Here is a 139,339-nt window from a genome sequence, read left to right on the forward strand (position 1 = left end):
GGTAAACTACAAGGGATGAAGCTGTTACATTCCTAGAGCTGGGGGGTGGGGGGTGGGAGGGGATGATGAGATAGAGCAGTTACTTGAATCAAGAAAGGTTCCAGAAGAGAAAGTTGCCTTGACAGAAGCAATGACCTTCATCAGGCTGGGGTGACTACTTGGGGGGGGGGGGCGGGGGGTTAGGGAAGTAAATACCCCAATTTCTCCCCTTCCTCCCTCTGACCTCCTGCTGGGCTCCCCATTTGCTAAGCTCAATGGGAAGCCAGGGGAAGTTTTTATGCTGTTCATACTGGACAATCCCCTGGAGAAGAGCTCAATGGGAAGGGTGGAAATGAATCTCGACAATGTTTTGCACAAAGACAAATAAAAGATGTTTCAGACAAACAAATGTCACCTCTAAGCAGTCTTTTCAAACAAGCTGTCTAAAATAATGTGCCTCCAACCTCTGTCCTTTATCACTATTCTAACCACGTACTCAGTTATCTGCCCTCAATTGAAGCACTTATATTTACATGAAATTATATTTAAAAATTCCACAAAATGAGGAAAAAGCAAACCCAAGAACAGAAAGGGCAAAGTACAAAAATAAACAATTCACCAAAGTATAAATGTTTAAGTACATTAATAATCAAATAAATGAGATGTATTTTAAAATAATTTTTTTACCTAACAAATTGACAAATATTTAATATAGCAATTTCCAATTACAGGGTTTGGGAGAAACACACTAAGGTGGGACTTTAAAACTGGTGTAATATTTCTGAAGGCTAATTTGAGAATTCCTATCAAAATTTTCTAACATGCTATTTTACCCAGCCATTCCTCTCTTAGGGACGTACCGTGGGAGATAATTCAAGATGTTCCCAAAGATAAGAGTTATTTACAATGGCAAAAAACTACCAACAATCTATAAACCCAGTAACAGGAAACAGTTTATCAATGTTTCCCAAAGTGTGTTCCTTAGAGCACTAGTCTTACGAGATTTTGATAGAGAAAGCGTTCCACAGTCAGTTAAATGTGGAAATTCCCTTGAAATGAAGGGGAAAATTTACAAGCCAAACTAACACGACGTGATACCTAAGCGACTACGTGGGTTCATAAGTGGGTCCAAAATTCCAAATTTAGCCTCATTAGCCCTGTGTTCCAACCATGAGAACTCATAGAAGCAGGTCCACTGTGAATGCATTTAGCACCCGGTTCCCCACAAAGGTACCTTGTGGTCAGGCAGGGGTGGCCCCTTCTGCTGCCAGAGCGACCTCCAACTTCCGGGGAGGACCTCGCCTCACTGGAGCAGGCGCAGGCGCAGCAGCCCGCCAGCGGCCAGGCCCAGCCACGCCCCCTCCGTCGCCGCGTATTTCCTCCTGGGTGGGTGGGGCGATATGTCAGAGACTTTCAGTCGTAGACCCTGGTTGGTAAATTCGCCGCTTTGGCTCCTCAGCTAAGCACACGTCCCGCAAGTCTGATTGGTGAGTATTGATGTTTGCAATACAGGGCTAATTTAACTAATTGGTTAACTAATTTAGCTAACTGATTATCCTTTTAACTGAAATTCATTTTTGTGTTATAAATGAGATGATTCACTGTTTATTACTCATTGTGTAATCTGTTCCCCACTTAGAGGTTTAAAACAATGAACGTTTATTATCCCACAGTTTCTGTGGGTCAGGAACCTGGGAACAGCTTAGCTGGCTCAGAGTCGCTCATGAAATTGCTGGCAGGCAGTCAATCAAGTCTGGGTTCACTTGACCCAGGGAGGATCAGCTTCCAAGCTTACTCATGTCATTGGCGGGATGCAGTTCTTCGGGGCTGTTGGCTGAAGGCCTCCTTCTGTTCCTGTCCATAGGACAGATCCCATATGGCAGGCAGCTTCTCTCAGAGTAAGCCAGAGAGAGTGCAAGATCCTAAGAAAGAAGCCACAGTCTTTTTGTGACCTAATCTCAGAAGTGACATCTCATCATTTTTGCCACATTCTGTTAGAAGTGAGGCACTAGGTCCAGCCCACACTCAAAGAGAGGGGCACACAGGCAGGAACACCAGGAGGTGGGGATCACTGGGGCCATTTAGCTGCTGCCTATCAGTCATTAATATGAAAGTCCTTGAAAGTCTTAAGTGACTAAGACTTGCTAAGTAACCCCTTATCTAATCACAATGGAGGTCCGACAAGAAAGGGTGGAGGAAGGGGCCCAAAAGAAGCACCAAATTTGCAAAATAGATGGGTAAATATCCAACACTGGGGTTTTTTCTGATTTAGTTTGGTGAAGATTTTCACTGACTAGGGGAGGTTCTTGGGCCCCAGGGGAAGGAAAAGGGGAGTGGATGGGTACTGACAGGAAAGGCAAAGGGTGGAAGAAAGGATAGAAAACGTCTCAGAAACCAAGAGAAGGGTAGACCAGGACTGGTTCACAATTTTGCCAAGGGCTAATTCAGCTTTATCACTGCAGTGTCGCTTCAACCCTTGACATCTGAGGGCTCATTTCTGGTGTGAATTATCTAGGCCTCGTGACTCATCTGCTTCTTCCAGCTTTATGCACATTTTTGCCATTTCTTGCTCCTTTGTACCACGGGAAAATTCAGAAAGGAAAGAGGAGGTAGTAAAATTCACAGCAATCCAGTGTTTTATTGCACTTTATCTCCAGAGTGAAAGAATAACATTCTCCACTCTCTTTCCAATGCATATGTACACAGATAATTGGTTAAGTTAACGGGGAAACTGAATAATTGCACAATTCAGCACAGTCAATTTGAGGAATTAAAAAAAAATTGTTTTGACCTAAAATCTCTTAAATGTGGGACCTCAGTCAATTTATTTGTCAATAAATTGGTACCCCTCTTTCTCAACATCTGTGGAAATACTGTTTTTCCTCCTGAATTGACACAAACGATCTCATCCTTCCACCTACAATTTACTCAGTGAGACATGTGAAAAGTGGGATCTATTTTTGGCTCCCTATCAAAGCTGCTAAAGGGTATAATCTTTTTCTCTGCCCTGCCTGGGATGGGCTAGGTGACATAGGAGGTCTTTTCTATTTCTAATTTTTACAACGCCTTTCAGCAAACAGCAGGTAAACAATTTTAATACAAGGCCATTTTCATTATGTGTCTACTAGAGAATATGTCCCTGCATTAAAATAAACAGTAATAATACAAAAAAAGTTTGCTCATACAATAATAGCAACCTTCCTAAATTACAGTGATTGTGCCGCCCAGCAGTATAATACAAAATGTGGTTTTTATCTCAAAAGACACGGTATTTATTATTTTCCACCTACCTGGCATTTTAGAGCAATTGGAACCAGGTTTCTGAAAGAACAATTCAGTACATTAGCTCTCAAATACAAAAAATATATTTTCAGCATAGAAATGACTCATTCACACTTCAACAAAATGCTGTCCACCCTGCCCTGGTAATTATGTCACGTCTGGTGTATACTAATTTACACAGTGTATTGTTTTTCTGCATAATTAAGGCTATTAAGCTGAATTCTGAGGCGGTGGTAAATTAATTAAACAAGCACGCAGAGAAGTTACTGACATAGTCAGAGCCTTGTTTTCACTCTCCTGGTGGGCAAGATGCTAAAGAAATGGGTGAGAAGGGCTGTCACCTGGAACTCTCCTTCAGTCACAATTTTCTATTCACAGGGAAAAGTACAAAAGTCATTTCCCAGAAAGCAGACACTTTAATTCATTGCCCCACAGTCTCTCACCACGGAATCACCAAACATGACAGAGTATTTAAAAATAAAAGCATATAATGAGACCGACTACTACTACTCCAGAGTTTCATCAAAGTAAAGGATTTTCCAATATACTGACTTTGACTTGCATACTACCTTTTCATGGATCATCAGCTAGATTAAGTCAGGGAAAGGTGCTCTCTCCAGACTTTTCATTCTTTTCAGGGCCACCCCAAACTCCAAATACATCCAGAGTAGTAGACCTGTCATTCGCTGACACATATGAGAAAATCCCAATTGGCCTGGGTTTCACAGTCCTTAAACAGTTACAACATTTCTACTTTTTCCCACACAACACCAATGCTATGCTTTGCACCCAGTACACTGGAAAGTGGGATGCCCAGAAGCAATGATCCGAAGTATCTTTTCTTCACAGTTATGTAGCCTTTTCAAACATATCCTCAAACACTAAAAAAATCTTTAGACATGTCTTTTATATGTTCTCTATGGGTTTTTGTTTTGTTTTGTTTTTAAGTAGGCTACACTCCCAATGTGGAGCCCAAAGCAGGGCTTGAACTCACCACCCTGAGATCAAGACCTGAGTTGAGATCAAGAGTCGGATGCTCAATCGACTGAGCTACCCAGGTGCCCCTTTAAAAAAGCTTTTTATAAATGTAAATTTGTATTACAACATAAAGATTTATTGGGTATTTCACAATGACTTAATTTTTGGAAAATGTTACTTCTCTCTTTCACTACTCCTAGTGATATTTGATTATTACTCCTATACTAATCATTATATAAGTAGTAATCGAATCTTACTAGTGTTACTATGTCCAAGAACCCAGATCTGTGTCAGGAGAAGAGGGGAACCCACTGTAGGAGGAGATGCTATAAATCAGACAAATGCCAGTATATGGTAGTATTCTGTGTACATTCTTGCAACATAATTAGGAGATCAAGTATAAGAAAATTCAGAATTCTTTAATGCACTTAAAATCACTGTCATGAAGCAATGAATGGCAAATTTGCATGTGAAAGGAGTGTGAACAGCATGTAGGAAGAATTGTGAAATTACTATAGTATTTATTATTATAACTTGGTGTCATGCTAGTCTCATTTTAGAATGAACTATAAGAATAGATTAAATTAGTGCCATTTTCTTTCCTTGTTAACATCTTTGTCACAAGAGCAAGCTGTCAGAATTTTATCTAAAATAGTCCATGGATTATTCCTCATGATAGTTGGCCATTTCTAAACTCTGGGCTTTGATTGGTTGTTCTTACCCCTGTCCTTGCAGACATGTGAGTTGAACACAGGGAAATAATAATCTTTTAAGAAACTAATCAGGTTGCAGACAGTCTGATAAAGGTAGGAAAGACAGTATAATGTTACAATTTCAAAACAGCCTTTGATCATAAAACATTATCTCCTAAGAAAATGCTTTCAACAATTGCTAAAAAAAAATACTTTTTGACACATGACTTTAGAATAGGGACTACTCAGAGATGTGTAATCTTATTAGCATTTCTCTGAGTTTTTTAACTATCACTAGATAATGTACAATGGACATTTCTCTGAGGAGTCAGAAGCACCATGGTCTAGTCAACCTTAAGACAAATGGTGATCAGAATTCAATGATTTGTTACTTTCTTCCTGTGTCTTTATGTCACTCATCGGTCCCCTGGGTTCAGTCTCTACATCTAACATACATGCTCTATTAGTAGGAGTTTTTCAGAGAAACCAAACCAGTAGAATATAAAAGTAGGTTTATTATGAAGAATTGACTCACCCAATTATGGAAGCTGAGAAGTGCCACGATCTGCCTTCTGCAAGCTGGAGACTCAGGAAAACCAGTGGTGTAATTCAGTTCAAGTACAAAGGCCTGAGAAACAGTGCAGGTGATGTAAATCTCAGTGGAAGGGCAAGAAAAGAGGTGATGAGGGCACCCACTTTAGGGAGGGTGATCTACTTTACTGAGTCCACTGATTCAAATGCTAATCTCATTCAGCAACATCCTCACAGACATACCTAGAAGTAATGCTTAACCAGATAAATGGGCATCCCCTGGTCCAGTCAAGTTGACACATAAAACTATCTCAGATGTCCCTTTCCACTGTGATTTTCCTCTCTCACAATTCCCCATAAGAGGGTGACCATAAGTCTTGGTTTGCCTCGGACTGTCCCATTTTATGCCTGTTGTCTCAGTTTAATTATTAGCAGTGTCTTCTTTCACTCTCAAAAGTTTATATTTTATTGTACTACATAGATATGTCTTAGCTTCCCTACTAGACTATGATTTGAGGACAGAATCTGGCTTCACTCATCTTCTTGGTTATCACAGGGTCTTGAACAGAGTATATACCTAATACTTTTTCAATTAATAAAAACAGACTGCTAAATCACTTCAGTGCCTAAAACTACAGTCATTAACATTTTTGAAAAACTAGTATTTAGAAGGAAAAGATAGCCTTACTTCATTTATACTGAGATCAAACCCCACTTGAAACATCTGTATAAAAAAAAGAAACATCTGTATAGCAGGTGATGGGGCTGCTGTGTAGAATTTTCAGTGTGTACCTTACATGAGGGCACCCAGCTAAGGAAGCGGGTTCAGCTAGAATTCAGCCTTACTCCATTTGTCATTATATGTGCTATTTGGGCTACTAGAGACCCACTACCCAGTTTCCAGAGGTCTACACAGGTTTTATGAAGCTTATACTATTTTGGGGATGGTGGGGAACACTTTCAGAATAAATGAAAAAAATATGAATACAAAATTAGGTATGCAAGTGAGTATTTATTTAGAATAAGAAATCAAATTTGGAAAAATTATCAAAGTATCACAAAATCTGTAAGAATAATGTAATACTTGTATTACTTAACTGCTTGACATACTTCTATAATATACTTTCTCTCCTGCTTTTTGGCTACAGAATACTTTTTTTTTTAATTTTTTTTTTTTTTTTTTTTTTTTAAGTAATCTCTACCTCCAATGTGGGGCTTGAACTTACAACCCCAAGATCAAGAGTCGCATGCTCTACCTACTGAGCCAGCCAGGTGCCCCTGGCTACAGAATACTTAAGTGATTTTTTGATATGTGATATCCAGTTTTCCAAGCATCATTTGTTGAAGAGACTGTTCTTTTCTCATTGAATGGCCTTGGTGCCCTTGTTGAAAATGAACTGACCACATATGTAAGGGTTTATTTCTGGGCTCTCAATTCTGTTCCATCAGTACATATGTCTATCCTTATGCCAGTGACACTGTATCCTTATATTAAGTTTTGAAATCAAGAAATATGAGTCTTCCCATTTCGTTCTTCTTTTTCACAGTTGTTTTGACTATTCAGGGTCCCCTGAAATTCCATGTTTTTCATTTCAATTTTCAAGTTAGGACTATAGCAGCTAGAATAATTTAACTGTATACAGAAGTGATTGCAAGCTACATAAATGGATTCCCACTGAATCCAAATAATATGCATTCCAAATCAGTTTCCACTTAGTTGTATCCAAGAACTGCTCAAGGCCACTAATGCACTACCTACCTGAGGGGAAGTGTAATGGATGGGAAGTTGAAGTAGAAAGGCACAGACAGCAATGCTTAAAATATCTTCTTTTGGCCAGTTTTCTAAGACATATGCCCATATGAACTCATTTCTAGGGCCCCATGTGGGTGAAGTACCCTGAAATTTAGCTTTACCGTAAATTTGCCTCTTAGACTTTATGGGCACATAAGAAACCCTCAAATACCTAAATGGCATCAGATAGAAGTTAGATTAGAATTTAACTGAGTGAGACTATTCCAAAGATACTGAATGTACTTATTTCAATCTCTGAGCATGATTGATTGAATAAACTGTATTTTGGGGTCTACACCACACCAAAGCAGCTTTGTGGAAGGTAAGTAATAAATCCAATATATCAACTACACAATCTCAGGTAACCAGATGTATAAACAAAGCTTTTGGCTTCTCAGTTTAGAACATTATCAGTGAGAAAGCTACCTTTTTGCATCTGTTTCTGTGTCTGCCCCCCTCACTGTTCTTAAATTTAAGAACAGAAATTTTTCATCTTTATGTCCCCAACATCTAGCTCAGCATCTAGCCTATTCTGGCTGCATACAGTAGGTACAAATATGTTTTTTTTAATCAGTCAAGGAATTAATAAAGGTTTAGAGTATTAAATCACAATTTTTATTTAGTGCTTATTGTACACAAAGCATTATATGGGAAAACTTTCCTCTTGTCCTTCAGGAATCACACTACATTTTAAGAAAATAAGAATTCTAGGGAGACTATCACAATTAATTCAAAGGAATTGAATGGCTCCAAGTGAAATAATAGACAATTAGAAGTTGCTTATTCACCAGTTTATGGTCAATGTCACATTTGCTCAAGTTCGTCTAAAGCTTTCAGAGTGCAGATGCTCCAGGGCTCTTTTTGTTAAAGAAGAATCATTCCTTCAGTGACAACTTTGTACTGCATGGCAACACCATACCATTCCCTTAGGAATACACAAAGACTGACACATTCTGTCCATGTGGAGCAAATAGTCCAGCAGAACTAGATACACACAATCACAATCACCAGATGACGCTGGGATTCAGCCACAGCAGCTAACGTTCTTTCATTATTAAGGGTGTTCTGGCCCCAGTTTCTAACCTGCAGGGGTGGAGGGGGTACGTGTTTCCCCAACAACAACTGCTACCTACCCAAGACAGCATCAATTCCACAGGTAAAGGGGTCAGTCCTACCACATTGCCCTTACCCACTCCCACCCCCTCCCACACACACTTCAGATGCCAATGGCAAGTCCAGGTTGTCATCTGGGCTTCAGACGAAATTGCTATAGATCAGAGATTCCAACGACCTTCTCCTTGGGTCCTATTAATTTGGTAGAACAGCTCACAGAACTCAGAGGAACATTTCACTAACTAGATTACTGGTTTCTTATGAAAGGCTATAACTCAGGAACAACCAGATGGACAAGATACCTAGAGCAAGGTACATGGGAAAGGGCCCAGGGCTTCCATGCCCTCTCCAGGGTGCCAGTCCTCCAATATCTCCACGTGTCCATCAATCCAGAAGCTCTCTGAACTCTCTCCTTTTGGGTGTTTATGGAGGCTTCATTACAAAGCCATGACTGATGAAATCATTGACCATTGGTGATTGAACTCAACATCCAGTTCCTCTCCTCTCCCTAGAGGTCAAAGGTTGGCTCCACTAGCAACCAGCCCCCATTCTTAGGTTCAGTCCAAAAGTCACCTCAGTAACATAAAAAGATACCTTTATAGTTCTCATCACTTAGGAAATCCCAGGGGATTTAGGAGCTCTGTGCCAGAAATGGGGATGAACACCAAATACATATTTCTTACTATAAATCACAGTATCACAGTTGTTAAGTTGCTTGGGTCTCTGTCTCATATAGTTGGCAGGTGGTAGCAGCTGCCCAAGTGAGGTAATCCAAGACCCCATCCAGGAATGAGCTACAGATAGCAGTCCGTACTGCTGGTCTGGTCTGCAGCACTTAGATGCTGACCTGGGACATTAAAGCAGAGAGAAACTGAGAATTGTAACAAAAGGTGTTTTAGTTGAATTGTTGTTATGGACTGAATGTTTGTGTCTTCCCCAAATTCATATGTGGAAACTCTAATGTCTATGTAATAGTATTTGGAGGTGAGGCCTTTGGTAGATAATTAGGTCAAAAGGGTGGAGCCCTTTCAAATGAGATTAGTGTCCTTACAAGAAAAAACCAAGAGCTGATTAGCTCTCTTTCCCCTGGTAAGGACACAGTGAAAAGGCAGCCATTGGCAACCATAAAGAAGGCCCTTACCAGAAACCAATGATGCTGGCACCCCAATTTCAGACTTCCAGCCTCTAGAATGATGAGAAATAAATTTATGTTGCAGATAAGTCATCCAATTTATAGTATTTTTGTTCTACACCCAAATTGCCTAAGAAAGCTGTTCTTAAATTTCTTTAATTTTACCTTTTTTGTGTGTGGAGAATTTTGACCTTCAGATATTAACCATGCTTCATCAGTAGACATGCTGTTTATGAATGAGGACAAATGAAATCTTAAAAACCAAAACTCAACTGCCTGAAGCAACCCCAATCTAAATCTCAGATACACTAAGAGTGGGACTAAGAAAGGTAAATGAGAGGAGAATAAGGCAACATAAAAATGGACCTTGATCAGCTGGGTTAGGCAGAAAAGAGACAGTAATGTTTTATTCCCTAAAATAAATTTGATACATTCGGCAAAACAGAAGTTTAACTGCTTTGGTATTACAAATTTCCATATTTTAAAGAGAAATGTTTAACCCGTACCATCAAAAAAAAAAAAAATCGATGTTTGTTAAGTTGAATAGAAACAAGAAGAGGCACTTGTTCCGGGAGTTTAAAACAAAGGGTGCCCTCAGTGAGCGGCAATGTGTCGAGAGGATGTGTACACGCCTCTTGTAACACGTGGCTTGGGCTGGAATCCCAGCTCTGCCTCTTTCTCACTCTTCAAGTTTGGGCACGTAATTCTACCTCCCTGTGCCTCAGGTTCCTCATCCACATCATGGGGAGGAAGGAAAATACTAATATTTGTACTTGCTATTACTACGCATAATCTCCTATTCCTACTTGAATTATACTACTTGGTGTTGTGAGGAGTAACTTAGTTAAGTCATTTAATCTGCCTGGCACAGTACCTGGCACTTCATGAACACTCACTAAACCCTCCAAAGAAAATCTATCAAATTTTACTGACATTTTCACCTGGTTCTATAAACTCAATATTTGACTTTTTCTAAAATGAGTTTTAAAAGACCACTATTATTGCCATAAGTATTGAGTGCCTATTACTACATCATAAAACAGGTAAGAGCATCCAAGTACAGTACATGACAACTTTCAGCATTTAATCCAAAAGGGCAATCCTGGACCCGCATGCAATTTTTTCCATATAGTAATTTGTTATTAGGTTCATCTGGATGTGCCATTTGTGAGACCCCACACAAACCAAACCATTAATCAAAATTAATCACAGAAGTAAGATAAAAGCCTATGGCCAGCCCCAGGCCAGGGCAACCTATTACACAGTCAGAATGCATTAAAACCACAGACACCGCAATTTCTTGCACAGGCTGTGGGAGGGGAGAGGAAATAAGCAAACATGTTTTAGACATTATAGACAATATGATCTTCAAATGAACCTAACTTAATGCCACTTACAGGGTCAGATCAGGGGTGAAGAAATGAGAATTGGCCCAACACTAGAGCAATTTCCAGCTATAGAAAAAGCCACATATTCTTTTCTTCACTGACAATAGAAAATACACTGAGAGACAAGAAGGGTTGATCATGGATGCCAAAAATGTACTTTCTTTGAGGCTTCTAAAGTCTCCTCCTTTATCCATTTTCTATTTTTCCTCCTATTGCCATTCTCTGTTTTTGTCAATGACCTTTCTTCAATCCAACTCAGCCTCTGTCTAATGGCCTGAAGAGGACTTCTTCACATGATGGAAAGCTTTAGATTTAAGATCCAGCCCCCCCCCCCGCCACACACACACTTCATTAGAGGGAAAAGTGAACAGCCTCTATGTGCTGGGTGTTAATGAATGTGAAGAAAGATTTTTTTTTTTTGTATGTGTTTTACACATTATGTTCTTGACTCCTAGAGGTGCTACAATAAATTGCCGCGCTTCATTTACAAGGAGCCATAACAGAAGCAAAATGAGAATCTGGCGACAAATTGCTTCTCAGTCACCCTGGGTCAGGCTGTTGGGGCTAATGAGAAGAGGGGCTCTAATTTTAAACTCCTCCTCAACCAAGCTATTCCTGCATTAATGTTCACTGTTGTAAATTGTAAAGTCAAATGAAGGAGCGCTGTTGAAAATTAACCAGTATTTTTATCCTTTGAGTACCCAATAGAGCATATTTTGGCTTCTGTAGCTGGTGGTTATCGAAGGCGGCTCAGCTTACACCAGGGGTGCCGGCCTCCTCCATGGACTCCCCCCTCCTTGATACAACACCACTCTCCTAATTCCTTCTCTTTTTCCACCCAAGCCTTCCTTCCACCTTCACAAAGAAAAATCTACTGGCAGAAGTAAGTAGTATAGGTTTTCAACAATTATAATGCGGCCTGCAGGAGCTGTGTTTGAAACCAACCTTTTTGTGGGTCCATTTAGCAAGATACCATACACAAGCATCAGAAGTCAGAGAACTGTACTATCCATTTAGTCCTGCTCCATGTTTGATGATCTGTAATTGTATATATGGAGGAAGAGCCAGTAAATCACGGACCCCGTGAGGGCTGGAAGCACTTTGTCATTGGAAGTCTAAAGCAGGATTTGAACAAATAATGAGAAACCAGTGCAGCACCTGCCTCTCACAAAATATTTTCCTAATCCCACATTTTGCCAGTTTATAAAAGTAAACAGCAGGCAAAAAGAGATGCAGGAGAGAGGAAGATGTTTTATCAAGCTATGTAGGATTTTGATCCCATGTGGATGAATAGGCAATGACTCAAAATTCAAGGTTTGTATTTTGGGTGTTTTTGGTCATGTGTTTTAAGTGAGTATTAATGAAATGAAGTTCCTCTTGTGTGTAACGTGTCTGTCCGGGTGCATTCTTCCATGGAATCACTACATAAAATACAAATTAACCACACTACCCTAGTCTAATCATTGTAATCAGTTATGTTTTCATGTGTACATTACTGATATATAAGGCTGTTGTAGTTCTTGTGTGTGGTTTAATTGCTTGTTTTTGCATATCTTGTGTGATTGATGATGTTCTAGAAATCTTTTCCCCTAAAGGAGACTTTGTAAATTACTTTGTTTAGATGCTAATGATTGTATTTCATTAGTGGCCCTCTCATCCAGAATCATCTTTAAATGAATGAATATGCCATAATTAAAAATCTGAATTATGAATTACTTTGAAAGGAGACAACATTGTCCCGATTTCCCACTGCGACACAGTGTTATTTCAATTATGTAAATATGTTTAATCATTCCCCTTTTGTTTTTCTAATTATTTAATATTAATGTTGCTTTACCCCTTTATTGCTACAAGAAGGGATATGGCATCTTAAATGAGAGTACTTAGACAAGTGATACACAGATGACTAGATTAAAGCAGACATTTATCAGAATGCATAACCCATTTCAAAAACAAACATGCTATTAACATTCATACTAATATAGCAACACTGGCTATAATTGCACTTCATGAATGTTTTGTCTGTACAAATCTAATGTATTCACAATGAACAATTTCCAATTATTGTTTTTTTCTTATAGAAAGTCCAAAACCCCTGGTGAAAGTTTCAATTATCTTAAGGTGTACATCTGAACCAACCATAAGATCACCATTTTTTTCTACAGTAGGAAATGTGCAGCTGCTCAAGTACTAATAGACTTGATATTCAACTTTCACCCATCCACCTTTGAACCTTCAAAAAATGTTTGCATAAAAGAATGTGTTTTTAAGCCCCCCCTTCTTTTCTCACTCACTCCCTGAAGTAGGAGAAATATTAGGAAATTTACTTTTCCACTCAACAGCTCTCACACTAGCCTTCAGGAAGCTACACTTATGATAGAAGCATGAACCCAGCAGAGGAGAGCTCCAGAGGGGTCACGGCATATGACAGTCAACTTTACACGTTCACACTTCAGGTGTCTTATTCAAACCAACTGCAGAAGCCTGATTTGTTCTTGCAGAAACACTACGCTGACTTCAATTTAGACATTTCTATTTTGGTTCAGCTAGACTACACGGGAGTATGTTCCTCTACCATTTAGTAATTTAGATACTTTCAATATTATTGCTAACTGACTCTTGAGGTATAAGAGCCTTAATTATGTTGGTTTAATATTTTGTGCTTAAATATCGTTATTTGTAAACTAACAGTGGGAAATGCTACAACTTCCCCATGTTTCTTTCTTATTTTAGTGTTACAATAAAATATGCTATTGTTGATTGACTGTTACGTTTTATTAATAATATTTATAATATTAAGATTATGATTAAAATATTTGGACTTTCCCTACATATTAAACGAATGAGCAATCTTTAAAGACCTCCTTTCTCAACCACCTTTTTTCCTAACTTGAACCTTTTAGTAACCACAGAGACAAGAATTAGGGTTTAATATTGTATCTGGGTATAACTTGCACACAAATGTACAAATTACTTTGCTTCATTATTGGCTATGCCTACAAAATACTCGATGACATCATGGTGTCTATACATAGACAAAGATAAAATATTTATTTGTACATTATAAAGAAAATTGTGTAAACTATTTTCCACCTAATTTAATACATTTTATTTCTTATATTTTTTTCTTCAATGAGAGAAAGAAATTGCTCAATGAGAAAAAAATTATCATACTCAGGGAACTACTGATTTTCCCCTAATTAAGGGACACCTTTCCACTAAAATGTTTCATGATTAACATGATAAAGCCACAAGCTGTCAAGACCAAAGAAAGAAAATCCCAAAGTTTCATGCAGATGAGAAAGGAAAAGTCTTTTTATCGTCAACACATTGATTTTAATAACCCAAATAATAATCCCTGTTGAATTTTTCAGGTAGAAATAATTTTCTAATTATTGTTAATTAGAAACTAATTTTTAATTACTTGTTTATACACATCTAACTAGAAATCCTGAAAACTCATAACACCACTATAAAGAACATCCCAGTAATCCCTTGAAACTAATGTTTGACATCTAAAGATATTTTGCTTTTGATCAGCTCAATATTCTTTCAATGACCTTAGAATCCACAGGAGGGAAATTCATGAGAAGAGAGTGGGAGAAGGAAATTCACAGAAATCTGCAGTTCAGTTTTTAAATCATGATTCTACTGGATTTTCTAAAAGTTAATGATCAGAATTCGATCTAGAATTAGAAATATGCATTATCTGGAAGGAAGATGAGAGAAGTATGGGGAAATCCATACCTACATGACCATCTAAATTACCTGGATATTCCATTTCAGACACCAGTGAAGATGAAAGAAGGACCTGGAAAACCTGTCCTTTGGGAAGCCCCAGCTGCTGCTGCCCAAGACGGAAGATGGGATTGAACAGGCCATAGAATTATTTGAGGGTAACATGTTGGGGAAATAAGTCAAGGCAGGCATATGATGTCCCACCTAAAAACATTCCTGTGTTTCCAACATAGGAGAGAAACCATACTGCTTTCCAATGTTTGAGGAAGTCTTAGATATGCAAATGTTTTTTCCACTCAAATCCTCCTCGGACCAAAGTACCCTAGCAGCTTGATTTCAGTAGCTGGATGGAGATCGACACTTAAAAACAGAAGTACACTTGCACTTATCCAAGCCTGGCATTTTAGGAAGATGAGACTCACTCATGTGCTCTTACCAAACATGCACTGAATATAAAACAGAGCCAAAGCAAGGGTCCTACCTCAGATCCCTAGGAAATTCCTTTGTTGGGAGTGCTAAAGCCAGGGGAAATGATTTAGGAAGGTCCAAGTTCAAGCATCCAGTCTATCCATCCCACTTCTACTCAAAAAGGTCAACATGGGACACTTCCACCTTAATTAATCACCACCATTATGGGAAAGCAAGGTAGAGGGAAGTGATTTTTCTTCCCTGAGTTTTCCTTCATTCATTCAACAAATACTTAGTACCTACAATGAGTAAAACCCTTGTCCAGGGACTTCGGAAGCTACATTAATTAAAAACAAAAGCAACAAAACAAAACAAAACCCCTCTTACTCCATTTCCTCAACTTGGTTAGGACCTGATTCTGAACTCTCACAGAGAAACTCCCTTGTCCATGTTTCTCTATCTCTTGCCTAACTTCCACCTTGGCTAAGTACATTCTGCAACATCAACAGATGGGTTTGAACCCACCAGCATATCAATGCTAGAAAGTAAATAGTAGTATATACATTCTTAGTTGTATCAACTAATCTGAAATATGACTTTGGAAAAGGAAAGAAACCTTTATTCTCTGATAAAGCATTTAACTCAACAATTCAGAGCAAGAGGCATAGTGGAGTTGGAAAAAGGGATCCTGCATAGAAGGAAACCCTAAAATGAGCCCAGATCCTTTTAGTGTGTGTGTTTGTGTGTGTGTGTGTGTGTGTGTGTGTGTGTATCTTCAAAAGAAGAAATGCATTTGGTTTTAAAAACTTTCAAAAACAGTTTTGAGCCTATAGTTTTACATCACCATTAAAAGCACTTAATTTGTGGAAACAAACATTTAAGTCTTCATCTTGAAATCCAGCACATAAATATATCTGCTTGAAAATGATTTTTAGTAAAAAAAATTCTCCAGTGCTTTGGTTCAGCTTCATGGAGAGTATTCATATCTTTTGCTTTTTTTCTTTTCTAAATATATGAAAGTATTCCAAGTATGAGCATAAAATAAAATGCATGACTTATCCACTTATTTTCATTTATTTCAATGAGTATTTGGAATAAATGCTTTGTATTCTGTGAATCCTTTTTCTTGTATTTCACATCTTTGGCACTGTTTATTATGTGCGACATCATATTAGGGCTAAATGCTAGTGAATGACTGACGTGGTTTCACAAAATCTATCCCAAATGCAAAAGCAAAGTAATGTGTAGCAGTTATGGAAATGGTGCATCTCATATTTTCTTCTTTTACTGTCTTTATGCAAAAACTAGAGACTTATGTTCTTCATTTCTTCCCATATGAGTACAGTTTTGACTTTATATGCTACAATCAGGCAAAGCCACATATTCTGAAAAACAAAAATAAGCAGATTCTGTGAACTTTGAACTCTCCTGTACACTGACCAATTGCTTTGCTGTATAGGAAGGAATGTTGATTTGTCTTATTAATCTCTTATATCAAGAACGTGGGAACAGTGAGGAAGGGCATCGATAAAGAGAGTAAAGGAAAAATCCAATGACATTTTTGCAACTGGCTAACGTTTTCCTGGGTATATTTTAAAACTCATGAACAAGTTGCTTATTAATATCCATCAGCTGACTAAGCTTCCAACAATTTTTTGAAACAATTTATTAACCCACCCAACAATCAAAATGTAGCTTTTGTGCTAATGAAAAATAAAACTAATAAAACAGTTGTGTAGGTAAAAATGGGAAAAAACTATTATGGCCTAATAAAAGTATTCTTATAATCAAGGTTTAGTCCCATGTTGGAAATAGTAAGATTTTCTTCTCTATTGATATTTTTAAAAAAATAGTCCCATCTTGAATAGATGATAATAGTATCTTTTATTTGCACAGTATTTAGGACATTTTCTAGTATTTTCACATATCCTCAAAATGATCTTGTGAGATCAGAAAAAAGACTGTGGGGCGCCTGGGTGGCTCAGTTGGTTAAGCGGCTGCCTTCGGCTCAGGTCATGATCCTGGAGTCCCAGGATCGAGTCCCACATCGGGCTCCCTGCTCGGCAGGGCGTCTGCTTCTCCCTCTGACCCTCCCCCCTCTCATGCTCTCTCTCTCTATCTCATTCTCTCAAATAAATAAATAAAATCTTTAAAAAAAAAGACTCTGGCACATTTTCTAGAATATGAAATCTAAGGCTCAGAGAGGCTAAGTGGCATGCCCAGTAACAAACTTCCCAAAGAGGTTCCTGAGTCCTATTTGGTGTTATTTCCCCACACCCTTCTATAGGCAACATTATTCTACTATAAATGCCAAGCTTTATTTCTAAATAAATTCTAGAACGAAAGTATGGAAATAAGTTAATTTCTACTTCATTAACTCTATAGTACTATTCACATTCTCTTTTTTAGATAGATTTAAGTTTTTTAAAGTATGTTCAAAATTATCATTTATGGCTCATTTATTTTTTTATGAAAAATCAACGTGCTTAGACTATTTTCAGAAATTGAAAATCTCTCTCATTTTCCAGCCCATACACTTGATCTGTATGGTGTTGGACCAGCCATCTAGCTGCTGTAAACCTCAGTTTTCTCACCTGCAAAATCAAGGTCATACTAATAATGCCCCTCACAGGGCTGCCTTGGAGTTTAAATATGACATGGATTGGTTGTTAGGCACTCAGCCCAGTGCTTGGAAGCAAGTGGTACAACCAGGATTTGACCTGAGTTTTTCTTGCTTTCAACCACATCTTTAACCTCCCCACTGCAGCTTTGTTGGAACATACTGATAAAAAAAGAACAGAAAAATAAATTGGGGAGAATATAGGATACTAAGATAAAATACTTGGGCTTTAAATTGTAGGCAATTGGAGCCATTGCAAATTTTTGAGCAGAAACCAAAATGTTAAAATAAGGAATCTGGAAAATTACTTTGGAGATATGCATAGATAGAATGGATTGAGGAGGTAGTGTAAGAAATTTGATTTATCAGAAAGACACTATTTCACTTTTCTTTATTGCTACTAATAGAGTCAAATTGGTAATTACATAAACAAATACAAATTTTTCATAGCATGACAATATTTTCCTGATTTTGTAAGAAGTCAAATTAATTTATACTCTCCCTTAATTACCAATTCTTGCCTTTAGTAGTTGGTCTGTGAGTACTCTCTGTACCACAAAGAAGCTAAGGAGAGAATGAACAACCAACGGGGCAAAAAGATATCTCACAAAAAGAAAAATCAAACACAATTTGGAGATGGCCTTGATTTAAGAAACCAATTTTCATAAGGAATGTAAAAATACAATGTAAAACTACAATGTTGGTACTTAACAGATCATTTCTGTTTCAATAACATCTTAAAAGAGGTTTAAGGGTTAAATAGGGTTAGAAGATTTCGCTGTCTTTAGAAGTTTTCACTATTTAGGGATGAGGGCCATTTTTTTAATATTAAGAAGTGAAAATAATTTTGTTATCTGCTAATTGAGGAAAATACATAATTATAAAAAGTTACTGTGGATTTGTTAATGCTTGTAAATACATTGCATTAGTTTTAGTAGCATCTACATTTATCTTTTAAATGGTGTACGTATGTGAAGGCATGTCATTTAATCAATCTCCATATAATACCCAATATTTTTATAAACTCAAGAATCCTTTGTAATAAATTCAGGGTCACTCAGGAGATTGAAAACCCCAAGTTTTCTTATAGAATAATACTATCTTAAAAAAATAATAAGAGTACCACTCATTGCAGAACTGTGAAAAGAATAAAAAAAGAAAACAAAATTCTCTTTTCAACACAATGAAATTGTTAAGAATACAAGTAAGTGATGAGGTTCTCATAGTTCTTTTCAAACAGCAATATTCTTTACCTACTCTCCTGCTCTCATCCCATCTTCCATCAATATTTATTCTAGAGACCAATTTAAAACCTAAGGGTCATTCATTTTATTCATTCTCTTAACAAATATTTACTGTGAGCTTTATATGTACCAGGCAGAGATAATGAGCTAACCATCCTTAGTCCTTACCTCACAGTGATTACATTCTAGAAAAGACAGACAGTACTCCAAGTATAATACAAATAAATGTTTCTGACAGTGCCATGATAGAAACGTACAAGGTGCTAGGAGTGTGGAGAGCAGGAGAACTTGGCAGAATTTCAGACTGGAGTTGATCAGGGAAGAATTCCCCAAGTAAGTGACTTTTTTGAGCAGAGATTTGAAGAATGAGTAAATGATACCAGTTTAAAAACAAACAAAAGGAAAAAGTTTATAGACAAAAACCAGCTCATATAGGATTTTGTAAAGTACATCAAGGTATTTGGTCTTTATCTTAAAAACAATGGGAAACTGCTCTGGTGTCTTTCATTTACTAGCTGTGGGATCAGAACAATTTATTTACCCTCTCTGTGCCTCAGTTTTTATTAAATAAAAAAAATAGTAACTTCTCACATGGATGGATTAAATGAGATGAGATGGGTCTAGCCTTTGGCACACTGCCAGACACATATTAAACACCATTTAATGTTAGTAATTTTTATAACGACATTGTTTTTCTCACTCTCCTTGCTTTGAGGTAGTTTGTATAGCTTTAACACCATTTCACCATCCCCCATTAGATATTTAGGGACCCTCTTCATGCGATGTGGTTCACAAAACTCCAGGAACTTTATGTATATGGGGAAGAAGAGAGGAAGAGAAAGAGAAGAGTCAACCTATTTAAGCTCTGTAGTAACCAGTCTTGAAATACAGATGAGTTTCAAGCCCAGTCGATAGGGGATTTACTAGCTACTGAGGAAAGAAAGCCCTTTCCATATGCTAATAGGACCAACAGTAAACATAGCTCTCAGTGATGATTCTGGACACTGCCTCTCCTGCTCTTCACATGGTGTCTTCATGCCCAGTCCTCTTCTATCAAGCCCATCAACCCTTCTCTCTCATTTTATCCCCTCTCCCATCCCTCATCCCTCCCCAGGTCTAGAAAATCTCTTACAGGTTTCAGGAGGTATATTAATCAGAATGATTAATGCTGGCTACAGCAACAACTATAAAAATCTCAGTGGCTTAACACAATCAAGGTTTATTTCTCATTCTCAGCGCAGTCTAATACGGGTCATGTGGCTCTCTCTTGGGCAACTATCCTCCAAGCTCAGGGACCCAGGTGCTGTTATCTTTCAGCTGCACAATCTGGTGTTTGTGATTTCTAAGGCCACTAAAGACTAGCAGGAGAAGACTAGCAGTTGATGCAGAAGGTTTTTAAGGATGAAGTCTAGAAAGAGTGTACTTCATTTTGACTGATATTCCATTTTCCAAAATTCAGCCTCATGGTCCCAGATATCTACAAGAGAGGCTAGAAAATTTAACCTTTTTTGTGTGGTGGGGGAAAAAGAAAAAAGACAGTGTAAAGAACACAGCATTGTCTCAGCCAGTGAGTAAGGGAGTCTTGCTCTTTCTCAGGATGTTTTGTATACTCCCTGAGTCCCTTTATTTCCAGCAAAACAGACTGTTAGAATCACTAAACATTCAAACTTACAGCTTACTCTTACCATTTTTGGCTAATGAAAAATGTTTTATCTCCATTTTAAAAGTGGGGAAAATGAAGATTGAGAGAGCAACATGGGATCACTGGCTTGTCTGAAGTACCTCAAGTCCAAAGAAGAGAAAGAACCCTTTCTATGAACTATGATTTCCCAAGAACAGTCATTATCATTTTTAGAGACCTTATTATATTAGAATCTGCATGTCCACTGGATATTTGAATTTAATTCATCCACTATTTATGATGTGCCAACTCTCTCTAAAATCTCTATTGGCAACTCCACTTACACACAGATGAAACATATATTGGCCCTCAAACATGGCCCTCAAAGACTAATGGGAGGGCCAACATTTAAACAACTAAATGTAAGAAATTTTGATCATTTTATCCTTATTTAATTTAGACATTTATCTATTTGTGTGTTATAATCAGCTGAAAGTATGGAGAGGGACTCTCATGTTCCAGTGAAATGATTGAATATTCTTCAGGGAATTTGGTAAAAACTCACTGATGAGGAAATATTTTGAAAAGGAGTCCATTTTTTTAAAACACCTATCTTTAATTGATATCCAGAATGGAAAGTTTAATTCCACATGACTAAGAGACACAAGAGAAGCTCTAGAGCCCCATTAGACAACCACAGAAGGGATCTGAGGGTCCCAGGAATGAACACCAACTGAGATCTCCGCGTTTATTCCTTTGAAAAGAGCAAGCTCGTCTTAACTAGGAAACAAACTGAGGGTTGCTGGAGGAGAGGTGGGTGGGAGGATGGGCTAACTGGGTGATGGGCATTAAGGAGGGTACGTGATGTAGTGAGCACTGGGTATTATACACAACTGATGAATTACTGAAGTCCACATCTGAAACTAATGATGTACTATATGTTAGCTAATTGAATAAAAAAAATTAAAAATATAAAAAAAATTTTTTTAAAGGGAGCTTGATAATTGCCAACTCATTGCCAAAGCTGCAAATTTTATTATAACTTAAATCATGCTAAGTAAAGTCAACTTTGAGTTCGACCAACCAATGAATCATACGACTGGAACCAAAGAAACTAAAATGCAGATGTGTATAGATGCTTGCTCTGCCACTGTGGAATGTGTTCCAGAATATCAGCAGCACCTGAGAGATTGTCAGAAATGCATAATCCTGAGTCCTGCCCAAGACTTATTGAATTAGAATTGCATTTCAACAAGATCCCCAGGTGATCCACATGCACATTAAATTTGGAGAAGCACTGGTATAAAAAAAAAAGTCTGTAAATTTGGCATAATACTTCCAAGAACCTACAGATTTATAGTCCTCAGACACGTATATTTTACATCAATATAGCATTTTGCTTTGGTGTTTCCTCTCTATGATGAAACCCATGAGAATTTCCTACACCAATAGGCAATCTGATTCAATTAAAGTTGTCTAAATTTTATCATTTCTACAAACAGATGGTGAAATATTTTAATTCATGCAAATGGGATCAAACAAAAGTAAGAATATAAACATTGGTGAAAAGGGGGGATAGGGCTTTTAGGTAGACACACAGGTTTATGATCTCAAATTTTGTGTGTATTTCAACAAATGTTTTTTTTTCCTTTTGGTAGTCCTCTTTCATTATTAAGGGCACAGAATTTCTTACAAATGCACAAATTAATAAATCTTCAAGTCTTCAAAATTTTATAGAAATTTGTGGGTGATGGCTAAAACAGACCTAAATTGAAAGAAAATATTGTCTTAAACCATCTGTCCCTATTGCAGCCAAATATTCAGATAGGAAGATGGAAAGGAAAATGGAGGAGAAATTTTTCCAAGGTCTCTATTCTTGGGAGAGGAGAGTGAAAGGAGTAGGGAATGGCCAGAAGTGTTAGAGACCGCTAGCTATCAATTTCCAATCCCTTTCATCACAACCAAAACAGCAAATTACAAATGAGTAGACCAGATATTTCTCTGGAGGCTTTTTACAACTTGTTCCCACTGTCACATTACCAATTGAGCTACTCTTGCTAACATGACACTTTTTTTTTTAATTAGAGCAATTTGTTTCATAGAATGAGTGATACCTTTCTTAAGATCCCATTCCTGCTGTCTCTGAGCCTCTTTGCCTTGAGGACTCTTCTGTACCCAGTGAGCCTAAAGCAAGTCTTGCTTCGAAAAGAAGCAGAGTGCTGCATTTCAATATTACAGACTACTTCAGAATTATGTTTTCATTTCCCAGAAAGAGTTTTTAAAATGTACTACACTTCAGCGGCTGTATCCTGCCTGAGCCCAGCACCAAGGAGCATCTCAACAAGCTCGGAAGGAACTCACTTTCTTCCTTTTGTTGAAAGATAAAGGTGGGTCAAGAGGTGGGTCCAAGTGCTGTCTTGGAGAACCCACCAAGTGAGCCACATCCTGTAGCTTGTGTCTGATTCTTTCCCAGGTCCACGCCCTGGCTCAGGGGTAACTGCAGGAAAGACTAGCCACCACCCTGATTTTCACAGCCAATGAGAGCAGAGACAGTTGCTCTGAGAACCCCCTATGTACAACTTCTAAAAGAAACCCCCAGTTTGAGCCCTTTTCCCCACTGCCTTCACCTCTGCCCCAAGAAGAAAGCATTAAATTTTTTACCTCAGAGGGGCGCCTGCATGGCTCAGTCAGTTAAGCATCTGACTCTTGATTTCAGCTCAGGTCATGATCTCAGGGTTGTGAGATGGAGCCCCACACGGGGCTCCACGCTGGCTGTGGAGCCTACTTAAGATTCTCTTTCTTCCTCTCCCTCTGCCCCCCCCCTCTAATAATAATAATAATTTTTAAAAATAAAATAAAATTTTTACCTCAGAGAATAGGCTCCACAAGGAATTAAGCGTTACACCTTCAAATAATAATAGAAGAGTGAAATATAACACTTCCATTCTGAAGAGTCTACAGTGCTTTCATATCTGCTTTTTCAATTGCCCATAGAGATGTTTTAATTTAACATTTGGTGGCAGGCATCCCCTGAAAGAACAAAGTGCTAACGTTTTAAATTGAAGAAGGGATGACTTCAGTTCCCCAGGCTGTTATGCTCGTTCCATAGCACTGTATCTTAGATTCACGCTTCTTTGTTACTTTAGGAAGAGAGAAACTTACAAAGCATACAGTAGGCAAGGATTCATCAGTTTTCACAAAAAGATTTCTCGTGGGTTACTTTAAATAAAAAGTTTCCTTAGTAAATATAAATTGGTTTCAGTTTACAAAATTATTTAGTACAAAGTAGACAACATAAAATCTCTCAGCACTAGCAACATCTAAATAAAATTAAATCTTAACACAAAATCATAAAGAGGTATTTGTTACTTTGAGGTATTTGATTAATAAACCGCTCTGAAGCACACTAACTGTATGCCAGGGTTGGATGCAGGAGAAACAAAATCTAGGGAGAAATGCTTCCTGCCTTTGAAGCGTTCACAGGACCACATGGATTTCCAGCACTGCGGGCCACTGTGTGGGGGCTTCTAAGAGTGATCATTTGGAGTTTGTCTCAACACCCGTTTTGAGGGAGTAGCCACACACAGCTGCTCCCTCTCCTACACCCTCCCTGTCAAAACTACAAGTAACCAGTTGGGACACCAGGAAAATACCCAATGTCCTTTGGGAAAGGAAATTAATCATTACAGTGCCAGTTTTCTTCACCCATGATCCCAGTTGTCTACCATCTGTTTACTTCATTAGGAGGTTAAATAGGAGAAAAAAAAATAAAACACCCAGATTTATTTTTATTTTTTTTACCCAGATTTATTCATTGGAATCTATTGTAACAAATCTGGGGGCACCTGGGTGGCTCAGTCAGTCAAGTGTCCAACCCTTGATTTCAGCTCAGGTCATGACCTCAGGGTTGTGGGATTGAGGCCCATGTCGGGCTCTGTGCTCAAGATTCTCTCTCTCTCTCTCTCCCTCTGCTCCTCTCCCTGCTCACTCTCTCAAATAAATAAATCTTTAAAAATATATTGTAACAAATCTGAAGGTGGGTGTTATTACTAAGCACTTAACAGAAAGTCAGAAAGTTGGATTATTAGTTTGGGGTTTTTTTCTTTCATTTATTCATGATAATGCATCCTATACCACCATGTATAATTGAGAACCCACTTTGAAGGCCCCAAAGCACTGGAAGAACTGCTCTTAAAATGGGGAAATCAACAGTGTTCAAAGTGGTTAATCTAGATACCCAAAACCTATTCATTTTACTAAAAACAAACAAAACTAACCACTTTAAGCTTTGAAATTAATAATATGTAATATTTGTTGAGCATTTATCCTGTGCCAAACATTGGGCTAAGTACTTTATATACCTTTTAGTCTTCCCAAGAACCCTGTAAGGTCGGTGCTATTCATAGCTCCATTTTACAAATGAGAAAATCCAGGCACAAAAAGGTTAACCAACTCACCCCCAAGGGTACACAGCTAGAGATTGGTGGGGCTAGGAATTTTTAGCTCAACCACTAAGTTATACTGCCATATCATCAAAGAATATTTCTATGACACCCCAGTGAATGTGAGGTTTAAAATCACCAGCAGAAAAGATTGCGAATGCTGCCCCTCACAGAATATCTCAGCAAATAGGAAAAGTAAAAACCACCCTAACATTGAGTATTTCCCATATTTTAGGTACTAAGGCAAGCACTTTGCATGCATTATCTCATTTAATTCTCACAACGCTATTAAGCAGGTACTATTATTGTTCTAATATCTATTTAACCAGTGAAGAAACTGAAGTATGGAGAAAAAAGAATCTATGGTGGCCCAAGATGACCAAATAGATCTCAACTCAACTCTGACTGAGTCCAGAGCCCGAGATTTCACCATTTTGCTAAATAATACTTTATTTTTTGTTTCATTTTGTTTTTTGTGCCCCATGTGAGAAGATAAGTAATACTTTAGAATTAATATGTTTTAAAAGATTTTATTTTTAAGTAATCTCTACACCCAATATGGGGCTCAAACTCACAACCCAGCCAGGGGCTCCTAGAATTAATATTTTAAATCAAAGCATGCATGGGTACTGATAGTGTTGAGCTTGAGGACATCTCAAACATTTAGAGGTTTACAATTAAAAGTATCTATCTTTTCTTATTTTAAAACTGCTGATATAAAATCCATTTTTTCTTTCCCTTAGCATTCAAATCACCACATTTTTGCCTTTGGTGAGGCCTCCTGTATTTAATAAATATTTAAAGAATTGTCTTTGTTGGTTTTTGTTGCTTTTTTGCTCTTGCTGACATATTTAAAGATAGGTCTTTAAAACAAGAAAGTTCCCTAACCCAAAGCTCTGACTCTAACAAGAGTTCACTACTGATCTGTAGTCCTAACTCTTGTGTGTCTGGTCAACACACAGATTCTGGGGCATTGGATCATATCAGAGGCAGAGACTCCAGGATCTGAAGGTACAAAGCAAGGCAGTCTGAGAAAAATGTCACATTTTTGTTAGGCCATGTCCTTCCTTTATATGAATGTAATAAAGACAACACAATCCTTACTTTTAAAATAATATTTAAAGATGATAAAATTCTCACGGAAGCATCAAAACATTGAGTGGGTAGAACAGACTCTTGTTTCCCTTGAGTGGCTAGAACAGTCTCTCATGTGAGTGTCTAAACACCTATTTAGATCATTCAAATGCCATACACGTCAAAACACTCCAACTTAACACTTCCTTTGAAGTCACGACAATCAGTTTTTTATTAGTGTCATTATTTAGCATTTCTATAGCACTTCACTTTTGACAGGTGCTTTATAATTATTTCTACTCTTATTTAACTCCTACTCATTAGCATGCAGTTACTTTCCCAATAAAATATATATAGATTCCTTGACAAAACTGAATCTACCCAAAACCAAGAGGTTCAAACTTACATCAGAATCTGAGGCAAACAGGGTAAATAAAACAGATAGATAGATAGATAGATAGATAGATAGATAGATAGATAGATAGATAGATAGATAATAGGTAGAGTGACATATAAGAAACCAATTCCAAGGATCAGCAACATTCTTATATTCTTGTCCTGGTTCAGCTGCAGCTTGCAGGGACAACCAGCCACATCCCTATATTGCCATGAATAAGAGAGAGACCAATGGTCACATATGAATTAAAATTGATGGAGGAATAAGTGAATATGGCAAAGACTGCTAGTTATTGGCCAGTGTGCATTCTCTCTTTCTTACTTTAAATAATAGAATCTCAGGGGTGGCTGGCTGGTTCAGTCAGAAGAGCATGCGACTCTTGATCTTGGGATCATGAGATCTAGCCCCACATGGGGTATAGAGATTACTAAAAAAAAAAAAATGTTAATAAACAAACAAATAAATAATAGAATCTCCTGCCAGCCATCTAGACAGTACATTTCCCAGCCTCACTTACAACTAGAAGTAGCAACATGAGTCAGTTCAGGTCAATGAGAGGTGAGAAGTGATGTAGGCAGCTTCTGATTCACCTCCTTAATAATAAAGCTACTTGCCATGGACCTCTTCTGTTTCTGTTCCCCTGACTGAAAAATGACACTACTTGAGGCAGTGACCTTGGATGCTTAACATGGAAGCCACATGTTCTGTCTTGACAGAGCTGACTCACTAGCCTAGATCTTTGAATGACCTCACGGGACAGAGCTAGTGCATTTCTGAGTCTCTTTTTATAGAAACAGCCTGCATCATCACCAATAAAGTAACCAAACAAGCAGAACACACACACATATATATATAGACTATGAGATTAACTTGAGTAGCTCTTGATAAGAAGAGTACAGGTAGGGGCGCCTGGGTGGCTCAGTCGTTTGGGCATCTGCCTTCAGCTCAGGTTGTGGTCCCGAGGTCCTGGGATAGAGCCCCGCATTGGGCTCCTTGCTCAGTGGAGAGCCTGCTTCTCCCTCTCCCTCTGCCTGCTGCTCCCCCTGCTTGTGCTCTCTCCCTCTCTCTCTGACAAATAAATAAAATATTTTTTAAACAGTACAGGTAATGATTAAGGGGAATTTCAATGGGAAGTAGCTGGAAAAATGACAGAAATGACTCCAGATTAAGCTACTAACTTTCAATCCAAGTAGAAAGTTCTATAATACTCTATTTTTTAACTATTACAGATTTCAAACAAATTTCAAACAATTTCAAATAAATTAACAATTTTCTATTGAAATTGAGAAGCTCATGTAGTAGAGAATTAATGCATCCATATCAAAGATTTCTTATGTTGATGATAGATGGACCAAGCCCTCAGAATATGCCTCACCTATTTTTGTATCTTCATTTCAAACGTCAGGCAAAAACAAAACAAAACAAAGACCCTAGCAGTATAGTAATGAAGGCCAGGTTTTGATGGATAGGAATATGAAAGGGTAATCTTTGCCAGAATATAAGGATTAGGAAGTACCATGGGTAAACATCCTAGAACCCTTCTTCTCTGCATAAAAACTGGAAGACTTGCCAAGATGAATGTGAGCAATTGGACACCACCATTAACATAAACATTTTTACTCACTTTTGAAAGCTATCACCTAATTCAACCTAATTCTTCACCATAGGCCTGATTAGAATCTATTTGGATTCGAAAGTACTGATGAGAATGGGTACATCAATGTCAGGAATTATCCAGCCAAATAGAACTCTAGGCAGTCGAATTAATAGTACATCTTCTTCCCATAAAACTTGACACCTACCTAAGGTTTTTGATGCCTTGATCAGAAGAGGTTCATGAGTAGGAGAAAGCAGTACATTTTGAATCTCTAGTCTGATGTCATTTGGTTTGTTATCATTTGTTATTTGAATGGGCTCTAGTTAAAGCTAAAGAAGAAATGGGACTGAAACAATTGATGACTCAAGTTACCTCTGCAGTTCTTGGCCCTGATAATGGGAACACGATAGTATCTAAGAATCTCAGGTGCCAAGTAAATATCAACTTGATCTCACATCTCTGAGTTTAAATTTCCCATTTTCCATACAGGGAAATTTGGTGTGAGACCATAGGCAAGCTTTCTGAGGGGAAATTAGAGTTGGAGATGTTAAAATTCATGATTTTAAGAAGTGTCATAGTATAGCTTATGGCAATGACTCTCACCTTTTCCCAGTGAAAAGCATGACTCTCATCAAGAATTAGGCTTTCAGAGTTTTCAATAAACACATGAGTCCCAAGAAGTGACTTAAGAAATGCTAGATTACCCACCTCCCTCCCACTGAGCACTAAATATGGGTGGGGCTAGAAGATCAATATAGAGAACCAGCTGGATTGCATGGAAAGACCTATGTAGGAGGAGTTATGTTTGATGGACCCAGTGAGCACAGTCCCCTCCCATTTGGGGTGTCTAGAGTATACCCTTGATTCTTCTCGGTGCTTTTGATGAAGTTTCCGCTTTTATGGGACAGCGGCTTTCTATCAAAGAGTGTCATAACATCCTATCAAAGAGTGTCACAACACAGAACCCTTCTAATTGGTGTGGAGAGCTCTGCAAGAGCATATTAGTTGTAAGCCATAGCATCACCTCTCTTTAGGGAGAAGGAACGAAATTTAAATACACAGGGAGACAGAGAGATAATTAATTGCCTTCTTGGCAACCCACCACTCTACTGCCAATGGGATCACTGTGACAAGTTATGAAATTCAAGTCAAAATATTTAACTCAGCCACTTACTCAAGTGGTAGACCCAATTTTAGGCACCCCACAGTTAGGGTGCTGATAGAGAAAAAGTCTTCTCTTCATTTTCTGCAGTGGCACATTTAACTGTTGGCATCTATGAGTGTTCTGTTTCCTCTATGAAGGATATATGTGTCTGTAAAGCATATACAAGTATTTCTATCAATGTAAGGAATAAATGATGAATACAGGGAATTATAATAATCTGGATAGTTCCAGAAAAACATAGCAACTAGATTAAGAATGAGAATAGATTAATACCGGAAGTCTTTCAAAATAACCTGATAGAAAGTGGGCCTATCCATAGGGTGTAAGAGGGTGAATTAGCCAATATTTCCAAAAGAAATGCTGATGATACCAACTTGATCCATAGCTCCTGGAAGATGGGATCTCTGGGTCACCCTAATGGAGCCCAGTGATGTAAATTGTACAACCAAGGCAGGAAATTCTGTGACCAAAGATTCAAGGGTCAGGGTGGAGGACGGAGTAAAAGGGTTATGTTCTTAATGAAGCACTAAATAATTACATTACATACTGCATGCTGTATTAGGGTTCTCCAGAGAAATGGAACCAATAGAGTGTGTATACATAGACTTTCATTTTGAGGAATTGGCTCATGTGATTGTGAAGGCTGGCAAGTCCAAATCCTACAGGATGGGCCTGGTAATGGGAGACCCAGGAAAGAGTTGTAGTTCGAGTCCAAAAGCCATCTGCTGGCAGAATTCCTTTTTCCCTGGTGGGGAAACTTGGAGTTGGGGTTACTTGGAGTTAGAAGTGGGAAACGGAAGGAAAGAAGGAAGAAGATAGGTGTGTCTCTGTATTGACTCCCCAAGGCTTAACAGAGCCTGGGATTACAAGCTTTTCTGAAAGGCAGGGGCTCCCTCGTGGGAATATCCTGCAAGTATTTCCTGCTGGTTTTTATAGTCACATAAATAAAATGCACCCATTTTAAATATATGGTTTGATGAGTTTACACAAGTGTAATCATCACCACAGTCAAGATACAGGATATTTTCATCATCCCCCGAAATTTCCTCAAGGCTTTTATTGTCTCACCCCAAGTCCCGGGGACAACCACTGATCTCCTCTCAGTCGATGTGGATTATTGTCTGTTCTTGTATTTCATATAAGTGGAATCCCACATTAAACACTGTCTTTTCATCTCACTTCTTTTGCTAAACAATGTTTTGTTTATTAAACAAATATTTTTCATATTTATTCCTGCTTGTTTGTAGCAGAAGTTCATTCCTCTCTACTGCTGAGTAGAGTTTCACTGTACGAATACACCACAGTTTGTTTATCCATTCACCTGTTGATGGATATTTGGATTGTTTTCAGGTTTTGGATGTTATGAATAAAGCTGCTATGGACATGTGTGTACAAGTCTTTGTGTGGACATATGCTTTCATTTCTCTTGGGTAAATATTTAGGGGGGGATTTCTGAATCTTACAGTAAAGTGAAAATATAAGAAATTGCCAAACTATTTTCCAAAGTGGCTGTACCATTATGCAGCCCCATCAGCACTGTATGTGAGTTCCAGTTACTTCACATCCTTACCAGCACTCAATATTGTCTGTCTTTAATGTTAGCCATTCTAGTGTGTGTATAGTGACATATCACTGTGATTTTAATTTGCATTTTCCTGACTAATGATGTTCATTCATCTATTTATGTGCTTAATGGCCATTCATATATGTTCTTTTACGAAACGTCATTCAAATCCTTTGCTCATTTTTAAATTGGGTTGATTCCTATGTTGACTTCAACTCTCAACTAAGGGTGACAGCACTTCTGACCAATTTGATTTAGAGCTGGTAATTTGAGGCTTTCTAATGGCACTGCCAGACTCAAAATTACTAGCCAGGGTTCAAGTGAAAAGGTCAAAAATATATGGAATGCATAAATCAGATCGCCATCACTCTCCTGCTTAAAACCTGCCAATGGCTTCCCTCGATTATTAGAATAAAATCCAAACTCTTTACCTTGGCCTCCAAAGTCCATGTGATATGACCTCTGCCTCCCTCTCCAATCTCATCTCTTGCCATTTTCCCCTCGCCCACCATGCTCCTGATACTTTGATCTTTTCATCCCTCAAACACACCACATTCTTGACTCTGTCCCCTCTGTCCAGGATCATATTCCCATAGAGTTCTGTATGTTGCCTCCTTCCATTCAGGTTTCAACCTCAATGTGAGAACTTCCCTGCCTAATCCTGATAAACAGCACCTCTCAGTCCCTCTCTATCTAGCTCTTGCCACTGTCTGTTCTTATCTGTATTTTATATGTGTTTCTCCCCTACTAGAACTCATGCTTCACGAGTACAGGTACTTTGTCTTGGTCATTGATGCATCTCTGGCACATATAAACAGTGTCAGGAACATAGTACCAGCTAATTAACTGTTTTTTGGAAGGAAGGGAAGGAAGACAGAGAGGGATAGAGGGAATGAGAAGAGAGGAAAAGAAAGCTGGTTTTCACAAAAATACAAGATAAGACCACTCCCATTCAGACTCTCTATATGGAAAGTGCTCCATTCAGGGCTTCGCACAAAGCCTGCTTCTCTTTTCCCTCAGCCGTTTGTCCCTACAAAAGTCCCAGCCTCTAGGATCTGAACGGCCTTTGTCAGAGCCAGAGAGGGCCCTCCTTGAAGAATGCACCGAACGTATTCAATTCGAAAGCATCATCATCTCCCCAGGCGCCCCAGTCATAAGCAGGATTCATAAGATGAGGTAGGCAAGAGAAAAGGGGTAGCTTTGGGGCACAGTGTTTGGCCAGGAGTGGGGAAAAAGGACATTTCAGGGCGCCTGGGTGGCTCAGTTGGTTGAGCGACTGCCTTCGGCTCAGGTCATGATCCTGGAGTCTCTGGATCGAGTCCCGCATCGGGCTCCCTGCTCAGCAGGGAGTCTGCTTCTCCCTCTGACCCTCCCCCCATCTCATGTGCTTTCTCTCTCATTCTCTGTCTCTCAAATAAATAAATAAAATCTTTAAAAAAAAAAAAAGAAGAAAAAGGACATTTCAGAGATTCTTTCATTCTTTCACCTGAGCCGAATGCAGATGCTTAACCTTAACGACTGAGCCACCCAGGCGCCCCTCTGTGTATTTTAAAGATGAGATTAACATTTAAAATCAGTAGCCTGGGGTGCCTGGGTGGCTCAGTGGTTAAGCGTCTGCCTTCAGCTCAGGTCATGATCCCAGGGCTCAGGTCATGATCCCAGGGTCCTAGGATCGAGCCCCCCATCCCGCTCCCTACCCGGCGGGAAGCCTGCTTCTCCCTCTCCCACTCCCCCTGCTTGTGTTCCCTCTCACGCTGTGTCTCTCTCTGTCAAATAAATAAATAAAATCTTTTTAAAAAATTTAAAAAAATTAAAAAAAAATTAAATATCTTCACAGAAACATCTAGAATAATGTTTGACCAAATATCTGGGTACTGTGGCCTAGCCAAATATGATAAACCGAAGGGTCAATTCATGAGTGATAAGAAAGGGTGTTAACATTTCCCGAGCACTGACTATTATGTGCCAAATCCTTTGCAGACATTCGTTCACATATTAAACCATTGGTAGATTATATATATTATCTGCTTTTACAGATCAAGAAGATAGAGCCTAGAGAAGTTGAATAACTTGTCTGAGATCATGCAATAAGATTCTAACCCATGTCAGTGTGGCAGTAAAGCCCTTGGCAACTTGGGCAAGAGAGTATTCCAGGTGTGCAAGAAAGGTAGCGGGTGGAGGGGAAGATTGGCTGGGTGACTTAAAAGTTCTTCCTCTGAAGTCAGGGAACTTGTTTTTTTTTTTCTAACTCATGATGTCATAATCTATCATTTTTCACTGAGTGATTTTTTTCTGTGTGAATATCTTTCTTAAGAATGGAAGTCTAGAGTCTAGATGTTCATGATTAAGCATGTAAACCTACATGCATGATAAATAAAAATAATATTTAAATGCTCTTCCAAAATGTTTATCCCTGTGTTCTTTCTAGTTTAGTATTTATGTCTGAAGTTATTGTTTTCTTTTAGTTTCTAGTTCTTTCTCTCTTTTAAAAACCACTTTATTGAGGTATGATTGACATAGAAAAATTTGTATGTATTTAATTGACACAACTTGAATATGGAGGTAAATATACATTTGTGAAACCATTGCCACAATCTATGCCATAAATATATCCACTGCCTCCCAAAGTTTCCTCCTGCCCTATTTATTTACTTATTTTTTTTATTTTTACTGCTTTGTGATAAGAACGCTTAACATCAGATCTCTTAACAAATTTTTAAGTATAAAATACAGTATTATTATGTATAGACAGTCTGTTTTACAGTAAATCTCTCTGACTTATTCATCTTGAAAAAATGAAACTTCATAGCTTTTGACTAATACCTCCCTGTTTCTCCCCGCCCCCAGCTGTGGCAACCACCATTTTACTCTCTAAACTAAACCATTTTACTCTCTAAACCATTTTACTCTCTAAACTCCTATGAGTTTAACTATTTTAGATTCCTCATTTCAGTGGTACCATGTAGCAATTTTCCTTCCATGTCTGGCTTATTTCACTTACCTTATATCCTCCAGGTTCATTCATGTTGTCACCAATGGCAGGATTTCCTTCTTTTTTAAGGCTGAAGAATATTCCATTGCATTTATATATTACATCTTCTTTATTCATTCATCTTGTGATGAACAGTTAGGTTGCTTCCATGTCCTGGCTATTGTAAATAATGCTGCAATAAATTTGAGAGTGAAGATAGCAATTCAAGACCCTGATTTCAATTCCTTTGGATAGATAAAGCAGGATTGCTGGGTCATATGGTATTTCTTCTTCTAATTCTTTCTGAGTCCTATCACTTCATTTCTCTGTTTTTCTAATTCTGATTTTTTCCGGGGGGGAGTGGGTCATGTCTTGTATTTTCTTCATGTCTTCTAGCTCACATTAAAATAGGAGTTTACAGTTTTCATCTGTCCTATTGGCTTGTCTTTCTGGAATGGTTTAATTATCTCTAACAGTGATTTTTTTTCTTACAGTTTTATGTAGGATCTTACCTCAATAATTTCTGTGGCTTATTTATCACATGAAATTTGTTTTCCTAAACTTTTATATGGAGGGGCGCCTTGGTGGCTCAGTCGGTTAGGTGTCTGGCTTCAGCTCAGGTCATGATCCCTGAATCGGGGTCCTGGAATCGAGCCCCGCATCACGCTCCCTGCCCAGCAGGGAGCCTGCTTCTCCCTCTCCCTCTGCCTCTTGCCCCCTGAGCATGCTCTGTCTCTCTCTCTCTCAAATAAGTAAATAAAATCTTTTTTTTTTTTTCAAAGATTCTATCTATTTGAGAGAGAGAGACACAGCGAGAGAGGCAACACAAGCAGGGGGAGTGGGAGAGGGAGAAGCAGGCCCCCTGCTGAACAGGGAGCCCGATGCGGGGCTCGATCCCAGGACACCGGGACCATGACCCGAGCCGAAGGGAGATGCACAATGACTAAGCCACCCAGGCGCCCTAAATAAATAAAATCTTAAAAAAAAAACCAAAAAACTTTTATATGGAGGCCTAATTCGGGGCAGCTTTCTTTATAGAGCTCCCTCTTCTGTTGCTTTCTTGGTGTTCAAAAATATAGCAGCTTAACTTCTTATATTCCCCAGGTCTGTCCCCATCTCCCACCTTTACCTACACCTGCTCTTCCCCTCACCTGTTATCCCTGTCATACTCATCTGGGACACTAAGAAGGGAATCCTGGATGGTCAGTTTTGAAAATTCACAAGGGCTAGATTTCTTCATCTTCTTCAGGCCTTACCACTGTCCCCTTGCACTAACCCATTATCAGACTTGGCAAAACCTCTCCCAGAGGGGATATATCATTTTCAGGGATTGCAACCTAGCCCATCAGGCTTTTTAGGAAATACTTAGAGGCGACTTTAGAGATCTGCTCTTCTCAGGTCAAACATTGCATTGTTTCCCTCTGCTTTCCCCCAGTGAAGATGCAGGTCCCATGCAGGTATCATGATAGTTACTGGTTTTTCCTGCTTGCTAGTATTTTACAGTTCACAGGAATGCCTTATGTCTCAGGTTGGGGATTGCCAGAAGCATCCATTATGATGGAGTTTAGAGGGCAAAGTGCTTCTTAGGAAACAACACAGATGAAAGGAATGATGGGGCAGAAGGACTTGCAGAACTTCAGTGCATGCTGGCAATGCCTCCAGCAACCCAGCAGAGGTCTGGAGAAAGTATTGCCTGTCACAACTGTCCCACCGTGGATGCAAATGGCGCCAAGTTTATACTTCCTCTTGTTCAGCTCTTGGAAGTGGCCTGCCCCGGGAAAGGTATGATTGCAGGCAAGGTGGCTCTCTGCAGCTGAGGCAGATCCTGAAATCGCTGAGAGCTCCTCGGAGCTGGGCAGCCAGTCTTTCCTTCAGGGGCACATGTCCTTGTCTCCCACCCATGGTCACCTCGTTTTGTTGTAAATATTGTCGGCTGCAATTTTACTTGGGATTGCATTGAATCTATAGATGAATTTAGGAGGACTATGTCTTTACAATATTGAGCTTTACAATCCATGAGAATGATACATCTCTCGTTTAGTTATATAGTTTTGTGGTTTTTATAAAGTTTTATAGTTTCCTGTATAAAAGTCTTGCATATCTTTTATTAGATCTTCCTCCTAGTTATTTAATGTTTTCAGTGATATTGTAATATTATTTTAAAAATTTTATTTTCTAATTGTTTGTTGCATCTTGAATTTTATATACTGATCTTATATCTAGTGACCTTCCGAAATTCACTCATTAATTCTAATAGTGTTTCTGCAGATTTGTTTGATTGTCTAGACATGTAATCATGACATTTACAATTCATGAAAGATGTATTTGTTTGTTCATTTGTTTCAAATTTTTATATATTTTATTTCTTTTGTTTGCCTTTTTCTGTGCCTAGGATTTCCAGGAAATGTTGAACAGAAGTGATGATGGCAGGCATCTGTCTCATTCCTGGGATCGGAGGGAAAGTTTTCAGTATCTCACCATTAACTATGATTTTACTGTAGGTTTTTTTGAAAACACGTATTTACAGATTAAAGAAGCTTTCTCTATTCCTAAGTTTTTAAATAACAAATGTAAGTACTGAATTTTACCAACTGTGTGTTCATCTTCTGAGAAAATCATATTATTTTTCCCCTTTATTCTGTTAATGTGTTGAGTTACATTGATTGACATTTTTAATATTAAAGAACCTTGCATGCCTACCTAGAATAGAAGTAACTTGATTATGATATATTACCTTTTCTAATAAATTGATATTCTATTTGCAAATATTTTGTTCAGAACTTTTGTATCTATATTCAATTCTTCTGTCACTCCCCAGACAATATTAGGTCCTTAGAATATTTCAACTCCATTTACATCACCATCGCCTTTTTAAACTCTTATTTTCATGCCTTTTAATTGTGCATATATTTAAAACCCAATAACATCATTATTATGGTTTTTTTATACAATTTTTCCATTATCCATTATATTTTTCTACCTATTTACCTCTTCTGTGGTTCTTCATTTATTCCTGTATTTCTCTATTTCCTTCTGGGATCATTTTGCTTTTGCCTAAAGACCTTCCTTTAGTAGCTTTTTTTTTTTTTTTTTTAGTGCAAATCTGTTTGTGAATAATCCTCTCAGTTTTTACCTGAAAATACCTTCATTTCACCTTCTTTCTGAAGGATATTTTTGCTAGGTATAGAAGTTATTCTCTTTCAACTCTGAAAATTCTGAAAGCTACCTAATAATGTTAGCTAATGTAGCATAAGAGAGCTTATTAAAGTGTTTTTTTTTTCTTTATGTCTGCAACTAGGAGCGTTCATGACTGCAAGGTTGCAATGACTAGTCAGGTGTCCTATTGAATAATAATGATGAATCTTAATTATACTTTTATCATATACTAATTTCTTACTCATATTTAACACTGCCTCTGGATTATATATTACATTTTACCAATTACTCTGTCTATTCTTGGTACATAAGAAAACTGCTTATTTTATTTGTAATACATTAAATATTTAATAATGAAATTCTCTCTTCACTATTTTTCTTTTTTAAAATTTTACTGATATATTCCCATCCATTTATTCTTCTGGGTAATCTTAAGAACTGTTTTATAAAGCTCCTACATAAGTGTCATTAGGATTTTCATTTGAGAGCAACATATTTATAAATTAATTTACAGTACATTTACAATATTCTCTTTAGCAACAGGACAGCTTCATTATGGAAGTCTCATGTTTCTGAGATTTGTGTGTGTGGGTATCCTGTACATTGCACCATAGTTTTGTTAATAAGTATAGAAGCATTTGTTGATATTATGGATGAAATATTTTTCTACAGTATTTGCTGACTGGCTGTTATACAGGAAAGTCACTGTACAGAGCTTTTTAATTAGTTATAATCATTTTTCCTTAATCCTTTTGGTTTTCAAGGTAGACAATCATATAATCGGAAAATAAAGATAATTTTCTCTTTTATTTTCCAATAGTCATGCTTACTTTCATAACTTAAAGGAAAATATTAAATAAGAGCTACAACTTAAAGGAAACTTAAAGAAAAATATTAGCCAACCAAATTACAGTTTTAAGGAAAATATTAAATAAGAGTTGTGAAATATGGGCATATTCATACAATGCAATATTATTCGGCCATAAAGGGTGATGAAGTACTGATACATACTAGACATGGGTGAACACTGAAAATACTCTAAGCAAAAGAAGCCAGTTACAAAAGACCAAGTATTATACGACTACATTTATATGAAAATCCAGAATAGGTAAATCTGAAGAGACAGAAAATAGATTAATTGTTGTTTAGGGCTGGATGGAGGAAACATGTGGAGACAGGGGAGGGGGCAAAGGGGGTGATAAGCCAAAGAGCACAGGATTTCTCTCTGAGGTGATAAAAATTGCCAAAAATTGACTGTGCTGTTGGTTGCATGTATCTATGAATATACTAAAAAATCACTGAATTGTACACCTAAAATGGATGATGATATATATGTATATCATCATATATATATATGCATATATACATATATATATATTTTAAAGGAGTTGTGATACCTTGCCTATTTGTCTTGTCCCTGACAATAAAGGAAAATATTCCAGGCTACTATTTCCATTTTGTATGATTTTGGTTACCAAGTTTGTACTTTGATATATATAGTAGGAGGGCTGGAATACCAAAGACCGCATTTCGCAGGTATTATCACCAGCTGACTTTTGATCTTTCTGCTGGTGGGAGACCAGAAGACGAGGATGGAACCCTCTTCCTACTTCCAGTCTCTGATGGCATATCTGGTAGCAGCACAGCAAGGACAGTGGCAACACCACCACCAACAGTGACCGTGGCAATGGCCAACAGTGGTTGGGGGGTGCAGGCTCCTGAGTCCTGCGTAGCAGCTGACCAAAAAGCAAGAGCCTCTGTGGCATCATTCCCTTAACTGCTGGAAAACATCGTCCCTCAAGCCCGAGGATACTGGTCATTCACTGCGGTTACTGTTTTTAGTGACCTTACCTTCCTCCCGTCCTTCCATTATGCTTGTAATCAATTCCCATATCAAATTACTTTTGTTTTACAAGTCTAGAGTGGTTTCTATTTTTTTTAAATGGACCCTAACTGATAGAGATAGTAAGGAAATGTTTTCCATTCAAATTTTAACAGTAGTTCTCATCAGAATGGATGTTGAATTATAGTGAATTTTTTTTTTATCTGTTAAGAGGATTATATTGCTTTTCTCTGTGGATATACTCATGAAATTAATTACATGAAGAGATTTCCTAATATTGAATCATTTCCACATCTTAGTGTGTTTCCCCAAGAGCAGAACCAGAGGCAGGTATGTTGGTACAGGTAGTCTACTTGAGAGGTGACCAGGAAACTGGAGTGAGGGAGTGGGGAGAATAAGACAGGGAAGGAGGTGAAGAAAATAAAGGATGCATTGATAAGCTCATGACTACTGAGGGCAACTAGTGTTCAATTTCTTTTAAGCTCCCTCAGAGGAATTGTGTATGATGCACCTTGTAATTCATCCTCACTGAGTTTTCATCCCAATGGCTGTGAGTTGTCTCTGAGGCATAAACTCCTGCACACCTCTGGGCTGCACCTGCCTGTAGACAGCTCAAGCCCCTAGGCTGGGAGATGCCCCAGGGGCAGAATAGCTGAGGATTCACTTTGGTGGAAGTCTGATGTGGGCGGGGCATCAACACATCCACAATACCTGTATTTCAGAATAAACCTTAGTCCCGCTTGTTTTTCTAATCTGATACTTTTGCATCAGGCTAGCTTTATACATGGTTTTCTTTGAGCATCAGTTATTATAAAACCCAATTGTGAAGGGTTGAAATATTTAAAATAGTGTTTCTTTCAGGAAAGTTTCCAGGAATTGCTTGTAAGACTCTTTGGATCCAGTGCTGCCCTGGAGGTAAGTCTCTGACGACCTTCAAGATGTGCCTTCCTTTGCTTCATTCTATTATTATTAATTTAAATTCAATTAATTAACATATAGTATATTATTTGTTTCAGAGGTAGAGTTCAGTGATTCATCAGTCTTCTATAATACCCAGTGCTCATTATAACACATACCCTCCCCAATGTCCGTCACCCAGTTACACGATCCCTCCACCTCCTCTCCCCCCTCAGCAACCCTCAGTTTGTTTCCTCTGATTCAGAGTCTCTTATGGTTTGTCTCCCTCTCTGATTTCATCTTGTTTCATTTTTTTCTCTCTTCCCCTATGATCCTCTGCCTTTTTTCTTAAATTCCACATATCATTGAGATCATATGATAATTATCTCTCTGATTGACTTATTTCACTTAGCATAATACCCTCTAGTTCCATCCATGTCATTGCAAATGGTAAGATTTGCAATGGTAAGATTTCCATTTTTTTTAAAGATTTTATTTATTTATTTGAGAGAGAGAGAATGAGAGATAGAGAGCACGAGAGGGAAGAGGGTCAGAGGGAGAAGCAGACTCCCTGCTGAGCAAGGAGCCCGATGCGGGACTCGATCCAGGGACTCCAGGATCATGACCTGAGCCGAAGGCCGTCGTTCAACCAACTGAGCCACCCAGGCGCCCAAGATTTCCAATTTTGATGGCTGCATAATATTCCATTGTATTCACTGTATTCCATTCATCTGTCGATGGACATCTGGGCTCTTTCCACAGTTTGGCTATTGTGGGCATTGCTGCTATAAACATTGGGGTGCAGGTGCCCCTTCGGATCACTACATTTCTATCTTTGGCGTAAATACCTAGTAGTACAATTACTGGGTCGTAGGGTAGCTCTATTTTCAGCTTTTTGAGGAACTTCCATACTGTTCCCCCGAGTGGCTGCACCAGCTTGCATTCCCACCAACAGTGTAAGAGGGTTTCCCTTTCTCTGCATCATCGCCAACATCTGTCATTTCCTGACTTGTTAATTTTAACCATTCTCACTGGTGTGAGGTGGTCTCTCATTGTGGTTTTGATTTGTATTTCCGTGATGCCGAGCGATGTTGAGCACTTTTTCATGTGTCTGTTGGCCATTTGGATGTCTTCTTTGGAGAAATGTCTGTTCATGTCTTCTGCCCATTCCTTGATCGAATTGTTCTTTGGGTGTTGAGTTTGGTAAGTTCTTTATAGATTTTGGATACTAACCCTTTACCTGATATGTCATTTGCAAATATCTTCTCCCATTCTGTCAGTTGTCTTTTGGTTTTGTCGACTGTTTCCTGTACTGTGCAAAAGCTTTTTATCCTGATGAAGTCCCAATAGTTCATTTTTGCCTTTGTTTCCCTTGCCTTTGAAGATGCATCTAGCAAGAACTTGCTGTGGCCAAGGTCAAAGAGGTTGCTGCCTGTGTTCTCCTCTAGGATTTTGGATGGATTCCTGTCTCACCTTTAGGTCTTTCATCCATTTTGAGTCTATTTTTGTGTATTGTGTAAGAAAATGGTCCAGTTTCATTCTTCTGCATGTGGCTATAATCAGCTATGGAATCAGGATATGATCCACTAGTTTTATATATGGAAACCAGCATGATCGGCCAAATAACCAGAGCTCTGCTTTTATAATTAATGTAAAAATGAAATCACAAAGCAAAATTTTTCATCAGGTTTGGGTATAGATAGATATATAAATGTAGATCATGGACATAGATATGGATTTTTAAATATGTTCATCTCTGTCAAGGAAAAGAATGTTGAAAAGTACCCAGAGATCTCACCCACCAAAAAGTCCACAGAGTACTGGATTTCTCAGTTCACAACATTCACTAAAAACAACTGAATTCTTTAACCTCAGCATTTCTGTTACAGTACATCAGGGCACGTAAAATATTCTCTATATAATAAATAGACAAATGTACCTGAGGAAAGAGGCAGCAAATGCTAAAGTGGAGGGGTCCCTAGGGCATAGTAAAAGATGTTTACATTTGAAGAAAGTTAATTTTTTTCTTGTCATGAAAAATAAATTAGTTAAGATTTCACATGAGATGTTTTGACTTTCCCTTCTGTGCAAAACCATTTTTCTCAAATAATTTACCTAATAGACATGAAAAACTGCTATCAAGCCTTTTCTCCTCCAGTTGCAGCAGTGAGAAAATTATTTTACATCAGCTGCTGACAACTAGTGTCCCTCTCAGAGGCATAATGAGAGAACTGTCAGGCATGATGAGTGTCCAGTACAGAAATATTTAATTAATGAGCTCTTATCTTGCCTCTAGGTAATTCTTCACAGTCCTAAGGATATATAAGGAGCACCCTCTGATCAGTCCAGGGAATTAAAAAAAAAAAAAACAACAGTTGCTGCTGAAAGAATTTCAGTTTTCATCTTTTTAAGTCCAGGTTACCTATAAAATGTCATGAAAACAAGGGTTCAAGGACAGTAGAAAAACTGAGGCAGAGTGAGGATGACTACACACCCCAGGAAGTAGCAAACCTCCCGAGGAGGACACTGGACATCTTCATACCCCATTCTTGCAATTTAACAGATGCATATAATTTAAAGAAATTAAATAGCTGACCTTCTCACTGAGGTAACCCCAAATGTCAGTACCTGGGGTGTAGATGCGCAGGTTTGAGAGAACACGAATGCAACCCTCTGTCTGAGGCAGGGCAGTGGGGTAATGTCTGTTTGCCAGTGATCTGGAAACAGGCTAAGGAAGGCATCCTGAGGATCCACATTCTATCTGTAGACTGGAACCAAACCCTCTAGTTTTCAGCCTCCATGTCGCCTAGTGTCCCATATTCTAGACTCTCTCTGGTGTTATTTTTTTAAGTTTTGATTTGAATTTCAGTGTAGTTAATACACAGTGTCATATTAGTTTTAGGTGTACAATATAATGATTCAACACTTCCATGCATTACCGGGTGCTCATCACGTCAAGTGCCCTCCTTAATCCCCATCCCCTATTTCACCCATCCCCCACCTACCTCCTCTCTGGTGACCATCAGTTTGTTCTCTATAGTTAAACTCTGGTCTTATTTCTTTAGAAAGAAAAATCTTTCCTTCTTCTATGGGCTGTGTTTGAGGAGCTAGAATTGTGATCTGGCTGTGTGGAAAGTGAAGAGGAACCTGCTCTCTACAGAATGTCAAAGCAAGTCTCACACTTCTAGGTGGAGGCACCTAGAGATGAATAAGAAGCTATCACGGATGGGGATGGAGAAGCAAAAGCTAAAATCCTCCGCGGTTGTGTGGAGTTGTGAGGACAGAGCAGAATCCCCGGACTGCGGTCAGTGAAGCCGCCCCCACCCACGGAGATCCCCACCAATCGCAGAACACACGCCCTCCCCCTGCCCCTCCCTTCTGATTTCCTGCTTGCCTCCCGTCCGCAGAATCTTCTCTTTGATCCTCCCGTCCTTCCAATAACCTCATCATAAATACTTTGTATTTAAGTTCTTTTGTTTGGAAAAAAAAATTTTATGGGCTTAATTTAACATGCTTAAAATTTTATTTTATTTTTTTTAAGATTTTATTCATTTATTTGACAGAGACAGCGAAAGCAGGAAAACAAGCAGGGGGAGTGGGAGAGGGAGAAGCAGGCTTCCCGCTGAGCAGGGAGCCTAATGTGGGACTCGATCCCAGGACCCTGGGATCATGACCTGAGCTGAAGGCAGACGCTTAACGACTGAGCCACCCAGGCGCCCAACATGCTTAAAATTTTAAAGGAGTAGACTGTCGCAGGATCCTGACCTAGGATCTTCTATTTTAGAGCTTATATTTATATTAAGAAAAAGTCCAACAGAAAGCTACTGTGAGTTCATTTCCACATCACTTTGTGGAAGGAACTTTGGAATTTGATCCTTCAAGCAGCACTTCCATGTATTAGGAAACAGAAGCCCAGGATGTGTGAGGTCTACGTGCGGTGTGTCCACGAGTTGGGAGGTGTGTTCAGGACTCACAGATCTCTGGTACTATTTCCACAGTCCCGGGTTTGGAAACCACTCATCCTCTGGACTAGAACAATGCCAGGCTGATCCAAAATGTTGCTTCCTTACATCGAGGCCTTTTTACTCTTCCTGGAGAATCTTACTCTCTGCACCTGAGCTTGGTTAGCGTTCACTTTGAGAGCAATGAATAGCACCTTATTCCTAGGAGGAGATTCTTCCCTTTGGTTTGTTGTACTAAATGCTGTTGACAAAAAGACTGGGGCTCAGGGCACCGGTTGGAGAAAGGTGAGGTAGAGGTTCAGGGTGGATTGCCAAAAAGGCATTAGACTAAAACCCAGATCCCTGAACATCTAATGCACAGCCCTTGCCTTTTAACTAAGTCAGCAGGGGCGCCTGGGTGTCTCAGTTGGTTGAGCGACTGCCTTCGGCTCAGGTCATGATCCTGGAGCCCCGGGATCGAGTTCTGCATTGGGATCCCTGCTCGGCGGGCAGTCTGCTTCTCCCTCTGACCCTGCCCCCTCTCATGCTCTCTTTCTCTCAAGTGGATAAATAAGATCTTTTTTAAAAAAAACTAAGCAAGCAAAGAAAGCATTGAAAGAGTGATTAGGCTAGGGCCCCTGGCTGGCTCAGTCAGTGGAGCCTATGACTCTTGATCTTGGAGTGATGAGTTCAGGTCCCACTTTGGGTGTAGAGATTACTTTAAAGATTTATTTATTTAATTGACAGAGAGAGACAGCGTGAGAGGGAACACAAGCAGGGGGAGTGGGAGAGGGAGAAGCAGGCTTCCTGCGGAGCAGGGGAGCCCGACATGGGGCTCAATCCCAGGACCCTGGAATCATGACCGGAGCCGAAGGCAGACGCTTAACGACTGAGCCACCCAGACGCCCCAAGGGTGTAGAGATTACTTTAAAAAAGTGATGAGGCCTAAAGCAAATAAAGAAATTAAATTTCCCCATCACCATTGTTCTTTGTCCACCAATCCAAAGAATTTCTTCTATTCCTGGTGAAATTAACAGCACATTTCAAGATAGGGTTCACCATGGTTGTAATAACTCTGTAAAAACTGACTCTTCTTGGGCTCCTTTTGGTAGGTTTTTACCATGTTTAATAAAACAAAATTGTAATATTTTTAACTTCACTTAACATTCTAAAAATCCTGAAGATTAAAGGCTTACATTTTTGTAATATTCATTTCCACTTAATACATTTAGAATAATATATTATTTTAAATGAAGGCTCTGTCTATTGGAATTAACTTTTAAGAAGTTCTGAAGATTATTCTAGAAGGCATAATGGTGATCACCTGGCATGAAAACTGCACCCTGAGTAAAAACACTGGAGAATGGAAATTTTAAATGTATAGGCAGTAAAAGAACATTGTATTTTTATAAACATGACTGAAGACCTCTTTTGAAAAATTATATGCTTAAAGAATTCAGTAGCAATACAAACCCAGGGATCTGGGTTTTAGTCTAATGCCTTTTTGGCAATCCACCCTGAACCTCTACCTCACCTTTCTCCAACCAGTGCCCTGAGCCCCAGTCTTTTTGTCAACAGCATTTAGTACAACAAACCAAAGGGAAGAATCTCTTCCTAGGAATAAGGTGCTATTCATTGCTCTCAAAGTGAACACTAACCAAGCTCAGGTGCAGAGCGTAAGATTCTCCAGGAAGAGTAAAAAGGCCTTGACGTAAGAAAGCAACATTGTGGAGTAGCCCGGCATTGTTCTAGTCCAGAGGATGGGTGGTCTCCATTTGTAGCAGGCACAGGATCTGCAGTATTTTTGTATAGCTACTTTCATATCAAACCTAAATCACTTCTGAGCTAGAGCCCTTTTAATCACAAGCAACACAAGCTGTTCAAATTAGCTTAATCCAAAGGGAAGTTTTTTTGGCTTGTGTGACTGAGATGTTCTAGGACAGAGCTGGTGTCCAGAATTCAAGGTATGTTAGCAGGTCTCTCTCTCTCTCTCTCTTTCTGTTTCTCCCCTTTTTTCTTCCCTTCAGCGTCTCTCAGTGAATTGGCCTCATTGCCTCCTCCTAAAGTCAGCTTTCTCCTAGGTGTGTGAGAGCTGGGGACAAGAGAAGAGTTAAGAACCTTATTTGGCCAAGTCCAGACCACACCGGGGAGGAGGCTAGCCACTCAGAGCCAGGCAGACAGAAGCAGTATCAGCAGCTGGTTAGAAATACAGAATCTCAAGCCCCACTCCAGACCTATCTAAGCACAATCCAGATTTTTATCAAGATCCCCAGGTGATCTGCATGCACATTCGTGTTAAAGAAACTTTTTCTCCTAGGAAAGATGCAGTGGGGGCTGATGTCATTATAGGAGTGGCGGGTAAAGATACCAAATGTGCACTCCAACACAACTCTGAAAATGCAACTTCCTCTTGTTTAGCCTTCAGTGGAAGAATGGATCATTGTTCTAAGTAAATTTTAAGACTCATTTAAAGAAACGTCTGTAGGTCTCCCTGCAGTTTCCTGTTTTTTATAGTTCCTATTTCCCTTTACTCTTACTTTTCTAGAAATTATTTGCTATACCAGGATTTTTGTTAGGTAGGAGGAAATCAACACCATGAGTGTTCCTTTCTGTCTTTGACTCTAACTAAATTGCTCTACTCCCTGCCAACCTATGTGCTTCCTTACTGCTGGAGGTAGCACAGCCTACAGGTTATCAGCATGGATCAGAAGCCCTACAGGCTGGTTTGAATCCCAGCTCTGCCCCTTACTCGCTGTGATACTCAACCTCTCCTAACTTTGGTTTCCTCATCTGTAAAACGGGACTCATCACAATTGTGATTCATTATGTGAACTAATGCTTGTCCCTGGCCCACAGGCCGTAGCACTCTGTAGGCTTCTGCAATAAATAAATGTTGCTGACTTATTACACATCCCTGGTGCCACTGGTCGCTAATGGAAAAAGTGGTGCTTGGAATATATTTATTACTGGAGTAATTAAATCACCAAACTTCCCCATTTCATTCACATCTTATTCGCATTTCCGGTGACCAGTTTCTCCTAAGCATGAGACTGGGGAAGGAACTCTTCTAAACGAACAATAACCTCACAAGCTGATACTGCCAAAGCTGACATGATATAATCAAAGTTCCCGTACATTTCCCATAATTTAAAAGTTAAAATAAAAATCAGTTCATGATCTGTATTAGCTGGAAAATAGCCTGGGTCAGAGTGGTTACCACTAAAAAAGAATTTATTGCCCTTATCACTTTGATTCAGAGCCCAGGAAGTTACAAATATCTGTTACTCTAGGCAAGTTACACTCACTCTGCCTCCTCTATGGGTTGTTGGGAGGATTAAATGATTAATATATGAGAACTGCTTAGACGATGCCTGGCACAAAGCAAGTAATCAATAAACTCCAGCTACCTTATAGCAGGGTCTTCCACATATAGGCTGTGGAGGTCAAGTTACAGTGACTGTGGCAGGTGACAATGCTCCCAAAGTGACTAAGGTGTCAATTCCTTTTCCCATACCCTCAGTCAACACCCCCAACATACACACATTCCCCTCCACAATCAGAAATGAGCATTAAAGAAAGGAAGAGTAAGAATGACAATTTTAAAAGATCACCAGGAAGTATGATCTGAATTATCTGGGGGCTCTTAACCAACTTATCCTCTACCCTAATTTCTCCACCTGAAAAAAATAAGCCAATTAATTCATTAAGGGTTTTTTGAGGCCCAGGTGAAGGGTGCTGTTTAGCAGTGGAAAGTGTTATAGATTAACAACCTTCCAAACAATTACAAATATTAGTAAATGTTCCAGCTCAAAAAGTCATGGTTTTAGTTGCCTAGAAAATATTGCAATTTATTCAAACATTAGTAGCTGTTATTTCTGGATGCTAATCAGTACTGTTTAGGTTGGGAGCCTGGAAAACGTGTGGACTGTGCAAGTGCGCCATCTGCTGGCCCTAGAGACTCTGGCGGGGCCACTGGGCAAGGATGCCTGTCCCATCCAGCTGGTTCATGAAAGGACTAGAGCACCAAAGTAGCCAAAGCTATTTCCACCACCTCACATCCTGGTGCTAAATTATCACAGTGAACACACTGCTTTTTCAAAAGAAAGTGATTTGTCTAAAAGTGTGTGTATGATATTTAAATTGATTTTTGTGTTTCTGTTACCATCCAGGGAGAAAAGATCATTTACTGCATCTCGGAAATAAAATGATCCTAAGAAATCATCTATTCCGAGTGCCTCGTTTTACACATGAGCAAAACGAGGTTTTGAAAGTTACACAACTTTCCCAAGTTACTCAGGCAAGTCAGGACCCCCAGGCTGCCACCTGGATACTTAGTCCAGCTGGAGAAGGTAAAGGAGGGCAGAAAGATGTGCCAAAAGGAAGCAAACTGCCCAGCCAGTTTCCTGTGCCTCCTGCATACATCCTGTTGATATGGGCACCTTACCCATTGTTTGCAAAGAACCATAACTTCTCATATCCATATACAAACTCACCTCTGGTTGTAGCCAAAGGCAAAAGTCCCTTTATAGTAAGTTTTATTGCAACTTATCAGAGAGAAAAATAACAGGTAGGGATACTCTCTTTTGTGATTATTTTCACCTCTTGAAAAAACAGAGATTTAGCATTTTAATCACAACACCTGTCATGCCATCAACACAGATGCCAGTGTCTTCCCAGGCAGACACCGGGATGGAAGCAAGGGCCATTCGAGCCAGAAACCCTAGACTCACTGCTCTAGCCAGAAAGCGGTCTCTTTTGGTTTAGACAGGCCAACTATAAACCGCCCCCTCCCAAAAAAAAGAGTTGGTCTTAGTCCAATGCTTATTTGCTTGGGTCACAGGCCACCTGACCAGGACCACTCATTCCATCTGGGCGCAGGTCCGGAGAGACGCTAGTGCCATCCGATAGAGGGCAGCGGTGCACAGACACTCGGGACCACCGTGCCTGCCCTCCCCTATCAGGAGAAAGGGGCCCCAGTGGATACTCTTGCAGCTCTCAGACTGTTCTGAGAGTGGGGCCGATTATTTTTCAGATGCCACAATTAATCTTACAAGTCAATGATCTGACAAGGACAAATAGTAATCATTAATTATTTCCCTCAACTCATGTCTCCAGCTCCACATTCTACCCCCACCCCCCTTAAGCCTCCCTCTTTTACAACATGACAGAGACAAGCCTTGGATCCATCCGAAAACCAGGCTGATAAGTTTCTCGCCACCTAGCAAGACAAAAAAAACCAAAAAAACAAAAAACAAAAAAAACACTAAACAGAATCCAAAAAATCCCCAAGGGAAATAGCTTCAAGAATCCTGAAAATCATACCGATTTTTGTTTGTAACGTGTGAAATTATTACAAGTATGTTCACCAAGAGGACTATTGATGGATGACTCACAATTTAGCTAAATTCAATGAACCACACACTGTGCCTATCCCAGTAGGTGACTCATGCATTTTTTATTTCAAGTAGCAAGTGTTTGCCAAAAACAGTATTTAAAAAAAATAATGAAAATTGTTCTGAAAGAGCTCATGAATAGGGTAGGACTACCCACCGACAGCCTCATTTGTGCTCTGACCACTTACATGGGATTTGGTGGGTCTGCTCTAGTCACGCTCGCTCGGCAGAGTGTTCACCACAGCAACGCGGGCAGGCTGAGGGCGGGTTTCTGCCACTCACCGTGCATGGTTATTCTCCCTCAATACCCACGTCTCAGGAAAGATTTGGGATATGTGGGGGTGCCCCCATAATGTGCATGTTTGGGGTTCCACATAGGTTTTGCTAAAACATTGAAAATGCATTCAATTCCTATTCGACTTCTTCTGGGTTTACCTCCCCCCACCCAACTTTTAAATTAAAACAACACAAAAACAAAAAACTTAATTATCAGGAAAAAATGGAGGGCTGAAAGGTCACCCAGAGGAAATAATGAAAAGGACCTCTGGTGAGTTAAGGGACATACACTTTATGTTGATCATGAGTGTCTTCATATGTACCTGCTACTAAGCTATCCCCAAAGCCCTCAGTAAGAGTACCCCTGTCTCCGCCCTACTCTTTGACCAGCCAAAGGAAAAGTTTATAGCCCCCCCAACCTATTGATTTTCTCCTCCCCAAAAAACATTGAATTTGCTTATCACTCAATAATAGGCTTGTAAAGCTCAGAAAACCATTATTGCATATGAATTTGAGTGTTGTAATAAATATCCAAAGCTTTAAGGTATCTCAGGGAAAAGGATTTTAACCTTTACAAATGCTTTTTCAAATGAAGTGAGGTTGAGAAGAGACAAAGTTCCTAGTATTTATTCCTAAAAATTATTGTCCTTTTAAATCACAAACAATGACTATTTTCAAGGTTATAAGTTGACATTCTTGTGCATTCATCATTTCAGGCTAATAATCATTAAGTGGGCACTGTCTTTTTAAGGTCCCTAGATACCTTCCTCTTTCTCTCCCCGTGGACATCACTTCTTCCTACAACCAGGTTTTAAAAGAGAAGTGCAGCAGGAACTTAGTAGGCCGACCAAATTCTTTGCATTCTATGGCCACTCCTTAGAGGTTTTTAATCCCTTGTTGCTTGGCAACATCATTATGATATAATTTCCATCTAGTGGTGAAATCAAGTATTTTTGTTAATATGAAGGTAAGCTGATATCTAGATACCCTACACAGCAAAGGAGACTTGAGTGCTATTTTATCCCTAGAAGGAGGGGGAAAAAAAAAGAGAGATGAGGCTTTTTCCTTCTTGTATGTTTCTTTTCTCTTCTGCTTATCAACTGCTGCATAATAAACCACTCCAAAAGTTAGTAGCCTAAAACAACTACTTATATTCTCTCTTAGAGTTCTGTGGTTTAACTAGGCTCAGCTGAATGGTTATGGTTTTGATCTTTTGTGCAATTGCAGTCAGATGGCAGCAGGGGCTGGAGTCTTCTGAAAGCCAGAGTGGGTTGGATACCCTAGATAGCTTCTTCTCTTTGTGCCTGGTGCCTGGTCTGCAATGGCTGGTGCATCTGGAGGCTGGTCAGACATCTCTCCTTCCATATGGCTGCTTTGGGCTCCACCACACTGGCTTACAGGGGGTAGGGTGAGTGACAGATGCAGCAAGAGTGGGAAAGGAATATTTTATCACTGTTTATAATTGGTTGTGCATGGTAATAATAAAAAGCAGACTAATTTTTAGTTGTTTTTTTAAGACTTTATTTATTTGACAGAGAGAGACAGAGCGAGAGAGGGAACACAAGCAGGGGGAGTGGGAGAGGGAGAGAAGCAGGCTTCCTGCTGAGCAGGGAGCTCAATGTGGGATTCGATCCCAGGACCCTGGGATCATGACCTGAGCCGAAGGCAAGAGGCTTAACGACTGAGCCACCCAGGTGCCCCTTTAGTTGATTTTAATATTGTTTTCAAATTCTCTATATCCAATGCATCCCTTTATTCTCTACATCCTTGGTGGACCTCTCCCACTGTCTTGGTACACCACTGCTTCATAATATGGCTCTCTCTGGATAATTGGACTTTTTGCCTGATGACTGGCTTCCTCCAGAGCTAGTATTCCAACAGAACAGGCAAAAACTAAAAGCCTTATGACCTACGTCCTAGAGTGTCACATCCACTGCATTCTGTGGGTCAAAAGCAAGTCTCATGGCCATCCTAGAGTAATGGGGAGAAGACTGAACGAGTGTATATATTGGAAAGTAGACTTCTTTGGGGGCCATTTTTGTTGTTGTTGTTGTTGTTTTAAGATTTTATTTATTTATTTGAGAGAGAGAGAGAGCGTGCACAAGCAGGGGGAATGGCAGAAGGAAAGGGAGAAAAGGCTCCCCGCTGAGTAGGGAGCCCAACACGGGGATCCATCCCAGGACCCTGGGATCATGACCTGAGCCGAAGGCAGACGCTTCACCAACTGAGCCACCCAGGTGCCCCAAGGATCATCTTTGGATACAAGCAGCCACATTCTCCACCACCATTTGTATTTCAGAACCACGTGATTATTTAACCAAAGTGGAGTTACTGGATTTCAACCAAGGAACCTACTACAACTTTAAAGGACTTTGCTGAAAGAGATTTTGAATTCAGGATTTTATCGAGCCTTGGAATCCTCCAATGAATTGTCTTTAATTATTTCTTGCTAAGATAATTTTGAGTATATAGTGCCAACCTACTGTCATGATCTCTGAGTCAATCCATTTACTTCAGCTTAACCTTAGGCCAAATTTCTCCCAAATGGCTATATTCATAGCTCAGCTCCATTTCTCACATGTCATTTGAACAACTGGGAACTTTCCAGAGCCGTACCACTCCATTATAACTCAAAATTGCTCACAGAAGTCCTAGGCCAGCTGTGAATAGAATCTTTAGGTTTCCTGAATCCATAAGTTATGGCCAACCTAAATGTCAATGACATTAAATATGTCTTAAAATAGCAATACTGAACGCTTATGTGCTAGACACTGTTTTCTGTGCTTTGTGTATATTAAGTCATCTCAAGCTCATAACAAAGCTATGAGGTAGTTGCCATTGTCATTCTCATTTACAGATGAGGAAACTGAGGCCCAAAGAGGTTAAGGAATTTGTCTCAGGTCCCAAAGTTAGCAAGCAGAAGAACTAATGCACTCTGATTCCAGAACCCAAGTTCTTAATAACCATGCTCCACAAATCACAGAGTAGGTATTGCTGGGCAAGAAAGAGCATCCATATGATTATGCACCAAATCCTTAAAAAGTCTCTGTGGTCAAAAGGATCAGTATCTACTGAGGGAGACATGAATGATACCTAAATAGTAAGTAAACAGTAACGCATGGTATTATAAGTCAGCAAGTTCTAAAATGTGTGCTGATTTAGACTATAAAGTGTTATAGGCATACAGGTAAGGTCAGAGAAGACATTGGAGAGAGCACTTTCTCATTCAGGCAAATCACAAAATGTAGGTTTTCTTTTCACACATGCACTGTCATTTCTGACTTTCAGTCTCTTATTTCTCCATGATTAATACAGAGTGGTCCACTAAAACTCAGACCCATGGCTTTGTCCAGCAGCCTGATTTCAGTCGACATCCCTCACAAAGAAGCCTTCACTCTGCACTGTTAGGATGTCATAAAACAATAACAAGGATGAACAAGTTTTTTTAATGTTTAACAAGGGCGTGACTTACTGTCTCAGCAGTTATCTTCAGGAAGGAAAGCTGAGGCCTCCACTAATTCCTTTACTGAAGAAGAAGCGTGGCTTGGCTCAGAGAATAAAGCACTCTCATGACTCAGATTCTAAGCTCCAAATCTGGCTCTGACCTTGGGGTGGTCACTTAACTTGCAGAGAGAGCAAAAATAAAGGTAAAGAACTTACAGGTAAATAACAATGTTGAAAATGCATTTATTCTTTTTTATGCATTGCCCATTATTCTACACTACAAAACTGCAAATAGACACTGCATTTGGATGAAAGCAATCTTTTGAGAGCATTGACCCACTCAAAATACCTAAGGAACATTTAAAGACTATTCTGGGTTCCCAGTCGAATGTCCTTTAAATTAGAAGCCATACATATTTTTACCACGAAGGCATGAACTATAAAAACAGCACTAAGGGGAAAGAAGCTAGGTGTATAACATAGAACAACACTGCTTTGCTGCCTCTGTTGGAAAAATAAAGTATGAGCATTATGATGAAATTAAGTTGATTCATTCTTATCACATCTAATAGGACTACTTAAAGAAAAACCACAAAGTGTCAGCAAATAACGATTCCTACTTCAATGGTAAATAAATATCTGCCACAATGATATTAAATTGCTTGAGATCAGACTCTGAGAGCATAATAAATTATTGCATATCTTAAACTTTGAGCCCAGAGCATTTTTTCAAAGAAATGCCTTCTTTTAGGAGGAGATTGAAGAGTCAGTTCTATTAATTGAGACTTCCTTGAAAATGGATTCAGCAAATATTCTTATTGTTTTCTAAGCAACTCATCAGCCTGGACATTTACCAGTCGAATTCAAAATTCATCAACATCTTTGATTTAAAGCAGCTATCATAAAAACAGACCTCTTAATATCATATCTTTTGATGATGTTCAGGAAAATCTCGTTATTGAAGAATACATACTATTTTTCATTAGCATATTAATTTAACAAAAGTTTATCTCAAATTTTTTAAAGCACTAAAAGCTTTCTCACAAAGAAGAAATCAGGATAAAGTTGCTGCAAAAACAGATAAAAGATTAGGCTGATCACTTAACCTATTAAAACACTTACGTGATTACATCATTATAAGAAACATAATTAAATGTTCTTGATGCCATTAATTGTGTCAGCCCCATTAATTAACACTAGATGTTAAAAGGAAAATAATCCATTGATCTTTAAAGTTTATAGAACAAAAATCTTTTTAGTTCAATTTCCAATAAATATGAAACACTCTAAGTCACAGTTCCAATGGTCTTAATGATCTAGTTTGAGTTAAAAATAAAAGTTCCACTTAAATCCTATCACAGAAAAAAGAAGAAATCATCTTTGGATTTATTATCATACTTCAATTATCTGGAAACTGTTAGTTCAGCTCTCATAATTCCCGTAAAGATTTTCATCACCATGTCACAGAAAACTTAAATTATGTTTTTTTCCCTTTTTAAAAAAATTTAAATTCAATTAATTAACATATATTATTTGTTTTAGGGGTACAGGTCTGTCATTCATGTCTTATGTAATACCCAGTGCTCATTACAATACATACCCTCCCCAATGTCCATCACCCAGTTACCCATCCCTCCCACACCCCTCCCCTCCACCAACCCTCAGTTTGTTTCCTGTAACTAAGAGTCTCTTATGGTTTGTCTCCCTCTCTGGTTTCATCTTGTTTCATTTTTTCCTCTCTTCCCATATGATCTTCTGCCTTGTTTCTTAAACTCCACCTATCAGTGAGATCATATGATAATTATCTCTCTGATTGACTTATTTCACTTAGCATAATACCCTCTAGTTCCATCCATGTCATTGCAAATGGTAAGATTTCCATTTTTGATGGCTGCATAATATTCCATTGTATTCACTGTATTCCATTCATCTGTCGATGGACATCTGGGCTCTTTCCACAGTTTGGCTATTGTGGGCATTGCTGCTATAAACATTGGGGTGCAGGTGCCCCTTCGGATCACTACATTTCTATCTTTGGCGTAAATACCTAGTAGTACAATTACTGGGTCGTAGGGTAGCTCTATTTTCAGCTTTTTGAGGAACTTCCATACTGTTCCCCCGAGTGGCTGCACCAGCTTGCATTCCCACCAACAGTGTAAGAGGGTTTCCCTTTCTCTGCATCATCGCCAACATCTGTCATTTCCTGACTTGTTAATTTTAACCATTCTCACTGGTGTGAGGTGGTCTCTCATTGTGGTTTTGATTTGTATTTCCGTGATGCCGAGCGATGTTGAGCACTTTTTCATGTGTCTGTTGGCCATTTGGATGTCTTCTTTGGAGAAATGTCTGTTCATGTCTTCTGCCCATTCCTTGATCGAATTATTTGTTCTTTGGGTGTTGAGTTTGATAAGTTCTTTATAGATTTTGGATACTAACCCTTTACCTGATATGTCATTTGCAAATATCTTCTCCCATTCTGTCAGTTGTCTTTTGGTTTTGTCGACTGTTTCCTGTACTGTGCAAAAGCTTTTTATCCTGATGAAGTCCCAATAGTTCATTTTTGCCTTTGTTTCCCTTGCCTTTGGAGATGTTTCTAGGAAGAACTTGCTGCGGCCGAGGTTGAAGAGGTTGCTACCTGTGTTCTCCTCTAGGATTTTGATGGATTCCTGTCTCATCTTTAAGTCTTTCATCCATTTTGAGTTTATTTTTGTGTATGGTGTAATGAAATGGTCCAGTTTCATTCTTCTGCATGTGGCTGTCCAATTTTCCTAACACCATTTGTTGAAGAGATGGTCTTTTTTCCTTTGGATATTCTTTCCTGTTAAATTATGTTCTGGTCTGGGCTTAGAATTGTTCCATTCATACCTTTAAAAACTGCACTTTAGACTTGTCTTTGGGGCCTATGGACAGGGATCCAGCATTCCACTGTTTCCCAAGGACTACGGGTCTGGATACACATGTGGTCTACTAGATGGCACTCTGGAGGGAGACACCATGCCTGGCCTCTGCTCCTAGATTCACAAGTGACTCCTTCTGTGATTCTGGAAGTCCTTTAAAGACGTGGCATGAGTCTTTCATCTGTAAAGTAAGAATAAATTCATCCATTTTCTTACCCAAAATTATAGTAAGACTTTGGGGGAAAAAAGTACAAATTACAATTTCTTACCTAATTTCTGATTCTTTGTAGAGGAAGTAAAGGTTCTCTGGGAAAATTAAGGTAGTGGTTTGCACAGTCTTTAAAATACTACAAATAAGGGCCCCAGCAATCTCTTTTTAGTTACATTCAAAATGCTATAAGAGTTTATAACGGCCCCAAACTGGAAACAACCCAAATGTCCAGCAACAGGAAGTGGATAAACACACTGTGGGCCTATCTATATAATGGAATATTACTCAGCCATAAAAAGAATCAACTACTGATACATAAAAAACAATATGGACAAATCTCAAAAGACATTAAGCTGAATAAAAAAGCCAGACTCAAAGAATACATACTATATAATTCCATTTATATGAAAGCCAAGTAAAACTAATGGAGACAGAAATGAGATAGTGGTGGGGCACTTGGGTGACTCAGTCAGTTAAGCAACCGACTTGGCTTCAGCTCAGGTCATGATCTCAGGTTCATGATCTTGAGCCCCGCATCAGGCTCTGTGCTGAGTGCAGAGTCTGCTTGAGGTTCCTTCTCCCTCTGCCCCTCCACCCATCCCCCCACCGACACCACTCACGCATGCACCAACACACTCTCCCTCCTCTAAATAAATAAATAAATAAATAAAATCTAAAAAAAAGAAGGAAAGAAAAGAAATGAGGTAGTGGTTACAATAGTGGGTAGGATAACTGACCAGAAAAGAACACAGAAAAATGAGGAGGGATGGTCTATGTCTTGTTCGGGGCGATGGCTACACAGGTTTATACAATTATCAAAACTCACCAATGTGAGCACTTAAAATGTGTGCATTTTATTCTATGTTACTTATATGTCAATAAAATAATCTTGTCAAAACAACTCCTACAGGAGTTGCAATTTGCTGAGGACTCTTCCCCAGACCATAAGAATTGATTTAGAGTTAATAACAGTATTTACCTCTGGGGAAAAGAAATGGGGACCAGGATTAGAGTTATTGGTCAAAACGGACTCTAGCTTTATCTGTAATATTTTTCATCAGTTTAGCACCTTGCTGTTTTCACTTAATATATCTAGGAGATCAATTCACATCAGTATATAGAGCTGCCTCATTGCTTTCAAAGGTTATACAGTTGTGTCAGCCAGGGTTCGATCAGGGAAGCAAAACCATTTAGAGTTATGATATTAGGGATATATTATAGAAATTAGACTCTATATTGGGGGGTAGCTGGGGAAGCAGAGATCCAAAAGGGGGAGTTGACATTTCAGAGGAATCACCAACCAGTCAACCTAAGAAGCCAGGCACATCCTGCTGCCAAAACAGGACCAAAAAGGAAAATGGGGGGCAAGTCTATGGGCAGCTGTTCCTTCTGCAGGTCTGTGGCAAAGTACCAGTCAGGAAGACATGGAGCAAAGAAAAGGACATCGAGCAAAGCTGGACATGGAGTAAAAAAGAGCAAGGGCCTGCTAAAAACCACCAGCACCCCTGAGTCTGTCTGGCACTACATCTCACTTCTACGCCCCTAAGAGAGTCATGATGCTGATCACTTCCATCTTCCAAGGCTTCCACCAATTCCTCTTTTAGACAATTCTAACTCAGGTATCCTCCAGGAAAGGGCACTCTGGGAAATGTTCTAGCTTACCCAGTTAGCTCTTTACAAACAAACACAAGACAGTGTTTCTTTGTATGACTTTACCATAATTTAATCAGTCACCCTTTGATAAAAATTTGGGTGGTAACTGCTATTACAAATAATTCTTGAATATCCTGGTCAATCGCCATGCACATCTGTAGGAATGCATCTGTAGGATACATCCCCAGGCCAGGATCGGTGCAGGTTGATCCAAATGTCCATTCTTGGTCATATGGCCATGGAAGTGGGGCTCCAAACCTGGACCCAGCCTAGTGAGGTCCTTGCCATCTGAGTCAGAGAGTAGGTGTATGGTTTATGGCTCCACCAAAACTGCATTGTCCAGTTCAGAGAAAACAATCCCCAAAGGAAGGTGGACACTTCTTGTACACCAGATTTTCTCAGCCTTGGCACTATTGACATTTGGGGCTGGATAATTCTTTGTTTCCACACAGAAATATCTTCTGGAGGATGAAATCAATCCCCATTGAGAACCCCTGGAAAAACAAGTTCCAACCATAAAATGTTTCTGTTGTGAAAGATAACGCTTACCATGAAATGGAAAGGAAAATTTAGAAGTAGAGCAATATCACTCTGCATAATAAGAGAAGAGTGATCTGGTATTTAAGAGTGACAGCCTGGGTGTAAAGGGGACAAGGATATTGGACAGAGAAAAAAGTAACTGAAGGACAGAGTCTGAGAGAAAGAAGTTCCCAAGACAGGAAAGTATGTACTACCAAGAAATGGAGGCGCTCCTGGGTGGCTCAGTCTATTGGGTGTCTGCCTTCGGCTCAGGTCACGATCCCAGGTCCTGAGATCGAGCCCCACGTCGGTCTCCATGCTCGGCAGGGAGTCTGCTTCTTACTCTCAGCCTCTCACCTTGCTTGTGCTCTCACTCTCAAGTAAATAAAACCTAAAAAAAAAAAGAGAGAGAGAGAGAGAGAGAAATGGAGTGTGCCCAAGGAGGAGCTACTTGGAAAATGTTTACATTAAAAAAAAAAAAGTTTATGTTTTAATTTTCCCTTAGGCTCTGAGAACAATCATTGTAAATACTGTACTCATTTTTTCCCCTATTTGCAATCCTCTCTTTTACCCCCAGATCTTCACGAAAAGTTCTCTACACACAACTGCCTTATTTATATCAGTGGTACTCTGGGGAAAAGAAGAAAGAAGGTGGTATCCAGAGATGAAGAGAGAGGAGAGCAAATGCCTAGACATGATGCTGCCAGGCAGTAGGATTTAGATTCCACACAAATACCTCCAAGAAATCACAGAAATATTACAGAGGAGGCACACTGGACTCCCACGTTGCATGGAATGGGGTGTGAAGCCATTTTAAGTGGATGTTAAAGGAAAGGTTAGCCATAGGAGGTGAACTTGGAAACATGTTACATACATTTTCATCATATGCATAAACAGAGATCTGGAAAGGTGTATAGAGTAAGAGCATGGACTCGAGTCAGGCTGTGTTTGAATCTCAATTCTGCCATTTAGAACTATGTTTCTTTGTGCAAGTTATGAAAGCCTCTGAAACTCCATATCCTCCCCAGTCAATAAGGAAACAGTATCTACCTCGTAGGGTTGTCAGGAGGATGCAATGAGGTACAGCTGTGAAGTGTTTAGATAAGTGCTTAGCATATAGTAATTGCCCTACAAGGGCTTGTGACGTAAAATAAACCCATATACATCAAATTGTTAAGAATTATTTCTAGGGATTAGGATCGTGGGGGGATTCAAATTGTCCACATTTAATACTCATTTCTGAATTGTTAAAATTTTCTACAATGATGCTGTGTTACTTACTAAATTGGGGGAAAACGATAAAAAGATTTCCACTTAGGAAAAACGCAACCCATTATCTTCACAAGCATTATCTTCGTGGTAAGCATTAGGAACCCCTTCTTTTCTACAATAAACGGTCACATAATCAACTTACTAGAAAGTTTTCTGTTAAAATAGAATACCTGTGTTTTAAAGTTCAAATCTGGACATGTGTCCAGTTCAAGATCTATCATCAGAAGACAAATAAGACTAACGAACACATTTGTTTGGATTCTACTTCTGTTTCTGGAGTTTGTTACCTTCATAGGACTCATTAGTGTTTGCATGTAAGAGATAATATGCTTGAATCATACAAATCTTGCATTTCTTAAATAGGGACCCAGATTCATTCATTATTGGTAAATAATTAAAATTGCTATCAACTATAATATTCTTCCTTAAAATACATTACGGGGTTGACAAATAGAATTACAAATAGAGGACTCTGCCCTGTTAGTCCCATCTGGACACAATAACAAGACGTAAAATGTTCACGTTTGGAGATGTTTACAAATCACTATGTAGCTCCAAGTACCTCTTTGACCTTTTATACAGGTTAAGCTTGGTTTAAGCTAACAACAGATCCACAGATATTTGTTATACTTTTGCCTGTGTAAGGACTATAGTTAGAGCTTCCCAGAATTTAAAGACACACATGCTATTGTTCCTGGCTCCTGGGTGGCTTACACTCTCCTTGTGAGGACCACAAAGTTTCCTGGGCTAGTGGCAACAGAGGGGAGGGAAGAGGACTTGCATTAGGAGACTCTCAGATTTCCTTCTGTGCCCACGGCAAACGCCATCAGTCAGCCTTTTCTTTCCCCTTCTTTCTGTAACTCAGGCGAATCAATTACAGAAGCAAAAATAGCCCCACTAACCCAGGCAAGTGTGGGGCCCAGAAAACACTCTGGCAGCTTTGTTTTCTACGGTCTGGAGAATGAAGATCCCTGCAGCTTGTATGATGGGGACTATGGAACATCTAGAACAGAATTCGCAACCTTGGATTTATGACCAGTAGGAGACACGAGGAGTATTAAACAAATCGAGGATTAGATGCTACTGTCAACCAACACATTAGGAGCCCTCACCCAGCCATTTATTTCCATATTCTGGCAAAGACACTCCTCCCTCATTTTGGAAACTTCTGTTCTCCTCCCCACTCCAGCCATGTGGTTACAACGGGAGCCGGTATGCTCTTACATGATCCAGCCCTCCTTGTCACAGCTGATTGGTCCAAGGGTGAGAAGCCACCTGAAATGGCCAATTGCAGTTCTTCCCCAGTATTTTTTTGACATGGATCTGGGAAAAAGAGAGTCTGTCTCCCTGGTGGAAAAAAAGTTGTAAAATGGGAAACTGTTAAACAAGGTGTCAATAACCCTATAACTGCCAAGTAGAGAAAGCTGGTTGGCAGTGGGAGAAAATAAAGCCAGCACTAAGAGAAGTGGAAACCAAGAAAGAGGCCCTTCCTCTGATTTGGTCGGCCTACTCTTCTTCCAATTATGGCAGCTCCCCCAAGATCTTTCCAATAAATCCTCCTTTTTCTTAAACTACTTGAATATGGATTTCAGACACCTGTCTAAAGTATAGTGACTCAAATACATTTTTCCCAGCACACATATATTATGGAGCAATCCTTAAATATGGCTTGGGTACAACCAGCCTATTTTTTGACAGAACAGATTCAGCCTGATACTGATATTCTATGGGCTTGATGTTGTAATGGAGTTCTCTAATTAGCAGAGGTTTCATACCAAGTCGGTGTGATAGATTTTATCACTGGGCTATTAGATCACTTTGATGGAAAGACTCTGAACGTGATATTTCCTCTTCTTGTCTTTGATCAACATTGCCTTGTATGTATTAGGTGACAAGCGGCAAACTTCAGGAATCCTTTGGTGAATGTCATTTTCCCACTGTAAATTGTCCTGTATGTAAATGACTTTTGGTCAGATATCAGGGCATCACAGGACTGAAAGAAATCTTACTACTTTCATAGACCATTTGTTGGAAGCCATCTTAAGTCTGGTAAAAATCTCCCGTAATCAGGTATGTGTTATGCAATCAATGCAACCTCTTTAGAACACTTCTATATTACTACCATCAATCCAAAAAGCAATAACACCATTTTCAGTAATATCCAATACTATTACAAAATACTAGTCAATACTATTACTATACTCTCATAGCTAGTTCGGGAACTCTAAAGTCTCCTCTTTCTCAGTCCTTTAGGATAGAGATCAATATGCTTTCTTATAAAAAGGAACAATAACAGTATTAAAACAAAACAGTAGCGTAAATAATAAACCATGCAATCTCATTTTCTTTGTGAAATAAGTTATTACAGTATTGCTGATTGCGTGCAGAGGCAAAATGCTACCAGTGGCAACTGCAGTAAATTCACTGGGGTTCATTGGCATACTTTCAAGAATTTAGAATGACTCATGGAATGAGTGTTAATGGAATGAAAACCTCCATTCCATCTACTCAGCGCATGGCAAGCCAATCTAATTGTTTTTCCCTAAAGCAACCAATGCAACAGTCAGGTATTTATGCAGCCCATTATTTCCTTTTATCCTGGAAGAAGCAGGAGCCTTGAGAGACAAGATCTAGGGAAGTCCTGAGATTTTTCTTTGACTTTTATGAGATTTCCTAAATCCGCACAACATGTTTGAAAGCCAGGATCGAACCATCAACATAGGTAATCACAGTGTTTAAGGGAGAAACTGTATGTTAGTAAATGAATATTTATTGGGTAACTACCACGGATTAAGTTCTGTGCTAGACACTCTTAACCTTATAACCTAGTTATATAAACTATATGTAGTTGTATACAACTATGAAACAACTATGAAAGGCGGTATGAGAACGTAATTAAAACTAATCTGTGTAGTGTTCATCCAACCCCATGCTACTCAAAGTGTATCAGCACTACCTGCCTGGGAGCTTATTAGAAATACACAATCTCAAGCCCTATCCCAGACCTTCAAAATCAGAGCTGCATTTGGATAATATCCCCATTTGTACGTTCAAGTTTGAGAAGAACTGATTTCACCAACTCCCTTGCCTTATAATTGAGGAAAATAAGGCTCAGGGAGGTGAAGTGATGTGTCGTCACCAAACAGCTAGTTACGGACCCAGCTGGGATTCCCAGGTGTCCTCACTAGCAGGCCGATGGACTCAGGGTACTGCAGGATTTCAGACAAGAGGAAGTTAAGTGTGTTTCATTCCCTCAAATGACTATTGATTGTTCCCACCATCTCCATTCAAAGCACACACCGAGGGCCTGAGTGAACCCAATCACTCAGCCTCCTCCCGAAACCTCCCTGGAGGGACCTCCCCCTGCACAGGTCCCAGTTCTAACCCTTTCCCGGAGGCCCAGCTAAACAACTAGCCGCTTCATGAAGCCTTTCTCAATGACCCCAAACCCCTTTAGTCTCTCCCTTCCTAATTTAGATTTGCTCCTACGTTCTGCAGAGTACATCTTAGTTCCCTATTACAGCCCAACATTACAGCATTTTCTAACTTTCTGCACTATACCTATTGGCAAATGCTTTCATAATGATAATATAGATGCAATCTTTTTCTCTATTGCCCTTTTCATAAATTGGATCCGTGTCTCCTTTCCTAACTAGTTTGCTTTTATCTTATTGTATTAGACTATCATAATACCAGGCACAAAAATAATTCTAAACTCTTAATGGTAGAAGGGACCAAGCTCTTTCCCAATGCAGGGACCCCCGCTAAAACATCCCTGAGACACAGTCATTGAGTTTTACTTGCATCCTTTCTGTGTTGGAATTTTCTACATTTTTAAGGCAGCATTTTTTTTTATTCTGAGTAACTTCAGCTGTTAGAATATTTGGGGCTGAAATCTACTTGCCTCTGACTTGTAGCGTGTGTCCTCAGTTCTGCCCTTTCAGGTACTTTAGAACAGGTCAGATAATATCTTCCACAGGAGAGTGCTGCAAGTATACCAACTAATTGGCCAGAAGTGATTTGGCAGCACAAGGCAGGCCTAGCAGTTAGAAGCAATAAAGATTCTTTCATTTCAAGCCTGTATCCTGCATTTCCTGCTTCCATACTTCTTAATGAATTCATGCTACTAATAAGTTTGTGTTGAATACCTAATATGTGCTAGTCTCTATGCAGGATGTGCCTTTCTGGGGGTTACTGAAACAGAGGAAGATCAGGAGATCACACACATCCTTGACACAATGCAGAATAGAAAACAAGTTTCCCAGTGGAAGCCTGGGGGCCACTGGATCCCACTCTGCATTTCATCCAGGTCTTCCTCAATGTCAAAGTATAAACCCCTCTAGTCATTGCTTCTCTCCCATCCTCCTCTCCTGATCTGGTTCTGTATTTCTCCCTGGGCAAGTGATTTTTCTCACGGCTGCTCTCCTAGATAATCCTTTCCACGATGCATTCTAGAATTCCAACTCCAAAGTAAATAAACACCCCTAAACCCTCAGTCTTTTCCGCATCAGGCTCCCTGCTCGGCGGAGAGTCTGCTTCTCCCTCTGACCCTTCCCCCTCTCATGTGCTCTCTCTCTCTCTCTCATTCTGTCTCAAATAAATAAATAAAAAAAAAATCTTAAAATGCCACTGAGGATGCTGCCTCCTCTATTAAAGTGAAGGCTGCTCATTTTCCCACACCACACAGTCAGGGAAGGAGGGCTTGGCATCTTGGAGCCTCCTAATGGCCTTCCAGATTTTTGTGCATTCATTCTCTCATTCACTCAGTAAATAGTGAGTGTCCCCTATGTTTCAGAGACACACCGGGGCCCTTTACCTAGTGTACAAACACCTCTTTTACGGTTACTAGAATGTATTCTAGTTACAAGAGTCCCTAGAGAGTCATGTGACAAGTTCCTTTCTGCTATAGAGACAATTTGTTGTTGCTGGACAACTACAACATTAAAGCAAAAATCGCTGAGTTGAGGGCACATTTTCAGTCGGGTTTCTGAGCTCCATTTGCCTTTCTAGGGGAGTGAGACTCCCACTACTGATGATGATTACTACTTCCTCATCATATTACAATTTGGGAGGGGCGTGGATTCTACTTTCACATATTCAAGAGAGTGAAAGATAAACAAAGGAAATTAGTAATGCGAAAGGTTTAGAGAGGTTTTGTTTTTTTTTTTAAAGCTTTTATTTGACAGAGAGATAGAGAGAGCAGGAACACAAGCAGGGGGGGTAGGAGAGGGAGAAGCAGGCTTCCCGGCCAGCAGGGAGCCCGATGCAGGAACCTGAGCTAAAGGCAGACACTTAACGACTGAGCCACCCAGGTGCCCCGGTTTATAGAGTTCTATCATGCTTTATAATGAGATACCTGAGGGCAAATACTACTGGAAGATCCATACCTTTCTGCTTTCTCCTTAATGATGCAAGTTCCAATGAAGCTGGTGTTTGCAATCTTCCCTCAACACTTTGAACTATAAGGAACCTGAGGACTAAGGGACAGGGTGGAAATATGGGCCATTATTTTGGTGGCTTTTTGTGGATTTCACAAAGCTGCAAGGGCCAAGTGGCTCTAGAGAAGTCCCCTGGTTGACACCCAGGCCATGTCAGTCACTCTCTCTCACCAAGGCTTCACCACCTCAAGGAGTTTACCAGCTGAACTTCATTAACCAGTCGGCCCTGAAGAGTCTTCAGTCAGCTACAGGATATGTTTTTTGCATTCTGTTTTATGTTGTCTTTTCATCCCCAAGTAAAGCTGTCTGCAAACAGAGACCAATTCTACCTTTTTATCTATTAAAAAAGGCATAAAATCTATACATGTTGAATTGAGACCTCTCGTACTGTTCTCATCAGAATATACAGTTTTAAGAGCGGTGTGCAAAGTCTATTAGCGGAGCACTCCAGGTCACGGAAGCCCCTTCCGACTCACCTGGGGCTACCTGTAAGCAAGTAATTAATAAGCTTTTTTTAAATGACAATATACTAAAAAGTATTATAGCATCTAATAGCTTTTTGTCGCATAGACAAATATATAGTTCTAAAACAGAAGTACAAAATGGATGGGTTCTGATATTTTACCTAGGTTGAAAGCTGGCTTTTAAATAGCTGTAGCATATTGGTTGGCATCATGGAGGTGAATCTGAATTTCCAAGCAGGAATGCTTCACATTTCTGAATATCTGAATAAATGAGTTGTTCAAAGGTATTCACCACACACATACACACATACACACTTTGATCACTGGCAACTTTTCCCTGGATTAGTCAGGCTTGAGTCAAGTATGTTCACCCACTCTGCCTTTCACCAGTGCCATCTCTTCATATACCCGTAACTATCTGGCACAGGGTGAAATCATGATTTAGCAAAGGGGCAAGTAGGAGGCTAAATGGAGTGCTATCTCCCCTAATTGCTATTTAAGCGAGACAATAAAAAGGATGAAACAAATTAAATTAGCTAAGAAGCAAGAGCATCCCAATGAACTGGCCAAGATAATCAACTTGGAAAATTAGCTATTAAACCTCCACACATGCTCATTTTCATAATATTTTGTGTGTGCTTGTGAAACGCAACCCCCCATTGAAATTGCTGGGATGAAGGTGCTCTTCATTTCTCTGAGATAAGTCATTTGCAATTGGTCTTAATGAAGTTGGTAGTGAGATCTGTTGTTAATGCCCTAGTTCATCATTTTCCATTTCAGTGCTAGAGTGTTTTGATTGGGGTAGGGGAAGTACATAAAAGAGGAGAGCAGTTGACTCAAACTAGTTACTTCTCTGAATTTTTCTACCTGACTCTATTCTTATTTTCAAATATGTGTACTAGAGTATGAGTTTGGGGTTGTATTATTATTACCTTTGTGTTATCATCGTCGTCGTCATCATCATCATCATTTAAATACCTGATCTTTACTGATTTTCAGACTACCTTTATTTTTATGAGATTTAATAATTCCTATTTTTAAAATATTTTCTATCTCATCATCCTTGTCTCTCAATGTTAGCCACTCTTATATATAGGTCTTCATACTTACAAAGAGTTAATTCTTTATTACTCATGGCAGTCATCAAAAAACCACAAGCAGTAATATAATCTATAGACAATAAATATCTATGCTTCATTTTACGCAATTATTCTAATTTTATAGTCCATGGAGCTGTTATTAGAATACAAAATTTGGGTAGCCAAATGAGTTTATTTAATATACTTCTTTCTTTCTCTTTTCTGTAGTTTCAAGTTTTTATTTAAATTCCAGTTAATAACATAAGCGTAATATTAGTTTCAGGAGTAGAATTTAGTGATTCATCACTTACACAGAACACCCAGAGCTTATCACAGCAAGTGTCCTCCTTAACCCAACACCCATTTAGCCCATCCCCCAACCCACCTCCCCTCCAGCAATCCTCAGTTTGTTCTCTATAGTTAAGAGTCTTATCTGTTCTATAGTTTGCCTCTTTCCCCCATGTTCATCTGTTTCCTTTCTTAAATTCCACATATGAATGAAATCATATAGTATTTGTCTTTCTCTGACTATTTCACTTAGCATAATACTCTCTAGCTCCATCCATGTTGTTACAAATGGCAAGATCTCATTCTTTGTTATGGCTGAGTAATAGTCCATTTATATACATATTGTACTATATATATTTGTGTATATGTATATGTACATATATTATGTATATATGTATATGTATATATATACACACATATGTGGAATAATACTCCATTTTATATATGTATCTATAAAATCCACATGTCTTCTTTATCTCTTTATCCATTCATCATTCAGTGGACATTTGGGCTCTTTCCATAATTTGGCTATTGTTGATAATGCTGCTATAAACATCAGGGTTGCACTCCCTTTCTACTCATTGCTTTGCTAGATCATAATGGCTACTCAAGACAAAACAGGTATTGAAGCATGTAATTGAAACTGAAAACTTTTTAATAGAAAGAGGAGTAATGAATTTGGATGATTCACAATCAAAAAATATGAGAGCTGCTGTCCTGAAGATTATTCAGATAAGAATGCTTTAATTGAAGATTATGACAGTTAATTTCATTTGTCAACTTGACCGGACTAAGGGATGCCCAGATAGCTGGTAAAACATTGTTTCTGGGTGTGTCTGTGAGGATGTTTCTGGAAGATATTAGCATTTGAATCATTTGAGTGAGTAAAGATTGCCCTCACCATTGCAGGTGGGCATCATCTAATCTTCCAATCTTGAGAGGCTGAATAGAACAAAAAGACAGAGAGGAAGGGTGAATTTGCTCTCTGCCCTCCAGTATCAGTTTTCTTGGTTCTCAGGCCTTTGAATGTGGACCAAGACTTACACCATCACCCCCAGTTCTCAGGCCTTCAGACTCACACTGGGACTTACCACTGTCGGCATCCCTGGTTCTCAGGCCTTCCGGTTCGGATTAGAACTACACCGTCAGCTTTCCTGTTCTCCAGCTTGCAGATGGCAGATCATGGGACTTCTCAGCCTCTGTAATAATGTGAGCCAGTCTCTCATAATAAATCTCTTTCTACATAGTATCAAGATAGATAGGTAGGTAGGTAGGTAGGTAGATGTAGATATCCTACTGGTTCAACCCTGATTATTTATAGAGATTAAAAACACATCCTTTCCTAATGGAGTATTAGTTTTGCCTACCCATCTTCCTCTTGGTTTATCTTCATGGAGCTATTTTTTCCCCCACCAAGTATTTGACTCCACTCCCAAAGAAAATAGTTTCTATAGCCTTTTCCTTGTATATGTGAATAAGCTACATTCTGAACTTGGAGCAAGACTGAGTCATCTCAGAACTGTCAGACCAGAATTTCAGAGATCTCATAGGTATCATGGAGCAGCTTAACGGTAGGGGTTCTATGGGCCTTGGGTTGTAGAAAAGTACAAACTTATGCCTGGTACTGAGAAAGCCAATTTTCAAACGAAGTAGTGCTCTGCATATTCAGTCTTATTTATTCTTTATCATTTGAGAAGAAAAAAAAAAAAGGAAGACCAAATGAAGAGGGAAACTCTACATCAAAATGAGAAGATGATACTTCAGGCCAAGTGTCTGGCATTAGTATTAATTTCAGCTAAATAGATAATGCCTAATGGCTTGCAATTAGATTAAAATACATTTTCACTAGAAAGACAAAGAGGTCTTCTTACCTTTTGAAGTAGAGATCAATAGGGACTTTTGGTAGATACACAATTGCGAATTAATATTAACTTCGGTACACATTTTGAATTTCTTCATCAGAGATAGAATGATACATGTCCCTGGCTTACAAGTGTATTAAAACAATTAAAATGACAAGTACATTCACTCAACTGTCACGCCACCAGATGCATTTCTGCTTCATTAGGAGTCAGCACAGTAGATGTTCAGTAAGACAAACATCTATTAGTAAATTAGAGTTATTGGTATATTATTCTAGATACATTCAAGTTGTTTTGTTGCCTTTGTTAAGTTTCCCCAAATATTTACTGAGTGCCTGCTATTTCCCAGGGTATGGTATTTATTCTGGGGATACAGTATAAGGATGAGTTAGACAGAGCCCCTGCCCCCAAAGAGCTCACAGGCGTGAAGTGTGATGACAGACAAGGAAATGACAAGCTGGGAAATGGAGTGTGTATGTTGTAAAAGATAAAGTAGAATATTTGTACTTTCAAACAACTTAATCCATTTTGTTCCTCTGAGTTGTAGCTCATTCTTCATTATTTGTTAAATCTTACAGTTGCCTTACAGTAAAAGGAAAAATGATGAACGATAAACATCTATAGAATCCCAACTATATTCCAGGTATTTTACATTTAAAAATAACGCAACCTTGTCTCAGAATCACAGGCCTTAAGAGCCGAAAGAAAACTTGTATTTTAAAAAAGACTTAACATTAAAAACTAGCATGACAGAAGAAGAAAAGGTAAAGACAAGTTTGAGAAACCTTAATCTAGGTCACATGTTAAATATATGGGCTTTCATGGTCTCTTCTGGGTACCTCGGATGGATAAAAGATGGCTGCGAATTCTTTGCCACTCTGTCCATTAAGACGCAGACCCATTCTCCTTGAATCTGGGTGGTCTCTGTCACAATGTTGACCAATAGAATACAGCAGAAATCATGCTATGCTACTCTTCCAGGCCTAGACCATAAGAAACTGGCAGCTTCCACTTCCTCTCTCTAAGAACACTCAACTCTTGCAATACAGCCACTGTCCTGTGAGGAAGCCTAAGCAACCCTATGTGGAGAGGAACCAAGGATCCTGACCAATAGCCCCAGTCAAGCTCCCAGCTGACAGCCAATACCAAATTGCCAGCCATGTAAGTGACCACGTTGGAAGGGAATCCCCCAGCACCAATCTAGCTACCTCTGCTGACACCATCTGGAGCAAATGCAAGCTGCCCAGAGGAGCCCCTCCTGAATTCTTAACCCACAAAATTGTGAGTAAAATACAGCTGTCTTTTGGGGCAGGTGGTGGGGACGGGGGTGTCAACTGTTTACATAGTAATAGATCATGAGAATAGAACCTGATCATGATTAATATCATCACCTCCATGTAAAGTGGTTAAAAGTCAGGTTCTGAAGTCAAACTGCCTGAGATCTAGCTGTGTGACCTCAAGACAATTTAATCTCTGTGTCTCAGATCCTTCTTCTATAATATTCGGTTAATTATAACCTAAGTCTTAGGACTTTTTGAAAGAATTAAATGAAACAATTCACATAAAGCACTTAGAAACTGCCTAATGCATAACAGTATTGAAAATTCACTATTATTATTGTGAGAAAATGCTGAATTAGAAACTACTGACTTTTAAATGGACTTTGAGAACACATCTGTCACAGCTTGGAAGCTTGTCTGTCTGTATATTAGAATCTTCAGCTTTACTCTGCTCAGCCTCCCATATAAAATCATGAGCATTTCAATGACTGTCTCCCTCCGGGTTAATGTGGTGTTATCCCAAGCTCTTATATTTCATGTACTGTGAAAATATTGTTTCAAGAAATGGTCTGCTCATCAAAACCGTGTATCTCAATTGTGTTAAGTATATAATGACTTGCCATGTTAGCAAGATAAATCCAGGGTTAATTTAATGTAGGTATCTGAGATTTATTTTATTTTTTCTGGCTCTGTGAATTGAAACATTTCTTCCAGTTAATTTTTTTTCTGTGTTTAGTTAGAAGCGTTATTCCAACAAGCAGACTGACAGATCAAATACCAGTTTCCAAAATTCTGAATTGTTTAAATTGAGCAAGAGTTCCATCCTCATGAGCATTCTGAAAATTATTTATATTGCTCTTAAATGTTACTGAATTCTGCTGCTATGAACCAGATAACCTAGGGTTTGTCTTAGGGTTCAAAATTAATTTTGAACAATTCTGCTAGCCATAACCTATGAGATTACTTGTGGGGAGAAAAATCAAAGAAAGCTAACAACAACAACAACAACAAAAACACACAGTCAAACAAAACACACAAAATACCACACATGCGATTTTTTTTTACAAACACAAGTTTGCAAATTGAGGTCTGATTAATAAATTAGTCTCATTAAATTACGGTTGTTAATCTAAAAACAACCTCCCTGTGACACATGAGTATATGTAGGAACATATTCTAAGTTGATTGTTGTCAGGAACTCAGACTAGTATCACATGTCAATTTGTATTACTTTCCTTACAGATCATGAATGGCTTTACTTGAAATATCTTAATTTGTGCATCAGGTTCTCTAAATGGGAAAATTCCCTGAATATTTGTGCAAAATGAAGGCAAAGAACACTATAAATTGAAAGGCAATAAAAGGAGTTTATTTCCAAGCCACAGCTTGGAATCATCTCTGTTTTGAATGTTGCTGGCAAAGAATGCATTCTTGATTAGGCTTTGTTGATAGGCAAAATGTAGAGCACATTTCCAGTTCCCTAAGTCTCTGAGACTCTAGAAATCCAATTCTGAGCTACATAAAATAGCTCAGCACAATTCTCCCCTCCCCCTGCCCAAAAAAGCAGTACTTAACAAGGATAGAGCTGACAGCACGTAAGAGAACTAATGATTTCTAGAGTGATCCGAATATATATACAAACTTTTTAAAAAAATTGATGTTTAAAAAAACATCATGGAGGAGAGAAAGATGAAATTGTCTTTGTTTTTCTTTTTTTTTATTTAAATTTTACTTGGTTAACATACAATGCAATATTGGTTTCAGGAGTAGAATTCAGTGATTCATCACTTATATACAACACCTGGTACTCATCATAACAAGTGCCCTCCCCTTAGTACCCATCACCCATCTAGCCCATCCCCACCCACCCACCTCCCTCCATCAACCCTCAGTTTATTCTCTATTGTTAAGAATCTCTTATGACTGGGCGCCTGGGTGGCTCAGATGGTTAAGCATCTGCCTTCGGCTCAGGTCATGATCCCAGGGTCCTGGGATCGAGTCCCGCATCGGGCCTCCTGCTCCTTGGGAGCCTGCTTCTCTCTCTCTCCCTCCCTCTGTCTCTCATGAATAAATAAAGAAAATCTTTAAAAAAAAAAAAAAGAATCTCTTATGACTTGCCTCCTTCTCTTTTTCTTTCCCCCCCTCCCATATGTCCATTTGTTTTCTTTCTTAAAGTCCACATATGAGTGAAATCATATGGTATTTGTCTTTCTCTGACTGATTTCACTGAGCGTAATACACTCTAGCTCCATCCACGTGGTTGCAAATGGCAAAAGGTCTTAGTAAGAAGTCCACCTCTGCCAATGACAAAGGAGAAAGAGGAAAAATGTGCAAGGACCGAGAGGCCAATGTTTGGAGAGGGGAGCTAGGAAGTATTCATGATCGAATTATATCACGTGCTATCAGAATTGCTTCTAGAGCAGCGGTGCCAGAAGTTGCTACCCCTAAAATCTGCAGATATCTTATAAAAGTAAGAACGAGAATGACTGGAATTCGTTCCCGGTTCCATCACTGGCCAATTGTATGATCGTCGAAATATCATTAAATATTCTTCGTTTCCCCAGCTATATATTAACAGCAATTACCACATGCCCGCTACTTGTCCTACTGAAATCCCATGAACTAAAATTCCTTGAAAGTCGTATGTCACTTAAATGATACAGCTTCACGGTTATCATTTTTGTCATCCCCATTCCCAAAGCCCATCCTAGGAGTGAACCTTCACAGGCACTGAGGCCTCGCCCTTTCTTCCAGTGCTGATTCCTCGGCGTCTTGTTAGTTCTGCTTCTTCCATTGAGGGCAGGCTCAGAACCTCCCACAGAACCACAGAGAATGTCACCAGTTTCCTTGTTGTTATTGTTGTCATTGACCCTGACCGACAGGTCCCATTCTCGGCAGCCCCCTCCTCTAGGGCTCCACCTCTCACAGGGCTACAACATGTCTGTCATCAGATTACCTCCAGATACACGGTCCCCCCACAAACATTAAGTCTAATGAAAACACTACCAAAAGGTATTAAAAGGTGAGCCTGCATGTTTTACATTTCCCCTAGAGCCTTACTCTTGGTGATTTACATAACTGCTTCAGAATATTCAAAATCCATTTATAAATGTCACCATTTGCAGAGATTATTTGTATATTGCTCTTAATTAACTTCAACTTCAAAATCTAGTTGGCTAGGATCAGGGGGTTTTGTGCATCCTCTCTCCTGTCTCACTCGGCACTGGTTTACTTATGTTCCCAGCTTGCTCTCACCTACATCAAAAGAGGGAGAGAGGACCTGAGAAGGACTATCATCATAAATAAAATCCGTTTGCTCGTTCTGTGGTTCCCCATTCCGTGTGCGTTTTCAGTTTGTATTGTAGATATACTGAATGCGCAACATGTCTAGTCTACATATGATAATGCATCCAGGGTACTGCAGACACTTAAATATTAAAACAACAACTGTGTTATTTAAAAACTGAACCTAGTTTCTAGCGCAACATTTTGTCTCAAGAGAATGTAGAACAAATAACTCACAGTATGTTTTTAATGGTCTACACTCTTTCAGAAACCATAGCAAGAGAAAAAGGTCATCCTAACCATTTACTCATAAAATAAGAGTCACACTAATTTTAAGATTGATGAAAATCACGAGATAGTATCATCTACAATCAGAATAAGCAAAGAGAAATTCAAGAGATGACAGATTCATGGAAAAACAAAACTAGCTACAGAAAACCTCGTGCATATCATTTGATTTTTTGATGCTCACTTGAAAAATTTTCAAATAGCGCTACAAGTATACAGCAAAAACAAGCTAAAGTGCATCTTTCTTCTTCACAACCCTTCAACCAAGTCCCACTCCCCTGTCATGGTGGCCCTACTCAGAACTTAGTATGCAGATGTTTTCAAAACAGTTTAATGCCATACATACACTACTATGTATATACAATGTTCATAAAATATAATCATACAAATAATATATATATGGATGTACACATTCATGCATTTACTTAATGATTTTCCTTTTGATGATCATAAAGGTTGTTGAATATCTTAACAAATACACCTTTGGGCATATTCAAAGGATACACTTTAATTTTGGTATTTACAGCCAAATTTGCCTTCCAAATAATGACTAAGGCAATTAAACTCTTACTAACTGTATGGAAGTGAACATTTTCCTCCATTTATCCACAGTGGACACTGTGTCACCATTCCTGTTTTCCAGTACAATTAGGAAGTTATTCTTTATTCTATAATTTCAGTGGAAACTTGGAAAAGAGCAGAGATAAAGTATATGCTCAGTCTTCTATCTTTTACTACAGGTACCACTAAGTGAAGTATCTAAAACCAGGAACAAAATATATAAATCTTTTCTCTGAGCAAAATTTGGTTAAACACACACATGGTTATCTCTAAAATATCCCAAAGGGGGTGGAGTGACAATCTGGAATTCTTATAATATACAAAAGGGCCATTAGGTGGCAAATACCAGAAAGCCACAGTTGCTTCTGAAATTGTATGTAGTTCAAACCACAAGCTCTAGAGAAATAGAGAAGATTTTAAGATTGGAGATACTTTGGTATTTAAGAGCACCACTCTCCCCCCTCCAAAAATAACCTGCCATAAGAGGTTGTGGAGATAAAATATAGAATAATGACATTTATTTTGAGGTCTGGTTACGAGTAAAAATCCAAACAACTTTATTACTGTAACAATTCAACACAATCATGCCTTATGGCACTAACCATGAACAATTTGTCCAGCTTTTGTCTGAGTGGAGACAACATAGTAAGAAAGACACAAAACCAACTTCTACAGGAGCTATTTATAAAGCAAAAAGAATTAAAACGTGTCCATTTGCACATTGTGCTCAGTAGAACAGAATGGTGAGACTGAAAATATACCAACTATACTGTTTAAACATGAATACATTATAAAAGAGCATGTTATAAATAGGTGAGAATTATGGAACAAATGGTTTTGGGTGATTAAATCAAAATTCCATTAAAATAGGGATTTTCACTTTATGCCATTTAAGAAAATAAACTCCAGATAGATTAGAGAGATAAGGATAGAAAAGATAATACTTTGAAAAATTAGCAGATAGAGAATAGAATGATTGTCAGATCGACGGAGAACGTCAACTTTCCTATCCTTGAAATGTAGAGGTCACAAAGGTAAAGCTGACATTCAAATAAGAAAAACTGTCCATAAGTGATAGTAGCATTGCTATTTTTAAGAAGAACATCAAGGCCAAGGCTATAAACAACAACTCACAGAAAGAGTAAATACACACAAAGGAGCAAAGGTCATTCCTGCTGGCATTCATAACAACCATGAGGCACTGAGCCCGCTTACAGTGGCTAAAACTGTTGTATAACCCTTTTGGAAAGCAACGTGACCCTACCAATAAAGAGCCAGTAAATTGTACATACATTTTAATTAATAATAAGTATTCTAGAAATTTAGCCTAGGAAATAAAATAAAACCACTATTTACTGTGCTCGGTACCTTACATACATTATCTTATTTAATTCAACAAGAGAATAAACCTCATAAGCACAGATATATTCTTTGTAGTGCTTCCTGCAAAAGGACAAACATTCTAAATGCCAACCACAGGAGAAAACATTAAAAGTATGGTCCACTGGCACAGAATGCACCCATTTAAGACAACAACAACAAAAACCATTTTGAAGCCTAAATAGATGTGCACAGTGATACCATAAAAATTATTTATTTGAGGGAGTTCCAGCTTTCTCCCCTCTCTGTCTCATAACTTGTACACATTCTCATATCTGTGTACCTTGTACAAATGTTTCCTTGGACAAATTCACCCTAGAATCAGAGTTAAGGTCATGGCGGGGGGGGGGGGGCGGTGGTACAGGAAGAGACTCATCCTCCCAGAACACACATTTTGCTGTGGGAGAGAGCGGTCACTGTTGGAGGGTTCCAGCTGGAAGGCGGCAAGAGACTACTGAGGGACCGAGGAGATAAGAGCAAGATGAGAGAAAGCAAGTTCTACTGAGGGTGCAAGAATGAGAAGCTCCCTGGAGTTTCTAAGTGTTGAAAACAGGGGGAAACACTAGACTTCAGCAAGATTTGCTGACGTCTAAGGACATCTGCTCTGTTTAATGTGAATCAAGTTTGAAATTCCTTTCTGGGCTCCCCTTTTAAAGATTTTATTTTATTTTATTTTATTTTAGAGCACACATGGGGGGGCACAGAGGGAGGGAGAGAATCTGAAGCAGACTCTGTGCTGACTGTGGAGCCTGATGCAGGGCTCGATCTCACGACCCTGAGATCATGACCTGAGCCGAAATCAAGAGTCAGACACTTCACGGACTGAACCACCCAGGTGCCCCTGGGTTCCCCTTTAAAAAAAAAAAAAAGACCTAGTTTAGGCTACATGAGTTTATGGTCGGTTATTCATTGATACAGAAAATGTTTATGGTATAACTGCCCCTCGCTTACTGGAAAGAATAGGAAATGGCCCAGTAGGAGTTGCTTGGGAGGAACATTACACTGGTGTGGGGAGCTTATGGGGCATCCCAAATGCCCACATTCTGAGATCTGAGACCTCAAATTTTGAGTTCATTGATCCAACCCCCATGGCAGCTACCAAAGCTTGGGAACCAAGAACAGATCCGATTGTTTTTCAGTCTGGAGGAGCTAGTGACAAGCAGTGGCAAGCATGTGGTAGTCAACACGGAGAACACAAAAACAAGCAAAGAGGCTTCCAGACAACGAGCACCCACTGAGGTCTTCCATTAGCAAGCCCCAATCCACTCCTCTGATGTGAAGGAAGACTATTAATGATGGAGCATGAAAATGTTAAATTTTAATTGTAAAAAAGCCGAAAGGGGGGATTTGTGTGATTTGTGGGGCAACTTGCTGGCTCAGTCAGAAGAGCAGGTGACTCCTGCTCCTGGGGTTGTGAGTTCAAGCCCCACGTTGGGTGTAGAGATTACTAAAAATAAATAAACTTTAGAGTGTGTGATTTGGCCCTTCTGACATTTTTCATAAATATAAAGGTCATCTAAAAAACTCTTTTTAAAATGCTTTTCACTCCTTTTGATGGCTGCATAATATTCCATTGTAGATATATACCACATCTTTATCCATTCATCTGTCGATGGCCATCTTGGCTCTTTCCATAGTTCGGCTATTGTGGACATTGCTGCTATAAACATCGGGGTGCACGTACCCCTTTGGGGGAAAAAATGCTTTTCACAGTAAAAAAAAATAAAAGTGCTGTGAGTGACCACACATTTCAGTATGCAAACACTCAGTGACTTTTATTATGTTTCAGTGAAATGCAGTAGAAAAGTGGCACTGGGCAAGGCGTTGCCTTCAGCAAGGGAAGAGAATATATAAAAGTTAATCTTCTGGGGCGCCTGGGTGGCTCAGTCAGTGAAGCGTCTGCCTCCGGCTCAGGTCATGATCCCAGGGTCCTGGGATTGAGTCCCACATTGGGCTCCTTGCTCAGAGGGGAGCCTGCTTCTCCCTCTCCCTTTGCCCCTCCCCCTTGCTTGTGGTTTCTCGTTCTCTCTCAAATAAATAAATAAAATCTTTTAAAATAAATAAATACAAGTTAATCTTTCTACATAATAGTTTTCCACAGAGACATGGAACCTTAAGATGAATATTTTTTGCCTCCTATGAAACTAGTTGTTCCTATAATGCCATATTTCAGACTACCTGGGCCATCGGACAGTGAGCAGATGAAGTGCAGTCATCTGTCTAATCCATCGACAAATTTTCACTGACCATCTCAGATGTACAGGCCTTGAGTGAAGCTCTGCAATAATTTTTCCATTAATTAAAATCACTGTAAAAAAATCACTGTAGATAAATGGGTTTTTGTTTTTTGTTTTTAAATTTTAAGATACTATACTATTAGAGCTGATTGCAATTCAGTTGCAAATAATGTTTGCCTAGCTGGGGGAGGAATACAGCACTCTACCGGGAGGCCACCAGTATCCTGTGTCATGTAAAATGAGTCTGTGCTAGTAGAGCTGTGATCACAGTTGTAATTTAATACAATTTTGATCATCTTAAACCTCTTTACCATCAACTTCTAAAACATAAATGGTACATTTTTCTTATTATATAATTAGAAAGCAACCACTCATGAATTATTTGTGAATTACCTTAACATTTTAAGTGGTGAAATAATCAGTGGAGGTCACTAAATGATGTCCTAACTATGCTGGAGCCTCTACCAGACTGTGGAGCGGTAGGGACTGAAACATCAAGGCTTATAGCTGAACATTAGTCCAGGGCACAATTACCTGTTAATGCTCTCAACAAGTGCTTTCTGGGATCTTTTACTCAACTCGTCAAAAACAGTGGCAAAACACCCCAATCAAGGGAGTTTAACAGCATTTATCTTAACGAGCAAAAAAAATGGTTGTGTGTGTGTGTGTGTGTACACATATATTCATAATTTTTACATAGTTTTCCGTTTAGCATCTTAGACCAAATAAAATAATGTGTGTTATTTTATACATTATTGCAAAGCATAGTGTAATATTTTTTTCAGTGTAGGCTTTAGGGTCATAATTAAGATTCTTGAAAATTAACTGAAAATCAGTACATAAGAATCAGATATACCTAATAGGTATTATCAAGACAAAACATTTCCTAGGCCAGAAATAGGAAGAATTCAAACCTGGCTTTAAGCTAATCAAAGGTATAATATCCTTAAAGAAAGAACTTGTTGGTTAGGACGGAACATAGGAAAATGAAACTTTGGGTGCCTTTTGAAGTAGCTCTACAGAGAGAGTGCTCTCCTTCCCTTTTATTTTTCTTACTGCAGATTAATAAAATAGTGTATCTATACAACTGTCAAAAGTTTGGTTAATAGGACTCTATCGCTGAAAAACTGAACCGCTCTTAGTGTACAAAGTCCTATAAATAAATCAGCCTGTACACATGTGCATGCAAATTTAGTTTCTTGTAGAAGACTGATTTAAAACTTTTCAAAAGGTCTACCATGCTAGATAGGTCTTCAACTTTTTAAGAACCTAGTTTGCCCTGTGTAGAGACAGGTTCCAAGTAAATCTCATTTTCTTTATCTATGTTTTATACCTGTTTGTTTTGTTGAAATTTTAGTTTAGTTTTGTTTGTCTTCTATAACTCGTAATGGAAATTTTAAAAACACAAAATTTATCTTTCTTTCCAAGAAGGTTTCGAAGAACACAGAAGCACTTCTTCGGGATAGAGACAGCAAAGTGTTAGAAAGAAGGAAACTGTGAAAAAATGCAAAAGAGAATTTTCTGAGTCTCTTGAGGCAGGTCTCTTTACAACGACTTGAAGAGAATATTAGAAGTAACCATATGAGCACAAACATATCAAAATGCAATAATCATAATAATTTTTAAACTTACTTCTAGACTTCTATTATTGCAAATAATTAAGAACGGACTACAGTCAGAATAGCAGTAATATTCAAAATGGGTCTCAACAAAAGCCAGGATAAGACCAGATATCTGAGGCCGAGACACACCAAACAATTACATACTGACACAAACTGCCAAAGGTGATGTGGCAGGACTGCATATTTGAGAAAACATGCGGAGATCAGGTGTATCATAGAAGAATTCACAACATTTAGCAAATCAAACATGTGATCTGTATAATAAGATCAGCAGAGTTTTTAGGAAATACTTTTAGCCTAAATAATTTTTGGAAAACTAAAAAGAAAAGAGAGTAGGGGTCGGGGGGGGGGGGACACAAGGTGGGGAAGGGAAGGGAACACAGAGGATTTTGATTCTGGGGAGAATGGTGAAAGGACAGCCATTCAGTTCTGTTTATAGTTATTCCTTACGTGATGACAATGTGCAGTAAAAACACCTTGTAAAGGAGAACATTAAGAATGACAAAATAAGAGACTGAAATCAATAATGTAAACCATTAAGAAAGAAAAACAAATAAAAAGCGACAGTTAAGGGTAGAAAGAATAAAAAGAATAAAGGCTTAGAGTAGTTTAAACTTAGACAATATTTGAAATATCAAGAATAGGAAATACGGGGCGCCTGGGTGGCTCAGTCGTTAAGCGTCTGCCTTCGGCTCAGGTCATGATCCCGGGGTCCTGGGATCGAGCCCCACATCGGGCTCCCTGCTCCGCGGGGAGCCTGCTTCTCCCTCTCCCACTCCCCCTGCTTGTGTTCCCGCTCTCACTGTGTCTCTCTCCGTCAGGTAAATAAAATCTTTAAAAAAAAAAAAAGATTAGGAAATAAGAAACTCAGAAATATAAAAAGGTAAGAAGAGGACTCTATTAATATATTAAAAAGTAACATATTTCTAAATGTAAGAGAAAAAAGAATTAAAGGTGAAAATAAAAGTGAAGACAGATATGAAGAATTTTTTTTAAGATTTTTATTTATTTATTTGAGAGAGAGAGAGAGCACAAGCTGGGGGAAGGGCAGAGGGAGAAGCTGACTCCTTGCTGACTCAGTGCAGAGCCTGATATGGGGCTCGGTCCCAGGACCCTGGGATCATGACCCGAGCTGAAAACTGACGCTTAACCGACTGAGCCACGCAGGTGCCTCTGAAGAATTTTAGAAGATAAAATCATGATGCTTTACAAATTGCAAATAAAAAATAAAAAATGGATTGAATATATCCAAACATAATGTATTCTAAAAACCAGTTTTTTTAAGTAAGTTAAGGCCAATATTTTTAAACTCTTTGCTAGAATTCTTCCAACACACATCAGAATACAGAGAACAGCAAGGTTAACGCTCATGCCCCCACCTGTTCCTACAACCAACAACCTCTAGGTGACCTATTTTCTCTCTACTTCCCAGTTCCCCTTCCCTCCCTCCCCCCTCTTCCTCCCTCCCCCAGCTCCCCCTTCCGGGATTCCTTGGTGAAGTGCTCCTTCCCACACCCTTTTGCCCTCAGTGGTGTGCTCATCCAAAGACAGGCCCAATTCCCTAAATGTTCACTCCCTTTTGAGTATTACAACACTCTCGTTCCAGTTCTCTAGACTCCTATTCCTCATAAAACTCCATTCTCGTCTCCACGTTAAGACCTTCCTTCTACCAGACACCTTTTTCCGCCCCTCTCCCTTCTTCCCTAGTGCTGGCTAGACTTGGTTCTGGAAGCCGGGTCTGGGAGAAGCTGTGCACCACACCCTCGTAGCCAGTTCTTCCAGTTGCTTACCTTGCTGTGTGGAGCAAGCAGAAAAGAGGAAAGGAACCCTTTTCCCTTTGGTGTAGGCCATCACTGTCCTCACTGTTACCGAACCTCACCGGATCACAGTTCTACCTCTGTGGCTGGATTCAAAGGCCAGCTGTCTTGTGGGGCACGCTTGTGGATCTCTGGAGGCCTTCGCACAGTGCCGTGAGGTGGGACATCTGTCTGAAGCCTGACTTGGTCATCCATTATCAGGCCCTGCCTTGCCTCAGCAGTCCACCCATGGCCTTTGGCCTCGAGGGCTCCCTTGCTCAGCTAACAGTCCTCAGGAGTGGTTGGGGAGCAGCAAGCCAGCTTAAGTCCTGCAGCCCTCTGCGATGTCCACTTGATCCAAGCGATACTCTCAGATCCTTCTGTTGCACCACATGGGAGAAATGCAGGTCACTACCCCCCCACCCAACCCAACCCTTGGCACTTTTTGCAGCTGTGTCACCCTTTTTCCTTCTCACTTATGCCTGGTGACTTGGCAACATTCCAACCAAACAGATCACCACTCCCCAACTCAGTGAGGCAGGGAACCATTCCGGAACGGCCAGTGCTATCGGGGTGGGGGCCAAGTGCAATGACCCCGACCATCACCCCTGGGGACAGAGGAGGAAAGGGGACAGGGGTGTTGTTACCCTTCCAGCAGCACATGCTCCTCCTCCACACAGGCCTCCTAGGAGGGGCTCAGCTGTGCTCTTTGTTTTCTTCTTTATGATTTTAGATACATGTTCAAAGTTTTTAAAAATGAGCTATCATAATTAGATTTTTAAAATTAAATCTACCTATCCTTCAAAACTAATTGAAACATAACCCCTTTCATAAAGCTTTCTCGATCACTCATGTAATCAAATGGAAACCTCTTTCCTCTGATCTCTTAATTGTTCTTCTGTTCATTCTTAAGACATTTATCACAGATTATCTTATATTATGGTTATTTTTTTACATGTTTTATATCACTTATTATATAGGAAGCATTTTGCAGATAATATTTATGCATCCCCTACAGTGCATCCCCTAGCACAGTGACACACACAAATAAATCCCTCAATAAATACTTATTAATAATGAAGAGTATTTTCCATATATAGAAAGAAGTACTGAATAGTTGTCAAGTTTTATTATATCATCAAATCTCTAATATTTATTTCCAACAGCATGTAAGTACAGTCAGTCTCTAGCTGAACTTTATCAAAAGCCAAATTTAAATGTATAAACCCTACTTCAAGAGAACAGGATTTCTATTTATAATTCAAAAGAAAATTTGTATGTTATCAAAGCAATTGAAAACACAACAGAGAAAAACATTTTTTTGAAAAAGTGAAATCTAAGCCAACCCATGAAGGACTCCTTACAAGGGGAATCAAATAATTATATGTACAATTGTTATTGTATGTTTTCCCAATAGATTGTAAGCTCCATGAGTGCAGACATCATTTTCAACTATAAAACCAGCAACTAGCCCAGTGGTTGGTACATAGAGGCTGTTCACTAAAATTTGTGAATGAACAGAAGGAAACAACATTAAAACTAGAATTCTAGTTTTAATAATAGATAATAATAGATAATAGAGGCCTTTTCAAGCAAGAATAGCAAGGGGAATTCCTCATAATATTCAAAGTAAAACTCTGAGTCAATTGTCACCGATAAAATAATGGAAGCACACAAAGCTAGACTTAGTCCAGTGTGTATCTGCAAAGGCAGTGAGGCCAGAAAGGGCATAAAAATGCACAAACATCACAAAATCACCAATCACATGCCATATCGTTCCAGGATATGCCTAAATTTAGGATTATAGTTAGCACACCCCTAGGGCTAGTCTAAATAACTATGTACCATATTTGGACTCCTTGCTGGAATATTTTCTTCTTTTCCCAAAACATCAGGGCATAACATATTTAGCTGGGGCCAGGCATGGTCCCACCAGGTTAAATTTGGGGAAAAGTGTATGGAAAGCTTGCTCGTTAATGGCTTGCCTCGGCTGAGAAAATAGAAAACGTCATTTTCCAGTGGTGTGTACTTAGCCACCCTCACCACCAATAAAATCTATCTTTTCTTTTTTTTCCAAGACCTAAAGGGGTTGGAAGGAGTGAAGCAATATTCAAATAATTAGCACTATTTAAAGGTGCTGGAAGCTTCAGAACAGCGGTGGGCAGCTTGTGAGTCAGACTGAGACACTGGGACACTTCTAGAAGCCAATTCGAGAGCTGCCAGCTAGCTAGCCTTTTCCCTCTACGAATACTGTCACACTTTGCTCCCATATTGCGAAAATTCATCTCCAAGGTCACAAGAGCTCAAAGAAAAACTAGGTCTGTGCTTCCTGCGCTTTAGGGAACCCAGTTTACATCCTGCAAAAAAAAAAAAAAAAAAAGAATCTCTCTCTGGAATAACAACCTGGACAAATCAGAAGACATTGCTCTCCTGTCAAAGAGCTGAAATAGGAGCACGAATGCAGAAAAAAATACCACCGGATTTGCTTTGAAGCTACTCTGTTAGGTATCAGAAAAATTACAATCTTTGCTTCTCGCAGATTTAATATACGGTTCAATAACCAGGTAACTAATGTATTAGACTATGTGGGGGCATATTCTTGGGAGAAGGAGTTGAAAGTGTCTCAGTTACCTGCCCACACTATGAAGGCACCATGCATGACTGGGGGTGGTTAACTGACTTGACCCCGCATGCTCCAAAACAACTACTTTCTTTATTCATAACATGTATGTCCAATTATAGGGGACACTTAAAACAAACTAGAATCAAATACCAGAAAGTATGCTGCAGAGAGCACCTGAGGTGACAACCCAGGAAATTGCCTGAGAAGGTTCATTTTCAACGGCCCTACTTCAGATGTTGCTACCCCATCTCTCAGATGTACAAGGCCCTCGGAAGGTAAGAGACACCACGATGACCCAGGTTCTCTCTTAGTAACCTGCAGAGAAAAAGCAAGTCAATGATGGAACATGATGTAAATTGGTCTTAACCAAAATACTGAGGGCTCAAAAGGACCTACTAAGAGAACACTCAAAAAACACTTAATAAAAATCATTGACAAAGAAAGCAAGACAAGTGAATTAATTTACTCTTTAACTTGACAGCAGTGAGCCAAAATATAAACGTCTCCTTGCTCCTATTCTAATCTTGGCACTGGGTTGAAAATAATGAAAGGTAAGAGAAGGGTGTGTGATTTTTTTTTTTTTTTTTTACTAGCTTTATCATCATCACATGAGTAGGCCACTTGAGAAAAATGTGTGACCCGAGGAAAGGAGAGTAAGAAACTGTTAATTGGCAAAATACCCATTCTCTGTGAATTCTGGATTATATTCCATCACAGAGAATCATTCTATATGGGCTTAAAGAGTCACACAGCAACCCGACCAAAACTCTACTTGACAAAAGAATGATTATATTTTGCTAAGAAGATCAGATTCTTTATTCCTAAAGTTTTCTCTAAGTGAGATCAGAAGCATCAGAGGATTTGCCATGATCAGATTTAGATTTTTCAAGGAGAACTAGGAATCCTAGGTAGAGAACAGACGTGGGGAAGGGAGTAGTGACAAGAGTAGAAGCAGGGAGACCAGTCGAGAGACTACCGCAATGGTCCGGGAGGAAGATGGTGGTGGCTTAGACCAGGGTACTAGAAGTACAAATGGTTACAAGCAGTCAGATCCGGGATTTATTTTGAAAGTAGAACTGCCAACAGGATTTGTCAATGGATTAGATACAGGATATAAATGAAGAGGAGAGCCAAGAATAATTCCAAGATTTTTTTGTCATGTGAAACTAGGTAAAATGTTTGGCCATTTACAGAAATGGTGAACCATGAGTGGAAAGCAGATTAGGAGGGGAAAGAAATCAAGCTTTTTATATGTTAAATTTGAAATACCTATCAACATCTAAAGAGAGATGTCATTTTAAAAATATCTACAGGAGTCTGAATGTCAGGGGAAAAGCAGGGGCTGAAAATACAAATTTAGGTCATCTACATATAGATGATATGTCAAGTCATGAGACCACCTAAAGAGCAAGTTGAGACACACAGAGAAAAGGCCCACTCCAACATTTGGTATCAGGAAAATGAGGATACAGCAAATAAAACTGGGAAGGACTAGCCAGTGAGACAGGGAACAAAAGAAACAACAACAATAAAACCAAGATACTGTGATTCACTGGAAACCCAATGAAGAATGTATTTCAAGAAATGGGGAACATTATATCTGTGTCAGATGATGCTGCTGGGCCCACGATGGTGAAAACTAAGAACTGATCATTGGATTTAGCCACATGAAGGTCACTGGCAACCTTAACAATGAAAAGAAACACTGTGAAAAGATATATACATAACATTTATCCTTTTAACAATTTTTTAAAGGAAGTTGAGGATTTTTTTTAAATTTTATTTATTTATTTATTTGAGAGAGAGAGAGAATGAGAGAGAGAGAGCACATGAGAGGGGGAAGGGTCAGAGGGAGAAGCAGACTCCCCGCTGAGCAGGGAGCCCGATGCGGGACTCGATCCTGAGACTCCAGGATCATGACCCAAGCCGAAAGCAGCCGCCTAACCAACTGAGCCACCCAGGCGCCCTATCCTTTTAACAATTTTAAGTGTACAATTCAGTGGCATTAAGTACATGCATACTGCTGTCAACCATCACCACCATCCCTCTCCCCCACTTTATCTTCCCAAACTGAAACTCTGTACCCATTAAATAATAATTCTCTTCCCACCTTTTCCCAGCACCTGGCACTCCCCTTTCTACTTTCTGTCTCTATCAATGGGACTATTCCAGTAGCTCATATAAGAGAATCATACAGGATTTGTCCTTTGGTGACTGGCTTATTTCCCTTAGCGTAATGTCTTCAGGGTTCATCCATGTTGCAGTGTGTGTCAGAATTTCCTTCCTTTTTAAGACTGAGTAATATTCCACTGTGTGTACATACCACATTTTGCTTATTCATTCATCCATCAATGGACGCTTGGATTGCTTCCATCCTTTGGCTGTTATGAATAATGCTCCTATGAAGATATGTGTACAAATATCTGTTTGCATCCCTACTTTCAGTTCTTTTGGGAATATGCCCAGCAGTGGAACTGATGAATCATATGGTAATTCTGTGTTAAATTTTTTAAGGAATCACTGTACCATTTTCCACAGTGGCTATGCTGTTTTATATTCCTATCAACAATGAGCAAGGGTTTCAGTTTCTCTACATTCTTGCCAACATTTGTTATTTTCTGTTTTTTTGTTTTTGTTTACTGTATCCATCCTAATGGGTATGGACAATGAAAAAATTTTTAAAGACTGTTTATCACTGCACAAACTTATCCTTGAAAATTGCGGTATGATCTATTTTTCCATTTTAATATCTTTCTAGGCAACAGTTTGTCCAGGGCAATGACTCCCCAAGGATGCTGACACTGGACATTGATTTGACAAAAGCATCACTCTGAAACAAAAATCTCTTAGTTTCCACATGAAGTAAGGAAAGTTTCTAGCTTCAACCTTTAGATATTCACCCATTCAACAAATACTTATTAAATGTCTGCTAGGTACCAGGTACTGTTCTAGGCACTGGGGATTTTCTTAAGAAAAGGCAGACATATGTACAAATCAGTGGTTACCAAACTTCCATCCCTTCCATCCAAAGACCACTTCATTGGGGTACAATGTTGCTTGGACCACCCAAACCCACTCATGATTAGTATTACTCCCAACAACTTCTCCAGAAAGAGTTGAAAGGAAAAAAAAATGGCACTGCTACTGATAAGACCCCAATGAGCTTTATTTTACCTATCACAAATAAATGTTTTATTCATAACAAAAGTCAAGGTTTTTAGCAGAATAATACTCTTACAACAAACATTAATACGAAAGAAAATCAGCCTATGTACCACTGCATGACCACACTTTGAAAATTAAAGCTTTAAACTGGATATATTGTACAATAGGATTTCTTCTATTCCCACCCTCTCATTCATGGGCTCTCCTCCTCAGAGAATCCTGGCTTTGCACAGCCCTGCATAAATCAAGCCCTGTACCCCTTCCACATCCAAATAAAAGAACCTAAATATAAGGTTTTATATTCAAAATAATATAATTTAGCTGAAATATGATATAATTTAACTGAAATTTTAGGAAAACAGGCCCACATCAGATTCTTTTTAAAAACTGAGTCTATCATAATACTCATACACACATGAAAATATTTTTAACTACTATGGAATCTTCTGTAAAGTAGTTCAAGATATTCCACATATATATTATCATCTTATACACTTACCTCCAACTTCTCTTTTATATTAGTTTCATTATTCAAAATTATAACTAAGATATTATAGCCACAGACAGGCTAGAAAACCATTGCAACATAAGGTTTAAAACAAACTTCCACAATCACACTCACTAGCATTAGAGAGTCATTTGTAACTTTGTCTAACCAAGGCAAACAGGAAGAAATCAATATAACTACATAAAGATCATGTACATTGACAAAGCATTTAAATAAACTTGAACAAATAAGACAGCTTTGATTTGTAAGGGTAGTAGGGTTGTAAGGAGGTAAGCGTAGTAGGGTTGTAAGGAGCTTTTTCTAATTTTAGTAATTTTTTCAGCATATTACTTTATAATGTGATTATATTATTAAGTAAGCAAAAGTAGGATAGTGGATGGGAAGAGTATATGGTAGTCTTTTTCTTTTTGGCTCTTTAAAACCTGTTTTGCTGGAACTTTTATTTATTTTTTTAAATAATTTTTTATTGTTATGTTAATCACCATACATTACATCATTAGTTTTTGATGTAGTGTTCCATGATTCATTGTTTGTGCACAACACCCAGTGCTCCACGCAGAATGCGCCCTCTTTAATACCCATCACCAGGCTAACCCATCCCCCCACCCCCCTCCCCTCTAGAACCCTCATTTTTCAGAGTCCATCGTCTCTAATGGTTCGTCTCCCCCTCCGACTTACTCCCCTTCATTCTTCCACTCCTGCTATCTTCTTCTTCTTCTTTTTTTCTTAACATATATTGCATTATTTGTTTCAGAGGTACAGATCCGTGATTCATCAGTCTTGTACAATTCACAGTGCTCACCGAGTATATGGTGGTCTTAAGACTATTAATAGGTAGCAGTGTCTTTCCTCCTTCAGTGAAGCAGTAGAATTGTACTTCTCTGATGCTTGAAGCTAGATTGGCCTGTGTTGGCCAATAGTGTTAGCAGAAGCTTTAACAACTAGTATGTGCTTCCTCGTATTCTCTTTTCCCTCTGCCTTGGCAATGGCCAATGTTCCAGATGGAGGCTACTCCATCAACATAGGTTCTAGCATTAGGACAATATCAACAATGATGTAACACAGCTCACAACTGATCCTTACCGAGTATGTGAATGAGAATCAAACCTTTGTTATATTAAGCTATTAAGATTTAGGACTTATTTGTTATTGCAGTATAACCTAGACTATTCTGACTGCTACAGGGGGGAAGCAAGCCAATAAAGAGGAATTTTGAATAAAGAGAGTTTATGTGACTTTCAAAGTTACATAAGTCATCAAGCACAAGGTTAAAACTAGAGCCCAGTTCCTGTCCTCCAATCCTTCAGGACTGAAACCTGATTAATTTGGTTTACCTGAAAAAAATATACATTTTTCCAGATGGGAAATACGATTTTAAGTTTAAAAAGCCTACTTCACTGTTGTGAAATAAAAGAATGTTATATGCATGAATCTTTTAAATTGCAGAAATAACAAAATTATCACTTTTGCGTAAAAAATAATGTTACTAAAAGTAACTCTCTTTCCACCGAGTAAATTTCCTAACTTTATGCTTAAAAATAAAGCTGGTCTTAATGCTCAATCTTTGGGTGTAAGTTTTGCTTTATCATATTATTATTAATTAGATATAATTTTACCAAGACTACTTTTAAATAAAAATAGAAAATTGTCCATATTTTTAAGTGGAAACACTTTCTGGCCAAAAGAATCCTTTGATCTTTGAAAATGCAAAACAAATTCTGTATTAAAAGAACAATATATAATTAGATAAAATGAGAATAAAAAGGTGCAGGTTCGTGTTTCCCAAATACTTATACACTGCCAAAGAATGTCATTAAATCCATATAGACTAGAGTTACACCTTGAAATAGTAGTATTTAGGACTAAGCATGGGTCAATAGAACTCATTTTAATTCAGGAACAAGAAAATACATTTGTAAAAGTCTAAAATTTCTCATCCTCTATGTATGTACAGTTCAGATGAAGGGATATGTTTTATTTTGAGATTTCCCTAGTGATCTTTTTGTAGTATTTTATCAAATTACCTACAAAATCAGTGAAAAGTATAGTACAATTTGTCACAAGGTGTACCAGATCAGGCAGTCACAGGAAGAGAAATTAAGGGGGAAAGAAACAGACTAATGTTTCAGTTACTGCAAGGTTATTCATATTTAGGCCAAGAACAACCAAGCCCAAGTCACTGTAAAGAAACAAAGACAATAAATCTTAATAGAAACTGAGAGCTCGAACAAGTTATTGCTGGTCAGATGTGCTATCTCCTGGATCACAGTTTAATCTCTAAACTCTCTACAGTTCATATAAACAGACTATTTAAGTCTGTTTTACCTCCCTCTAGTCTGAAGAAGGTCTGGGACCTATGGTGTGAATGTATTTGTTTACCAGTCACAAAAGGTTTTTCAAAGACAGCACTATCAGATTCAAACCTAATGGGCCCATCATGTGGAAGATGTGAGATCTCATCTTAAATATCCCTTCAGCGCACACACACTTAAACACACAGCTTTACTTATAGTATACCTGAAAATACTTTCCAACTCTAGTGCTGACGAACACTGAGATTAGATAATTGCCTACCTTATACATGCACAGCTGTATAGATGCCCTTTACACTGAGCATAATTTGGAGGAAAAAGCATCCTAGACAGATGTCTGCTCCATGGTTTATAAGAGTATGTGATACCATCCACACTTTTCACAGCTAAACCCTTGAAAACTGGGAGACAGACAAAGGAACCCAAACGTGAACAGCATTCATTAAAAGATGTAAATAGCCAAGATCCGTGCTGTTTTGTTTCAATTTTCTTTATACTGTTGAAAACAGGAAAACCTCCTGTCATGCAGGCTCTGGGATTCTCAGGGCCCAATAAAGGTTAGTGGCATTTTCAATTCATGTTTGTTTTCATTCTTCTAATCATGAACCCTGTGTCAGCCTGAGAAACCAGCTGAGCGTAATCCATAACCTTTTACAAGTGAAACATTAACTCACAGCTCATTCTGATGTCTTTTTAATGTGATACAAAAGAGCAAAAACACGCATGATATACATGATTTAAAAAAAAAAAACATGGTAGCCAAATGGGAAAGTTGGTTGAAATTTTCACAGCACAAAGTTCTACCTACTTTGAATCAAATATCATTCATCAACACTAACTAACCCTAGGCTAAATTGAGGACAAGTACAAGTACACCAACCAGAGTAACATCCAAATAGATAATCAAGTGGAAATTTCTAAAATTTACAATTTTTCCCTTTAAATACTTAGGCAATGTTCATAATAGCCATGAACCACAAAAAAAAAACCTTTTTTCTTAATCCATAATTGGTATGAATGCATCACTCCTTGGGAGATATAGTCTTTTTAGCTAAATGGATGAGTTTTCCAAGCTGATCAAAATATCCTGCTGCTTCATCTTCCCCAATACTCATCCCCACTGCCCTATATATAAAGTGCTCAAATCTAAATTGCAATATAGAATATGGGTCCAATTTCTTTGGTCCTAATTTATTGACAGATGCCAATAATCTACCAGACTGAAGTTAGGTCTCCAAAATCATCTCCTGTGAGATAATGGGTATAATTTCTCCTAGAGAGTACATTCCTAACCAGATATCTAAGAAACAGGCTTTGCCATCATAGTTGTGACTCTTTGTATCAAAGAATTAAGTGGAATGAACGTCAAAGACCTAAGGACACCAAGGAAGCAGCTAATAAGCAGAATCCAATTGGATTACACAATGGAGAAGCACTAAACCTGAGCCATCAACTCTCCAAAATGCAGAAAAGGAAAAGACCCACACTTATGACAAGTGCCAGTTTTCTATCCCAGATCAAGAAAAGACAGCATATGAAAGCAAAAGTTCCATAGATATGATTTATTCATCAGAGATGAGTACCTCGGCAAGAGGTATGCCACACCATGAGGAGCCTTCTGAAAGTTTGAGATCAAGAAACGTGCAGACTGTGAAGATTGATATTCTTCACCCCCCATGTCTCTAATACAGACAGAGCATCAATGGCTGAAAAGAATCCCAAAGTTTGAAGGAATCAGGAGGAGAAGGGCAGAAATGGGCTAGGGATCCTAGTCTTTATTAACATTTATTTCATTAGCTCTAATTGCCTCATTATTATAAACATTATTATATTCATATTTGTTTCATCTCAAACTAATTTAATTGATAGAATTCTGTGTCCTTGCTATTATATGATACAATTAGCTCTCATTAATTCACATTTCACTCATTTTCTCCTGACTGATTGCACTACATACTGATGCTCACTAATATCAATATGTAATGTAATCAGTCAGGAGTAAAATGTTGTTACAGTGTCTCTAAAACTATCATACTTATCATTCTGATTGTCTCCAAAGTACCAATATTCTTTTTATAATTTCTGTCTTAATAATGTAAAATTTGGTGTTAATAATAAAAATTTTACTATACTTATTGACACATTGATTAACCATCATTTAAGTAATTAAAGAGAGCAAATTATTAATAAATTTAAAAAGACAAACTGTCATTTGCTCATGTAGCCTTTAAAATCACAGAAAATGAAACATCAAATATTTCTTTGGTCTTCTGAATCACATGGTTTTTCCTTTCCTCTCCTTAATCTTTTGTTGTTGTTATCATCGTCGTTATGATCCTTCTGTAACCATGTGGAGAGCTTCAAGAAAGCAAGAACCTGCAGCTGATGCTTTCCATGGGAGGTGAAGAGGTCCCTTGAATTGTGCTACTGTTAATTTGCCCTTTGAGCATCTACAGCAGGGAGTCTATAATGACAGAAGCAAAGACAGAGATTTGTGTATCTGATTATTACATCAGAAATGCTAAAGACTAAAAGGGAAGAAAAGGGCAAAAGGCTTTTTGTAATGAATTTTATAAAACCCATAGGGCTTTCAGTGGAGCCCATTTGGAAATGCCCTGCTAGTTTACTCTGATAAAATATACACAGAGAACCTACATTCTCCTCCTGGACATTTTAGTGCTATTACTTAGAATGGGAATTTGTACATACATTTATAAATAAAACACTTGCTGTCCTTTTTTTCCTCCACCAAGAATTATACCCTGTATTTCCCCCACTAAACTATGGAGCATTCTGAGCGAAATAATGGCACAACAAACTCCACTGTATTATTCCCCTGAACGGAGCTCCTCAACAATACATGTATTTAACAGTCTTTTCAAATGGTCTTGAGCAAGATCATAGGTTTTAAAAACAACAACAACAACAACAAAACACTGAATGCCAGAAAATTTAAAGCGGCAAATGGCTTAATGGTTTTGATTTTTGAGAAGTTAAAAACAAAAATCATTTTAAGTAAATAAAAAAAGAGGACGATTCTGCATTAGTTTCGCAAAGCTAAATCCTACCTCAAATAATGGCAGAAGACATTTAAATACCAAAGTTGCTATAATAATCCCTGTTTGAATCATGGTTTCCCCGAACTGGGCTAAGCCTTTAGACAGAAACTAATTGCTACAAACACTAATTTTCGAGTCCCTTTTGTTTCCCTTTGCAGGCACCTCTGGACGCAGAAGGTACCCAATTAGCAGAATTCATGGTCCTGATTGTGTATTGTGGGGCTAGCGTGTGAGCTGTATAAACACTGCTGATTACCATTCCTCTGTAATGGCTGATTTTTTGATTGCTTAATAAGGCCATCTATTCTGCATCAGGGCCTGGCAAAGCAGTTGGTGAAATCAGTTAGGTCACTTTTTTTCTGGTCCGAGTAGCAGGAGGAGTCTGTGATGGTAGCAGTTGACTAAAAACATAATTACAGGCTATTTAATCGCATCTGTTTCCCCACTTAACATTGTTTATTCAAGTTAGACATAGTTAAGTAAATCAAAAGGACAATAACGGCAAAAACACGGAAAAATTACTATTACATGGTTAAAACTCTAGGGCTTGGTATAATTACAGAAAACATAGCTTGCAGTGATTTTTTTAAGGTACTTATTTTTATTAGCTTCCATTTTGCTTATTTTGGTGGTTGCTAGTTTTTTAGGATCTTTTTTTTTTTTAAGACTCCATGTTATGTAAATAACTATTATTTGTCTGGCGGGACAGATTTGATGTGAAGGGTCCTGCAGGGATGATATTGTTTATTATGATTTTTATGTGCTCATCCAGTGTTATAATTAGCAGTCAAGTAACTCCTATCCTGTTTTGTGATTAATAACTAATCCTATAAACACACCTTTCGCTACATAGGATCGTCTAATGGATGAGTCCAAGTGAGCGTCATACCCAAGGGCACCACCATTCACTCTAAGCTGCCCCTTTCCTCCCTCTGAGTACCATACCTGTAATTTATCAATAACACAAAACTGCTCTACAATCAAAGGGATAAAACTGAAAGGCACCCAGACAGCCGGAGCTGCCAACAGGCATCGAGCCCATGTTCCGATGCCACTAAGCCGGCCATTGAATCCAGCAAGGATGATGAATCAGTATCAGGTCAGCTGAAAAGATGAGGCAGCTGCTCTTTCAGAAATATACATTGCACTTGGTCCTACGTAGAGCATGTTCGTACAATGACCTACAACCCATTAAGGCAGGGATTTTAGTAAGCAGTCCACAGCACATGTTTAAAATAACCATCTTTTGTTCACTGATGCAACAGAGAAAGCTGTCTTTTATAACCACCCGGGGAGATTGCTACAATCCGATGCTTCCCAGAGAAGAACTTACCAGAGAGCCACCCTCAGCTCCCAGGTTGTCTGGAAGGGGTCTGACAGAGCAGCTCTGCGCAGGGCCCTTAGGAAAGAAGTGCCATTTCCTTCAAAGTCCAATTGTCTTTCTTAAAGATGCTTCTCAGGACAAGGAGACTACAATTTCAACACCGATTTTAAATGAAGCAGGCATACACACTTTATGAATCTGAGTTTTTGATAAATACCAGCTGCCTGACAAATCCAAATATATCTGACAGAAAATACCACTTAAACTGATTTTAGGATTTTGTGTCATTTTAAGTAACTAATTGTCTTTAAATGGTCTTAACTGTATAAAAGTATCCTGAAAACAATCAGCACAGAGCACAGTTATCACAAATACAATTAATAAAATCTCTCAGTGATCTGCCAACTTACACAGAGAGATAGCAATCATCCTACAGAACATCATGCCCAGCTGATAGCCATTTTTTGTTGTTTTGTTTTGTTTAATGTTATTTATTTTAAGTAAACTCTACCCTCGACCTGGGGCTCAAACTCACAACCCCAAGATCAAGAGTCGACCAACTGAGCCAGCCAGGCGCCTTGCCATTATTTGTTTAGCGTTAAGATATTTATTGAAGACTTGCTATACATCAGGCACTCTGCTGGAAAGATATTGAGGTTGCAAGAATAGAATGTTGAAGAGGGCATGGTGCCTGACTTCAGGGAGCTTACAGTCCAGTGATGGAGACAGACAAATAAGTGATCAATGCAATCTGTGATAAGGTCTATGAAGGAAACCTATAATGCCCCACAGTGGAATGACCAGGAAAGTTGTTTCAGAGAAGGCTCTTAGAGACAACAGAGAACCCTATTTTAGCAGAGTCCTCAGGAAAGGAAAGGAGCCAGCCCTGTGAAGACCAGGGCCTCACGCACAGTGGGGAAGCAGAAAATTCCAGACCAAGGGCATGTACACAGGCCCCAGACTGGGAAAGACGTTCCAGGTTTGAGGGATCAGATAGTCTATTGTGATGCCTCACGGCTGGTAAGGGGAGAGCATCACAACCTGAGAAAGGAGAGGTGGGCAGGAAAAGAGTGAGCAGCTCCACAGAAGTCAAGGTAAAGTGTCCAGTTGAATTCAATGTCCAGTTGAACTCAATGCCCAGCAAGAAGGTCTAAATAAGACAACACTATGATCTGATATGAATTTTGAAAAAGAAGTCTCCTGTGAGGGAATAAATCAGAAGTGGCAAGACCAGAAATGTGGAAGCAGATAGGAAGCTGCGGTAGTCCAGGCAAGAGGAGCACCCAGAACTCAAGTGCAGAGCATAACGACAGAGTGCACCAGCTATGTGTGGCTGCAGAGAGGAGCACCCAGAACTCAAGTGCAGAGCATAACGACGGAGTGCACCGGCTATGTGTGGCTGCAGAGAGGAGCACCCAGAACTCAAGTGCAGAGCATAACGACAGTGCACCGGCTATGTGTGGTTGCAGAGAGGAGCACCTAGAACTCAAGTGCAGAGCATAACGATGAGTGCTCCGGCTATGTGTGGCTGCAGAGAGGAGCACCTAGAATTCAAGTGCAGAGCATAACAACGGAGTGCACCGGCTATGTGTGGCTGCAGAGAGGAGTACCCAGAACTCAAGTGCAGAGCATAACGACGGAGTGCACCGGCTATGTGTGGCTGCAGAGATGGAAAGAAGGAAGCACGTTTGAGAAATACTTTGGAGACAAAACGGAAGGTTTCATGGGTGTCTTGTCTTTCCAACCAGACCAGAACCTCTTAGGGAATAGAAATGATCTTCAGACATCGTTGTAAACTCCGTCTGTGCATGGTAGTCTCTTAAATTGAAGTAATTGACTGTCTGAAGTCAAGCGTCAGACATGCAGTTGAAAGGACCCTTGCCTCCCGATTTCCACCTCCCCACTGGGGCTAGCTGGTCTGCCCTGAAGAGAACTCACTTGAATGCTGTTATAATGGGAGAATGCAAGGGCCTGAGGCATCTCAGCAACAGGCCTGATGGGAAGAAACAGACAGTGTCTTGGTGGGACAGAGCCCCGAGAAGGTGGCCAGCGGTTCAATACCTACCATCTGGGAGGCACACACATAGTCCAGCACCAACAGCTGCAGAGTACTCTAGTAAGCAGCTCACTGCCAAAGGAGGGACACAGCATCGACAGATTCCCACCAAGAAGATCAAAGCTTTGTCCTGAGGACTATGCTGTCAGTTTCTGATTGACTCCTGCCCTTGTCATATTCCATCAAAAACTGGGTAATGCTAAGGAATACATGTGGAAGCATGAAGGGAAGGCAGACATTTCACCCAGCAAAAATTTACTGTGTACCTTCTATAACCAGGCCCTAGTCTAGGTGCACGGGGAAGGCAACAAACAAAAGTTACTGCTTTCAAGGAGTTTATATTCTAGTACGGGAGACAGATAAAAACAAAATAAATAAATAACATATTAGATTAAAAAGAAAAGCATGCTATGAAAAAAAAACCTAGGAAATGGTGGGTGGTTCAGCTTGGCTAGGACAGAGCAGTTATGGGAGAAAAACAGAGGTAAGACTGAAGCCAAAGTGTCATAGAAAGCAAGTTTGTTGGGATGAGAGTTGGAGGACTGGAAAATACAGAGGAGCCTGAGGTCGTGGTGATGACAACAAAGAGACTCAGCTGGGAGTGGAGGGTCACAGAAGAAAAGACACTAAATTCCAGAGAACTGGAGCTGGAGGGGCTTTTGAGATTGTCTATGCCAATTCCTTAATCTTACGATGGCATGAGATGTACTAGCTCTGAGCTAGAGGGACTAACTTGAGCCTGGGGTCTCTGCCATCCTCCTCTCTCCCCCTCACTGCTGTGATCCCAGCATCCCCGTGCCATCCTGCCTCCCTGTGGCAGGAGGTGGCTCTAGAGAAGAACTCCAGGTCTGAGGCCCTTGTGGCAGAGCAAATCTGAATGACAGGTAAGATCCAAGGTGTGACTAGCCTTGTGAGTGGCTGAAGTGTCTGCGGAGTGATGAAGTCTCATTAGCTAATTATCTGCTACGTGTTAGTTGCATTACAACAGTATCTTAGCCCTCTCAACAAGCCTGTAATGTAGGTATTATCACTGTACAACAGATGTAAAGACCAAAGACCCAAGGTTACACAGTTGGAAAGAATTCAAACCTGTGTGCACCTAACTCCAAAGCCGGTGTCCTTTCTATTATGCCACACAATCTCCTAGGATGTGCTCAGCATGAGTAAATCAAAGGAGGCAGATGGGCACTGGGAGGTTGAGAGTAGGAGATTGAGAAACAAGTGCCACTGTCCTTAATCATGAGCTCTCTCACAGACAAGAGGGTTGGGGGCAAAGCTTCCATGTGATGTGTGGAGGTCAAGGGGTTGATAGGCTCAATAACTGTGGATGTTGGGCGGCTGGGTGGCTCAGTCGTTAAGGGTCTGCCTTCAGCTCAGGTCATGATCCCAGGGTCCTGGGACCAAGCCTCGCATCAGGCTCCCTACTCCGCAGGAAGCCTGCTTCTCCCTCTCCCACTCTCCCTGCTTGTGTTCCCTCTCTCTCTCTGTCTCTCTCTGTCAAATAAATGAATACAATCTTAAAAAAAAAAATACTGTGGATGTTGAAGTTCCTCAAGATGAGTTTATTAGGCAGTATCAACCTAAGTTCCTATGTAGAATGTGTTATGTGTTTGTGCACACATGAACACACACACACACATGCAAGTAAGGAAGAGAGACTAATCTAAATCAACACAGCTGGAGTTAAAACGAGCTCTGCGAGGTAGATACTCAAGTTCTCTGTGACTGTGAATGTAGGATTTTATCATGCTTTGATTTTGAAAATTACTCTAAAAATCCCAGAGATGCATATGCAAAAAAATCCAATTAACTAATAAATGTTCTGGGGCACCTGGGTGGCTCAGTTGGTTAAGCGACTGCCTTCGGCTCAGGTCATGATTCCGGAGTCCTGGGATCAAGTCCCACATCGGGCTCCCGGCTCAGCGGGGAGTCTGCTTCTCCCTCTGACCCTCTCCCCTCTCATGCTGTTTCTCTCTTGCTCACTCTCTTAATAAATAAATAAATAAAATCTTTAAAAAAAAAACACCAAAAAAACCCTAATAAATGTTCTGGAATAGGAAAGCAAGAGTAAAGCCCATTTGCTATCGAAGACACAAGCAACAGTATAGGTTTTTCAATACTCCCAAATCAAAGGTTAGGAGCTGACTCTGTTCTCTGATACGAGAAGCCATTGACCAGAGTCCCAAACGGCAGACTCCATGAACACTCTGGACAATGTCTTCCGGCCACAGGTGCCTGCAAGCCCACAGAGTCTCAGTTCCTCTTGGTTCTCCCCTTCTTTCTGGAGAATAATGGAGAATGATGATTTCCTCGGTGGCTCTCAAAGTGTGGTCCCCAGACCACCAGCAACAGCATCTCCTGCAGCAACCCCGTAACTTCTTACAATTGCAACATCTCAGGGCTCACCTTAGACCTATTAAATCTGAAACTCTGCGGGGAGGGCAGCAATCTGTGGTTTAAAAGACTTCCCGGTGAATCTGATGTGTGCTGAAGCTTAAGAAACACTGGCTATGCCCAAAAGTTCTCCCAGAATCGGAGGACAATCTGGAGGCAGGAGAGATACTGAGCCAGCAATCGGGAATTACTTAAGGAAATGAAGGACTCTGTAACCTTGTTTTCGACATTTAAATCCTTCTTCTCAGATGGTCTGTGGTGAAAACGTCAAATTAATTTTCTTAAGTCACCAGGTAACATCTCAAGAAAAGCACAAGGTTATAGAGATTATGAACATTACTTTACTTTAGTGGGCTCAGTTTTGAAACAAAGAGAAAGCTAAAGTCTTTGATTACATAGTGATCACAGAATCCTGCATTTTATTCTGCAGGAGAGGCTTTTAGTCACCTTTAGCTAGAGGGAGCACCAGCCGCCTGGGAAAGCCTGTGGGCAAGCGGCTGGGAAGGGGCTAGAGGTGGCAAGATGGTGATAGGAAACCACGGACAAGAATGACAGCAGAAGCCACCACACCACTGCCAGCTGAAAACAGTCCTCCCAACTCAGCTACTCCAGAGGGGAACTGCGATCTCCACTCCATCATGGTAAAACCATTAATGCTCCTAATGATACTAATTCCTCAAGGAAAAGCTCAATTGTGCTTGGCATCCTCTTTAAGATAGATGGCCAATTCCACTAAAAACTTTCAAGTCATGCTTAAGGGACAAACTTGAGTTATCTAGAAAGCTAATATTTAAAACATGTTTTTCAACTGTGCCGGACAAATGAAGGCTTTTTATAAATGTTTTTATCAATCTTAGAGAAAGAAGTGATGATGGTAAAAAACACGGGGAGGGAATCTGAGGCCTGGCCACGGGTTGCAACACCAACCAAACTGTGATGGGGCAAGTTACTTAGCATGGTGACTGTAATTTATCTGGGTAGTTCGTTCCTTTCTCGAAGGAGGGAGAGTGGATGTGAGGGCGATCTGGCTGTGACATCTGTCACCCCACTGATCGCCAGGGTTGATTCGGCTGATCTGGCTGGCTAGGCGGGTGTCCCCTTCCTCCTTCAGCGCTCCATGTGCGTCCCTCCCGAAGCTGAGCGCTTGGTCGAAGAGGACGACCTTCCCCGATAGAGGAGGACCGTTCTTCGGTCAAGGGTATACGAGTAGCTGAGCTCCCTGCTAGAACCTCCAAACAAGCTCTCGAAGGAGGGGGAGTACGTGAGCTCTAATGTCCCCTACAGCTTTAAAAATCTTAATCTGTTGTATGAGTTTGCATTTTTGTCTCACCTCCAGGTAAGAAATTTCTTCCCTTAGAACTATCTCACCTAAGATTCTACAAACTCCCTCAGGACCCCATTCCCTCTCATACTCTGTCCTCAGAAGTTAGAGGATTTAACAATTCACTGTAAGTGGTTACAATTCTGAACTTCAATATTCTTGGAAAAGGAATGTCATACTATATTGTATTTTTTCCAAGAAATTGTTTAATCTATATAAGTTATTTGACTCGGTCATTAGTGATCTTTGTGCCAAGATAGCTCCTAATCAAATTCTGGCAGAATATAAGTACCATTGAGAAGAAAGCATACAGATCTTTCTTCTGAGAAGTACGTATTTTTCTTTCTGGTTAAGCAATGTTATGCAACAAATCTTCCAACTGGCTTTCTATCAAGGAAAATCATTAAAGATGAAATGCTCTAAGGGACATGATCACAGGAGCCTGAGATTCTTGTAAGTAATTACATTCATGCTGATAATTAGAAGAAATAGTCTATGTAGTGGATATAGTAAATCACCCTTTACCACTGGTCTTGGATTTGATTTCTCCAAGGAATGCCAAGAAAAGCCTTTATTTAGCAGCAGTTTATGCCTCCCTCAATCCACTTATTTTGTAATGTAAAAAGGAGAGTCTGAAAAAAGAGAATGGGCACCTTGACATTTTAACTGTTTTGTTTTTAATGAAAATTTTCTTCTTAGAAGTGAATATAAAGCAGGTATGGGCAACAAGCCAGTAAATGTTTATTTAACACCTTAATAGCCTTGCATGTCCTAAAATGCCTTAGCTCACACTTTAAAAACATCCTCATTAGATTTCTCTGCTCGCTTGCATACTATGCTCAAACAAATTAAAGCATTTCTTAGCAGCCAAAACAGCAGCACAAACACATATACGAGGAGTGTATACCCGCAACCTTGGTGCCAGGTCCCAATGCTCAGAATTTAAGAATTAAAGTTGCCTTGAAAGCCATCACTAGGTAATGCATATATATGGAGATAGTATATATGTGAATAGAGCAATTTGTCAGAATTGATGTTTCTCCCCCAACAGCACACTGACTGTGGTGAACTTGGAATAAAACCGACAGTAATTCTTTCTTATTTTACAGTGAATCTGTTGCCTGTAATCACTGTGGACAAAAATTTGTTATAATTTCACTTCTTAATCAAATGGACGTTCAAAGAGCAGAGAGGGCCCCCTAAACCAGAGACACTTCTAGGTCCTTAGCCTGTCTCAAATAGTTAATTCTGTGGTTCTCCCCCATGCTCCTTGAAACTCTATTTTGGGTTTCCAGTGGCTTTCTTGACTAGTTATCATTTCCCTCTTCCCCTTCACTGGCTGCCAGTGCCAGCCCTTCAACCATACAAATTCTCCAGTGTTCTTCCCAGCCCTATACTTGTCCTCTACTCTCTTCCCAGCAGGAGGAAGCAACTTTTAGTGAAATCAAATAAACCTGGGTTCAAATCTCAGTTTTACCATCCTTCTGCTGTGTGACCATGGGTTTCAGAAACTTCCACTCAAATTTCCCTCACTGGGTCTGCGTGAGGATTCAGTGAGATCAGATATCTAAGCACTGAGCAGAAAGCCTCACTCTTAAAGAGGTACTCAATGAACTTATGTTCTTCCTCTTTCTCTCTTCTTCCCCAGGCAAATGCTGGGGAACTTTCTGACTCTGTTGGAAAATTCTCCACAGAAAGTACTCCACACAAAATTCTTCAGTACATGAATATTCCCTATATGTAGGTGATGACCAAATCTATGCAACCAGCTCATACCCCCATCATCATCAGCCTGCTGACATGGGGCCCACAGGGACCTAAAATTCAGCACATCTAAAGCTAATCATTATTGAGTGACCTACCCCGCTGTTTTGAGTTGAATTGTGTCTCCTTAAAATTACTATGATTTAGTCCTAACCCCCAGTACTTCAGAATATAATGTTATTTGGAAATAGGGTCATTGCAGAATATAATTAGTTAAGATGAGAGAATACTGGAGTAGAGTGAGCCCCTAATTCAATGTCACTGGTGTCCCTATAAAAAGGAGAAATTTGGACACAGACACACACAAAGGGACAACACCATGTGAAGACTGGAACTATGCTGTCATGTGCCAAGGAACTTCCAAAAGCTAAGAGAGAGGTCTGAAATAGGCCTTTAGAAGGAACCAACCCTGTGATTTCCTGATCACGGACTTCTAGCCTTCAGAACTGTGAGATACAAGTTTCTACTGGTTAAGCCACCCAGTCTGTGGTGTTAAGGCAACACTGAGAAACTAATTCACCCCTCCTGAGGCCCCTCCGCCTCTAGCACAGCCCTGCTCCCAAGCTCCCCACGTCAGTGATGAACCACAGGGTCATCTTCCAGCTACCTGCGTTCAGTTCACCTTTGACCCATCCCTTTCTCCTCCACCATCTCACCCGTCTTGTACCAAATCCTTTCAACTCTACCCAGGAAATAACTTTCTCATCCCCTTTCCCCTTCCTCCTGACACATGCAGAGTTTGCCTCGTCTTCTCTCATCAGGCAACAATATAATTGGTTTTCTGACCTTACCATACCTCATTCTCTTTAATGCAGCGTCCACACTGCCACCAGACTCACTTTTCAGAATCACAGATCACAGACCTGGAATGGCCCTTACAATCTGACCTCCATCCACCTTTTGGTTCCATCTTACAATGTTCTCTTTCTAACCTCACCTCTCACCCAGTAGCCCCCACTAAAGCATCACATCACATCCTCAGATACCAGGCAACTCTGCCAACCCCCACACTTTCATGTCCATGTGCCTTTTGATCTGCTTGGAATGCCCTGCATCTTTCTTCAAAAGTCAAAATATTACCCAGCCTATTGAGGATAGGGACAAGGTTAAGAAGAAAAGGCTGCGTATTACAGAGTATCAATCAGGGAGCAACAGTTAGGAGGAAAAGATGGTTGAAAGGTTTTCATTTTGATTTTAAGTGTCATTGAGTATCTTTCAGACACCTAAATCTCTATGTCTGGGCACCTGTCCCTGTATGTACCACTCTATAAATCAGACAACTATGATAGTATGTCTTAGTTCGTACTTGTGTGACACCTTCAACTTTGAAACATTGAGTATAAGAGATCTCTGTTCATCCAGTGGCAAAACCAAGTAGGAAGAGTTCTAGCATAGCTACAGCTTCACAAATGCCTGGAGTGAAATACGCCTCCAGGTTAGCAGGGCGGCAACCCGTTTGCCTAATTACATTATAGCAAAAGTTACATTTTTATCAGGAATATTCCATTTAAATATTTCATTTTTAAAATATAAAATCACTCTGAAAAATTTCCATGTTCCATGCTGTAGGAGGCATTCCATTTTTTGGTTTCATCCTCACGTTTGTGATTTTCCGAAAAATTCTGCCATTTATAAGGTATTTAGCACATTCTTCTTTAGGATCATTGTTAAGAAGCTTTTTTTCCAAGGCCTCACTCTGACCATCAGCCCCCAGCATCCTTCTCTTGACCTCAATAAAAAATACAAAAGTCTATGGGCGCCTGGGTGGCTCAGTCGTTAAACGTCTGCCTTCAGCTCAGGTCATGATCCCAGGGTCCTGGGGTCGAGTCCCACATCAGGCTCCCTGCTCAGCGGGAAGCCTGCTTCTCCCTCTCCCACTCGCCCTGCTTGTGTTCCCTCTCTCTCTCTGTCTCTCTCTGTCAAAAAAATAAAATCTTAAAAAAAAAATACAAAAGTCTAAAATCAAGACTATTCTCCCAGCTTAAATCTCCATGTATGCCATAGAACCCAGATGGACTTCTTCTTAATACTCCGACTAACTCCATGGTATGGATTCAAGTTACGTTATCTCTGGGGCCTTTGAAAAATCTCACATGTATATACCTTACAGAACACACACAAAGGATATGTCATTCAACGTTCCATAAGCAGCTGTACTGAATCCCAGATGCAACCCTCAACCTTCCAAACTGAAATCCAATCACCTTCCCACTGCAGGAAATGAAACCACTGAGACTGTCTTACTCTGCACTTACCCCCTTCCCAGGCACGTGCACTGTGTGTGTGGCCTGTGCCCCATCCGATTCTGTATCCGCCTGCTTCCTGTCATGACTCGCCATTAACTCCCTTTTGCCATTCTGGCCAGAGCAGGGTGGTGGTGAACACTGAAGAAAAACTATTTTCCAAAGTAATTTTTCAAAGTGGCTCCGTCAAACTGGCAAAAGGTAATATTTATAATAATCATGGTAAAAAAAAGCATTATTACACCGTTGACCTTTGAGGTTGTATGAGAAGATTTCAGCCTACAAACATGAACTAATGAACAACGAATTTTAAAGCCACATGCTCTTCTCACACTCCCACCCCAGGACCCCATGTTAACTGCTTGTTTTCCTCGTCTTTGTTAAAGTTCAAGTGGGGGTAACACTGTAAGCTTAAATTTGGTGCAAAATAAAACATATTTTATGAATTTGCAAAATTAAAAAAGCTCCTCATTGAAGAAGGGCCCACCATTTTCATGCTCCCCACCCCCCACTCCCCATAACGCAGAGCCACCTTATGTGGCTCTACACATTCTTCCTTCTCTTCTCTCATTTCTAATCATGTGGTCATGAAGTAAGGAGGAACATTTTTTAATTTAATGAATTTTAGTAATTTCCTTGTTTAACTCGACTCAGATGCTTTTACTTTTTATAAACTCTGCTTCCACTGGTATTTTTAAAATTAGTTTTTAAACATTTTTTTCTAAAGATTTTATTTATTTATTTGAGAGAGAGAATGAGATAGAGAGAGAGCATGAGAGGGGAGAGGGTCAGAGGGAGAAGCAGACTCCCCGCCGAGCAGGGAGCCCGACGCGGGACCCGATCCCGGGACTCCAGGACCATGACCTGAGCCGAAGGCAGTCGCTTAACCAACTGAGCCACCCAGGCGCCCCTAAACATTTTTTTCTAAGTTTTGAATACAGCTTCTCTCTGAATTTAAACAGACCCTGTTTGCCAAATTAAAAAATCTGTGCATTTGCATATTGGCCTTCATAAAGCCACTAAGGGAAGCAAACCTGAAATGTGCTTTTACCTCACCGTGAGGCAGGCCCAAGTCCTTCCTATCTCAGATGCATGCACCACGCATACGCGCGCGCACATACACACACCCCTTACTGGCATGTTTAGATACCTCAGAGCTCCTAAGGAAATTTGGCTGAGACTCCAAATGGTATAAGAGTTCACACCCAACAATTTTCCAGTGTTGAAGACAGAAATCCAAACACAAAAATTTTTAAATTGCTAGGATTTGAATATATGCTTACGTCAGATCTCCTATTACCTCAATAGGTCTCCACTGATCTGTAAAGCTATTTCCACTTTCCCCATTTCTCTTCCTACCTGCTGATGGGTGAAAATTAAATACAAGTACTCTATTTAAAAAGACAACTATGCTATTGTGCTTGAGGCACTCAGAAATGGTTTATTCCTTTTCAATCTTTCATTCAAATTTATTTTCTCCAGAATCGTGGGACATGGTTCTTTATTTCTCTCTGCCCTAGACAGCGGGGACCTAAATTGCAAGAATTAGTTCTAAGAGGGCATGTAACAGTACTGAAGTTGGCTTTCATAACACACTCCACATCAAAGCACCAATCTTCAAGGGCCGGTTATATCCCTATTATGTAAGTTTATGAATTATTCCACATTCTGTTACATCTTCAGTTTTAAATGCAACAATTTCCCCATATAAAAAGTAGTCTGTGAAAGACACTGAAATGTTCAGTGTATGATTCTTCGTGGCAAAGCATGGGACTGTGTGTATGGACTTACTACATTTCATCTTCCTACAGGAAATGAAGTTTGCTTTCTTTCTATAAAATAAATGAGATGGACCCATATGAGCACACAGTGTGATATATCCAAAAAGGAGACAAATGGAAAAGAATAAAAACTTTTAACTAAAGAGTTAAAAATGAGATTGTTCAGGGTCGTCTGGCCAGCTCAGTTGGTGGGACTCTTGATCTCCGGGTCGTGAGTTGGAGCCCCATGTTGGGTGGAGAGATTACTTAAAAATAAAATCTCCAGGCGTAAGTCAGTCAGTTAGGCAACCAGACCAGCTCTTGTTCCGCTCAGGTCATAATTTCAAGGTCATGAGTACGAGCCCCACATCAGGCTCCCCGCTCAGTGGGAGTCAGCTTTGAGATTTTCTCTCTCTCTCTCCCTCTGCCCCTCCCCCTGTGCACACATGCACTCTCTCAAAATAAATAAAATCCGTAAAAAATAAAATAAAATCTTTTTTAAAAAATGAGATGGTTGAAAAATAACATGGTATATATTATTATCTCCATTTTACAGGAGGACACTGAAGCTCAGAGACAGGACCAGCAGGATAACTTGTAGGGTCCAGTGCAAAATGAAAATGCAGGGTCCCCTTGTTCAAAATCATTAGAGATTTCAAGGCAGTGGCAAGAGATCATTAAACCAGGCACAAGGCCCTGTGTGACTACATAGGTTCCTCCTCAGAGAATATGTTCCTACTCAGAGAGGTTAAGTAACATAAAATCAATGCTAATGAAAAATTGGTTTGACTTCAGAATTTAGAGCTCTCACTCTTAGCCACAAACAATAAACATAATTTACTGGGGGTTTTCTATAGACTGAGCATGCAAGATTATCTCATACAATCCATGCAGTAGTCTGATTAGATGGTCATTATTATCCCCATTTTGCAGATGAGGCAACTGAGCAACCTGAACACTGAAATATACAGTTGCTATTTTTTGGCTACCCGGCATCGATCACTCCTTCCTAATAGCACATCAATTCCCTTGGTAAGCACCCTGAGGGCAAGGATGCTTTCTTGGTTTCGAACAAGTGCCTAGAACAGCAGTGAATAATCGATAATCAATGCCTGCTGACTGAGATGTGTGCACTGTTTTCCCACAACAGTCAAGGGTGCTCGAGACTTCCATGTTCAGACCCCCATGTCACCTCCAGCACTGCAGGGCCGGGCAGACAGTGCATGCCCGAAGCTGACGTTTCTGGAACTTTGACCCGTGGGTAGGGTGCCACAGACACAGACAAATTAGAGCGGGATTACTTCAAACGTCCTGGCCCGACAGGAAGTATAGTGGACCATGCTTTCTGTGCAGGTTCTGTCTTGAGTTTAAGCCTCACTCTCTACCTTTCACAGACGAGCTTCTCACTATATATATAACTGAGTCTGGAGTCCCCAAGACCAGCCTCAGTTTTGAAGATTTGCTAGAACTCGCATCTCAGAAAACCTGCTCTACTCACCGTTGTGGTTCATTACAGCCGAAGGATACAGATGATCAGCCAGAGAAGAAGGCACAGAGGGCTGAGTCCAGGAGCCTCTCCTGCTGGAGCCACGCGGACCGTGCCGAATTCCGCCAGCCGCCATGTGTGCCAACAACACCCGTGACACGCTAAGATGTCATGACTCCTCACCCACGGAACCTCGGCGTCCACGGTTCGTATGAGGGTCCCATGGGCCCGCGGCACCTGTGTGACTGACCTAAGCTACTCAGTCTCCAGCCCTGCAGAGGTTGGCCTGACCCCGCGGCCTCAGCGGATAAAAACAGCCGTTCACCCGACGTCACACTTTTGGCGGAAGCGGTAGGGTCAAACTGACACAAAGTGGCCCGAAGCACCAAAATCCAAACACACTCTTCCCAGGTGGGATATTGCAAGAACTCAGGGGTAAGCTGCCAGAGCCCGTCAAGGGCCAAGCCTTCTGAAGACAGGCCTTTCTTTGACACATGCACGACTTGAGCAGCCTGGGCCTGCTGAGCTACCCTTTAACTGTACAACATCTGATAATGTTGGTGAAATTAAGTAATTGATTGATTCAATCCTACAGTCACACAGCTAATAACTATAGGCCCAAAATATAAGTTCCTTCCTGATTCTAAAATCTAAGCCAGGAAGAATTGGTTGTGACAGGTTACCATTTATAAGAGGAATTTATTAACTAGAACCCTAATGGTCTATAAAAATTAAGGCACCACTCAGCAGTCCTACTTCTCAGAATTTATCCTAAGGAAATGGTGAGTGAATACACAGATGGGTTTACAAATATACTTATTGCAGCATTACTTTTAGGACACAAAATTAGAAACAATGTATACATCCAACTAATAGGTGACTGGTTAAATCAAAAGCTGGCCAACTTTCTCTGTAAAGGGCCATACAGTAAATACTTTCAGCTTCCCAGGCTATGCAGTCTCTGTTGTAACTACTTAACTCTGCTACTATAGCACTAAAGCAGCCACAGACAATAATATATAAAGGAATGAGTATGGCTGTGTTCCAGTAAAACATGAACGGACTGGAGAGGGGGGCAGAATTCAGCCACCAGGCCATAGTTTGCCAATCCCTGGGTTAAACTCTAATATATATTATCATACACAACAGAATACTATCCAGTCATTTTTTAAAATTAAGCAGATCTATATGTGCCAATATGAAAAGATGTCTATGACATACAACTAAGTGAATAAAACATTGGAATCATACCATATGTACAACTTTGGGGTGAAAAGATTTGTGTACATGCAGGAAAAATGTTGAAATGATGTACATGAGGCTGTCCAGAGTTATCTCTGGAAGGCTAGGATTATGTGGGACTTTCATTTACTACATCATACATTTCGGTATTGCTTGAAATTTTTTACCATAAATATGTATGATATTTACAATCAGATAGAAAAATCCATTTCAAAAAAAGCTTGAGGCTCTGGCCAGAACACCTACTTAGTCCCACACTAAATTATTCAAGCTTCTAGTAAGTAAGAAATCCTGAATACAGGACAACTTCTACATTCAGTACTTTAGGAGCAACTCTCCTAGCACAGGCATTAAGATGTAATGACTCCTTAAAGTTCTTTCCAAGCCAAGGTTCTTGAGAGAATTCTTTTATTTTTTATTTAGAGAGAGAGTGCACACATGGTGGAGGGGCAAAAGGAGTGGGAGAGAGAGAATCCCAACCAGGCTCCATGCCCAGCTTGGAGTCAGACGCAGAGTTCGATCCCAGGACCCTGAGACCTGAGCAGAGATCAAGAGTTGAACACTCAACTGATTAAGCCACCCATGCGGCCCTAGAGAGAATTCTTTTAGAACTTTAAGGCCAATGTTCTTTTCCTCTTCCCATCACAATAAATAGCGCACGAACAGTCTTCTCTCAAAAGGAATAGAATTTTTTAAAGATTTTACTTATTCATTTGAGAGAGAGAGAACATGAGTGGAGGGGAGGGGCAGAGGGAGAGGGAGAAGCAGACTCTCTGAGCAGGGAGCCCGACGCAGGGGTTCAATTCCAGGACCCCGGGATTGTGACCTGAGCAGAAGGGCAGATGCTTAACCGACTGAGCCACCCAGGCACCCCAACAGGAATAGATTTTTAACCACCCTAAAAATACATGAGCCTTGACAGGAAAGAAATGATACTGTGAATTTGGAGGAATAATCTTTATTTACAGCTCTGTCACACTGGGAGTGCTTGGAATTCTAGTTAGTATTCATATTCCATTTCTAAAATATTATACAAAGCCTGAAACCAAACTGTTAGAATTAACAGACCAGGAGCACCAAGGCACTCAGTCCTTAGAAGCTACAAATAAAATACCTTCTTGAATTGAATTTATATGCTGCCTAAATTCATACCCCACAAAACACAAAATGTCCAATGCTAAGTTCCTTAGGATATACAAAAACAGATGCAAACATAATCCATTGACTTTTTTTTTTTTCTGATGACTGCTAACTTTGCTGACAGTTTAGAGAACACAAGACGTTTTTGAAGACCGCGTTTACTTCCGAGGAGTCATTATGCACCAGTTAGCTGTCTTTCAGAAGGAAGCTCTAGCCAGTCTTACCAGCCACTCTTCACTGGAGGCTGGGTTTTCTCCCTCAACCACAGCGTCATATAATTTCAGACTAAGACCACCTGTTCTAGAATCACCTGTATTAGATATTTAAAAGATTGTTTCTCACTATTTTGTGTCAAAGAGATGAGGGCTTAGTATCTCCACGTTATTAATGTACGAAAAAGAATTTACAGATAGGTTGCTTAGAGCCGATCAAAGAAAAACCTCCCTTTCTGTTAATTGCATAATTCATGGCATTTTTAAAACTAGCACTGATCCAAGTATCTTTTATGCTTATTGGCAGATTGATTATCCATGAAGAAGTTCTCTGTTATCTTTATTATCCATTTGGATGAGAAGGCCTTGGGGAAGGGACAAAGGCTTAGCTTTGTTTACACCCGACTCTACCCTTTCACATTCAGCCTCCTTTGTGAGTTGGCTATGATTTGAGTCTTCGGGGGAAGGGATGAATCTTGAAAAAGATCTTTAATAGAATTAAAATCTATTTCAGGCATCAAAAATAGAATTCTGATTATGTCCTTGCATCCATGGTTTCTGAAGGGTAAGGGGAAAATAAAACTCTGCCCACTTGCCTTTTTTATCTGCCAGGCTTCTTTTCTGTGCCCCTATCTTCTCACCCCCACCTCCATCGCTCTCATATTTCTATGACTAAAAAACAAAACCACGGGCTGGTTACTGCAACAGGATCATTTATTTGTGTTCTTCAAGCAGCCTGCAACACAGCCAGAAGATAATGGACACCTCATTTATTCAAGCTCTGAATGATCATATTTAATTCCCCGTGACAGCTGTCTTCCCCACATTAGCATTGCAAATAAGTTCGGTTTTGTAATGGCCTTCTATTGAACATGATTCAATTATGTGTGGTCTGTATCGAGGCAGGATACGGTCTTAGTATCTATAGCAATATTTCTGCAAGCTGCTGCTCTTTACACTGCTCACATTTAAGCTGGCTGTTTACCACAATGCTTTCCTTGAACTATATTGAACTGCCTACACTTTCAAATAAAATAAAGAGGAATGAATGTAATTTGAAAAAGCAGTTACCCGGGCATATACATATTACATACCTCCTCCCCTTTTACATATGTAATCAACCTGGAAGCACTTTGAAAAAATTGCCGATTGTCCCATTTTAAAACCCAGATAATAAAATCATTATGGCCAATTAAACGATTACATGATGCTAGACACACTGGGGTTCCATGCCTGGTTTTGCATATCACTAACACACTATTAGGCATAAGGCAATCAGTCTGAATTCAGAGTCATTTTCATGTAATGGAGGTGAGAAGCCTATGCGTGGGAAAAAAAGCAGCTTCCTCAGCGCCCAAAAGAAGATTTCAAGGTGACCTGATCTTAGCAAGGGGTGAAATGCAGCCCTCTCGCCTCAAAAATCTACAACTTGCCAAATGGCTCCTGCCTCCAGAGGTTCATCTACAGATGTAGCCACCAGCTGGGTTTCCATGGGGTTCCCCGCCCTTGGCAGCTGTGGAACCAGCATGTATTAGGAAGACAGAAGAAAGAGGCAGCTGGGTAGGAGAGAGGGGCTGCCTACCCAGACTCCACAAGATGTCATCGCAGACCATGTGTCAAAGTGACTCTGAGGCCACCTGGGCTGGCTGCCCAAAGTGATTCGTGGTCTCCCAAGTCTCTGAAGGCTCTTGCATCGTCGTCTTGCATCCTGATGTTCGACGGAAAAGCAGGTGGAGTGGCTTGCCTTGTCCCTCACGGCAAGGAGGAGTAAATCCGGTCAGCTCCCCTCACTGTGGGAAGCAGAAACCTGGCAGCCGTGCCTTAGCCCCTCCCAGCTTCTCAGCCTTCGTCAACCCTTCTCTGTCTGTCTGTAGGGAAGGGTATGCTGCGCTCTGGTGCCCTGGCCACATGGGAGTTTAGTGAGGCAGAGCTGCCAGGGAGGTCTGATATTCGGGAGGTTACGCTCAATTCAGGAAAGGGTGAACAAGCATGCTTGACTCCACCTAAGTCATGTCTTCCAACGCAGCTTTTCTCAGTAAACAGGTTGGCATTCTGATCCACCTTCATCTGATTCCTGGGTCTCACTCCCCATTGGCTGAGAGCATGGAGAAGAAGGCAGAGTTAGTTATTGGCCTAACCCTTACACCTGACAGGTAAATCCTTCCCCTTCTGTTTGATATTAACTTAATACGGAGCAGTGCTTCACAGGTTCTACTATGCATGTACATCAGCTGGAGATCTTGTTAAGCTGCAGATTCTGATTCAGGAGGTCCAGGATAGGGCCCCAGAGTCTCTGTTTCTAACAGGTGGTCCAGGTGATGCCAATGCTGCTGGTCTCCAGCCCACACTTTGCTCGGCAAGAATGTAAAATGTGGTCTTCAGAACAGAGAACTCAGGGCAGACTCAGGGGCAGTAATAAGGGGAAACGGTATTCTACCCCCCTCTTCCTTCACCGCTTAAGGTGGGGATCCTCAAATCTTAGTGTGGATTAGAATCAACTGAAAACTTTTTAAAACTCAGATTCTTGAGACTCACACCCAGAACTTTTTGCTCAGTAATTTGGGAGTGGAACCCAGAAATCTGCACTTTTAAGAAGCATTTTTAACACTGAATATGCATTTTAACAGGCTAAATAAAGTCATACCACAGACCCCACCCGTGACACCCTACCAAGCAGGCAACGCTCCAGCTTACACCACCCTTGACACTGCTGACCCCACGCCCCAGCAAGTGGCTGTTGCTGTCACTCTTACTGGTGGCAAAAGAACTCCCAACTTTCCCTGTTTCTCTGTTACTCATTCCCAATTCCAAGTCCAGGGCACATGCCTCTGACTGGCCTAGTCTCGGTCACATTTCTAGATCACAGCTTTGTAGAAAGCGGGGAAATTAAGCATCAGTGATTGTCAACTTTCAGAAACCCTAACATAGGAAAGGAATTCAGATATTGGAAGCAAAAACAAAAGCAAAACCAAAAATCAGATACTCCAGTATGCTTTTTCTCTTGTATTGGAAAGTCAATCCAATAATGAAAAGATTAACACAATTTTCAAATGTCACCTTTAAAAGTATACCCTAAAAATAAGATGTCAGTATTGCCCTATAGCTATAGAACCTAGAAAGTGAGAGATATTAATAACTTTATAGTAGCTTTCATAACACAAATAAAAATATGCATAAAATATGATCACTAAATATCTAAAAATATATATATAATAATCTAACTCTTAGAAAATCATCTTTTTTGTCTTCAGATTAGACACTGCTGAAAGAGTTCTCATAATACTTTGCCCAAAGTATGCCACTTTAACACACAAAGAATTACAGAGATGAGAGCGTCATAAAGCGAGTGAGAATATGAGCGAGCCCCTTCTCTTGAACCACAGAGCATAGGCAAATACGTAAACAGTAGGCAGTCACTGAAATTTCACCAACCTGCTGCCCATAGCTCACTATATGCCATAATCACTAAAGGTGTAATTTCTTATCCTAAAACACGGAGTCTGTCATAATAGATGTAATAACTTTCTCTGATGCCTCCTGGGCTTGGAGGATCCTTTAAAAAATGCCTCCCTATTCCATCCTGATTCCTTGCTAGTCCCTTTATTGATTTTCTGCAGCTGTTTTTCTTAAGCATATGAAGCAAATTATTCTAGTTGGTTCCTCCAGACATCTGCTGATAAATCTACGTTATTTAACTTCTTCAATTTCCTAGAGCTGTACTACAATCCTTAGGAGAATCTTTGACTCTTCCTTTCTTTCTCCTCTTTATGCTTGCGACTCTCTGGTGGTGCTCTCAGGATTCTAATTACACTCTCTTTTGTTGGCTCCAATGACACCCCTGGTCTCAATTCGCCCTCTATCTTCATCTCAGAGTTCCCCACATCCCTGATAACGCCACACCTATGCCTCAAGTGATACACAAACTATTCTCCCCTTGCTTGCAAGGAAAAGGTGAAGTACTCTGGAATCAATCTGACGTATTTCTGCCACGTCTTTTACCACAAGTGTGATGCCCACATCTCTGTGACAGCCACGTTCTCCGGTCTGGCTCAAGTCCAATCTTCCTGCATCCTGGCTCTCCACCCTGTCCCATGGCATTAAGCTCTTAGCCATTTAGAGACCGAAGTTAGACATCATCCTTCCTCTACTCAAGTGTCACTTATGAAAAGCATCCTGCTTTGTCCATGACACTGGCAAACAGAAAACACGACAGCACAATGGGATTTTGTCACAAATGCAGAAGTCGTCACAGAGAAAGTTCTCAAAGCCTGTGCTGTGCGGGTAAACACTCACCCCGTAAATGCAAAGGCATTTTTTATTTTCCCCCACCCTGCTCCACCGAGTGTCCCCTCTCCTCCAGCTTGCTGCAGCAAACCTTGGCATCTTTGTCTCATCTCCCATTCCTTTCGCTTCTTGACACCTTCCTAAGACACCTGAACTCAATACACTGTATGCTCTCTGGCTTGCAATTATCCTCGACTGCAGCTTCCTCTGCCCTGGAAGTGACTGTGCCTGGAGGCTTTTCCAGACTCATCTCCAGCTTTTGTCCTTCCTTTACTTCATCTCTCTCCTCCGGGTCCCTGCCCTCCCTTTCACATCCTTCTCCCCGCGAGGGGAGGTGAGTTGTGTTGCTGAATCTCTTCTTCCCACATAATAATACACACAAGCTGTCTTAGCAACCGAGCCTGGCATTAGCACAGTCTCACTTCAGAACTTTCCACTGAGGCCAAGGAAGCCCTGACAGGAGTCACTATACCATGCCTACGAGTCTCTGGGGACCCCCAAACCACTTCAGAATACTCCAAACCAATCTTGCAGGCACTTTGCAGGAGGCTGGCCCCACTTCAGCCAAGTGCCCTGCACTGAAAGACGATGTCGTTTCCATCAGTAACTAGTGCAGTTAATGAGAGCACTGGACACGCCGGCACTAAGGAAATTAGCCAGAATTTAATTCTGCCAATAATTGCCTTGGGCTTGATGACTCACCAAGAGCTTCCCCGGGGGCCTACTTTAAATTGTAGGTGTGTTTTAGGTCTTCATAAATCAGACATCATTGGCTCCTGGGCTGCAATAAAATGTCTTTGCTATAATAATCTGTTATTATATTTATGAATCTGCTCAGCACTTGGCATCGCTTCTGTAACAATTTAACACAGCCCTAAACAGGCACATTTATGACGGGCTATAAGATAAGCCCGAGACACACAGTAGCAATATATGCTGTATTTCTTCATTGGCCTTTCTCTTTTTCTCTTAAACCACCTTCTCATTAGAATACCTGTTAATACAGTGAATGGGATCTGTTTGACTTAAATCAAGCTCATTTTCCACAGGTTAACAAATTGTTGGTATTCATTGCTTGGAAATTTCCTTTGCTTGTAATATTTTTTTTGATTAAGTAAATTTTATCCAAACCTCAAATATATAGTGGTGACAATATAACAATTGGGAATAAATGAATGTAGAGCATTTTTTTTATTTTTAGGAAAAAATAGGGTTTAGTTATTTTAGGCTTCTAATTTTGCACCTTTTTATCTTCTCTGAAAAATAATGTGGTATCTCTTAACACCTCAACTTCGTCGTGAGACCTCAGTCCCCACCCTCATCTGAGAAGCATCACGTCCTTTATTTCTGAGGACCTACTCCCATCTGCCCACACACACGAGAAGTACCTCAATCCAGGAAAACAGTAAATGCAAGCAAGAGTCTACAAAATATGAAATTAAATCTCAGCCTATCTTCCGATTATTTTTTTATGCATTTACATACATGGTAATATATTTCTGTGTATTTGTATAGGAATATATTTCTTTGTTTTATAAGTTTGGGAATCATACTATACATATTATAACTCACTTTTCCATTTCACAACATCTATGAACACTTTTTTCATGCTTGGTTATTTTGGGATATATTTGCCTACAACTAAAAAAAAATTTAAGTTTTCATAAACAAAACAAATGTACTATCTAGCCAGAAATACATGCAAAAACTAAAGCCGTGGATTTAGACATCATTCCTTTACTCGAGTGTCACTTATGAAAAGCATCTTCTTTGTCCATGACACTGGCAAACAGAACACACGACAGCACAATGGGATTTTGTCACAAATGCATAAGTCGTCACAGAGAAAAAGTTCTCAAAGTGTGTTGTGTGAATTATTCTATTAGTAATTTATTTTAATGTGTTTCTTTAACCAAATTTTAATTTGTTTCTTTCTGTTTTTTTGCAAACCATTAAATAATTGAGTTTAGCTTTTCTGTTAAAAAGAAACAGCATTCATGGGATGCCTGGGTGGCTCATTTGGTTAAGCATCTGCCTTCAGCTCAGGTCATGATCCCAGGGTCCTGGGACCAAGTCCCACATCAGGCTCCTTGCTCAGCAGGGAGCCTGCTTCTCCCTCTGCCTGCCACTCCCCGTTTGTGCTCTCTCTCTCTGTCTCTCTGACAAATAAATAATACCTAGAAAGAAAGAGAGAGAGAGAGAGAGAAAGAAAGAAAGAAAGAGAAAGAGAGAGAGAGAGAGAGAGAGAGAGAAAGAAAGAAAGAAAGAAAGGAAAAAGAAAGAAAGAAAGAAAAAAGAAAAAAAAAGAAAAAGAAAGAAAAAAGAAAGAAAGAAAAAGAAAGAAAGAAAGAAAGAAAGAAAGAAAGAAAGAAGAAAGAAAGAAAGAAAGAAAGAAAGAAAGAAAGAAAGAAAGAAAGAAAGAAGGAAAGAAAGAAAGAAAGAAAAAGAAATAGCATTCAGGGGCACATGGGTGGCTCACTCCATTAAGCATCTGACCCTTGATTTTGGCTCAGGTCGTGGGATTGAGCCCCCTCGTCAGGCTCCTCGCTCAGCAGAGAGTCTGCTTGAGATTCTCTCCCTCTCCCTCTGCCCTCCCGCCCCCACCGCTTACCCACCCACTGTCTCTCTTAAATAAATAAATAAATCTTAAAAAAAAAAAAAAAAAGAAACAGCATTCAGAATTAGGTCATTCTCCCAAGAGGACCTAATTATTTAGTTCTCAGAGTTAAGAAAAAGACTAAGAATTTACTTATTTGTTTATTTTTAAAGATTTTATTTATTTGAGAGAGAGAGACAGCAAGAGAGAGCAAAAGCAGGGGAGAGGGAGAAGCAGACTCCCCATCAAGCCGGGAGCCTGACTCAGGGCTCAATCCCAGGACCCCAGGATTATAACCTGAGCCAAACGCAGACACTTAACCAAGGGAGCCACCCAGGCTCCCCAAGACCAAGCATTTATATAAAATTATTTGATGTATTCATGTCAAAAACAATATATGATTAAATAAATGTCTAGTAATTGCACAATGCATAATTATCATGCATAATGCCTAATAATACTATTTTATGCTGGTATAAATCTTTCCTTATGTGACTTGTGAAAACCTTGACTAATGCTTCCAAAATCATCCCCTGCCTATATACAACATGATGTACCAACATAAAAAATGATTCAGAAATGGTTATGTCCCCAGCAAGTACAAAGCAGAGTCCTTTTACCCTAGAGACTTAAGAGTCAGAAGTTACAGAAAGACTGAGAATTAAGTGTCCTTGTTCCCTTTTTTTTTTTTTTTAACTGGGCAAACAATTCCGCACTGGAAGAGAGATCACAAATCCACTCAAACATGGATGAAAAAATCCATTGTCTCTGTAAAAGAAATCCTTTTCTTAAAACAGCTGCCAAAGAGAAGCCACCAGCTGGCCCGATGATCTGGCCAGCAAAGCTGCCTAACGTGGAGATGATTATACAATGGCAGCCTCCCGGGGGCCTGAGCATCCCCAACCAAAGTAGGTGGCCAGCAACTGGAATCCCTTGGGGCAAGTCCCCATCTTTGCAGGCCGTCTGGCACAGAATACAGAGAACTGTTGGCAGCCAACTCTGATTATGGCAACTTCCAAACAAATTTCCCACATGTGACTCTGAACGGAGGTTCCAACGAGGGAGGCGGAAGTGGGCTGCTCTATTATCATACACGGGCTCATTCTCTTGAAGCAACCAGGTGAGCACACAGGCCAGGCCCTGGGTCCAGGGTGCAGCTTTGCCAATGGACAAAGAAATAATAAAAAATTTTAGTGCCTCAAATATACACATGGTAGTTCAGGTTACGATACCACTGCCCAGTTTTACTCGGAGGAAATTCTCTACCAAATTTTATCTCACACAGGGGATTCCTCACCAGATCCTTGCTTTTTACCACACCAGAAGAGGCTCTCCAATTTAACCCCTTGTGCCCAGGAACAAAGCAGAAGTCCTACAGCAGGAGAGATTGTGAGACTGGACTCAGCCCTTCCCCACACCGATTCATCACCTTCCCCCACCTGGTTCAGACCCAATCTCCTCAACAAGCACAGAGGATGGTCCCTTCTCTCTCAGCACAAAACCTGGTCTCCTATGCAGAGAAGGCGTGAGCTCCCTGCAGGCTAGTCACACATGCACATCCCAGACTGACCACATCCACACACATCTGTTCCTCCTTTCCCCCCATCTCAGAGAAGCAGACCTCTTCTCCCCACAAGTCATGCTTTTATTCTGCCCCTTGCCTTCTTCAAGATCCCACTGATCATCTCCTTTCACCTAATTCTCTCATATTTCACTGCCCACAAATACATTCAGATTCTCAACCCCCAGACTGTAACTTCTAGCTCCCAGTTGGCTTCCTTCCCTTTACTGCTCAACTTCTTGAAAGGGGACCCTATACTAGCCCTCTATCCTTAACCTTGTCCTGCTCCCTTTATGAAAATCCATTTATTCCAACCACCCAAGTTGAATTCTATTTCCTGTGAGGACTCTGATGATACACTTTCCAAATCTCAGTTTTCTTGTCCTTAAAATCAGGATAACAGTACTGTACTCCTTAGGATGAAGGCTAAATTATTATAAAAAAGAGACCTCAAACTATGGTGGCTTACCATAGATGCTTATTCCTCTCTTACCTAACAGTCCTGAGATGAGAAGACCAGTTATCAGGAAAGCCACACTCCATGTGATACTCAGAGAAGCAGGATTTTTCTGTTGTTGGTTCATCAGACTTTCATGTGCATGTGCATCAGCTAGGGCTCTTGCTAAAAATGCAGATTCTCATCAGGGGTCAGAGGAGGGCCTGAGATTCTGCATTTCTAACAAGTTCCCATATGATGTCAGGCTGCCAGGCTGTGGACCCATACTCTGAGTAAGAAGAGTGTAGGGCACTGTTCATGCCTGTTTGATGAAATTGGGGTCACAGGCATCTCTGTTTTCCAGTTCTTAAGAAGGGAAAGAGGGGCGCCTGGCTGGCTCAGTCAGAAGAGCAGATGACTCTTGATCTCAGGGTCATGAGTTCGAGCCCCATGTTGGGCATGGAGCCTACTTAAAAAAAATTTTTTTTTAAAAAGGGGTGCCTGGGTGGGTAGGTCAGTCAGTTAAGCATCTAGCTCCTGATCTCATTTCAGGTCTTGATCTCAGGGTTGTGAGTTCAAGCCCCGCGTTGGGCTTCATGCTGGGTGTGGAGCTTACTTAAAAAAAAAGGAGGAGAAGGAGGAGGAGGAGGAGGAGGAAGAGGAAGGAGGAAGGAAGAAGGAGGAGGAGGAGGAAGGAGGAAGGAAGAAGAAGGAGGGAAAGAGGACATGTAGAAACATGTCCAGTGTCTTGAGACTCAAATTCAGAAGTGGCCCCTATCTGCTCACATTCCACAGGCAAACATCAATCACACGGCCGTACCTGGATGCAAACAAGAGTGAGGGCATAGGCATTATTTTTATTGATTATGGTACTTTTCTAAGGGTACTGAGGTATAGGCATTATTTTTTTTGATTTTGGTATTTTCTAAGGTACTGAGAACAAAGAGCAGATATATTCGAGTACGGAATTCTCCTCAAAACCAAGACAGTGATTGGAATGTCGGTGGAAGCTTCTGCCTACACTGGAGTTAAATGGCAGAGGAAGGTGATGTTACATTTCCACTGTAGTATGACCCTAGGAAGGCAAGTATGCTAACAGAAACGTAGGGTGACAATGCAGGGCACTCCAGATTCACAAGTAGCTCTAAGAGTGCCTTGCCCTTGCTGGGTCTAATCTGGCCCCAGTGACAGTCCCTATATTCCTGCATAACCCTGGGGCATTGTTCAAGATGCAGGACCCCTGCAAAGCTTGGCCCCATGTTGCCTGAGTTGAGGGCAACCAGAGTATGACATATATATAATAAGTTTTATCGGTACTAAAGCTACACTACACTCCAGTATAGGCTATGGAGCAAGACGCTCTGAGTTTAAATCCCAGTTTCACTACCTGCTGTGTGACCGTGAGCAAATTACTTAATCTCTCTGTCTCTCAGTTTCTTTATCTATAAGATGAGGATAAATACAGCATCTACCTCATGGGGTATTTTGAACATAAGTGAGGGGCCTTATTTAAAGGGCTTCTATAGTACCTGAGACATAGTAAGTCTTTCTTTAAAAGTCATACATGTATCACATATATATGATGCATATCTCTACAACTTTATTTCCTTAAGGGGCTGACCTCAACAGAACCAGCCTCAAGCTCATTTGTCACCATTCTGGTTCCTTTTTTCCTCTCTCTCAAGCCCTACTTTGTTGAGTGAACCATTCTTGCTGATGCTCACTCCAGACTGAAAGAACAGGCAGCTCAGTTTCTATGGATGATCCTGGCAACCTCACACACCCTGGTATGATGGACATGGAAGAAACACATCTCAAATTAACTGGACACGAGGGCAAGTGCAACTTCTCATGAGCTGCTTTTATGCCTGACCCCAAAAGAGTAGAAAGTAATCTAATCATCCCTGAAACTATTAAGGACTCAGAACCATGCCTAAGAGTCCATGATGAGGTTAAGTCATTTTACTGTCCCCCTCCCTCCGCACTTGCCCTCATTGAAAATCTTTCATGAAACTGGGTTATAATATTAAGGGCAATATTGAAGAGAAAAAGAAAAGAATTACCAAAAGATTCAAGTCAACATGTAAGGTAGAGCTTGAAAGAACCTACTCCTCGCTGAAGAGAATAAGAAACTATAACAAACCACTGCTTTGGCAATTCTTTTTTAGCATCTTCTGACAAAACCATCTCTTTATCCCTCTGCAGGTATTTTCTTAAACCACTGCCATTCCTGGGGCACCTGGGTGGCTCAGTTGGTTAAGCAACTGCCTTCGGGTCAGGTCATGATCCTGGAGTCCCGGGATCGAGTCCCACATTGGGCTCCCTGCTCGGCGGGGAGTCTGCTTCTCCCTCTGATCCTCTCCCCTCTCATGCTCTCTCTCTCTCATTCTCTCTCTCAAATAAATAAAATCTTTAAACAAAACAAAACACTGCCATTCCCATGAGCACACCCCGCCACCCCAAGCTGGTGCCTATGGCATCATGGAAGTGCCCCCACAGAAAGCTCCATGTGGCCGTGTTAGGACAAATGTCCAGTCATTGAGGAGATTTCTCCAGTAGGAATGGGAGCCCTGAAAGAGGCTCTGGATTGGAATGTTCCATCCAATCACTTTGTTTTGCAGATTATTCCTTAATCTAGACAACAAATAGGTTTAAGTCCCCGTGTACCTGGCACTGGATAGGTAAGGAACTAAGTCTCAAGAGTCTAAAGTCTCACAGTTAGTCCAAACCCTAGACCAGCAGCCATATTTTCTGACCCCTGGCCAAGGCATTCTCCATCCCATCCCCGCTGCTACTAAGGTCCCTTTTACTCTGAGAACATGAGCTGATATCTGCCATGGCATTTATCTTCAGGCAGACAAATTCCTAATTGAAAAATACACCACAGGACACCTGGGTGGCTCAGTCAGTTAAGCATCCAACTCTTGGTTTCAGTTCAGGTCATGATCTCAGGGTCCTGAGATCAAGCCCTGTGTTGGGCTCGGCACTCAGCATGGAGTCGGCTTGTCCCTCTCCCTCTGCTCCTCCTCCTGCTCTCTTTCTCTCTCTCATGAATAAATAAAGTCTTAAAAAAAAAAAAAAGAACACCACAGCAAATTTACAAAGAAGGTCCTCTTTGCTCAGGGCCCAGTTGGACACATAAAAGGCTGCAAGAAGCATAATCACAAATGTTAGGACTGCCTCTGTGCCAAGACCTACTCTAAGTGCTTTGCCTACAGTGTCCCATTGAATCCTCACAGCTGCCCTCTCAGATGGGTACCCTTGTTATCACCATGTTACAGATGAGGAACACAAGTTGAGAGAGGTCAAAGAAAAAAAAAACTGTCCAGGATCTCATAGCCAGTAGGTGGTAGGTCCAGGCCTTAAACTCAGCTCTTTTCAACAAGAAAGCCAGAAATGCAGAACTGTTTTCCACAGCGCTACTGCTTGATACCATAACACAATAAGCCACTGATTGTACTGGTATTTCTGAAATCATAATTTCTGAGATGACACCAGAGCTTTGGCACAGACGAGTCACATAGGATTATTACATACTCTGTAACTATGATACCGTCAGATGGGAAGGATTTATCCTTATGCCTAGGCTCTGTCTGCTAAATCACTTTTTTTGGGTTTTGCAAACTAGGAAACAAGTGACAATACTGTTAAATCAAACAGGAACCATTAGTTATACTGTGCCTATATCTCTATGTAAATGTTAAGAGGTTTCTACTAATTCCCAGAGCCACCTTATCCATCAGTTTCTCTCTAAAGTGGAGAAACCATGCTTAAAGCATATCAGGCACGGCAGCGTAATAGAGAACCCTACCGCAAGGGGATTTCCCGTGTGTCTGCAAGGTTCCACTAATTAAGTCTTAGAAGCATTTAAGACTGTCTTCACTGTGAATACCCACAGTGCAGCCTTAAAGGAAAAAAATCCATTTCCATGAGTCATGCACCAACAAGAGTGAGCAAATGGATTTGAATTGTTAGACTCCATAACCATAGGAAATCGTTTTCTCTCTATGAAAAAGACTAGTTGTTCAGACATGCAGCTTACAGAAGCCAACTTTAGTGAAATATATATATTTTTTTCTTTGTAACGTATCAAATAACCTAACACACATGCCTTTTGGCTGGGTATGACTTTTTTAATCACAGAGCTCCAGAAGCTAAAGGCACAAACTTCTCAGGAACATGCTAGAGGGAGGTTAAGATGGAAGACTGTTTTGTTTCTAGTAATGAGAAAGGAAACATAATGAAAACATTCATGAAAAACACCGTAGTGCTACATCTTTGCTCTCCCGCATTTATATATACCTTCAAACAAATCTCATTACCCACCAAATTCAAAGAAATTAAAACAAAAGTCACCTCTGTGACATTTCGCCACCTAACATTATTCTCTTTCCATCAAAGATGCATAAATTGCTTTTAAGATACAGGTCTACCCATGGCTTAGCATAGTAAACCCACAATAGGCCCAGCTTCATACCCATGCATTTAATTAAAAAGCCTACTCTACAATCAAAACAATCCCCTGACTTAGCATGGGCAAATAAGACATGATTTAAGGAAAATACAAGAACCATAGACATGTCATTCCATTTAATCTCCATGGATCCAAGTCTATTCATCAGTTAAACAAGGCTATGGGCTTCAACCCACCAGGCTTTTGTAAAGCAAAAATAATAATAACAATTGAAAGGCATTTTTAACTGGGGAACAAAACTTTACTAACACAGTCTGGGGCTTGACCACCACCCGGAATCACAGCGTGCACAGGCCATGTCCAAGCTTCTCGACTTCTCTACACAAGGTCCACTTAAACTCTAACTTCCAGCCCCTTCTTTGATCCTATATAGTGATCAACTGACTTTTGAGTCAGCCCTCCTACTACTCCAATGGAGAGGTTCTTACAGCAAAACTCTTAGCTTATAGGGGAAGAAAAATATTCAAAAATTGGGAATGATACAAGAAGCCAGATCAAAAAAGGAATAAAGTGCTGATGACTGAGTAAGGACCAGAAGCTCAGTGAACATAAAAATATATAGGATTCACAGGGATTCTTTAGAGGCTAAAGAGAGGTATCCAAATAAGCCTCCTCTGCCTTGGACTTGGACATGCACTACTGCCGCAGGCACCGGGAAGTTCTGTACTGACCATGAGAACATTTTACCCTCCTACATCCCACTTACTGGTTGGGCAACATGTCTCTTCCTCACAGACCTACTGTACGCTCCATGAGGGTGAGGGGCTGCATCTGTCCGGTTTGCTCAGCTTCTGGCACCGTGCTTGGCACAAGGTTGGCACCCACAAATGTTTGCTGGGTCCATGAATTAACTATCTCATACACACTTCCTGCATAACCATGCAGAAAAACTTCGGTCTCAAAACATAGATACTTCTAGCTCTAATTTCCACTTCTTAACTGCATTGAGTTTTTCTAATTAAGTCATAAAAATACAAACCCAACTCACAGGATAAGGAAGTCTGACAGGATTCTGCTGTCCTTTCCATGCCCTTTTTAGCTGGTTTTCATGGAGCCTGTGCTTGGGAGAACACTATGAATGTGTTTGGTCCACGGAGATTTTTTCCTTAGTTTCCCTACTTCCAGGGGAAGTAGCCTGCTAGCTGTGGTTTTAAATTCTGAATGATGCATTCAGAGATGAATATGAGTCTATTTTAAAAGGCATATTACAATAAAATAAAATGAAAACAACCCCAAACAAATAACTAGAAAGGGACAAATAAATTAGAACATGTTTATTACCATTCATATATTTAACAAATTTTCATTATAATGTTTTGCAATAATCTACTTTCAAATCTTCTCATCGGACAATATTAAGTCCTTTCTAAAGTGAAATTAAGTAGGTGAATCTGCCAGTGACTCCCCGGTACCTCCCCGTTGATCTTGCATGCTAGGCCCTCCGCTGGCCCTTGCTTACCTCACCAGACACAGGCCTCACTCTTTCCCCAGCAAGACTGAACGACCTCTGCTTTTACTACGAAGCACCGTCTCCCCTCTGAGCGGTCACGTGTGCCGGCCTCTGCCTCAACCTTCTGCTACCTCCTTAGCCCCTCTTGGGTTAAGGACCCCTTAACACCTGTTCATCTTTCAGAGCTTTGCTAGGACATCCTTTCCTCCAGAAAGCCTTTTCTGAGCACCACTACCACCCCTAGCATGAAGTTAGGCACCTCCTCTGTGCCTCGCATAATGCCTAGATCATACCTCTGTGCTACCCTATTCTTACCGAAGTAACTGCTTATTACCGGTGTGTATTCCGAGATAGCAGCCACTTAGTAAGTATTACTGAATGAACGCACACCAAAAATGAACACATGCCTGCCAAAGAAGTGACAGAGATGTCAGAATGGGACTTTTCCTCTGTGAGTTTGTTTATCTCAACCGTATGAATGAATAAGAAAATCATCTTACATCAGGGCCTGTTCCCGATAACAAGTAGTTTCTGTGAAACTAAGGCCCAAATTACTGCTTCCATTTGAAGAGCCTTAATAGTTCCTGGGGCAACTTTATGTAATAGAGATGGGAAGATTCTATAATCGTCCTCATCCACTAACTGGGGTACTTATTGCTTTTAAAAGCTGATTTTTAAAAAGTTTTCATTGCTTGTGTGAGAATTATTAATGTTTCATCATACCCAGATCTGTCACGTGATTCACTGAGACTATCTACAGGGAGTCTTTAATTTTCACATTGTTTTAAATGTTCAGTTTCTGTGGGGTTTTGTTTGCCCCCGCACACTGTCAATCAATAAATGTTTAATGACAACGGGGATGATCACGATACAATGGCAAGAGAAATAAATACTCTAAAAGGATGCCACATCGCCAAGAGCTCGGTTAACCTCTGAAAGCTCTAAACATGTTTTATGCGAGGCTCGTTTTCATACCTGGACAACATCATGAAAGAAATTCTCAGTTTTAAAAAGAAAACCAATTCTGAAAGATGTTGTTGACATTGGTGACCCCATGGAAATTATTTCAATCTGTGGGCAATTTGTTTTCAGTCTTTGTGTACAGCACAGAAAATTCAGTCGGCTCTCTGTCACACACCACCTATCCTGGCATTCGCTCGCCTTTCTTAGCTCATCAAGATACAAAATCATCTCAACAAAATGACTACACTGACATTTCCTTCAAATACCATAATAATTGCTAAATTGGACTCACCAGAGACAAAAGGAAATTTTATTTTCTGTTGATCACATACATCTTTTTATACATGAAAAACCACGACACTACCATTCTCCACCAGGCTGTTTCTGCCAACAACTGTGACTGATTGGGATTCACATAAAGCCCCCAGCCTCCCATGAGCATGACAAGAGTGAAATTAGGTGGGCTGGGAGCAAAACAAAGAGATCCAGAAAAGGAATCATCTCAAACTCAGCATTTTGACAGAGACTTCTTCGTGCCAGTGTGCATGCTGCCTCATTAAATGATGTGTAAAGGTCAGAGGTTAATCAACTTCAATTTGGCATGCATACCAAGTAGTTTTTAGTCATCATTTTATGTTTCCAAATAAGAGGAAAGAAACACTTCAGGTTAATGGAGCATTTTCTAGTGATGACTTTTAACTCTTCACAGACAGAATTTCTCATTTAACTTTGGGTTTTGTTTTTTTTTTTTTTCCCTTAAAACCACTAAAAGACATTCAAGGCATAAATGTCCAGGTTGCCCTTTTTTGACAGTTTTATTGAGGTATAATTGACATTAAAAAACTGCACATATCTGAAGTGTACCATTTGGTAAGTTTTAATATAGGTATACACAGATGAAACCATCACCTACAATCAAGATAATGAACACAGCCATCATCTGTTTGGGGGGATCTCTTTTGTTTCGTCCTGCCCATCATAATCCCTCCTTCCTCTTCTTGCCCCACCCCATTCTCAGGCAACCACTAATCAATCAGCTTTCTATCACTACAGATTACATACTCTTGAAGTTTATACAAATGCTTATGGTTATTACAAATAAAGTTGTTGTGAACATTTGTGTACAATGTATGGACATATGCTTTCATTCTTTCTTGAGTAAATACCTTAGAGTGCAATGATTGCATCATAGGGTAGGGCATATTTAACTGTTTTCCAAAATGTTTGTATCATTCCCATCGGCAGTGTGTAAGAGTTCCAGTTGCTCCATAGCCTCACTAACACTTGGAATGGTCAATCCCTTATACAAATAGAAATCTTTGTCCAACCCAAGTCATAAAGGCTTTCACCTCTTTTCTTCTTTACATGTTATGGGTTAGATTTTATAGTTAGGTCTATGATCCATTTGAGTTCCTATTTGTATATTGTGTGAAGTAGACATGGAAGTTTATTTTTTTATGTAAGTATCAAAAGTACTTGTTCAACTTGTTGAATGGATATCCTTTTCCCACTGAATTAGCTTTGCACTTTTGTAAAAAGAAAAACAAAAAACAAAAAACAAAAAAACTACCGATCTTTCCACTAAGGTTTTTAGAACCTAAAACTACTTTTAAAAGTCTACTAGTTATTTTTAAAATAAAAAGAAATCAACTAATCATACATGTGTGGGAGATTATCTTTTAGTTCCCACTCTTTTCTCCATGGGCTACTGAGAACAAAGCATCCAACAGTGGATTTCATTAGAAACATCATAGCAAATACCTGACCCTACAGGAAGTTTCAGTATTTGTTATAATCAGAACGCTCAAGAGAGTTGTAATTTCATGTTAGAGGGAAAATTTTATATCAAAGGGAAAGAAGATGCTTCCACTTACATGAGGAGCACAGAATATAAGCATTTATCTTTGCTTCATTCTCAACCCTATTAAACAAAATAAAAGAAATAAAAAGACATGAAGCCCCAAGGCTAAAGAATACAGGAGAAGAGACAACAGCCAATGAGAGATAAAGACAAAATTTTGTCATCTGGAAAGCAGAAGGATGAATGGCCAATAACCTAGCAGACCAGAGAAAGTTAAGAACTAAGTATTTACAGTAAGGAAAGCCAACAAGAAACAAGCCAATTCTACATAAGGACCCAGGAACTGGAGATACCAGTTACCTCTAAAGGCAGAATACTGGATGAAGCTGAAATGGGAAAAATAGTTTCTCTCCATTTAGGTCTCTTTCCATCTTGTCTCTCTGAAAGAACTAATTTGGTCTTCCTCACAGCAGAGTTGTTGAGGTCCAAAAGCAAGTGCCCCAAGAGAAAGAGCCAAGGGGAAGCTGTATTTTTTAAATGATTTAGTCTCAAACATAACATAACATCACTTCTACCATACCCTATTGGTTGGAGTAGTTACAAGTTCCTGCCCAGATTAAGGCAGAAGGTGGGGAGAAGAACAACACAGACCCCACTCTCAGCAAACAGTGTCAGTAACATTGTAAGAACATGTGAAATAGGATATACTGATTGGTATAGCCATCTTTGGAACATAAAATCTGTGGCAACCACTGACAAATTTGACCACTTTATTTTATAGGTAAGGCAACAGAGGCCCAGAGAAATCTGTATGGTCCAAATTACACAATCAATGGCAGAGCAAGACTAGAAACTGGGTATCTGAACTCTAGTCCGTGTTCTTTCCCACTAACTTACATTGCCTCTTTTTTTGTTTTTCAAGAGACAGACAGAGAGCAGGGGATGGGTGAAGGGAGAGGGAGAGAGAGAATGCCAAGCAGGCTCCACGCCCAGCACGGAGCTGACGTGGGGCTCAATCTCATGACCCTGAGATCATGAGCTGAGCCAAAATCAAGAGTCAGACATTCACCAAGCCACCCAGGCACCCTGCCTCTTAATTTTTATAAAATTCACACCAGTGAAATTACAGAGTTAATGGATAGACAGTATTTAGTATAATTAAAGTCTGACTTCTAGATAAATTTTTCTTGATTTAGTAAATTCAGACCACAAAGAACTACTACTCGCCAGCAGAGCAATGAAAGGGCATTTTTAGAAATAATTCTCAGACCAGAAAAGCTAATGAAATCAATGAAGGAAAGTTTTCAAGTTAATCTTCCTCATTGCTGAGTCTAAAGACATTATAAAATCTATGAATATGTTTCCCATACATAGTTTTATCTTTTTCTCAAAGAAAGGGAGTAATACAAATGATTCTAGTGTGACTTAAACGTCTAACCACAGGAATCTAGCATAGTTAGTTCTCTGACCATGTTAAATTTTAACATTATTACTCATTTTGAGATATTTTACTCTGCTAGTATATAAATTAATAGTAATGGATCAATTAGAGGTTACCTATTGTAATGAAAGTGTCATCTTTAATCAGATGTAACTCATCAGCAACAGAAAAAAGAATAAAAAAAAAAAAGATTAAGGACTTCTGCTTGAGTAGCTAGCAGACTAACCTATATGACCAACCCTCATGGCAGGAATAACAAGAAACTCTCAATAAGCTAAAAAGCGAAGTCATTTTCTTTCTTTTTTTTTTTTTTTTAAGATTTTATTTACTTATTTGACAGAGACAGCAAGAAAGGGAACACAAGCAGGGGGAGTGGGAGAGGGAGAAGCAGGCTTCCTGCAGAGCAAGAAGCCAGATGCGGGGCTTGATCCCAGAACCCTTGGATCATGACCTGAACCGAAGGCACACGTTTTAATCAATTGAGCCATCCAGGTACCCCATAAACTACTTTAAAAAAAAGAAGTATTTTATTTATTTATTTGACACAGAGAGATAGAGAGCAAGCAGAGGGAGAAGCAGGCTCCTGGCTGGGCAAGGAGCTGGATGTGGAACTCGATCCCGGGACCCTGGGATCATGACCTGAGCCCAAGGCAGACCCTAAACCTACTAAGCCACCCAGGCACCCCTAACCTACTTCATTTTTTTTAAGATTTTATTTATTTGACAGAGAGAGACACAGCGAGAGGGGGAACACAATCAGGGGGAATGGGAGAGGGAGAAGCAGGCTTCCCGCTGAGCAGGGAGCCCGATGTGGGACTCCATCCCAGGATCCTGGGATCATGACCCAAGCTGAAGGCAGACGCCCAACGACTGAGCCACCCAGGTGCCCCACAAAGTCATTTTCTAAAGCACTGGAGAGCAACCAAGGCTTCCAGAATTTGAGGGCTAATCCTTGCGAGAAGGTAAATGCATTGGAACGACCATGACACCTCCTATCACCTTTTCTTTCAAGGCATTTACCAACTCCTAAAAGGCTCAGGACTAAGTCAAGTGGAAAAAAGTGGCTCAGAGATTTTGTCAATCTTATAGGGACAGAAAAATAAAAATTAGAATTTAGGACAATCAGGAATTCGGAGCAGGATCCGGGAGAAAAGGGAATCACAGAAAAACTAGCTAGAAATTCTTGGCCACTTTTCCCTTTGAGCAATTTACTAATTCCTAAATCACAAAAGGTGAGAAGCCAGGAAGCCAACCAGAAAGCAACAGCTAAATCTAAGCCAAGCTGTCAACTGTCTTTTGGTGTTGGGAGAGATAAAAACTGAAGTTTGAGGCCCAGTAAGGAAGAGATGATCTGATAAATACCCCCAAGCTTTCAATTCAGACCCCCCAAATGCTATGCCTTCGCAGTAAAGAAAAACAGAAATAGACCAGCTCCCACAAAGACTTAAATCCATCCTTGAAACATCTTTCTCCCTAATTCAATCAATGACTTTCCTTCACTCTTTGTACCACTAAGACAAAAAAACTAAAACTAACTCCTATCTGGACTAGGATAACATCAGACTAGAACACGGAAAAAAATTGAAAATGCAAAAAGAGGGGGCTCCTGGGTGGCTCAGTCAGTTAAGCATCCAACTCTTGGTTTCGGCTCAGGTCATGATCTTGGGGTTGTGAGATCAAGCTCCACATCCGGCTTGGCACTGAGCATGGAGTCTGAGGTTCTCACTCCCTCTCGCTCCCCCCTCTATCCCTCCCCTCTCATGTACATGTGCTCTCTCTCTAAAATAAATAAAATCTTTTTAAAAATGCAAAAAGAGCACAAGAGATATGTAGAACATGGGAAACGGCTAATACCTGCACAAGCAAAGTTTCAGAGAAGTAAGAAAGAATCATGCAGATGCTCAATGAGAATTTTCAAAAACTAACAAAAGCCATCTCAAGCCCTGGATTAAAGAAACACAGGCAGGAGAGATATCCAGAAAACCACACTCAAATGCATCATGTAAAACTGCTTAAAGCTAAATTCAAAGAGAATATCTTAAAAGGAGCCAGAGAAGAAAGATACATTACAGTTAAAGAAGCAATAATTTAGTTGACTTGTCAACAGAAAAAAGGAAACCAAAGAAAATGAAGTGATATCACTGAATGGCAGGAAGAAGGTAACTTCCAATTTGCCATTACATACCTAGCAAAATATCCTCCAAATATGAAAGAAAAATAAAGATATGTCCAGGCAAATAAAAACTCTTAAGAACTTATTGCCAAAAGACCCATACTAAAATAAATGTTTAAGTTATTCAGGCAAAAGTACTATGATTTCAGATGGAAGCACAGGAATGCACAATAGAATGGAGAAGGTAAGAGAACAGAAAGCAAAAGAAAAGGTAAATGTGTGGTCAAATTCAAATGATTATTAACTTTTTAAAACAATAATGACTGGGTGCCTGGGCGGCTCAGCTGGTTAAGCGTCTGACTCTTGATTTCAGCTCAGGTCTTGACCTCAGGGTCTTGGAATGGAGCCCCATGTCTAGCTCTGTGCTTAGCAGGGAGTCCGCTTGCGATTCTCTCTCCTCCGCTCCTTCTGCCCTTCCCCCTCTCAAATAAAGAAATCTTTTTTTTTTTTTAAGATTTTATTTATTTGACAGAGAAGGGCACAGCGAGAGAGGGAACACAAACAGGGGGAGTGGGAGAGGGAGAAGCAGGCTTCCTGCGGAGCAGGGAGCCGGACGTGGGGCTCGATCCCAGGACCCTGGGATCATGACCTGAGCCGAAGGCAGACGCTTAACGACTAAGCCACCCAGGTGCCCCAAAATAAAGAAATCTTTAAAAAAAAGTTAAACAATAATGATAATGTAGGTTTAAAATATATGTAGAAGTGAAATAAATAACAAATAGCACAAAAGGCAAGCCGGGGTGAAATAAGAAAAAGTGTTCTACAGAGCTTGTATTGATTGGGAAGTGGTAAAAATACTAATTTATAGTAGATCTATTTAGTCAAGCAATGATATGTGTTGTAATATCAAGAGCAACTATTAAAAGAATAACTTGGGCAAACAAAACTATTGAGCTAATAGAGGGGGAAAATTAATTTAAAATATTTAATTCATAAAAGCCAAGAGGAGAGAAGGGAGAACAGAGAACATGGGAAAAATACAAAATACGGGATAAAACAGTGTATATATAACCCAAGTACATCAGTAAATACATTAAATGTGGGAATATATAATAATGCATTGTTATGGCCTGAATGTTTGTATCCCTTCAAAATTCGCAGTTTGAAATCTTAATGCCCAAGGAGATGGCATTAGGTGGGACCTTCCAGAGGGGCTTAGGTCATGAAGTTGGAGCTCTCCTCAACAGATTCAGTGCCTTAGAAAAGAGGCTCCAGAGAGATCCCAAGCCCCATCCACCATGTGAAGACACAGGAAGATGGTGCTGGCTATGAACCAAGAAGGGGGCTTTCACCAGAAAGCTAACACCTTGATCTTGAACTTTCAGCCTCCAGCACTGTGGGAAATTTTTCTGTTGTTTATAAGCTACCTAGTCTGTGGTAGTTTGTGAGAGTAGCTGAATGGACTGACACACACTTATCGAACTCTCAAGGAGGTTTCAGATGTTACAAATTTTTGCTATTACAATAAGGCAACAATGAAACAAGTGTGTGACAGTCTCTCTAAGGTGCTATTTAAAAGTGGAATCACTTCATCAGATCTTACCAAATTGCTTCCATCATAGGACAGCTCCTCTTTCACCCCATTCTTGCCAATGCTCGGGACTACCGGACTGGTAAAAATTTGCCAATCTGATGGGCATCAATTGCCTCACTGTTTTAATTTGGATTTACCTTAACACAGGTGAAGTTGACTATCTTTCATTTATTAATTATTAGGGTTTCTTCTTCCATGATTCAGCTTTTTATAGCATTTGCCCTTTTTTGTGGAGTTGTGTTTATCCTACTGACTTGCCCCTTAATTTAATCCATATAAAATGAAATTATTATTTTAATAATAATAATTACTTGAATTACTGGGTACATAATGATGCTCTTCATCCAGACAGAAAATAAATTCAGGCACGTTTTCCAGTAGCAGTTAATGAGTTCAGTGTGGGGTAATACATAGCAAATATCTACTCAAAATGGTTAATTTTATGCCTTTTGCATACAAATTTTCATATAGTTAATATATTTATTTTCCCATTTGACTTGTGCTTTCAGTGTAAGAAATTCTCTCTTAACCTGGGGATTAAAGATATCCTCAAGTTTTAAAGTTTCTGTTTTCTTTTTAGGTCTTTAATCCCTTTAGTATTTAATTTTGTGTGTGGTGCAAAACAAATATCCAGTTCTTTTCCCATACAGTCAATTGTCCCAGTATCACTTATAAAAAGATCTGTACTTTCCCTATTGACTTACACTGCTATCGCTGTTATATACCAATGTTCCACATGTATGTATATGTGGTCTAACTGCCTACCTTTGTGCCAATATTACACTGTTTTAACATTGCTATCACTTCACATTAAACCTTACTATCCAATAGGGTCTCCTTCCTCCAATTCTTTGAATTATTTTGGCTCTTCTAGGCACTTTACTATTCCATATGAACTTTGGTTTCAACTTGTTTCAAGATAAATTGTTGGAACTTCTATTAGAATAAATTGACTTTATAGATTAATTTGTGGAGAAATAACATTGATATTGAGTCTTCTCATCCATAAACTTGTTACATATCTCCATTTATTTAATTCTACTTTATTTACTTTAGTAAAGTTTTATCATTGACTTCTTTAAGGTCTTACACATCCTTTGTCAAATATATTCTCAGTACCTTGAAGCTTCTTTCATTATTGTGAATGACATTACTTTTTGTATTTTCTAAATTTTTTTGTATATTTAACTTATATCTGATAACACTGACGAAATCTCTGGTGAGTCCTAATAATTAATCTGTAAATTTCCTTTTATTTGTAAAAGAGTATTGAACAAAGGGCAAAGGAACCTCCAACAAGTATCTGAATCCATTATCTTCTGAGCCAAGGAACTGAATATAAAGTCTTAAAATGGAGAGGGAAAGAAATATATATTTTCTTTCCTTTTCCTTTTTATAAATACAGACTACCACATGATTTTACCCCTACTATGAGGTCTTGTATGAATAATGACACATGTTCAGTGGTGGCTTCGGAGAAAGGGTCAGTCTTAAGTCACTCTTTGTGCTGCTATAATGAAAAAATGGAGACTGAAGACAAGAGGCAGGAGCCAAGTCACGCATGACTTGTGTGCCAGGCTAAGGAGTTTCTATTTTATCCTCCTAATTAAAGCAATTAATTAAATCAGGCTTGCATGCTGGACTTGCATTTTAGAAGGCACTCAAGCAGTACAGTGAAGGATGAACCGAGCCTGCGTTCTCTCAGCAAGAACACCAGTTGAGATGTATTGCAGTGATTTCCTAGACTATAAGCCTCATGAGGTCAGGGGCTGTTGGTTTTGCCCAACCCCCTTAATCCTCAGAGCCTGGCACCGTGCTTGACACATAAAAGATGCTCAATACTTGTTGAGTTAATTAATTAATCCTATGAGAAATACTTAGGGCAGAACCAAAAACAGGTTGTGGAGATGAAGAAGAGAAAGACAAAATTTATAAACACTGAAGAGAGGCATCAATTGTATATAGGGAGTGAGGGAAAGGGAGAAATCTAGAATGACTCCCAGGTCCCTGGCTGGGATGACTGGATATATAGAGGTCTCCAAAACTAGACAGGGAAAAAAGAGATATTTTCGGACATATATAATTCATTCAGTTTCGGACATACCGATTTTGAAGTACTATTAGGCAGATTAGTCCAAAAAAAAAGTTGGATCTCTGGATGTGTAGCTGCACAAAAGGGACCCAGCCCGGAGAGGTTGCTAAGGTTATGGGTGTCAGGGAGTCAAAGCGGAAACATGTAGAGTTCAAGTCTTCTTCCCCTGTGATGTGCTGAATCCATCTTATGCTAACCTAAGGTCTCAGTAAAATACTTACAAGGGCTTTGGTCTGAAGGTGCCTCTTGAAGAAAATGTGGCCCCAGCCTACAGGGACCTCATGACCCACCTCCATTTGCAAGCGAAGTGATGTTTCATTTAGGTAAGAACACAATTCAGTATATCTTCTTTCATAAAATAATGTCACCCCTGCCATCTCCTCATCTGCAATCCAAAGCATGTCATTGTGCCTTCAACAGTATATACAGTCATCTCATCAGAAAAGTTCACCTGGAATTGTCAAAGGACCCTTAGGCTGTTAGCCTGAGATCTGTTCTCTGTCCACTCCTTTAAGTATTCTACAGTATATTCTAGTATAAATGTAGAGCACCACATTAACTTAGTCCCTTCACTGAGGACAACTTCAGTGTTATTTTCAGACTTTAGCAAAGCCCAATCTCAGAAATAGACACATGAATAAAGCCCCAATACATTCGATTTTCTGTAGATATGGTCTCTATTGCTCAACGTTTCTTAGACAAATTTTTCATGATTAATTTCTCATTTTTATTTCCATTAGTATTCTTATTATAAATGTAGTATATGTTTATTGTGAAAAAAATATTTTTCAAGCCATATAAAAGCTCCCGTATCCCTCTTCTCCTGCCCACACAGCCCCATCCAGAGGTATGTAAGTAGTCGAGATTCTTTCCATTGCGAGGGACAGACCTGTAGCTTGAGGGACACTCGGTGCAAGAGGGGACTCTGAAGGCCACTAGGTCGGGACAAGGAACCAAGGCAACCACCCTGAAAACCAGGACAGGACCAAGGGCCCCAGGGAACGGACCTGGCCATGAACTCCTTGTCTCTGCTTCTACATGCATGGTATAGTCAGTCTCCCAGTTTTCTCAGGTCGTGGAGGGCAGGGCTTCAGGTGACTGAGGGATCTTACCCTTGCATCACTGTCATCTGACAGGAAAAGGGATTGTTTTTTTTTTTTTCCTCCCGTAGAAAAAATGTTAGGGAATTACTCTGACGGGCTTGGTTTAGGTCAAGGGAGCACTGTGGGTGGCAGCCCCAGTAACTCATGACTGAAACAGGAGAGGGGTAATTCCCTTGAGGGAGAGGGATGTTGTCACCAAAAGAAGGGGAAAGTGTGCGGAGCAGCCGAAGTGTCTGACGACTCTGTATTACCATCAGTAGTTTCCTGGGTATTTTCTTTGTATTTACAAGCATATAAAAATATTCTCTTCATGTTTTACGCAAATAAGAACATAGTATGACAAGTGTTTTTAGGAGTTTATCAAGGAAAAAATGTTCTTTCACAAAGTGCTGGTATACTTTCTTTGGATCAGATAATGGGAATTTTCTAATCCACTATTTCTTTCTCTTGACTACCAGGAAGCTCAGAGCTAAATCTAATGTTCAGTTACCATAACTATATTAAATCTCATGGTCAGAGTATTTACTTCCTCCTTCTTTGTATACTTTTAGATTTCTAATTCCTGGCTTGTCTAGCTTTATTGTCGTAAACCCCATAAAATTCTACCTGAAAGGAGAGAGAATTTTTACAGGTTTTTCTAATACCCAGTATTTTAAAACTTGTATACATCTTTCATTATGAAAGTAATGAGTGCTTATTATACAAAATCTAGAAAATAAGTGGCAAAGTAAGGAGAAGAAAAATCACCTATGTTCCTACCACCCATTATTAACATTTTAGTGTACTGTTTAGTTTTTTGTGTCTTTATTTGTTTTAAGTAGGTTCCACACCCAATGTGAGGCTTAAATTCACAACCCTGAGATCGAGTCACATGCTCTACTGACTGAGCCAGCCAGGCACCCAAATTTTTATTTTATTATTTTTTTTTAAGTAATCTCACACCCAACGTGGGACATAAATTCACAACCCAAGATCAAGAGTTGCATGTTCTACTGACTGAGCCAGCCAGGCACCCTGTACTGCTTAGTTTTAAATGTAGGAGAAACAACAGTCATATAATCAGCTCAACTGAATAGACTCCTTGCTAATCAAAAAAATCCCTGGAGCCTTTAAATTATGGGAAAATCCAAGGAGAAGAAAACATTTAACAACAAAAAAAGGAGATCTCTTGAAATTTTGACAATGGTTTCCAGAATTTACTCATATTAGGACTAACAGACAGTCTATTAGTCCATCCTTCCCCAATATTGTTTACCCACACCTAAATTAAGATAGAGCTGAGGGGCACCTGGGTGGCTCAGTCAGTTAAGCAGCTGCCTTCAACTCAGGTCATGATCCCGGGATCCTGGCGAGCATGCTTCTCCCTCTCTCTCTGCTGCTCCCCCTGCTTGTGCTCTCTCACTCTCGCTCTCTTGCAAATAAATAAAATCTTTAAAAAGATAGAGCTGAGAAACAAAATGCTACCTTTTTTGGTTAAGCTTCTACAACTGTATTTACCCATATATTCAGTGGAAAAATCATTCCAACTAAAACAGAAAGTCCTATTTTCTAGGTATCATAGCCAAAAGAATGGTTTTTAATAACCATTTAATAACTTTATTAGTAACCTTTTGATCCTCAGTTGTATAAAGCTGCCAAGGTGACAGTAACAAAAGAAAAGTCCTAGAATAACTTTTAAGAGTCGTGTGCATGCCTGTTCCCCTACAAACAGAGGCTGAATTTTGACTCTGAAGGAAAACTAAGGAAGTCACTGATGAGGGAAACAGAGGCAGAAGAGAAATTATTAAATTTCCTTACTACCTACAGCCCACTGACAAGTCCTTGAAACAGGCAGAGTGACCTTCCTCTAGGGACTCAGCTGCCTTGATGTTGACGCTTTGCTCACGGCAACAAGCAATCTTAGCCTGACACCCCCACACCCCCACCCACCCCAGGATCCTGTAAGTCTACTTTAACATATAAAGATTCCTTTGGAAACTTCCTTTATCCCTACCCGCAAGATCCGTGTTGGCAACCATCCCCCAAGCACGTGGCCCACTGAGCTACATCTGAAGGGTCTCACGACTAAGGTTTTATCAGACTGTAATAAATGACCTTGTCCTAACAATAGCTAGGCCCCTCAGGATCCTGGAAACCTGGTTTCCAAAATACCTTGGAGGCATGTGCTGTCCCTAACCCCTTCCCATTCTGAAGGTATAAAATCAGTCACCCCTCACAACCCCAGTGCGGCTCTGTCTGCCCACGGGTCCTGTCCCCGGGCTTTCATTAAGATCACCTTTTTGCACCAAAGACGTCTCAAGAATTCTTTCTTGGCTGTGGGCTTCGAACCCTAACCTCTTTCCTACATCAGTAATCATACCAAATGTTTAATCCCTGCATTAGTCAGTTTAGGCTGCCATAACAAAATGCCACAGATGAGTGGCTTAGACAACAGTAATTCATCCTGTCACCATTCTGAATGCAGGAAGTCTGAGATCAGCGTACGAGCATGATTGGTTTCTGGTGAGGCTTCTCTCCCTGGCTTATAGATGGCTGCCTTCTTGCTGTGTGATCACGTGGCCTTTTCTTGGCGTGTGCACACCCAGGGAGAGAAAGCTCTGGTCTCTCTTTATCTTCTTATAGGTACACTAATCCTATCAGATCAAGGTCGTACTACTATGACCTCATTTAACCTTAATTACTTCCATAAAGGCCCTATCCAAATACAGTCACATTTGGGTCTAGGGCTTCAACATATGAAGGGGGGTCTAGGGGCACAATTCAGTCCACAGCAATCCCTTTCCTCTGATAAGTCATCTCCCTGGCAATAATTTCATTCAGCTCTCAATATATTTAAAATAAGCACTTCCGGAGGGGTGAGCTCTTTACCTCTTCTCTGAATAACAGTTTACCGATAACTTCACACAACAAAAAATGTTTTTGAAAAACTTGATACAAAGACACATGTCGGAAGATTGTGTGTGTGTGTGTCTAGAAAGAGAGAGATTCAAGGTTCATTCGTTTCTGTGTCATCAGAAACCTTTAGCTATCACCTTAAGATTCGGGTCCTAAAACATCCAGTGTCACAAATCTAGCTAGGCTGGTAGGTTGATGGGCAGTTACAGGACTAGGAACTAGAACTCTGTGACCAAAGTGGGTATACATGAAGTAACTGGATTCAGACTGACGATGCAAGCTGAAATTAGAACGTTTTGTTTTGCCTTATCTTTTATGTAAAATGTGCTTATGTTCAAATATAAGAGCCAGAAGACTATTTTGGGTCAGAATTTAAAATAGTCCCACTTTTTGTATGTCCCAGTAACATCTTTGTCTTTGAGTTCTTTCATCTGAAGTAAAACACTAAACAAACAGAAAAACATAAATCAAATATTTGGGCCCTTCCCTGGTCCTCCTACCATGGGGTGACTCTATTCAGCATGTACTTTTCCCCATGACATCTGAAGTACAATATAGAAATTCATCCTTTTAGTGAACTGGGCCTTTTCCCAAGATTTTTATTTTGCATTTAACAAAATAACAGCAAATTTCAGGTATTAGAAGGATCGAAACAACCTCTTCTATTCTGTTGTCCTTAGAACACCATCTTTTATTCATAGCTTCTCTTGTGGTGCTGGGAGGCAGATTCTGTTGCTCTAGCAACGCCCTGCATATCCTTGGGGATAGCTTACAGTTTTACTTTTTTTTTGAACAACAAAGAGCCATTGATACTACATGTTGCCAAAGGTTACAAAAGTTGAATTCTAAAATGAAAATATTTCTTCTATAGAAGTGGTACACCATATGCGTCCCACAAATTCAAAGAGATATGTAAGGATATGACCTTTGTGTGAACACTGATGAATCTAGCATAATACCGTTTGGCTTCAATGGATTATTCAGAGCAGAAGTAGTTGAAGTGTATGCCTTGTTTTCTAAGACCACTGTGGGGGACAAGGGGTTTATTCCCAGTATCTATAAAGATCCAGGAGCAGGAAAAGAAAAAAAAAAAAATCAAAGGTACCATCACTTACAT

At 39.8% G+C, this 139,339-nt stretch overlaps 1 long non-coding RNA gene across 4 annotated transcripts; it reads right to left on the reverse strand.

Moving 5' to 3' along the window:
- Nucleotides 1-55,374: 55,374 nt before the first annotated feature.
- On the reverse strand, nucleotides 55,375-114,672 carry LOC118357097. Of its 4 annotated transcripts, none has more exons than XR_004820152.1 (4): nucleotides 113,419-114,672; nucleotides 67,591-67,698; nucleotides 58,174-58,349; nucleotides 55,375-55,756 (listed from the first exon to the last, which is right to left on the reverse strand). It is a non-coding gene; the product is annotated as an uncharacterized LOC118357097 (long non-coding RNA). The 4 variants fall into 4 exon arrangements; XR_004820153.1 differs by lacking the exon at nucleotides 113,419-114,672 and adding an exon at nucleotides 68,371-69,362; XR_004820150.1 differs by lacking the exon at nucleotides 113,419-114,672 and having other exon boundaries at nucleotides 67,591-68,363.
- Between the last annotated feature and the right edge of the window lie 24,667 nt (nucleotides 114,673-139,339).

Source organism: Zalophus californianus, chromosome 6 (assembly GCF_009762305.2).
Source record: "Zalophus californianus isolate mZalCal1 chromosome 6, mZalCal1.pri.v2, whole genome shotgun sequence".
NCBI classification, from domain to species: domain Eukaryota; kingdom Metazoa; phylum Chordata; class Mammalia; order Carnivora; family Otariidae; genus Zalophus; species Zalophus californianus.